The 144179-nt window shown below is 34.6% G+C and overlaps 1 protein-coding gene across 1 annotated transcript; it reads left to right on the top strand.

The window, feature by feature from the left end:
* The first annotated feature begins 97075 nt into the window (after positions 1-97075).
* LOC149561328 (uncharacterized) lies at positions 97076-100576 on the top strand. Its single transcript, XM_089823775.1, has 2 exons — positions 97076-99742; positions 99860-100576. The coding sequence occupies exons 1-2, from the start codon at positions 97135-97137 to the stop codon at positions 100309-100311; spliced, it is 3060 nt and encodes a 1019-aa protein (XP_089679901.1). The 5' UTR covers positions 97076-97134; the 3' UTR covers positions 100312-100576.
* The last annotated feature ends 43603 nt before the right edge of the window (positions 100577-144179 follow it).

Below are 144179 nucleotides of genomic sequence, written 5' to 3'. Positions count from 1 at the left end.
TCCCCTTTGACATTGATGGAAAACCAATTATAGATGTTGTCCTTTACCAAATAATTGATCTCCCCCATTCAATGTGATCTATCCTTATTAATCATCTTTGACTCTATCAAATTTTTCTTTACTTCTTCTCCTATCATGTCCCCTTTTCAAATAATTAAAAATAATAATCTTTGCTAAGGCAGGCAAGCCCAAAAAGGTGAAGTTTTAGAAAAAGGGGATAATCTTTGGAAGCTAATGGACTAATAAATGAAAATTATTATTAAAATATGTTTTATTAACCCCTCTTAGATGTGAGTTAGGGTTATGCCCTCTTTTAAGGGGTTTGGAGGCATTTTGGGCTCATTCCAGAACTTGATTTTTGCTCATTTCTTTGTTATTCTTCAGAGGCTGCCAAACCTGTGGAGAAGGAGACCCAAGAACGGGAGTTTGCAGGTTTCTAGGGAGACCCAAGAATGGGAGTTTGTAGGTTTCTAGGAAGGCTAAAGATGGGAGTTTGAAGCCATTCCATGTGCATGCTCATACAGAGTTTGCCTTTGTGCTGAACAATGCAGATTTGTGAGTTTTCGGGTGTGTTTTTTGGTATGAGTTTGGTGTTTTCAGTTGAGTATTTCATATCAGTTTGGGTTGCTACTGTATTTCAAACTTTAAGATGTTAAAATAGAGCTGAATATATGTATTGGAATGTGATTAAACTTCTGAGATAGATTATTAGTATTTTTGTGGTGTTTTCAGACATTTTTGTGTTAATTTCGGGAGCCTGATGAGAAGAGTTTTTGTCCTACATTTGTGAGCTATTGTGTAAAGGCTATATAGATCTGGAAATTTCATTTTTTAGGCCATTATGCTGCTAAAATTTCTTTAAAAATGTCCATTTTCAGATTTATTAATAATTTGTGAAGTTGTGAAGTTTTTTGGCACTATTTCGGACATACTCGATTTGGGTTTATTTGAAAAATTGGTGGATCTTTGTAATATTGGTTGTTTGGTTTTAAAAATCTGATTTGAGGTTTGAAATATCATGTAAAATCAGAAAAGAGACATTTCAGTGGTATTAGAGCCATGATCTTGTCAGCCTGAGGGTTTGTAGAAGTTTGCATGTCAGTTTTGACAACTACCCAGATCTTGCATGTCATAATTTATGGTTGCATGTTTCTTCTAATCAGATGCATGTCAAAATATATGGTTGCATGCTACTTCTAATCATTTGCATGTTAGTTCTTGGTGAATTTGGTGGTTGCATGTTGCTTCTAATCAGCTACATGTCAAAATCTATGGTTGCATGCTACTTCTAATCAATTGCATGTTAGTTCTTGGTGTTTGAAGAAGTTATAACCTATTGGGGTTACACTCTACTTTATCCAAAATGGACAGGTATAGTACAGAGTCTTAGAGGACACGATCTTGGAAAATTGATATCCAGAGTTAGAACAGTAGAAAGGATGGTTATTTAGACATTCAAGATAAACTTAAGAAAATAAGCCATGACATGTCTAAACAGTTGGTTGAGCACCACTGTATAATGAATGACATGTTGTCTGACCCAGCTAAGGTGGATAAGTTGACTAGATTTCTATTTGGCAGATTTTCTCACAGGGCAGATGACACAATTACCAAGAACTTGCATGAGGATTTTTAGAAACTAGCTTATAGCCAGGCAAAGGTCTCAGATTCTACTCTGCCATAGGAGGTAGTGGGTTTAGATGATGATTATGAGGATTTTTTTGTGCATGATGGTGAGATACCTGGTAGAGATGAGCAGACATTGAGCATTCATGACTTTGTTGAGAAAGAGTACTAGGCACAGTTAGATGCTTCATCACATAAGGTTGAGGCAGGTAGTACTCCACATGATTTTTCCAACCAGCTGAAGGTGAAAAAAAATAGTATTGTGACTTCATTATCTCATCATGATAGCATGCGGGATATGATAGAGGATCACGTTCAAATGATTTAGTTACAGGGTAGACATAAGGGAGTTCAGGAAAAGTCTCCTTGTGTTGACTTACAAGCAATTAGGGAAGGAATGGGAACGATGAAGTTGAGTTATTTACATCTTCTATTATATCGTGACCATATTCTTAGCCTTGTCAGAGACTATTCAGATGCCTTGAGGAGGAAGGAGGAGGAAGTTGACAGGCTTTCTCATGAGCTTGAAGATGCTTGAGCTTCTTTGGTGAATACTCCATTGGCATTACAAGACTGGGAGAGACATGGAGATAAGCATGGCATGGAATTGAGTTTAGTTTCATCTTGCACTCCTAATACTCAGCTTTTTGTGAATGGTAGATCATATGTGGACATTGATAATGTTGCGAGTTCATCTTGCATTCACATCTAGCATATAGGGATAATGTCAGATAGGTATGTGGAATTAGTTAGTATTGGTCATATTACTCAGGTGAGGATTTTTCTTGAGTTACCAGCTGATTATAGTTTAAGGATATGGACTCAAGATTGTTATAGTGGCATTTGGGATTCAGTTGACTGGAAATCTTTAACACTTTTTGGTAGCAGTGATTGTTTAGGTGCTATCATGGATTTGATTAGCAGATTGCACGATGTTGTCTTTTCTTGTGCCAAGAGCTTATCCAATGTTGGTATTAGTTTTTATACACTGGTGTTGAGCTTTGTTCATATATCCAGTCGACCATACTTGCTGGAATGTGTTGATGATATTTCATATTTAGCAGTGTGTACAGATGAGTCCCAGGATCATATTGGCATTGATGACATCCAGGAGGATGCAGTGGGTAGTTTTGAAGACTTAGTTTCCTTGGGTACAGAGGAGTTGGATAGTAGTGCTAATTTTTTTGATACTCTATATGTTGATATGAGCTTTAGATTTGATTCACAGGATATGGATTGTAATACTCTAGAGACTAGTGACTTTGAGGATACTCCTTTAGATAGTGCATCAGAGGAGGTTTGTAGGAGATAGTCAAGCCAGTGCCATCATGTGTCTAATCAGTTGAGAGTTAGTGACTGAGACATTGCTATCACTTGCCAGCATTTTGATGTTGCTCGTCAGTTGTTAGCAGTTTATGGATGGGGTTCTCCTACTAGTGATGAGTAGGAAGGTAGTTATCTTTCCTTGACAGAGATCCACTCTTTATGGGAGGCTATTCAGATTTTGAGAAAGAATTATATGCAGTTGGTAGCCGACAAATATTATCTTATGGAGTGGGGTAGTACAGCATATGATGCATTGTTGGCCAAGGAAGATGAGGTGAGTGAGCTTACTAAGTAGCTTGAGGTGACTTCTGAGATTCTTGAGAGTACACAATTGGCTTTCAAGGAGTCACAATTTTATTTGGCTAAGGTGACCATGGAGTTAGAGTGACTACAATCTTTACTTGATTCTATACAGTCACAAGCTATGGTGTTTGGTGATCCAAGGATGTCCATGGCCGAGATTGTCAGAGATAGTGGAGATGGGGATGCATCCATCCTTGATACTAACATTGGCATATCAAGTTCATTCCCACTAGAGTTAGATTCAGTTGAGTTGGGTGTTGTAGCAGATTGTTGTATGCCTAACATGGTGGTGGCCTCTAGTACTGATGTCATGGAGACTAGAGATGTATCAAAGATCATGTGTGATGTTGGTGAGTCAGTAGTTGGCATGGTTCCTACTAGTAATACTACTCCCTTGTTGATATCTTCGGAGGTAGTAGTTAGTTCCAACATGGTTAATGATCAATTGCAGTTAGTTTCATTTGGATTATAGTCTAACCCACTGACTACAATTGGCACATTCTATCAGCATTACACTATGAGGTACGCTCATCAATTTACCTTTGATGAACATGTTGATGAGATGATGATAGAAAGATGTACTTTGGTTCCTAGTGCTTTTCATCAATTATGGGACTGTTTGACGCCTCGGGATGAGAGTTGTGATGGGCATGACATGGTGATAGGTTCTGCAGTTGATAGCTTGATAATACATGACTTAGAGCATGAGTTTGGTAGTGATGCTTCAATAGTTGTTGTTACTAATTCTACTCCTTTGGCTATGACATCTCCTAGCTTAGTTGGTAGTTAGTCACAATGGGCTATATCACTTGTTCATGGTAAATTTGGTTTGGGGTCCATTTCTTACTCTTTATCTTGTAATGTCTTTTCACCATCAGCAGTGCATGGGAGTTATGGTTATGAGATAGTGGCCGGTGATTTGCAGAGTTGTGTTGAATGCAGGAGTTGTACAATGTGTTGATTCTCCATACTTGGTATGGTTTCATTCGAGAGTGTTCACTATTGTTGCAGAGTTGGATTGTACATTCTGTATAGGCTAGTGGGATGCGTTGATGGTATTTACTCTGTTGGTAGTTTGATTTGTCCACTTTACTTAGGTTTTGATGTTCTAAGAGTTTGTGTCTCATGGGTTTCTGACTATAGCAGTTGTGATTTTGGAGTTTGGTTGAGCTATAATTGTTAGTTTGATTATGGATTCCTCTTGGTCATATTGCAGAGGATATTGCAGGACCCTATGTTAATTGGCAGTAGTATAGTTCATGACTACATTTGGGATCTAGGTGGATTGATTGGTTTATTTTTTACCAATTGCTTGAGGACAAGAAATATTTGGGAGGGGAGGACTTTTCATGTCCCCTTTTCAAATAATTAAAAATAATAATCTTTGCTAAGGCAGGCAGGCCCAAAAAGGTGAAGTTTTGAAAAAAGGGGATAATCTTTGTAAGCTAATGGACTAATAAATGAAAATTATTATTAAAATATGTTTTATAAACCCCTCTTGGACGTGAGTTAGGGTTATGCCCTCTTTTAAGGGGTTTGGAGGCATTTTGGGCTCATTCCAGAACTTGATTTTTGCTCATTTCTTTGTTATTCTTCAGAGGCTGCCAAACCTATGGAGAAGGAGACCCAAGAACAGGAGTTTGCAGGTTTCCAGGGAGACCCAAGAACGGGAGTTTTTAGGTTTCTAGGAAGGCTAAGGATGGGAGTTTGAAGCCATTCCATGTGCATGCTCATACAGAGTTTGCCTTTGTGCTGAACAGTGCAGATTTGTGAGTTTTCGGGTGTTTTTTTTGGTATGAGTTTGGTGTTTTCAGTTGAGTATTTCATATCAGTTTGGGTTGCTGCTGTATTTCAGAATTTAAGATGTTAAAATAGAGCTGAATATATGTATTGGGATGTGATTAAACTTCTGAGATAGATTATTAGTGTTTTTGTGGTGTTTCCGGGCATTTTTGTGTTAATTTCGGGAGCCCGATGAGCATAGTTTTTGTCCTACATTTGTGAGCTGTTGTGTAAAGGCTATACAGATCTGGATATTTCATTTTTTAGGCTGTTATGCTGCTTAAATTTCTGTAAAAATTTCCATTTTCAGATTTATTAATAATTTGTGAAGTTGTGAAGTTTTTTGGCACTATTTCGGACATACCCGATTTGGGTTTATTTGAGAAATTGGTGGATCTTTGTAATATTGGTTTTTTGGTTTTAAAAATCTTATTTGAGGCTTGAAATATCATGTAAAATCAGAAAACAGACATTTCATCTCCCTTCCATCTAATCATTGTATTTCCCCCCCTTTTAACAATAATGCCAAAGGTGTCATATCTCTACTAAATTTACTCATATTTTGATGTTCTTGTTATTCCTATTTTCTTGTTATCCTGACTACTTCTCTCTAGAGAAAACTTTATCTTCATTAGTCCATGAAAAGATTATTTTGTTAATATCTTTATGAAGTGGTGCATACTATATCTACTTGTTCGACCTCCAATATGGGCAATACCCCTAACTTACTCCTCAAATTCTCGAAACTCTCTCTTGGTAGTGGTTTGGTAAATATATCAACAACTTGCTCCTTGGTTGGAATTTACTCCAATCTAACCTCTTTATTATTTACCTTGTCTCTTAGAAAATAATATTTTATTACTATATGCTTGGTTTTTTAATGCATTACTGAGTTCTTGGAAATGTTGATGGCACTAGTGTTGTCACAATGTATAACAACATGTTCTTCCACTAGTTCTTGTATACCTTCCAAAACTTGTTTCATCCAAACAACTTGTTTGCAATTTATTACAACAACAACACACTCTACTTCACTAGTTGATTGTGATATAGATTTTTTCTTCTTTCTAATCCATGCAACTATCCTTTATCCAAAGAAAACTTTCTCCTCCACTTGCTCTTTTTCCATCACCAATATTGCCTCCCCAAACTAGATCTTTATAAACTTTCAACTTAAAATCTCTTTTCATTTCATACCATAAACTGAAATCTTGAGTAGCTTTTAGATATCAAAATATTTTCTTTACTATTTTTAAATGTTACTCCTTGGGTTATGACAAAAATCTTACAATAATTCCTATAACTTGAGAAATTTTAGGTTTTCTCTTAACAACATAATATAGATTTCCAATCATTGACTTGTACAAGGTTTCATTTACTTCTTGGGATTCATCTTCTTTGGATAAAATTTTATTGGTAACCATTGGTGTATTGATAGGTTTTGATTCTTCCATTCCAAATGTCTTCAATATTTCTTTTATGTAATTTGACTGTGTAATATAGGTACCCTTATTCATTTGTTGTAGCTATAGTCCAATGATTTTTTTTATTTCACCAATGAAAATCATTTCAAATTCATTCCTCACTTCCTCTCCAAATGATTTTCTTAGTGCATCATCACCTCCAATTATTATGTCATCCACACATATTTCAATAATTAGTACTCTGTCTCAACTTTCAGCCTTAAGATATAGGTGAAATTCATCACTTTTTCTGAAAAATCCTATTCTAATTAGATAAGTGTTGAGTCTTTCATGCCATGCTCTTGGTTCTTTTTGGTTCATATAAAGCTTTGTGTAATCTATAGACTAGATCCTTTCCTTATTCAGTACCAAAACCTTCAATTTGCTTAATATACACTTCTTCTCCCAATATTTAATTTATAAATTTTGATTTTAGATCCATCTAATAAACTTTGAATCTTTTGTAACTTACATATTCCAATAATATCCTAACTCCTTCAAGTTTGGTTATGGGGGAAAATGTTTCTTCATAATCTAATCCTTCTTCCTCTTCATATCCTTTGCAAACCAATCTTTCTTTGATTATGATCACCTCACCATTTTAAATTAAAATTATTTCTCAATATCAATTTAGTTATCATAACATTATTTTCCTTAAGACTTGGGACTAGTGACCAAGTTCTATTCTTTTCTATTTGGTCAAGTTCTTCCTTCATATCTTTCTTCCAATATTAATCTTTCAAATTATCTTTCACCCTTTTTGGTTATATCTCATATAACAGACATGTTAAATTTCTTGTTCTTAACTAACTTCTATTTAATACTCCTTTGTTTATGTCTCCAATAATGTCTGACATGTTATGATTTATTCTAATCCTATTTGGTGTAACTAGTTTTGTGTTTGCATCTCCTTCCTCATTTTGACCATGTTGAATCATTTTCAGTAGGGTGGTCTCAACTTATGCATGTATTTATTGAGTCCTTATTTTTTCTTATTGTTCTCCTCATTATGTTCTGAGAATTTATTTATTTTTACATTTGCACTCTCAATGCTTTTATTTTTTTCAAATTCAAACATTTGTATGTCTTTCTCTTGGTTGAATAACCCAAAAATATTCCTTCTTCACTTTTGGTGTCAAATTTTCTATTTCTTTCATCTTTCTTTATGTAGCACTTACTTCCAAATACTCTAAAAATATAGGTCACATTTGATGTTCTTCTATACTATATTTCATAGGGTGGCTTATTTACACATTTCTTGAGTTGTACTTGATTAAGAGTATAGACTCATGTACTAATTATATATCTCCAAAATTTGTGTGATATATTGTTTTGGCTTAGAAATGTCCTTGCACATTCAACTACTAGTCTATTCCTTCTTTCCACAATACCATTTTTTTGTTGTGTTTTAGGTGATGTTAGCTACCTTTTGATTACATTTTCTTCACAATACTGGTTGAATTCATTTGATGTAAAATCCTCTCCTTTATCCAATCTAAGACATTTCAAGGATTTTATAGTTTATTTTTCCACCCTATCTTTGTATTTTTTGAACATATCAAATGTTTCAAATTTTTCTTTTAAAAACATTATTAACATCATCCTTGAATAGTTATCAACAAAAAGTATAAATAATTTATCTCCATGATAGTTTTCTGGACTAATAGGACCAAAAGATCTGTGTGAACTAGATCTAATAAATTCTACGATGAGTATTCCTTGCTTTAAAATATTATTTTTCCTAATTGACATTCCTTACATGCCAGATTATCTAGTTTGTTAACTATTAGCATTCCTCTTACACTAATCTTCTTGTTCACTTTATCTAGATAGTCAAAGTCTGTGTGACCTAGTCTCTTGTTCCATAACTAGCTTTCTTCAACTTTAGCAATAAAACATTATCATAGTGATGTGTCTAACTTAAAAAGGTTTCTTTTTTTTTGTTCACCAATAGCAAGTAGTGTTCCACTCTTTAAAAAAAAAAGTATTTTCCATTGCTAAACTCAAACTTAAAACCTTTATCGTTCAATTGTGAAACACCCAAAAAATTGTACTATAAACCATCAACCTATTAAACTTTGTCACATACAATATCATTAGTTATATTAATTGTATCTTTTCCTTTGATCATGCATGGTGATCTATTTCAAAATTTCACTTATCCTCCATTGCATAGTTCCATGGTTGAAAAATTATCGTTGTCTCTAGTCATATAATGTGTGCATTCATTGTTAATGATCCAATCATTATTCTTGTACATTTTTGTAATTAGTTTCTTCTTTCCTTCAATAACTTCTTTTTCGATAAATGATTCTTCTTTTATGGAAAAAAATACTATCTCCTCATCATCTCCATTTTCATCATCCTCATTGCCTTCATTTTCAACTTATAACATGCTTTCTTTCCTTTCTATCCAAATTATATGTTCTTCTTGTATTGGGTTGTCTTCTCTTCATTTTTCTCCTTCTTCAATTTGTTAGTACATTTGTGTGCAAAACAAAAACTTTATCTGGAATTCCAACATAAAATGGGACTCTTTCCTTTGGATATACCTTTTCCCATGGGGAATCTCTTTGTTGTTAGGGCTACCAATTCTTCAAGATCTTTTTATTTTCTTTATAAACCTTTGTATTGTCCATCATAAATTCTTCTTCTTCTTCCTTGTGTGTCTTCACTTTCTAAAGCTTGAAGTCTAGTTTCACTGACTGGTTGACTTAATCATTATACTTACCTCAAACACTATTAACCTACCAATAAGTGAATCAATTGTAATCTCACACTTATCAAGACTTCTAAATTATTGTATAGATGAAACTCTGATTACATATTAGTTACATAAATTTCTCAACATATTACTTACAACTTCACTTTTGTTAATTGTACCTCTACCTCCTTTGATTGCAACAATAATTTCTTTTACTCTTTTATTATACTATACAATAGTCTCATTCTCATTCATCTTCATGGCATAAATATTTCCTTTAAGTTCTTCTATATTATCTTCTAGAACATGAGTATCTCCACCATGTACTTTTAACAATTTGTCCCATATTTTCTTTGTTGTTTTCAAGCCTTGCATATGAATATACTTTGAATTCTTTAAAGCACTAGCTAGTTCTATCATTACTATCCTTTGTAGTAGCTTAATTTTGTTTTGCACATCACCAAGTTATCCAATAAGTTAAGTATATTGTATAGTAAGAAATTCTTTTACATTATCTCCAAGTCCTGATAAGTGTAGTTTCATCCTTCTTTCCAACATCCAAAACTTATCTTCATATTTGTTGAACTTTCACACTTCCTTCTTATACATATTGCGATCTTTTCCCAAAGAAGCTATGCTTCCAGTTTAGGGACAAATATTGTGATACCAATTATAGATATATGATTGATTGCTAGGAGGGGGGTGAATCAGTAATCACCAAATTCAACTTTTATCATTAACATATTCCTTACACATAGTTTCTTGATAAAATTGAGTTATACCTATAGCACTATTATCTATTAAACTAATAGTAAATCTAAAACAAACACTATAACCATCAAAAAATTGTAACACTAGGATATATCTTGTGAAAACCAAATAAGGGTGAAAACCACAATGTGAGAATAGTGCCCACAAAATAAAGTACTCTTTTGGAATATGATATGTTAGGATCTTTTCCAATTAAGGGTTACAAAACATTGTTAAGCATACCTAGTTACATGATTTCCCTCTAGATCTATTAGGATCTTTAATCTACTAGGAGTAACCTTCTGAAATTATTTGAACACACTAATCTAAGAATGTCACCTTGTTACAGTCTTTACAATAGATTGAGTAAGGTCACCCTTCCAAGGGATTTAGATTTCTACAATGGTAAGAAAGTAACATAAATAATGATGATATTTAGTTTGTAATTCCTTTCAATATTAGATCCAATGAAACTCATCAACATAAAAATATACCATTTATAATTCTTAAATCCTTCTTCCTTTTCTTGAATAGCTCTATTCCTCTTTGTAACCACTCTTCACATCTCCTTTTTCTTATTTCCTATTTTCTCTCTTTTTTGCTTCTCAAACCCTAAACCTAGATCTTATGATCACACATAAATCTCTTCATCCATGTAGAAACTTCTTGAATAATCCCATAGTAGTTAGCCTTGGAACTTCTCTTTGGTTTCCAACTTAACCAATAAAAGATAAATTCACCGATAAGTTTATGAATTGTGGTAACCTTCTTATTTATGATAAGATAATCCATCACTTATCTAATCTCACCTATCATTCTAAATATTACTTGATAAGGTACTCCACTATTTCTTCTCAATACCCTCAGCCATAAACTTTCTTAATATATAGTAATAACATAAAATAAAAAGTCAATTGTTGGACATGAATGACAAATAGTAATTGATGAATAATACAATGCATAACTATCCTTATGTTATCAACAGCATGTAAATCAGTTATGCCAACACATCATCACTTTTATTACCAACTACAAGATTCATCTCTCTATGAGTCTCACTTTCCAATGCTCAAACTTGTCTCTAGAGGGCTCTAAACTTAGATGGTATACTTCCTATTATTCTGCCACATTCACTTTGTGGAGGCATTTTCATACTTATCACTGAAACCCTAACCACATTCCTAGTAAAAAATACCTCTTAGCTAGTGATTTTTCTACATACTTAGGAACTCCTACTCTAATACCACTTGATGAGTGGTACTCCCCTTAATACCACAATCATGTAAAATAAATAGAGAAAAAACAACAATTTGCAAGAACAAAAAATGAGGTTCTTATTTTCTCCAAAAGTATGGAATTATAGGTTTTAGAAATACAATATGAAAATCCACATGGGGGTGTTCCTTATAATATTCTATAAGACAGAATTGTGAACAACCACTTAGAGGTTCCCTAGGCATCCCTACATGCTTTGCTTATATAGGGAATTTTCCATTGCCTGAGATGGTTCTAGAAATTTAAACCTAGCCCTTGAGGGAGACCAACCCTAAAATTATATTATTATGTTTTATAAAATTGGTTCAAAATACTTACAATTTATTTTTTGAGGGTTTTTGGCTAGCCCAACTTCTAGAGACCATAACATTCAAATTGTTGACCCAATTGGCTATTATAACCCTTTTTCAAAAATGTCGATTCTTGTTCCACATAAATTATTTGTGGAAGCATCAACCAATCCTGGTTTGACCTTTTTTGGGAGCCTCTAAGGCCTTCAAAATTGATATCAAATTTTTTATACAAAAAAATCATACCAAAAATTTCCAATAACATCACCAATACATATGATATGATAATGAAACTCAAATGATAGGCAGATATATCTAATATGAACCTCTGCTTATGAAAGTAAAAAACATTATGAGATCATATGACCAACTTACTATAAATAGAAAGAATTTAGAAATAGAAACTCTATATTAAAACAGCCCTATTGAAAAGACAAAAATTAGTGTTGTTGGAATTGGAAGCATCCAAATTAAAGAGTGTATTGGTCATGCAATATTTCTAAAGCTTATTGGAGAAGCATGTTATGTATTTAACCAAACAAAGGGAAGAAAGAGAAGAAATAGTTGATAGAGGAAAATTGTTCACTAAGAATACATGAAATATATTTTTTAGAGTAAGGAGAAACCCTAGAGTTTCATGGAAGGAGATGAAGTGCTACTATGGGACATAATAAGAGGAGTGAAAGGCACCCAATATTAATTTTGACTCACTCTATAGAGAACCCTACATCATACAATAGGTTTTAGGATCTAACTTATTTAAGATGGTCTATCCAGATGGATATCATTTACCCTTGTCTTACAATTGACAAGTTTTAAAACTAATCAAAGTGTTCTATGTGGCAGGAAATAGGTTTCCCTTGTTTGTACAAATTAGTATAAATGTTCGTGTTTCACTTTTTTCTTTTTTTGTATCTATTATTTTTATGGTTAGTCACTTTCCTTCTTATTGTATTGCATAAATAGAGATTTTATGTCCTTTTATGTTCTAGTTACAATCCAATCCCTAGTAAGATATAATGGTGTATATCCCTCCACAAATCATTATTTTTCAAATTTATCTTATTTGAACCAAAAATATTGCTTCCTGAGGTCTTCTATTTATCTCTTGTAAAATTATTGTCATAACTTTGGAGAAGAGTGTTGAACATTGCAAACATCTTGAATACTTGTATTGATTACCTAGTTCAAATAGTGTAAATAGTTCAATATTCAATGGATAAGTCTTTGAGTGTATTCATGACACCATTGTATCTGAAGGCTTCAAAGGTGAAAGACCACTTGAACCCTTGAATTTATTCAAAGAGTTCAACTTGTTAAAATTGTTTGTGCATTTATTGTAGTGTCCAACTCAAGTAATCTTATGTGTCAAATGTTGTTTAGATAAGTGTTGGATTATTAGTGAAAAGGATAAGATTTCTTGAATTTCTTAAAGACATTGAACCCATTATAATGGTTCATATAGTTAAATATGTTTATCAAAATTACAAAGAAAATACATAAGAGAATATTTATATGATGTGACTAATAAAAGAGAATTCTATTATGGAAATTAAGTTTGAAGATGAACTTTATGGATGTCTCATGTGAAGTAAAAGTAATCATGATTTGATAAACTCACATGTAGACATGACCTTCTTATTCTTCTACAATTTGACCTTTATTGGTTAACACATTTTGTTGCTCAACAATACTTACATCCTTTTTATTTCTTGTTTTAGTTTTATATTGTTGAAAATGTAAGAGAGTAACTAAGAGGGGATGGGTGAATCAATTACCATAAAAAAAATCCTTCTCCCTTAGATGTCAATACAAACTTTCACTGATCACGTAATACTATTCAACTCAGTGAACACTAGAATTTTACTGCACTTGGTTAACAAAGGAATCTTATGATTATTTAATCTATTTTAACCTTTACTAAATTAGTTGAAACAACATAAAGCATAAGAAAATAACATGAACACAGATGACACCAGATTTAATGTGGAAACCCAATTTGGGAAAATCCACCTTGCAACTAGTCACAATATTTTGTCACTCTTTTGAAGTGAGCCATATTAGTAGCCAACCCTTTTAAAAGTTACAAAACATATTGTTAAGTATTACCTTGTTAGAGGATTTAGATCACCATGTTAGGAGTGGCTTGGTTAGAGGTGTTTAAACACTCCAATCTTGAAATACCACCTTGTTAGAAGATTTACAAAATGTTTGTTAAGTCAACTCTGTTAAGAGATTTCTTTAATGCTACAATGATTAGAAAGAAACAACAATTTTGGCTTGATTGATGAAGTAACTTCCTTTGTAGATTAAGATCTCTATTCTAGCTTGACCTCTAGATCCTTCCTAGTCAGATGTTCTTTGCATCTTATCTTCCTCACTTTTCTTCTCTGCCTTTCCCTTTGCTTACATATCCATCTTATTTCATATTTCACTTGTCTATCTTATCTTCACAACTTGACCTTTATTGTATATCATAATATTAGAAAAGATGGCTTGAATACCCTTCCAAAACAATCAATAAACATTCAAATAATTGGCCTTAATTAATAAAATATTAGAAAATTAAATTTTGTTGTCACTCGATCAATATTGGGATTGAACACTCAACTAATATTGAAATTACTTTGATTCTTGACCACTTAGTCAATACTACAATCATGAATCTTTTTATTAACCAACTACTTAGTTAATAATGGAAAATTCTTCTTTAACTGACTGCTTGATTAGTACTAAGGTATACAAGGTTAATATTGCAAATTCTACATTGCTTGGTTAATACTAACATTTTTTGTGAACTATTGAAAATAATTATTCAATTATATATTATCATTTACATTACACAAATGTTAAACTCTAACCAAGCACTTCCACTAGTAACCAAGAATAGAAGACTCTAGTATCAGTCGAGCATAAGTTTAGAAGAAGCCAAGTTCAATGATCATGTACAAACCAAGCTAGGTCAGTCATTGAAGGATTCTTGTATAAACCAAGCTAGGTCAGTTACCAAACTGGTTCACTGTAAGCCAAGTAAGGTTGGTTACCAAGGAACTTAGTGGTAACTGAGTTACTCAGTTTTAGTATAAGTCGACTTACAATAGAATAATTTTTGTTTATTATTTTGTTTATGTAAACCAACTTAGTGGATGTTAATTGTTTATTTGTAAAATTATTCAAGAAGACTTGACATTGGGTTTCATATATATGAAAGGTCAAGTTGAGGATTGAAATATGGAAGTAGTGGAAGAAGATAAGATGTGAATAAAGAATAATATATGATTAAGGCAAGAACATCAAAAGAGCTGCAAAGATTATTCTTATCATGAAGGATCCAAAGGATAAGCGAGAAGAGTGATCTGAATCTACAAATTAGTTGCTTCATTAATTAGGTCAATCATTGTTACTATATAACAGTTGTAGCAATGAATAAATTTCTTAACAAATTTTACTTAATAGTCATTTTTTAAATCCTCTAACAAGGTGATGTTTCAAGATTAAAGTGTCTTAAGACCTCTAACTAGGTAACTCCTAATAGGGTGATTCAAGTCCTTTAATAGGATCACAACTAATAGTGTGTTTTGTAACCTTTAACAAGGTTGGCTCCTTATAGGGATCACTTCAAAAGATTGAAAAGTTGTAACTAGTTGCATTGGTGGTTTTCCCAAATTGGGTTTCTATGATAAATCTTGGTGTCTCTTGTGTTCATGTTATTTTCTTACTACTTTATCCTTTTGCAGCTAAATTACTAAAGGTTAATACACATTAATATCTCAATTTTTTTTTTTTAACTAAGTTGTATAAGGATTTGAGTTAATAAGAAGTTTATATTGACATGTAAGGAATTTGTAGTTGTTTTAGTGGTAATTCACCCCTCCCCTCTCATTTACTCCTCTTATATTTCCAATCATTAGTATTAGAGTTGTTGGGGCTTGTAGAAAAGGTTTCAAGGACCTAAGCTAAAGATCAATATGTCTTACAAAAGAGAGATTCCTAAATTCAACAGAGACAAAGATCAACAAAATAACTTCAAAGTATGACAACAACTCATGAATCTCCATTCGGGAACCATTGGAGATACATGCCTAAGCTTCTTGGAGAACTAGTATGTGTCATCTCCTGATACTTTGACTTTGTACCAAATGGTAGATAAAAGGAATCACAACACAATGATGATTTCCATTTCTTCTGCTCTCAATTATTCTAAATTTGATGAAGTTAAAGATTGTCCTACTACTCATGAAATGTGGAATGAGCTGCAAAAGATCTATGGAGGACATGACAATGTGAGGAGAGCTAAAGAAAAAAGTCTAAGAGACCAATCTAATCAAATGAGAATGAAAGAAGATGAAAACATTGCCAAATATAGTGAAAGAATCAAAGAAAGTGTCAGTACAATCAAAGATATAGGAGGAAAAGTCAATGATGTGATAGTAGTTAGCAATCTATTAAGAAATCTTATTCCTATTTATGCAATTAGAGTTTTAGCTATTCAAGAGATGATATGTGATCCCAAAAATGATATAACTTTGGATGCACTAGTGGGAAGGTTAACAACTTTTGAGTTGGATAACTTTGATAACTATCTTTTGGCATCTCAGAATATAGAATCAGCATTCAAAGCCAAACTAATTCTTGGTAGAAAGGGAGGAAACTCAAAAGGAAAATAATCTGATAGTGAATAAGAAGAAGAATCAGATTATGACCTTGAAGCTATTGAAGCCCTACTTGAAAGAAGGTTACCTAATGGAAAAGGTAAATATAAAGGAAAAATTCCATTGATTTTTTTTCTTGTGAAGAAGTTGGTCACATTGCTGTAAGTTGTCCAAATAAGGAAAGAAAAGATGACAGGAAATTCAAGAAGTTCAAAGCAAAGAAATATTTCAAAACCTACAAAGACTACAAAGGAAAAGGTAGGAAATCTTGTTATATTTCTAAATACTTCGACAGTGATTATGAAGAGAAATGGTATATATTTCTATTAAAGATGAGTCAAATAATAATGACAATGAAAAGAGGGAACTTATTCCTCATGTTAGCAAGAATGACACATGGATAATAGATAGTTGTTGTTCTCATCACATGATTGGTGATAAAACTAAGTTTGAACACTTGGAGCAATATGATGGTGGAAGTGTTAAATTTGGAAATAATGAACCATGTTATGTGAAGGGAAAATGATGCATTGCATTGACTAATGAAAGTTCAAATGTGGCAATGCTTACTAGGTTGAAGGACTAAGACACAATCTTCAAAGTGTAGAATAGCTTAACAACATTGGATATAAGGTAGAATTCATGAGTGGGAAGGTCAAGCTTTTGGATGGTAAAGGAAACCTAGTTGGAGCTAGCAATCAGACAAAAGGTAATCTATTCTATCTAGATCTCATTGATAGTTCATTCATTTTGGCACAAGTAGAGGAAATCTGATATCATATGGAGTCTAAAGTTAAGATGTCAGAGTGAAAATCTCAGGGGGAGTCCTCATGCATGAAGAATCAAAATGAAGCAAAGGATATTATAAATTCTTATAAATCATTTTGATTGCTCTAAGTTTCATTTTCTTATGACATGTGTTGTCATCAATGCCAAAGAGGGAGATTGTTGAAAATAATTTTTCAATTGTATATTTTCATTGATGTTACACAAGTGGGTATTTGCAAGATCATGGTTTGCCAAAAGTGGCAATCTGAAAAATATATAGTCCTAAAATGCCTCAAAGCATTTTAAAATCTATTCCAACTTTTTAACCACCCATCTTGACACTAAATGAAAATAATTAATACCTTTATAAGGCCTACTATATCTTTTGATACCAACCCTATATGATCAACTCTCAAAATGTCTCAAAAATGTGTTTTTGGCCTATTCTTGTGTATTTTTTACTTCAAACATGTAATTGACAATTTTTTTCCACCAAAATTTGATGAAATGAAAAGGGTTTCTTAAGAATTTTCTTAGCTTTCCATAAATGTAAAGTTTGTCAAATTATGAGTTCAGTAAGTAATTATTACTTATTTTCTAATGGATTACATATAAATTGTTGATTGAAACATTGCTTGAAAAACAACTATAACTTTCAAATGGTACACCATTTTTGAAATCTAAAAGATGCATCGCATTTTATGCTTCTTCTACTTTAAGGGAAAATAATTTAAATTTTGCAAAATCTTGAATTAGTTAAGATGGAAAAACACAAGAATTTTTTTATTCCAACACTATTAAAGTCAAAAAATAATACTTAATTATGTATTTAGAATTAAAATACAAAAAAATATGTGTCACATCCAAGCATGAGTCTACTTCTTCTATCCATAATATTATCATTTGACTTTGATTAAGGTGGCCAGGCATATGTCTACTTCTTATTTTTGTCCTAAATTTTTTGTACAATTCAAAAATTTGACCAATCAATTTTTTGTTTTTCTTAGATAAGGCCTAGTAGTTTAGAAACTAAATTCAATTTCTTAGATATTCTTTTCTTTCAACTTTTTGATATAAATTTTATAACAAGTAGAAAATTATAGGTCAAATTGACATAACCCTGATTTGCTAATTTTTTATTGCCACTTAAGAGCATAGTTTGGTTGACCATGATCCTACACATACCTAAGTGTTACATTCTAACCAAGCACTACTAGTAGTAACTGAGCTTAGAAGCCTCTAGTATCAACCAAGAAAAAGTTTAGAAGAAGACAAGTTCAATGATCAAGTGCAAACTGAGCTAGGTTGGTCATTGAAGGATTCTTGTGTAATCCAAATCAAGTTGGTTTCCAAAGGGGTTTAGTGTAAGCCAAGTCAGGACAGTTACCAAGGAACTTAGTAGTAACCAAGAGAACCAGTTTTGGTATAAGATGACTTACAACATAATAGTTTTTATTTATTATTATTTTTTATGTAAGCCAACTTAGTGGATGTTAATTGTTTATTTTTAAAGGTATTCAAGAGAACTTGGCATTGGGTTTCATATATATGAAAGGTCAAGTTGCGAATTGAAATATGGAAGTAGTGCAAGAAGATAAGATGCAAATAAAGAAGGATATTTGATTAAGAATAGAACATCCAAAGAGCTACAAAGATTATTCTGATCAGGGAGGAACTAGAGGTTAAGCCAGAAGAGCAATCTAAATCTACAAATCAGTTCCTTCATTAATCAAGTCAATCATTATTACTCCCTAAAAATTGTAGCAATGAAGAAATCTCTTAATAGTCAATTTGTGAATCCTCTAACAAGGTGGAAATTTTAGATTCAAGTGTCTTACAACTTCTAACAAGGCCACTCCTAATAGGGTGATTCAAATCCTTTAATAGGGTCATACCTAATAGCATGTTTTGTAACCTTTAATAAGGTTGGCTCTTAATAGGGATCACTTCAGAAGAGTGAAAAGTTGTAACTACTAGTTGCATTGGTGGTTTTCTCAAATTTTGTTTCCAGATTAAATCTTGGTGTCTCTTGTGTTCATGTCATTTTCTTACTAATTTATCTTTTTGGAGCTAAGTTACTAAAGGTTAATACACATTAATATCTCAAGATTTATTTTTTAACCTCATTACAGTGAATATCTAGTTCTAAGTGAGATGTGCAAGGATTTGAGTTAATAAGAAGTTTGTATTGGCATCTAAGGGATTTGGAATTATTTTAGTGGTAACTAATTCACCCCTCCCCTCTCACTTACTCCTCTTATATTTCCAACATGAAAATCAATGACAACATACAATTAAAGAATTGTTTACAACAAACTCCCTCTCTGGCATTGATGGGAACACAAAATGTCAATATAGACTGATAAAAGTATGAGAAATTATATAATATCCTTATTTTTGTTCTTATTCTCATCCATACCAACTCTCTCTAATATTCTTCTTAGATTTTTTTTTGTTGCTTCCTATCAGCACTCTATTGCGAACTTTTGTCATTTACTCCCTCTTTGTTGTACATTCCATTTTCTAAATATCTTCCTTTTGAGATACAAAACTCTCTCTCTTTCACTCTAATATTGAACTCTCCCTCTTTGACATCAAATTCCAAAGGATAAAAAATTTTAATTTATTATGTACATTTTTTACTAATTCATACGTAATATTCTCTACATTTCACACGTAAAGAATGATAATATGCATCAACTAGATAGATCTTCAATGATTCTTAGTTGATGCCTCACTATATTTCTCTTTAGTGAGTATTAGATATGGGAATAACCCCTAGTTTTCCTCTTAGATACATAAATACATCCTTGGGCAAAGCCTTAGTAAATATATCTTCTATTTTCTCCTTGGTGTTCACATATTCTAATCTTACCTCTTTGTTTGAACCAATTCCCTTAAGAAATGATATTTGATTGCAATGTGTTTTGTCCTTGTGTGCATCACTAAATTTTTGGATATAAAGATTGCACTTATGTTATCACAATAGATAACCATAGGGTCCTTGATTTCTTCCTTCATTCATGATATCAATTGCTTTATCTACATTTTGTTAGAATAATTGACTAATGCAGCAACATACTCTGCCTCTACTATGGATTGAGAAATACAATTCTATTTCTTACTTGTCCAAGACACTAATATCTTTCCAAGAAAGAACTCTCCTCCACTAGTACTTTTCTTTTCATCAATGCTTCTTGCCCAATCTGCATGAGTAAATTCTCTTAACTCAAGATTTTTTCATTTCTTATACCATAGACCATATTATTTAGTTCCTTTTATATATCTCAAAATTCTTTTTACTACCATCATGTGATTTTTTTTTGGATTAGCAAAAAATATTGCAACTATGCCATCTACCAATGCAATATCAGGTCTAGTGTGTACCATATACTAAAGTTTCGCAATCATTGATCTATAAGTAATCTAACTTACCTCCTTTGAATCATCATTCTTTGAGAGTTTATGTCCATTAGAGATAGGTGTTCCAACTAGTTCGGAATCTTCCATTCCAAATACTTTCAATGTAGCCCTAATGCATTTTGAATGAGTGATGTATATGACATCATTCATTTGATGAACTTGTCAACCCAAAAAGAATTTAATCTCTCCAAACATAGAAATTTCAAATTATTTCCTTTTTTATCCAAAAAATGTTTTTCATAACATATCATGTCCTCCAAATATGATATCATCTACAAATATTTTAGCCTATTCTATGGTCCTTCTTTGATAAACATATTGTTATTATCGTTTGTCTTCTTGAAACCAATTTTTACTAGATATCCATGTAGTCTTTCATACCATGCTCTAGTTGCTTGCTTCAATCCTTACAAATCTTTGTGAAGTTTTCATACCATGTCTCTTTTACTTGGATTCACAAAACCTTTAGGTTGTTCAATGTAGACTTCTTCCTCCAAGACTTCATTCAAGAAAGATTATTTAACATCCATCTAACATACTTTGAATCCATCTTGTGTAGCATATGCTAGAAGTATTCTAACTCCTTCAAGTCTTCCAATAGGGGAAAATGTTTCCCCATAATCAATACCTTCTTCTTGAGCATAACCTTTGCACACAATCCTTACTTTATTACTTGTTACTTCTCCTTTCTCATTCAACTTAATTTTTAATATCCATTTTGTGCTAATCACATTCTTATTCTTAGGTCTAGGTACAAGAGACCGAGTTTTACTCTTTTCTATTTGCTCAATTTCTTCATTCATTACCTCTATCCAATCTTCACTTTATAATGCATCTTTTATAGATCCAGGCTCAAATTCACTAAGAAAACATGTAGCTTTTCATTTTTTCCTTGTTAGTATGCCTTTTGTCACTCCTACAATTATTTTTTCACATGCATGATTCCTTATGACATATTTGACAAGTCTTGGATCTTTCTTTCTTGACTCTAAACATGGTTCACTTGGTTCTCCATGATCTTTTATCTTCTTCTTGGGCTCCTCTAGCCGATCTCGTTGTAACTTTGGTTCTTCTAACTATGACTCAGGTGGCACTACCTATGACTTGGGTTGCACTATATGTGACTCAAGCTGCACTACTTGAGGATAAACCTTAGGTTGAACTATTTGTGACTCTAGATGTACTTCTTTTGAATTAGGTTCCACTTCTTTTAACTATAACTCGAGTTGAACTATCTATGACTCAGGTTATACAGGAAACTATTGATTAACTACAACTAATTATGATAAAGTCTTAGGTTCCTCCTCATAGTATAGAATTCTTTTTTAGTCTTTAGGTTCTTTGTTCATTTTTTCTTCACTTATTTCTACATACTCACCAATCTTCACATGTGCACTTTCAATGACTTTATGAGTTTGCAAGATTCAAACAATTGTATGCCTTGCTTATATTGGAGTAACCTAGGAATATACCTTCCTCACTTTTTGTATCAATCTATCCTTTCCTTACATCTTTCATGTATAACCTTTACTTCCAATTTTTCTAAGATAACAAACTTTAGGCTTATACCCATACCACAATTCATAAGGTGATTTGTTTGTACCTATCTTCAATTGAACTCCATCCAGTGTATGAACTGCTATGTTGATTGCTTCTCTCTAGTATTTTGGTGCAACATTCTTCTTGAAGATATTAGTGTTCCTGTGCATTCCATGATGGATTTTTTTGCTCTCTCTACTATTCTATTTTTCTCTAGACTTCTAGGTGCTAATACATGTCTTTTCATTCCTCTTTCATTATAGAATTCATTGAATTCATTTTAGATGAATTCTCCTCCTCTATTTGACCTCGGGCATTTTAGATTATTTCTTGTTTCTTTCTCAACTCTAGCCAAATACTATTTAAACTTTTGAAAAGCATTATATTTATCTTTCAAAAATATTACAGTCATCATTCTAGATTAATCAGCAATAAATAGAATGAAATAAATGTATCCACAAAAGATTTTCACATCTATTGGCCCACAAAGATCTATATGAACTAGTTCTAGAACTTCATCAGAATTGTAGGATTTATTTTAAAACTTATTTTTCTCATCTTTCCAATTTGACACTATTTGCACATGCCCATCTTAGGTTTCCTTAGATAAGGTATGCCTCTTACTCTTATGTTCTTTCTTATGGTAACTAGGATATCAAAGTTAATATGATACATTCTCTTGTGCCATAACCAAATTTCCTCTATATGAGCTAGAAAACATGTACTTTCAATGAGATATAATTTAAAAAAATCATTTTATTTGATTTCCAATTACAACTAGGTTTCCTTTTCCATCAATAGCTTAGCTTTTCCCTTCATGAATTATACTTTGTATCCTATATTGTTTAGCTGAGCTACGTTGAGTAGATTATGTCTGAATCCTTCAACCCAGTAGGAATTTTCAAATTTTATTCCCTTTTTAATGCTATGATTCCTTTTCCTTTAACATAACATGGTTCATTGTTTCCAAATCTAACACTTCCACCACCATAGTGTTCTAAATGTTCAAACTTAGTTTTTTCATTGATCATGTGATGAGAAAAACCACTATCTATGATCCATGTATCATTTTGATAACATGGGAGCTAAGTGTCATCTTTTCATTTTCCTCGTTATCAAATTCATCCTTAATAATAATATAAACTACTTCATCTTCATTGTTATCATTATCATAATCTTTTTCAATATAACATGATTTCTTACCTTTGTCTTTGTAGTCCTTGTAGATTTTGAATTCTTTCTTGCCTTTGAACTTGTTGAACATTTTCCCATATTTATCTTCCTTGTTTGGACTTCTTGCAACAATATGACCAACCTCTTCACATGAGAAAAAAATCAATGGGATTCTTCCTTTGAATTTTCCTTTCCCTTTGATACTCTTTTTGCAAGTAGGGCTTCAATAACTTCAAGGTCTTCATCTAAATCATCTTCTTCATCATTTCAAACCTATTTTCCTTTTGACTTTCCTCCTTTTCTACCAAGGGGTAGTTTGGCTTTGAATACAAATTCAAAATTCCTATAAGTAGGAGAAAAGTTATCAAAATTATCCAACTCAAAAGTAGTTAGTCTTCCCACAAGTGCATCCAAGGTTATATCATTTTAGGATTGCATCTAATCTCTTGAATTGTTTAAACTCTAATTTCATAAGTAGGAAGAAGCGTTCTTAGTACCTTGCTAACTACTATTTCATCTTCAATTTTTCCTCCCGCATCTCTAATTGCACTGACACTTTCTTTTATTCTTTCACTATATTGGACAATGTTTTCACCTTCTTTCATTTTCATTCGATCAAACTTATCTCTCAAGCTTTTTGCCTTGGATCTTTGCAAATTTTTATCATCTCCCTACACACACTACAAATTTTACCACATATCAAATGTAATAGGACAATCTTTCACCTCATCAAATTCAAAATAATTTAGAGAGGATGCTATATGAATTGTCACTATATTGTGATCATTTTCCTCTTTCATCTGCTCCATAGTCATAGGTTTAGGTGGTTGAACATTTAATTTTTACAAGTAGAATAGACCAATATCACTAATTCTTGATAGATGTAGCTTCATCAACTCCTGTCGTATTGAAAAGTTGTCTCAATTAAGCTTAGAAATCTCCCTTTTGTAAGACATCTTGATCTTTTTCTTAGTTTTGTAAAACCTTTCATGCAAGTACCAAATTCTTTGATACCAAGTATTGGAAATGTAAGAGAGTAACTGAGAGGGGAGGGGTGAATCAATAACCAAAAAAAAAAATCCTTGTCCATTATATGTCAATGCAAAATTTCATTGATCATGCAATATTGTTCAGCTTGGTTAATACTAGAATGTTACTAGCACTCAGTTAACAAATAAAACTTATGATTATTAATCTATTTTAACCTTTTGTAACTTCCTTGTAGAAACATAAAGCATAAGAAAATAACATGAACACAAATGACACCAAGATTTTATGTGGAAACCCAATTTGACAAAATCTACCTTGCAACTAGTCACAATATTTTTACACTCTTCTGAAGTGGGCCCTATTAGGAGCCAACCTTGATAAAGGTTACAAAACTTACTGTTAAGTATGACCTTGTTAGAGGATTTAGATGACCCTTCTTGGAGTGGCCTAGTTAGAGGGTTTTAAACACTTCGATCTTGAAATGTCACCTTGTTAGAGGATTTACAAAATGATTGTTAGGTCAACTCTATTAAGATATTTCTTTACTACTACAATGATTAGAAAGAAACAAAAATTTTGACCTCCTTGATGAAGCAACTTCCTTTGTAGATCTAAATCTCTATTTTGGCTTGACCTTTGGATCCTTTCTAGTCAAATGTTCTTTGTAGCTTATCTTCCACACTTTCCTACTCTACCTTTTCCTTCGCTTACATATCCATCTTATTTCATATTCCACTCATTTATCTTATATTCACAACTTGAACTTTCTTATATATCATAAGGTTAGAAAATTGGCTTCAATACCCTTCCAAAACAATCAATATGCATCCAACTAGTTGGCCTCAATTAATAAAATATTAGACAATTATGTTATGTTGTCACTTGGTCAATATTAGGATTTAACAATTGGTTAATACTGAAATTCCTTTGATGCCTGACCACACAGTCAATACTACAAGGAGAATCTCTTCATTAACCAAATGCTCAATTAATACTAGAAAAGTCTTCTTTACACAACTGCTTGGTCAAAACTAAGATATACAAGGTTAATACTGCAAACTCTACATTTCTTGGTTAGTACTAACATTTTTTATGAACATAAATAACAATAGAAAATTGAAGAATTGATTCCAACTAAACATGTGCAGTAAAAAAATTGGTAGATGTATCTAATATAGTATTTATACCTATTATTTAGCATCTTTCCCTCTAGCTTTTGGATATTGTTTGACTTATACACTTACTAGATTGGGGTATTGCAGCTTGGCATGAATAGACATCTGAATAAGAGTTTCCTCCTTCAATTTTTTCTCTTCCAATTCACTCTTATCCTTTGAATTATTGATAGGTTCATCTTCAAAACTAAGTTCTTCTTATTGCTTAGTTTTATGAGACTTTCTCTATATTTCTTCTACTAGATTCCCAATGTCATCATAATTGTTGGCATTAAGTTATGTTTTCCATTAGTGAAAAAACTTATCTATAATTCTATATGGTTACTAAGTTCATCATTTAGTCTCCAATTCATACCAAGCATTCAGTGGCTGCCAAGTAAGTTCAGCAGGTTAGTAGTTCACAATGAACATTCTAGAAGCTACCGAGTGAAAACAGGCAATGTGAAGTTTAGCAGTTCAGATCGAGTAGATAGTGGTTATTGAGCTTCATAGTGTCTACTAAGTTATTAGTTGTTGTGATTTGAAGCTAGTTTCAACCGAGTGATGGATGAGTAGTGTTTACCAAATGCAAGCATGGTAAACATAGAATTTAGTTTGTACCGAGTGACACTATATCTATCAAGTCTCCAATGTTCATTAAGTTTGAAGCTACATTGAGTGATTAGTATGGACTATGCCTCTACTTCTACCAAATGCATGATGATGTTGAGTAGTGCAATAGAAGTCAAGTATCAGAAGGTCACCAAGTCAACTTACAAAACCCAAGTTTCTACATTTGGGCTAACTCAGTAATATTTATGATAACTTGTATTTTGGCTGACCTTGTAAATATGGGAATTGGAATGATATATGTGTAATGTATTATATCATACCCAATATACATGTGTGTATGATGTAGAAGTGATATTTTGAGAAGATCAACATGAGAATGTGAATTAGTAGCAAAGAAAGATATTTAGCAAGGTCAATTAAGGAGCAGTAAAGTTACATCTATCACAAAGAGGTGATCAACATTTCAAGGATCTAATTAGAGTTTCATTTGTAAGTCAGATCTACTATTTCATCCTAACAGGTGAATCAATTTCTAAATACTATAATAGGGTAGACTTAATAGTCTTTTCTCTAAATCTCTTAACAGAGTGCATACTTCATTGTATGTTTGTAAAACCTCTAACAAGGTGGACTTAGTAGTCCTATTTTCTCCTAATAGGGCAGATGATCAAAAGTGATCATTGTAAGCCTTAATAGGCCAACTTTATATTGTAGTATTAAAGTTTTGTGGGCATCATCCCCACCCCAGTTTTACTTTCTTATTGAAAGGTTCCTGGGTCACCAAATATTGTGTTCATGTGTCATGAATGTTTATCTTTCAGTTTCTCATGCATGCAATAGATTAGATAAATTAATGGTGAATGGATTAAATGTTGAACTTTGTTAAAAGTTTTGAGGTTACTGATTCACCCCTCCCCTCTCAATAACCTAGCTAGTCTTGATTATTTCCAATAATTGGTATCAAAGCTAAGTTGTGGTTCTCAGGATAAAGTTTGATAGCTTGAGAAAAGATCAAGGATAATGGAGATATTCAAACTTGACAAAGCTATTGATAATGAGAAGCTAGATCAAGAGATGGCCATAGCTCAACTCAAGGAAGTAAAAGAGCATCTTTTCTAATCCATGAAAAGATGGAACTTGCAAAAAAAATGAATGATCATCTATATGTTGAAGAAAGGATTGAAGACTTTTTCCCTTCAAGCAGTTCACATGAAGAAAATGAGGCAATCAAAGAACTCCTTGAGAAGAATGGTTCCCTAGAAGAAGAGGTAAGAAAATTGAAAAGAGGACAAGAAATTTAGTCAATAAGATTGTGTGAAATTTTGGAATAGAGAAATAAGGCTAATGATGACTTGGAGGCAAGAAAAAATGCAACTCAAAATCAATTCCTTTAGCAAGAAAGTCTTATCAATCCACTCTCCAATGCACATGAGGAAATCATAATTTTGAGATCTGAAAATGAAAGGCTAAGAATGATTTAACCACTAAAGGACAAATCAATGAAAGATTGAAGGTTGATCTAAATTCTTAAAAGCACCTCAATCAAAGAATAATGAAATCCCAAGTAGACATGGATCAATTGAATCAGCAAAGTAAGCAAAATTTGTATAGGCAAAAAGGTAAAGTAGGACTTGGATACAAAGAAGAAGGTGAATCCTCCAAACAAGGTACTCAAAGTAATCAAAGACTGACTTGCAATCACTGTGGTAAGATAGTTCATACATTAAAAAAATATTGGCGCAATGGAAAGGAAAATTCAATGGAAAATGCTACAATTGTAGTTAACATGGTCATAGAGCTAATGAATGCAAGGAAAAACACAAGTTTGAAGGTAAATATCACAAATGCAAGAAACAAAGTCACAAAGCATCTGAATGTAGATATAAATCATTCAATCTAGCTAAAAAAAATGTAAAGGAAATATTTGGTTGGGACTACAATACTTAGTGTAGATGTTATTACTATGAAGAATATGGACACATTGGCATAAATTGTGCAAGGCATCACTTGAGAAAGAAGGGCACTACAATAAGATGTTACACATGCACTGAACTTGGTCATATAGCTAAGAATTGCATGAATATAGGAAGAGTCAAAGATGAAAAGAGAGCTAAAGTTGATAACATTAGGAAGTAGATGAGACAACAGTGGATTCCCAAATCTACCGAGCAAACCAGTTCAAATGACGGTCATGTCACTCAAGAAATGGGTGGCTCCACCATTTTCAATCAAGTTCTTAACAAAGAGCTAGAACTATATCTTCAAGCCACATCTTAAGAAGTTCCAATGAATGAAAGGAAGAAAAAGATCCAAATTAGTATTCTAGATACAAAGGGATCAAAGGAAGTTTAGCATCAGTATTCATAGAGCAAGGCTAGATCATATCAAGCGAGGTCAGGAGTAACAAGATTTTGTTTGGTCATTGAGTTACAAGGTTCTACCAAGTTATCTACACAGATAGTGGATGACATCCTGTCAAGTACTATGTCATTATGGCTCTCTTCCTACCAAGCATTAATGGAAGATTTTCATCAAAAATTTAGAATTTTGACTTCATTTTCACCACGAATTTAGTATATCCATAGCAGAGTGATTTTTAGAGCATTCAAGCAATCTTGAGCAAAGTTTGCAATGAAATTTCTAAAGAATTTTTTCTTAGTCTACCAAGTGATTATGGCATCCACCAGTAGTAGTAGTAAGGCAAAGAAAGGTTCTAAGATGTTGGTGTGTGGCCTCAAATGGAAGGCCCCAAACTTCAAACTGGTACCAGTAATTGTAGAATCACTAGACCTTAATGGAGCTCAGTCTCAAATTTTGCCAAAGGTACTACTCATCAATGATATTTGTACTTATTTTAAATGTGTTGTGCAAGATATTGGAACCCTAGAAATGGGTAGTGCTCTAGGAGAATTGTGTGTGGATGAAACCCTAAAACTCGAGTCTAAGCACTTAGAGGAGAAAGGCTTGACCCACATCCTGCATCTGCCAAAAAACTTCCAAATTAAGTAGATTAGGTATATTTTTAGTCATGTGCACAATGGTCAATTGTGGTTAGAGCAGCCCATCTTGATAAAAAAGAAGATGATTCACAAAATCATGGGTCTCCCTATGCTCAACAAAGTTAAAGTTACCAAAACCCTAGGTTAGGATGAGCTATAGAAGAAAACCCTAGCTGAGTGGGATGGCAGAGGACTAAAAATTAGTAATGAATCTGATGTGGAACTTAATATCATTGCTCATAAGATATACAGCTCTAGCAGATTGAATAGTGTGTCATGTGAGGCTGTGGACTTAGCTTACAAAGTTGTAAAGAAGAATTTAGAGTATGATTTGGTAGATTTGATGTTAAAATAGTTGAACAAGAACATAGAAAGTATCAAGACCTCAAAGAATAATCTATGTAAATTTGGTTCTTTGTTAACTTGTCTCTTCTTTTATGTAAAAAAGGTTTTCCCATCCAAAGGATTAGTGGTATGGAGAAAGGATACTCCATTTTTGTAATAAATCAATGAGTTCATTGCAGAAATGGTTGAGAACTTTGATAGTATAATGGACAACTATTTTGAAGTGTTCAAGGAAAAGATGAACAATAGATTTTGAATTCCACCAAAACTAGTTGTAGACTACAAGGATGGTGTTTATTTCATGGTTGACTCTAATAGAGTATATATTCAGGTAGTTAGGCCTAGAATTGTATGGGTGAAATCTTTTCCTTATGAGGTCAATATTGATGAAACCAAGGAGATAATTGAAGCCCTAGTGAATGAGCCAGTAGATACAAAGATACCTATCTTTGGAACCTATGAAGAAGAAGAGGCTAGAATAGAGTTTGAGATCAAGCTACCTCAGGTGGTAAACAAAGGTAAGAGGAAGGTAGCAAAGCTGAAAACTACAAGTGCTTCTCTTATGCTTACTAAGGGAAAAGGAGAGAACAAAGAAGAATCCGAGGATGAAGAGAAAGAATCTAAAAAGGAGGAAGAGTCTATGAAAAATAAAGGCAGGGTAATTATCATTAAGCTACCCAAGACCTCCACAACTATGTTCACAAGAAGATCCAAGAAGAAAGGAGAAAGTAAGGTTGTGTTTATTAAGCCTCCTCCCACTTTTCAAGAAAGACTCAATCAATTAAGAGTAGGTGCTAGAATCAATAACTTCAAAGCACTTAAATATGAAACTAGGACTCTAGCAAAACAAAGGAGATTGAAGATTTGATCATGGACAAGTTAGGAAGACAAAAATTCTCTCCTGATCAATTTTCTTCACAAATCCTTGTAGTTTTTTCAAATAAGGTCAAAGTTAGATGGGAAGTAGCTACGCAAACTATAAAGAATATATTTGAGCAATCTCTGAGACAATTGTTATCAAGTCTTACTAATGTAGAGGTTAAGGAAGAAATGAAGAAAAATGAAGAGAAGATGATGATGAGATTTCATACTTGTTTCATTTTGGTGAAAGATATTGAGCATGTAGTTAAGGATTCTACATCCATGTGGAAAAATGTTTATCATTTGCGTAAACCTAGTGAGGATCCAATGGAAATAATTGATGATGATGATGATAGTGATGATGAAGAAGATAACACACCTTGTGTCACTATTGATGTTGAGGATTATCAAGTAGTGATGAAGGATGGTAAAGAAGAGAAAGAGGAAGAAGCTAAAAAGGAAGATAAGGAAGGAGAAGAAGATGAGAATGATCTAGTAAGGATAGCTACACAAGCTATACCCTCCCTTCCTCACTCCCCACCAAAGACTGTTACATCATCTAGCATGGAGACAACTTTAGCAAGTGTGATTGCAACCACCACAAAGACATCATCTGCTCAATCATTATTTTCTTTCTCTTAGCTCTAAGTATCTCTAGTGGAAGTGTCTACCACTTCATCCACCGAGTTATAGACCTCCTCTTCTTTAGCTCCTGAGTCAAGGACATTAGCATTGAGTACAACATCAAGTTCTACAATTTTGTCAACTTCAATTTTGCATGCTCCTATAAGTACTTCATTTGTAAATACTTCTACCAATGCTCATGTTGTATGTACTTCAACCAGTTTTCCACCTATTATTACTTTAATTTTGGGTAGCACTTTAGTTTTGGATTCTATTAGCACTCCTATCAGTATTCCTTCAGTAGACCCTATTCAAGTTTTCATAGCAAGCCCTACTATTTCTACAATTATTTCTATTTCTAAGTCCAAAGCAGTAATATCAGAAGGAGAACCAAGGACACCACTTAAAATTTTGATTACAGGAAAAGAAATTGGTGAAGACATAGACTTAGATAAGGAGATTGAAATTCCAAATTTGGATTTTGGTAATGCTACTGTAGAACAAATGAGATTGGTCAGCCAACTTCTTGAACAGAAGGCCAAGTAGAAGTACTTCAGAGAAGAAAGGGATAGAGAATTCAGAATCATTGAAAGTGCCAAGAACATTTTAACAGAGGCTATAGGCATGGATGTTGATTCATCTCAACATATTATGTTACAGATAGCAGATGTAGCAAATAAGTTCAATGAGGACTCTACTAGACAAGATAAGTTGATAGAAAAGGTAGAGAAAACGTTTGATAATAAGGTGCTTGAGCACATTGCTCAGCATATTGCAATTCATCAGGTAGAGCTCTCCTCAATTTTGGCTAATATTGAAAATTCTTTTACCAAAGTAACATCTCTTTTTTCCAAACTTTTTGATGTTACCGAGTACACTAAGGAAATCAAGGAAAAACTGAATAAAATTGATGAGAATCTAAAGGCCAGCACTCAAAAGCTATAGCTTGACCCCAGTTCAAGCTTAGTACATCACATAAAGGTTAGATTTATTTTAGACATGTAGGCTATATTATTGAGAGAGGAAGCAAGGATTAGGTCTACATTAATAGACATCCAAAACATGATCCTACCAATCATGGGCACAATACAAAAACATATTGCTTATTCAAAAACATTAATCCATGATAACGATTTTTCAATTACAGACCATATGATTGAACTTTTAACAGAAGTTCAAGTGGCACTACATACCTACAAAATTTTGCAAGAGAACTAGGATAAGACACTAGCTCTTATTCTCAAGGTACATTATGAGTTTCTCTCACATTTTTGTGTCTCTGTATAAATATTTTGTATAAATCTTTGGCATTATTGTTAAAAAGGGGGAGAGAAAAAGATTTTTGCAAAGAACAAATGTACAGTACATAATAATAAGAGACTTGTATAAATAGTATCATACTATGCCTTATATAATATGTACATTGTATGGGGGAGATATATGCAAAAGTATATACAGTAGAATTACAAAGACAAATTTTGAAAAATCAAAAAATCAGTATGACACTGAACATAAGTCTTGGCTAATAAGTGTTTTTGTCACTAATGCCAAAGGAGGAGATTGTTGGCATTAAGTTATGTTTGCCATTAGTGACAATACTTATTCATTAGTCTATATGGTTATTGAGTTCAACATGAGAATGTGAATCAGCAGTAAAGAAAGATATTCAACAAGGTCAATTAAGGAGTTACATCTATCACAAAGAGGTGATCAGCATTTTAACGATCTAATCAAAAAATCAGTTGTAAGTCAGATCTACTGTTTCATCCTAATAGGTGAATTAGTTTCTAAATACTTTAACAAGGTAGACTTGACAGTATTTTCTTGAAATCTCTTAACAAAGTGCATACTTCATTGTATGTTTGTAAAACCTCTAACAAGGTGGACTTAGCAGTCCTATTTGCTTCGAATGGGGTAGATCATTAGAAGTTTTCATTGTAAGACTTAACAGGCCAACTTTATACTACAGTATTGAAGTTGTGTGGGCACCATCCCCACCCCAATTTTACTTTCTTATTGGAAGGTTTCTAGGTCACCAAATATTGTGTTCATGTGTCATGAATGTTTATCTTTTAGTTTCTCATGCATGTAGTAGATTAGATAAATTAATGGTGAATGGATTAAGTGTTGAATTTTGTTAAAAGTTTTGAGGTTACTGATTTACCCCTCCCCTCTTAGTAACCTAGCTAGTCTCAATTATTTCTAACACGTAATAGCCTTCTTTATTATCCAACTCAACTTGTTCACTCTCCTCATGTTCATCATCATCATTCTCATCATCCTTAGGAATTAAGCCATTGATCTTCTTCCACATTATTTTAGTTATCTACATAATATCATCAATCTTATTCTTTAGTACCAAGAATGCTCTAGCCTTAGGCCCAAATTTGTCCCTACACTTCTACATTGCCTTAGTGATTTTCTTCCTTGTCGGTTCAAGCATTATTTGAGATAGTGTAGCCTCTCTAATTTATCATTTGGTCATTATTGCATATTTCCACTTTTCATCAATCTTATTATATAGCTCATTTGGAACATTATTTCCTATCTCTAATGGTGTAGTCTTAAAATTTTCCATCACATCAACCAATGCTTCATCAATCTTTACTTTATATTTTTTTCTTAACTTTTCATACTTGAGAAATTTAAAACTTGATAAGCTAACACTACCTCTAATATTATATCATACCTCATAAATGGTCTCTAGTGGATTATGTATAACAACTTTGAACTAACTGATTTTGTTAGATTCAATCCTATTTGCATTATCTTCTTCTTCATCTTTTTCCATCATTACTTTTCTTCTTGGATTCTTTGTAGGCTTACTTGGCTTGGCCTCTTCTTTAGTTTTAATCTTCCTCTTTATGAGACTTTTGAGTTGAGCAAGCTTGATGATATTTTCCACTCCTTTCTTGGGCCCAGCCTTAGCTATAGTGGTATCTGCCATAGTTATTTTCCTAGCCACCCTTGCTGGTGTTCATGTAGGCCTCATTATTGTCTTTTTCAAACTTCATTTGATGAAGGGCTTGGCTATTATAATTTTCTTTTTCTTTTCATCTCTTGGCTTAGAAACTACTATCTATTTTCCCTTTCCATCAATATTCTCTTCTTCATATTCTTAATTGTCCTCTTTGTCATCATCATCACTCTCACTACTAGTTCTGTCTTCACCTTTTCCTTCAGTAATTTGCACAAATGTCTCCTCTTCACCTTTACCCATGGTATTATCTAAATCCTTAATCATAATTTTTATTTTCCTAATTATTTTAATATCCTTCAAGTCAATTGTGATCTTGAACTTGGCATCCTCATATTTTCCAAATGGTTCTAGATGTTGTTGCAGTCACCTCATTCATATTGATTTCATAGGGAAAGGGTCTTAACCATGAAATCCTAGGAATCCCTTTATATACATAGGTATAGTATATGTTAACAAGCAAACACACTTCATTGTAATACTTATCTACCAATGATTTAGTTATCCTTGTCCACTTTTTCATTTTCTATTTGTAACTCCCCAAAATATCCATCCATAAAATTGTCAAAATTATCACCCAACTAATGAATGAAATTATTAGTTTTTTGTGTAACCAATTTGTCTTGATCTAACAATATTTTTAAATATAGGAAAATAATTATGAACATAGAAAAATATGTACATTATCTTTGTAGATGATTTTCATGTTCTTAGATAATTGAGTCAACTATAGCTTCGCAAGATCATAGGAATGATCTTTCTTCACAATTTTTCATGGCTAGTCCATAGCTACACATGTAATGTTACCAGGTCAGCTTTACTAATACCACATATGCTCTATAACCCTTACTCCAAACTCAATCTTAGTATCTTTGATGTTAGAGATCGTTAATCCTCTTTTGTTCCAAACTGCTAGGGTATTTTCTTCAACGTTGTCTTTGCTTTGACATTGCATTATTTTATTCATGTTCATAATAGGGTAACCAAACACATGATGGATAATTTACTTAGCGATCTTTACTAGCTTATTTTCCAATCATAGTTGCATATCATGAATCTTGGTCAACACAACTTTAATCCATTCCACTTTAAAGTTTCTTGGGAAATTTAGGGCGTGAGTCAACCCTTTCTATACAATGTGGTTACATTGTTCCTTCAACACTCCCTCTTCACACAAATTTTCATATGCAAGTATTAATTCATAATCTCTTTCTTCTCCTACTTCACACATGTAACATGACCTAACATCATGAATCATTATGACTCTCAATGGGATCAATGGTAGGGCACCTAAGGGATCACCCTTCATTGCTATCTTAGGATATGCCTTGTACTTAGGTGGAGGAAAAATATCATTCTTCACTAATTGATCATTACTAACCTTTAAATCCACCTTCTTCTCATTTGTAGATGAATCAGATGCCATTTCTTCATATTTGGGGTTTGAACACAATTTCAACACAACTCAGCAACCACAGAACTTGCAAAAAAATTCAATAACACACCTTGAATATCTTGAAATATCTACTAAAAGTTATCCAAATGCTTGAATTCACTCTTCTCTCTAAAATCATTTTGTACTTAAAATGACTTTTGAAATTTTATATATACCTTAAAAATTCAATATTATAGTCTCGTCAATGTTTTGTACAAATAGTGGATGTGATACAACTATCACATGTTAGGATTTAACCTCATATGGAAATAACAATTACATGCAAATATAACCAATACCAGAAAGTAGTAGATCACACAAAAGAGAACACAAGACCCAAGATTTAACATGGTTCACCCAACCCTTGTGCTAAGTCCACCTACAACAAGTCCAATATTATTATTATCCAATGATTACAACCTGATTACAATCTGTAATCCCTTATAGCTCAATACTATCACAAGAAGCTAATTTTTACATCACACATTACAATGAAATCCCTTACCCTAAGCCTTTTTATACAAACTTTTTCCACTTAAAAATTAGGGCTAGAATAATAGAAAAATAGTAGCCGACACCTTTTACAATATAAGGGCATTTTTGGCTTTGGGGGCAGTGTCCCACAAAACCCCCACGAGGGCATTGCCCATTGAACCCACCTTATACGGCGATAGGGAGCACACCTAAGGCACTATGCCCAAACCCCCATAAAAATAATATGGGGAAAACAACCACATTGAATAAACCTCCAAGTCTAATTAGGCTCCATATCACAATAATAACCTTCCACTTGAAGATTGATCATAGCACTACTAAACTTGTAGCTCCCATTGGAATATCAAACCATCTTGGACTTCGTTGTTCTTTTATTCCTATTCATTTTAGAAGACCAACCAAAGCTAAAGAGGAATTTAGCTTCTCCATTGTCACTACCTTTGTAAACATATCTATTGGATTGTCATCTATATATATCTTATCCATCTTTAACTATCCATCATCCAAAACTTTGAATGAAATGGTACCACAACTTAATGTCTTTTTTCTTTGAATGCAAAGCTAAATTCTTTGCAAGATGAATGACACTCTAACTATCTATAAACAAATAATTATCCCTCTGAGGGTGTCCCAATTCTTCCAAGAAGAACTGAAGCCATATCATCTCCTTGGTTGCCTCTATAGCAACAACATACTTTGTCTCTATAGTGAATAAAGCATTAACCTTTTGTAACCTAGAAACCCAACTAACAATTGCCCCACCAACTATAATTACATAACCTGTAGTACTCCATCTGGTATCAATATGCCCTGCCAAAGCTGAGTCAACATATCCATGTAAATTAGTAGTAGAGCCCCCAAAGTGTAAACACTTATTAGATGTTCCTATCAAATATCTAAGAATCCATTTAACTACATTCCAATACTCGATTTTGGGATGACACATATACCTGATGAAATTAAATTCCTACTCAACCTTGGAACATGTCTTACCTCATGTAATAGTCATTGATTCCCATTCTGCAACTATATCTTAACTTTTCCCTTTCCAACAAATTGATAGGGTTCATTATCCCCCAAATAAACAAGCCCAAAATCCCCTTCGACATAATCAATGAAATAACCTCTATGAGGTGTAGTATGAAATTAAGCACTAGAATCTAAAACCCATGAATCATTAACACTTTCTAAAGATAGAAGCAAAGCATCCTCTTTAGATTTATTACTTACCACATTTGCCTCCTTGTCTCCATCTGGTATATCTCCTTCATTTTTCTCTTTAGTCCAACAATCTTTCTTTTTATGCCCTAGTTTCCCATAGTACCAATAGTCATTTGGTCCTCTCGATTGAGACCTCCTCCCCTTTGACTTTCCTCTTGATTTGCCATGATTTCTAGAATTGTTTCCTTTTTTAGTCATTCTGCCTCTACTTTGTGTGTTCAAAGCACTTCCTAATGTAGATCCACTTGAGGATTTCCTATGAGTTTCCTCACTCAAAATAACACCGATCACATCATCATATTTTAGGATACTAGATCTAGGAACAAAATTACTCACAATCATTACCAAACCATTATAGCTTTCAGGCAAAGAACACAAAATCAAGAAAGCCCTAATTTATTAATCAAAATTGATACCCACAAAAGATAACTGACTAGCAATAGTATTAAACTCATTTAAATTATCTACAATAGATCCACCTTCTACCATTTTCATATTAAATAAATGCTTCATGAGAAATACCTTGTTTGAAATGGAGGGCTTTTCATAAAATGTTCCTGGGGTTTTCATCAACTCTTCTATTGTCTTTTCTTTTTTAATATTAAATGCCACCAATGGTGCCAAGCATAATTGAATGTTTAAAAGTTCCATTCTATCTAAAAGATCCTAGTCATCATTTGACATAGATCCTTGATTCTTGGTATTTCCTCCCAATGACTTCTATAAATCCTTTTGATAAAGATAGTCTTCCATTTGCATCTTCCATAACTAAAAATTATGCCCATTAAAATTGTCAACCCTTAACTTACCCTCATCTACCATTGCTCCCACTCAACTGTGAGACCTTCCCGCAGAGGATCGCTAAAAAAAAATGGCAACAGTTTGGCTAAAAGAAAAAAAATTGACAATTGTATGGCTCTGATACCACTTGTTAAGATTTAACCTCAAACAGAAATTATAGTTACATGCAAATATAACCAATACTAGAAAGTAGTAAATCACATAGAAGAGAACACAACACACCAAGATTTAACGTGGTTCACCAAATCCCTAGGCTATGTCCACCAACAATAAGTACAATATTATTATTATCCAATGAATACAACCTAATTACAATCTATAATCTCTTATAGCTCAATACTGTTGCAAGAATCTATTCTTTTGCATCACACATTAGATTGAAATCACTAACCCTAAGCCTTTTTATACAAACTTTTTCTACTTACAAAATTAAGGCTAGAATGATAATAAAATAGTAGCCAACGCCTTTTACAAAATAAGGGAATTTTTGGTAGGGGCGTTGCCCCTTGACCCCACCCTATACTGCGACAAGGAGTGCACCTGGGGCACTGCCCTTTGACCCCATCTTGGGGGTGCTACCCCCAAACCCCAGTATAAATAATATGGGGGAAAAAACTATGTTGAATAAACCTCTAAGTCTTATTAGGCTCTACATTACAACATCTTGACCAATAGGGATTAACTTGGTTATCGCATTTCTTCATTCCATTACCTCTATTAGATGCTCATGTGAGTCATAGCTACCTTTAAAACTCAACCTCTTAAAACTTTTAGAACTGCATTACTTAGACTCGATCAACACTAACAACTCAACTTGACACTAACATACATTACTTTAATTTTGTCCTTGTGCATCCACTAATGTGTGTTACAAATAGATAATACTAAGAGGGGTGGGGGTGGGGGTGAATCAATATTCTACAAACTTTTTCTCATAACTAGATATTGTTAATTACTTTATAGCATGCATATGAATGTAAACCAATAATGTTGAAAAATAAATAAATATGTACACAAAGAGAACTCATAACACCATATTTTGTTAACTAGGGAAACCTTGACTAGGGGAAAACCCAGATGGGGAAGGTACCCACAAAATGATCCACTAAAAAAAGGAATTTGGTTAAGGATTTTGACCCTATTAGGAGTCTATGAAGTACATATAGTGTCTCAGTCCCTATTAGAGGACTAGGCCCTATTAAAAACCTCAATCATGTTAGGAGTTTCTTCGACCTTGTTAGGGGTTGGTATATTACAATTACATATGTGTGCAAGAAGATCCCACTACCTAAACATGAAATTATACAATTCAATACCTTAAACAAAACAAGATAGATACAATGACTTATGGTGTATTAATTGTTGCACTTTTCATATCTTTTATCTTACATCCAAATTCACATAATATATCTCTCACATAAATTCACATGTCCAGTACTTAGTTCGCATATACACCATATTCTTTGTATTCCAATTCACATACTTCACAAGTAATGATTTCCTACTTATACCCTTTTCTTTTACAAAACTCTATCCATTTGTCTTGATTATTTTACACATTAGGCTATATACAAAATTTGCTAATGCTAACTTAGGGTAAATATCTAGGATGTCATCCCTAAATAATTAAGTAATTATTTTGTGGCCAAAATAATTCCTTAACCTATTACTAACCCTTTTCTATTATACTCTATTTTGTCTTGTTCTTTGTCTTTACTAGTGTTTAACCTATAACTTCATCTGTACTAACCATAATGATATGTGCACTTAAGTGTGTCATCGTGACACTCTAGTCTACCCGTCTTAACCACACACATGCCAATTCCCACTATAGACTCCACAATATCAGAATTACCTCTGTATAGATATTCAATTGTTTGACATTTAGACAATTTTATGTCTTTGATCATAGAATCTTTAGTTGTATGATCTACCTTCTATTCCAAAATAATATTTTTCCATAAATGAAAACTCTTACTTAGCCATATTTCCAACAACATGTTTTGATTAGGTAAAAATAGGTTTGAAGGGGACCCAAAACCCCAAACAAAAAGTAACAAAGATAGGAACTAGTTTTACAAGGACCAGTAACCCAGAGTATCAAAATAAAATTTGAAGATTGGTTTTACAAGGACCAACAACCAAGTCTAGCTAGTTTTACATGGAACAATAGCCAAAATAATTCAACTAAACTAGTCGGGGCCAAAAGACTAGAAATAAACAAAAACTTAAATCAATTATTTAATAGCTCTAGTAATAGAGGAATCTAACAAAGTGATCTCTTTTAGAGAATCATGAATGCTCTTCACACAGATCTGGAGGTCATCTTTCTCGGTACTTTTTTTGGTGTCCCTACTTGAACCATGATCCAACATTAGAGCATGACCAATTGACGTCACTTCATCTAGAGAGGCTTTCCCTATTGACGCAAAAATAGTGAGGATGGATGAAGTAACACCTTGGATTTCCATTTAATTTTCTATTATCAGCTTCTTGAGGGAGGCTTCATGCTCCTAAAGTTTAGCTGGTATGTTCCCAACCAAAGCTTCAAGCTTCATCCGCTTCTTGCATTCCTTAACCAGCTTTGCTTGTAAACTTAGGGTCTTTTCCTATAAGGAAGAAACAAAAATGTGGATTTTTTTAATTTCATTGTACAACCAATTCTCTAGCTCTATCCCAATATTGGCTTTTTTAGCTTTGTTCAGAAATTCTAGGACATTGTCATCATCTTTTGGATCTTGGACCTCCTCAGAAACCTCATTCAGGTGAGAATTTTCATTGAGTTCCATTTCCAAAAACATGTTGTTATGGACTTCAATGAATTTAATCTAGTAACTAATTTAAGAATTAAAATTTTGACACACAATTCCATACATGCTTCTTTATTTACTTTGAGGTGGGGGAATCACCTAATCTAGTGATCACAACTTCATCATTTGAGTTGTTGCATTCTTCAATTTTCTTTCTCTAGGTTTGATTCATTGTTGAATTTAATCTAATAGAGAAATTAAGGTACTAAGAGGGAGGGGAGGTGAATCAAGATCTATAAAACTTCAACACTTAAAACATGAACCATATTTGTTAACTTCATCATTAACCCTTATCTTAATTTAACTTTGTTCTAAATCAAACATTCACTCCATAATAATATCAGGTCTAACATCTAATTGTATGAATATAACTAAAAAACAAGTAACACACTTGACACAAAGATTTTGTAATGCAAAAAACATCCAAGGTGAAGGTAAAACTATAGTGGGGATGACACCCACAATGATTTTCACTACTATAGTCATAAAGTGCCCCTATTAAGGCTATAATGTTTGATCGCTTTTGATGATCTATCCTATGAGGGGTTTTCCCTATTAAGAGATTCCAAGACTGTTAGATCTACCTTGATTAAAGGATTTAAATAGGGATTGCAAGACTGTTAGATCTACCTTGATTAAAGGATTTAACATCACAACTAAGTGAGTACTATGTTAAGAGATTTACAAAGGCATGTTAGGACCAGTCTATTAAGATATTTACCCTGAAACACCTATTAGAATGTATCAGTACCTGGTCCTTTAGTTTTCAATTCAATGTAGATGTCATATCTCCTCTATATAACGTAATATCACCTCTTCATGATTGATAGTCAATAAATCTTCTCAAAACTATTCATTGCACTGCTCAATCACTCTACCTAATTCACCTTCAACTTCACATGCATCCCAAATCATACATGCTCCACACACACAAATTAGGTCTAAAACCCTTCTTAAATAGCTATTTAGAAAAGCTTCTAGATCTCAATTAATGATCTAGATTCATCCCTTTTGTCATTTTGTCCTTACAAATTTTTGATTGGCTAATATTTGTGCATAGGGATTAAATATCCATTATTAAATACATGATTACCTCCATAAAAAATTTCTTGATGATACAAATACACCTCTAGCTCAGAAAAAATAGTTTACATAAGATATTGTACCATTCCAAAAATATATATATACATCATATTGTCTTACTTGACACTAGTGGCTTACTAGCACTCAATGTAAACTAATTCTTTATGTTATCCCTTGGCCTTAATCATGCTTAGCTTAAACTATAATAGTTGGTCTCTATTACACTCAACATATGTATGCACTCAACAACTATACTAACTTTTGGCCAGCTTAGTTTATACTAGAGTAGTCAGTGACCTTTGAGTTGCTCAAGAGTAACTACTTCTCGACATTTAATTGAAATATGTACAATTACTAATTACATTTTCTTGACTTGTATATTATATCTTGATCCTAGTGATGATTGACCAATCTTACCTTGAGAATGACTAAGTGGATGACACTAATAGGTAACTTTTCTTTAGAAATCAACAATGATATTGTTACCATTCCATAAAACTTTCACCACATTTCTTATAATGATAATTATATTAAGGGTGTCACCCTCAATGATTAGCTTTTTAAAATTTATCCTCATTAAAAAAATGACCCCATGATAAAGGGAAAGTAATTCTACCATTGTAGGAAGTTTGAACTCTGAGGTTGATTGAATAGGCTACTAGCATTTCCCCTTTTGATTCTCTCAAAAGGAAATCACCTCTCCTATGACATGGATTACCCAAAGAAGGTGTTGAAAAGAAGAATGTTAAAGTATTGAAATGAGGAAGAGTGTATCATGGAACAATCATTATTTTGTCACTAATGTCAAACCTACTACTTTCTAGTGAGACAATTACAAATTTGGTCTAAATTTTATCATTTGATTGATTGATGAATAGGATTTGAAAAGAAAGGATAACAAGAGAACCTAGAGAAAGGCTGAGTTATATGGTATATAAAAAGAGCACTAAAACCAAGTAAGACCTTGATGATATGGTGTATTTTTTATCTAGTTAAGGATGCAGTGAAAGGGTACTTGAGCAAATACATGAAAGAGATTGAGAAAAGAAATGTTTCTATCATGCCTGACTGAGCAAACAGTGCAAGCCAAGAAAGTTGGTTTAGGCTGAGCATAAAAATAGTTATGACCAAGCATTTGGTATATGTTGAGCATCAGTAAAAATATAGTATGTGTACAGCATCAAAAGTTGGAAATAATGATTGAGGGAAACTTAGTGTATGTCAAGAAACGCAGTGTTGGTCAAGGATCAGAGGATATGTTTTATGAGAAAATAACATGTTATTATAGAGTGAAATTAAAATGAGTTTAATCGAAGATTTGACAAATCTAAGCTGGCAAAGTTAGTTTCTTGAATTGTGTAAAGTGTGTTGAAGATAAGTTTGATGAGTTGCTGGCATATAATTCAAAATAAACCATTTTGAGATGAATTCAAAGAGGATTGTAAGAGAAGTTTCTAGAAGGAAAAAATTCAAAGATGGAAAGATTTAGTGAATCTAACCTAATCCTAAAATGGACGATTGTCATTAAGTGACAAAAGGTCAAAATTCTCTATATCAGTAGATACAAGGTGAGAAACAAAGTGTGAGCAAGCTGAAGGAAAGAGTCTGTAGTTAGAAAACTAAGCAAAGAGGCTTAAGGAGATGAAGGCTTGAAGGGTGAACTAGATGTTAGAAATGAAGACGATAAATGCCAAGCAAAATGGAGAATTGAATGTGAGATCAATAATCTGCAAGTGGGTTGTTTTATTATCAGATCAAGTCTTGTTATTACTTTCTAACAATTGTACCAATTTGGGTAAATACTTTGGATTAAGGTTGACCTAATAGTCATAAGTAAATCCTTTAACAAGGTGACATTCTAATTGAATGTTCTAAAGTCCTTTAACAAGGCTCACTCCTAATAAGGTGATTGAAATCTTTTAATCAAGGTCATATTTAATAGTGTACATTGTAACCTTTAACAAGGTTGGCTCTTCATAGGGCATCACTTTAGAAAAGTAAAAATTGGTAGCATGTTACTAGTGGTTTTTCCCAAATTGGGTTTCTACGTAAAATCCTTGTGTTAAAATGTGTGAATAATTTTATGATGTTTCATGTTTACATTTTTGCAAAGTTTTAGATTAAGGTAAAAAAAAGTTTTGAAGGGGCCCCAAAACCCTTTAACAGTAAAGAAAAAGATAAACCATGAAGCAAAGTTATTTTGACCTAGGACAACAATAATCAAATGTTTAAGATATTGGATGAATCAATGCATGTATAAGTATATGTTGAAGTACTGAAAATTTTTATTAGTCCATTTGGACCTTGGATAAATAATTCACCCCCTCCCCCCCCCCCAATCTCAGTTATTCTAAATATTCCAACAATAGGTATCAAAGCATTGGTGCTTGTGACGAATAGTTTGAAGGTACTAGATGCTAAAGATCAAGATGTCTAGAAAGAAGGTTCCCAAGCTAAATAAGGAAATGTTTCCTACATGGAAAAGTATTATGAAGCTACATCAAGGAGGACTTGGAGATTATGCATATTCAGCCATCACCAATGAACTTGTTGATGCAGTTGAAGCCCCTACTGCTGAACAATTGAAACAAAAGAAAGAACACAATCATGCAATGTTGGAGATTGCATATGCCTTAAGATATTCTAATTTTGATGACATCAAAGTATGTAATTTTACTAAGAATATGTGGGATGCTCTACAAAAGATCTATGCAGGAGACTTGAGAATGTATTGAGAGCCAAAGAAGAAAATCTAAGAGGAAAATTTGATGAAATGAGAATGCAAGAAGGTGAAACTATAATCCAGTATTGTGTAAGAATCAAAGATGTTGTGAATGCAATTAGAGGAGAAAATTAAATTATTGAAGATGAGACTGTGATCAACAAAGTATTGAGAACCCTACTTCCTATCTGTGCTATTAGAGTCTCTGCCATACAAGAATTGATGTTTACTCCTGGTAGTGATCTAACCCTTAAAGGACTGGTTGGTAGACTCATTACTTTTGAACTTTCAAATTTTTATAATTTCAAAACTAAAAATGTTGAATCTTCTTTCAAAGCTAAACTAACCCTGAAAGAACCTAAAGATAAGAAAAAGAAAAAGGTCAAACATGTTGCTAGTGACAGTGAGACAGATGATGAATATTTTGAAGAACTTGAAGCATTATTGGCTAGAAAATTTCATAGAGGCAAAGGAAAATACAAAGGTACGCTATCTATTATATGTTTTAACTGTAATGAAGTTGGTCATGTTGTAGAAAAATGTCCAAAGCAAAAAAACAACAAAAGTGGAGACAAATACAAAAGTAGAAGAGATGAAAGTAACAAAGATTATAATTTAGACAAAGGAAAGAAATCTTGTTACTTTACTAAAGAAGATTCAAATGATGGATTAGATGATCATGATGATGAAGTTGTCTATGTTTCTATTAAAGATGATTCTGATGATGATGAAGCAACTGCATTGATATCTTATGAGAATAAAAGTGAGATGGATCATTGATAGTGGATATTCTCATCACATGACTAGAGACAAAAGTAAGTTCATTACCCTTGTGCATTGCAATGGAAATAGTGTTAGATTTGGTACTGATGCACCTTGTCTGATAAAAGGAAAAGGATTAGTAAGATTGATTGACAAGATCATGTGTGACAATGCTTACTATGTGGAAGGACTTAAGTATAATATATTGAGTGTGTTACAATTGAATAGTTTAGGATGCAAAGTTGAATTTGATATCAAGAAAGCTAAGATCTATGATTGTGATGGAAAACTTATTGGAAGTGGAGATCAAACTAGAGGTAATCTAGTTTATCTTGATATGAATCATTCTACTTTTCTTATTGTACAATTTGATGATGTGTGGCTATGGAACAAGAGGTTATGTTATGTAAATTTTGACAATTTGGTCAGTATCACTAACATGAAGAGAGTCAGAGGTTTTCCGAAATTGAAGAAGCTTGATAATGTGATTCACAAACAATGTCAATTAGGTAAGATGACAAAGTCTAGTTTTAAAAGTAAGACACATACCTCTACAAAAATTTTGGAATTAGTTCATACTTATTTATGTAGATCAATTGATTTACAAAGCTCAAAAGGTGACCAGTATATTATTCTATTTGTTGATGATTACTCTAGAATGATAATAGTAGTGTTTTTTAAACAAAAATTTGATGTTTCGCAAATTTTTAACTAGTATCTAGAAATATTTGAAAAGGAAACTGGTAAAAGATTAACATGTCTAAGATCTAACAGAGGTGGAGAGTTTACATTAAATGAGCTCAAGAAATTGTGTAATGATAGAGGAATTAAATGACACACTTCTACACCTAGGACCCCTCTACAAAATAGAATTGTTGAAAGGAGGAATATATTTATAATGGATTATTCTAGAACACTAATGATGGATAAGAATGTTTCTTTCAAATACTGGAGAGAATCTATTAGTATAGCTATCTACACCTTGAACTGAGTCAAGTCAAGAAAGGTACAAATTCCACACCTTTTGGATTATGGTATGGATACTCACCTAATGTCACATATTTTAAGGTATTTGGGATCAAGTGTTACATTCTAAAGGACAACATAATGGAAAATTTGATGTAAAAAGTGAGGAAGGTATATTCCTAGAATATTCCACAAGAAGTAAAGCTTATAAGTGTTTAAAAACTAATAGTAACAAAGGTGTGGAAAGTATAAATGCAAAGTTTGATAAATATGCAGAAATACATGAAATTGAACCAAAGAAGGAACCTAAAGAGTGAAAAACCTTTGTGTACTACTTTTTGAAGAAGGAGATAGTTGAAAACAAATTGATACAAGTATGATAAATGTGTTTCAATTATTATTTTTTTGCTGATGTCAAACCTACTATTTGTTGGTATGAAAACTACTTACATGATTTAAGTACTATCACTTATTTGATTGATGAAGAGGATTTGATCAAAAGATGTAACAATAGCACCTAGAGGAAAGGTTGAGTTATGATATGAAAAGGAGTAAAAGAATTAGCTAAGAAAATGGTAACATAATGCATTGATCATCTACTTAATGTTGCAAAAGATTGGTTAAACTAAGCAAGTTCAGAAGAACAAGTATAACAAAGTTTGTCTACAAAGGTTGACCGACTGGATAGTAGGTGCCAAGCAAATTCAGTGCAAGCAGAGCAAAAAGTTAGTTGGAGCTAAGTAAAAGTCTATTTTAATGTATGCCAAGTAAAAAAATGGATGCCAAGTAAATTTTAGTTGATGTTGAGCACCAGTAAACTTTAGTTCATGCCGAGTGATTTTATAGATGATGTTGAATATCAAAAGCAAGTTAATGTCGATTGTCAACATTATTTGAAAGATTGTGAATTTGATAGATCAGAGTTGACAAGTTTGTTTTCTTGGATTGTGTAAACCATGTGGAAGATAAGATTGATGAGTTGGTGGCACAAAATCCATGGTAAACTATTTTGAGGCAAATTCAAAGAGGATTGAAGGATAAGTTTTTAGAAATGAAATGGAATGAGGGGTAGATTCATTGAATCCTACCTAATCTGTCCTAACGCTAAATTGGATGATGAAGAATAAACACCAAAATATCTTTATTTCTTATTTATAGGAATGGTTGGTTAGAAGTAAAAGTTTTCATGTGTGAGATCTTGAGGAAGACAAAGAGTCTAGAGTATTGGTTAATTCATTGACCTAAGTAAATAATCTGCATTGACATGTTAAGCAAGAAGGCTTAAGGGTATGGATGCTTGAAGGGTGAAAAAGCTATCAAAGCTAAAGTGTGTGAAATCCAAGTAGAATGGAGGACTAAAATAGAGATCTATAATCTGCAAATGGAGTTGTAAGTTGTTATTAGATCAAACCTTATTGTTACTCTCTAATAATTGTAATCAGTCTAGGGTAAATCCTTTGGATTAAGGTTGACCTAACAATCATTTGTAAATCCTTTAACTAGGTTTCATTCCAAGTGAATGGTCTAAAGTCCTCTAATAAGTCTCACTCCTAACAGGGTGATTGAAATCCTTTAACTAGGTCACATTTAATAGTGTGTATTGTAACCTTTAACAAGGTTAGCCTTTCACAGGGCATAACTTCATAAGAGTGAAAAAGAGTAGCATGTTACTGGTGGTTTTTTCCAAATTAGGTTTCCATGTAAATCATTATGTCAAGTGTGTTATTAAATCTGTTATGTTTCATGTTTACATTTCTGCAAACTGATTTGACAGTAACCTACAAGTTTTAAGTCATTGCATAATCTTATGGATGCATGCATGATGATAAATGTTTTATCGGTTCACCAAGCTGTGAAAAGTTTTAATTATACATCTAGACCTTGGATAACTTATTTAGCCTCCCTCTTATTTATTCTAAAGAATTACAACAATTGGTATTAGAGCCATCTTCTTAAGAGGTACAGTTTGAAGGTACTAGAAGCACAAAGATCAAGTTGTCAAAAAGAGAAATACCCAAGCTTAATAGAGATAACTTTCCTACATGAAAAATTATGATAAAGCTACACCTTGGATGACTTAGAGATCATGCACAATCTACCATTACTACTGAGCATGTTGATCCTACAAGAGCTCTAACTACTAAGGATCTACAAACGAAGAAAGAACACAACCAGGCAATGTTGGAGATTGCCTTTTCCCTAAGCTATGTTGAATTTGATGATATCAAAAGTCTTGGTAGTGCAAAGAAAATGTGGGATGCTCTACACACCATCTATGGAGGAGACAAGAATGCTCTAATACCCAAAGATAAAAGTCTCAAAGGTAAGTTTGATGATATGAGAATGCAAGAAGGTGAGAATATTGCTCAATACTACTCTAGGATAAAAGATGTTGTTAATGCAGTAAGGGGAGCTATTGGTAAAATAGATGATGACACTATACTAAGAAAATTTTTGAGAACACTGCTACCCATCTATGCTATTAGAGTTTCTACAATACAAGAACTAAGATATATATTGGGGAATGATCTAACTCTTGAAGGTCTAGTAGCAAGGTTCAGTGCTTTTAAGTTATCTAACTTTGATAATTACAAACCTGAAAATATTGAATCTACTTTGAAAGCTAAGTTATCATTGAAGGAACTTGATGAGAAGAAGAAGAAGAAAAAAAAAAAGACAAAATATGTGTCAAGTGACAATGATACAAATGAGGAGGATGTAGATCAACTTGAAGCACTACTAGCAAGAATAGTTCACAGAGGTAAAGGAAATTTTAAAGATAACCTACCTATCATTTTTTTTAATTTCAATGAGGTTGGTCATATTGATGCTAGATGTCCAAAGAAGATGAACTCAAAAAGTGGTAACAAGTACAAAACTAGAAGAGATGAAGATAGAAAAGTTTAAAAAGATAAAGGCAAGAAGTCTTGCTACATTTTTGAAGAGGAAATAAGAGATAAGTTTGATGAAAATGATGATGAAGTAGTGTATGTTGCAATGAAGGATGAATCTGATGAAGATGAGGCAACTGCACTTGTGTCTTGTTTGAACAAGAATGACAGATGGATCATTGATAGTGGGTGTTCACATCACATGACTGTAGATAAAAATAAGTTCATTGCCTTGAATTATTGTGATGAAAATAGTGTAAGATTTGGTAATGATGCACCATATCTGATAAAAGAAAAAGGTTCTATCAAACTCATAGAAAAGATTTTATGTGACAATGCTTACTATGTTGAAGGACTTAACTATAATCTATTGAGTGTGTCACAAGTGAATAATTTAGGATGTAAGGTTGAGTTTGAAAAATAAATTGCTAAGATATATGATACTGATGGAAAACTAATTGGAATTGGTGATCAAACAAGGACTAATCTATTCTATCTTGATATAGAGGATGCTACTTGTTTAGTTGTAGAATTTGATGATGTATGGATATGGCACAAGAGGTTATGTCATGTTAATTTTGATAACTTGGTTAGTATCAGTAACATGAGAAGAGCTAGAGGTTTGCCTATATTGAAGAAGCTTGCCAATATAATGTGCAAACAATGTCAGTTAGGCAAGATGAAAAAGTCAAGTTTTAAGAGTAAAACTCATACCTCTAAAGGAATATTAGAGATTGTTCATACTAAATTGTGTGGACCAATTGAAGTGCAAAGCTACAAAGGAGATAAGTAAATTATGCTGCTTGTTGATGATTATTCTAGGATGATGATAGTTATGTTTCTGAAACAAAAATCTGATGCTTTCCAAATATTTAAGTTCTAATTAGCAAGAGTTGAGAAAGAAACAGGTAAAAGTTTGAAATGTTTGAGATTTAATAGAGGAGGAGAATTTACATCAAATGAGTTTGAGATGTTCTATAATGACAAAGGAATCAAAAGATATACATCTGCTCCTAGAACCCCTCCACAAAATGGAATTTCTGAAAGGAGGAACAAGTTTGTAATGAACTGTGCTAGGACACTCATGATGGAGATAAATATTTCTTTGAAATATTGGAGAGAAGCTGTAAGTATAGCTATCTATACCTTGAACTGTGTACAAGTCAAGAAAGGTACTCATTCAACACCTTTTTAACTATGGTATGGATACTCACCCAATGTAAAATATTTTAAGGTATTTGGAAGCAAATGCTATATTCTCAAAGATTTTAGGAATGGAAAACTAGATGCAAAAAGTGAAGAAGGTATATTCCTAGGTTAATCCACAAGAAGTAAAGCTTATAAGTGTTTGAATTCTAATACTAAAAAAGTTGTGGAAAGTGAAAATGTGGAATTTGATTAATATACAGAAGTACATGGGGCTGACCCTATGAAAGAACTAGAAGAATACATATCATTTTTTATAATTTTATGAAGGTATGCCTATTGAAGAAGATGTTGCAAATCAAGCTACAAACCAATAGCAAGTTTTAGTGACTATCAAGTCACATACTATGAATGTTGAGTTGCACTTAGGAACCAAGCTATATTCAGATGTCGAGTTACAAAATGAAGTTGAGGCACATTCTGATTCTAAAATTAGTGTACATGAGAGAAATGTTCAATTACCTAATAGAGATGTACATAGTGACTCATAAGTTGAGAGACCAAATGAAGAAACCAGACTTGAACCAAGATTTTCTAAACATGTTAAGAGACATCATCCTACTACACAAATCATTGGAGATAAAGATGCTAGACCAATGACAAGGAACAAGTTGATGAGCAATACATTTTTGTTGAGCATGAAAGAACCCAAAATAGTGAAAGATGCCTTAGAAGATGTGGATTGGAGTAAAGCCATGGAACAAGAGATTGAGTAAAATTGAGAAAAATAAAACATGGACTCTAGTTTCTAGATTAGAAGACAAAAATGTGATTGGCACCAAGTGGGTATACAAAAACAAGTTAGATGAAAATGGTAAAGTCACAAAGAACAAGGCAAGATTAGTCTGTAAAGGATTTGCATAAGAAGAAGGGATTGACTATGGAGAAACATTTTCTCCTATTTCTAGATTGGAAGGAGTAAGAACTTTTCTTGATTATTGTGAATACAAAGATTACAAAGTTTATCAAATCGATGTTAAATTTGCATTTTTGAATGGTATACTAGAGGAAGAAGTTTATATAGAATAGCCAGAAGGATTTGTTAATGTTAACAATAGAAACATGGTATGTAGATTACATAAAGCTCTATATGGTTTGAAACAAGCACCAAGAGCATGGTATGAGAGACTTCATAATTATCTTGTGAAGATTGGATTTTAAAGGACTAATGATAACAATAATTTGTACATAAAGATAGAGAAAGGCAAAGGTATTTTTTATTATGAATTTTTTGTTGATGATATCATATTTGGAGTTCAAGATACTTAATGTAAGGCTTTTACAAATGAAATGAAGGAAGAATTTGAGATGTCTATGTTTGGAGAGATCAAGTTCTTTGTGGGTTTGCAAGTACACCAGATGAAATATGGTATATACATCACTCAGTCTAAGTATGTCAAGGAGATTTTGAAAACTTTTGGATTGGAGGATTCTAAACTAGTAAGTACACATGTGGTGACAAGACACAAATTATCAAAGAATGATGATTTAGCTAAGGCGAATCAAACATTATATAGGTCTATGATTGAAAAATTGCAATATGTGGAACATAGGAGACTTGATATTGCTTTATCTATAGGGATAGTTGTAAGATTCTCTACTAATCCTAGGGAGAATCATTTGGTGGTTGTAAAGAGAATAATGAAATATCTGAAAGGAATAGAGGAATATGGTCTATACTATAAGAAAAATGAAAATTTTGAATTAAGAGCCAATACTGATGTTGATTGGGCTAGAAACATTGATGATAGAAATAGTACTAGTGGAGAAGCATTTTTCTTAGGGAAGAGTCTAGTTACATGGACTAGCAAGAAACAAAACTACACCTCACAATCTACTATAGAAGCTAAATATATCGTTGTTGCTATAAATTGTACAAACATTGCATGGGTAAAATAACTACTCAATTGTATGAAGGAAGAAATTACTGAACCAATGATACTTTATTGTGATAATACAAGTGCTATAAATATAGCAAAGAATCATGTGATGCACAGAAAGACTAAGCACATTACAATCAAGTATCATTACTTGAGAGAATTAGTTCAAGATAAAGAGGTGAAGATGGAATATGTTAACACAAAAGAAAAATTTGTTAATATCTTCACAAGGACATTGCCTAAGGATGTTCATGAGTATCTAAGAGGTAAACTAGGGGTGATACCCCTATCAAAGGCTATCTAGGTAACCAAAGGAGTGCCTTGCATCAAACAAGTTTATTTTCATATGTTACATGTAATGCCCCACCAAGGGATACAAAAGAATTAACCTAAAAATTTACTAAGTTTTCCAAACAATTTTATTTTTTTAAAACAAGAAAGATAAACCATTCATATCAAACACATAGTAGCAGAAGTAATAACATACAATCAACTATAAGCATACATAACATACATAATAGGTTACATTCCTTAAGGATCAAAAGACGTTGAGTCACATTTGATCTAATTAATATTAAGTCTAACCACTACCTCATCCACATGAGAGAATAAATAGAAAGTCCAATGTCCATATTACACATTTGTTCTGAATGCCTATTTTGAATGCTCAATCATCCACTATACATGTCACAGGGTATGAAAAGGCTTAAAAGAATATACATATGTAAAAATAAAGATACATCATCCTCATCAAATCCATGATACAAATGAAATAAAGTAAATGAAACCAATAACATACATGATACATCCACCCTTCAATAATGATATAACAACCATCGTAACAGATAACCATAAATCATAACACATAATTATCTAAGTGCACGATTCCTCCCAACTTTAAATATCATCATTAGACCATCATAGGCCCTAGCCATCCCCCACGCGTAACATCCCAAATCATCGAAGAGATCATCGGTATTATCATAGTAAGAATGTCACTCCTAAAACATACTACAACATATGAAGAAAGAAATCTAACATTTACAACATATGCATAAAGAAATCTAACATGCAAGAATAAAGCATAAGATGATCCTACAAAGTAGATAACATCTTCTATCACATGCTAATCATCAATATAAGGAAACATGTGGATGAGGAAGTGTGAGAGAGAGTAGGGGTGGCAGAGAGAGAGTATAGGGTGGGAGAGAGATATTGAGAGTAGGGGATGGCAAGAGAGAGATTGAGAGTAGAGGATGGAGAGAGAGAGTAGGTAGTGGGAGATGGAGTGGGAAAGGGAGAGCAAGATAGAGTAGGGAATGGGAGAGGGGGGAGACAGAGTAGCTGAAGAGAGAGTGCAAACTCTTGTGTTGTCAGCATGACAACTCCTAAGAGTTTGCATATTCCTATGTGAATAAATAATGCATATTAATTTATTTAATATTCACTTGACTATTTTTAAATTTATTTATTTATTTTAAATCTCATGCACTCACTTTATTAAATCCACTTGTTTTATCTTAATATATTTTAATCGCATGCACACATCACGTGATCTAGAATCTTTTAATAATTTTAATATCTTTTCCACTTTTAAATTTATTTTTGAAACTTAATTGATAAAATATTTACTAATTTAAATAATAATATTATTATTTAACATTTATTTAAAAATGAACTCTAAATATATTATTATTAAAATAAATATTATCACATTCCAAATTTAAACTTATAACTTTCATCTCCAAATTAATTCTTTTTATTTAATTAATTTCCCAATTAATTAAATAAAAATAAATATTAAAATATCATATTAATTTTCCATTAAATTAAACCATTAATTAAATCTTTTAATTAGACTTAATTAATAGAAAATACACTAAAGACTCATAAAGTGAAATATAAAAACCCATCATAACAAAACACATACAAAATCAAACCAAAGGGGTTAATATCACGAATTATGTCATCTAACGTATTCGAAAGGTAATTGACTCAGATACTTGTCCTAATTTTCAATTAGAACAAATGACTTAAAGGGTTGGGATTTGGACTTGAGAATTTAAACTCCCCTCTCTTACCATTAAGATAATGTGATAGGGTACACTCATCCTGACAATTCAGGGAAGTTGATACCCAATACCTGCAACCTGCATAAAATCCATGCATGTACATACACAATATATACTAAGCTAAACAGACAATGGCAGGAAGTGGTGCATCGAGTAGATCCCGACTAGTGGGTGACTACAACTCCCTTCCTTAACCACATCAAAAATGCCATACAGAAAGAAAACAAACATGCACACCATACACATGCAAGTATGGGGTAAGTATCCATAAGAAAACACATATTATAATAAATCATCTAACTAATCATCATCAACAACTGCAAACACTTAAATAATCATCATACATACATGAACTATAAAGTATCAAGTAATCTCATCATATAATAAACTGAATCTGAAACAATTTCTGATAATCTAAAAATTATGTTACTAATAATCATCGACATAAAACTAGCCCTAAAATAGTTCGACAATGATAACAAAAATGTGACCTAAGAGTAGGCACTACATTACAAATTGATGCAGTGGATCTTACTTTAGGAGCTACCTAAAGTAATCAAAGAGCTGGTACTAAAAATAAGTCACAAGCAAGGTGACAGAGGGAGAAACTAAAGAAGTTCATATCCGCATAGTAAGATGACAAGTCTTTGGAATTGTTGTCAAAGAGGGAGAAATATAGATATTGGAACTAATTAGAAGAAGACATATAACTCAAGGGAGATATTATATAAAGAAGGAGATATACAAAGCATGGGAGATATATACTATGGGAAAAGGAAACAAAGATGGAGAAATCCTAACTCATAGTATGAGGGAGAAATTTTGACTGGTGAAAGAAAAAGTGTATATGTTGATTACATCTACCTAGCAAGAGGAAGATAATTCAAAGGGAGACATAAGAAGTAATTTAGAGGGAGTCATAAGGATGACACAACAAAGTTTTGTAACCTATTCAGAAGATGGAAGTTCCTAATAGAGGGAGAGATTTCAATACAAGGAATTATTTTCTTTTTGGTATTTTGTTGGTATTACTATTTTGACCTAGTTTTTTTGGTTAATCAATTTGGTTTTCCATCAATGCTAAAGAGGAAGATTGTTAAAGAAAGAGATTGTTAAAAATAGATTGATATAAGTATGATAAATGTGTTTCAACCATTTTTTGTCACTAATGTCAAACCTGCTATTTGCTGGTAAGATAACTACTTACATCATTTAAGTACTATCACTTATTTGATTGATGAAGAGGATTTGATCAAAAGATGTAAAAATAACACCTAGAGAAAAGGTTGAGTTATGATATGAAAAGAAGTACAAAAACTAGCTAAGATAGTGGTAACATAGTGCATTGATAATCTACTTAAGGTTGCAAAAGATTGGTTACACTAAGCAAGTTCAGAAGAACAAGTATAACAAAGTTTGTCTGCAAAGCTTGACCAAGTGGAGAGTAGATGCCAAGTAAAGTTAGTGCAAGCTAAGCAGAAAATTAGTTGGAGCTAAGTAAAAGTCTATTTTAGTGTATGTTGAGTAAAATAGTGGATGTCAAGTAAAGTTTAGTTGATGTTGAGAAATAGTAAACTTTAGTTTATGCCAAGTAATTTTATAAAGGATGTCAAGCAATGTTGTATGTGTCAAGCATCAAAAGCCAGTTAATGTCAAGTGTTAGCATTATTTGAGATATTGTGAATTTGATCGATCTAAGATAGCATGCTTTTTTTCTTGGATTGTGTGAACCATATAGAAGATGAGAATGATGAGTTGATGGCACAAAATCCATGGTAAATTATTTTGAAGCAAATTCAAAGAGGATTGAAGAAGAAGCTTCTAGAAATGAAATGGAATGAGGGGTAGATTCATTGAATCCTACCTAATCTGTCCTAACCCTAAATTGGATGATAAAGAATGAAAGGGAAAATATCTTAATTTCCTCTTTATAGGAATGGCTTGTCAAAAGAAAAAAATTTCATGTGCGAGAACCTAAGGAAGACAAAGAGTCTAGGGTATTGCTTCATTCAGTGACCAAAGTAAAGAATCTACATTGGCATGTTAAGCAAGAAGACTTAAGAGTATGGATGCTTGAAGGGTGAACAAGCTATCAAAGCTTAAGTGTGTGAAAGCCAAGTAGAATAGAGGACTGAAATAGAGATTTGTAATCTACAAATAAAGTTGTAAGTTGTTATCAAATCAGCCTTATTGTTACTCTCTAATAATTGTAATCAGTATAAGGTAAATCCTTTGGATTAAGGTTGACCTAATAGTCATTTGTAAATCCTTTAACTGAGTGACATTCCGAGGAAAGGGTCTAAAGAAGTTTAAAAAGGCTCACTCCTAATAGGGTGATTGAAATCTTTTAACCAAGTCACATTTAACAATGTGCATTTTAACCTTTAATAGGGTTGGCCTTTCATAGCGCATCACTTCATAAGAGTGAAAAAGAGTAGCATGTTACTGGTGGTTTTTCCCAAATTGGGTTTTCGCATAAATCATTGTGTCAAGTGTGTTATTGAATCTTTTATGTTTCATGTTTACATTTATGCAAATTAATTTGATAGTAACCTACAAGTTTTAAGTCATTTTATGGATGCATGCATGATGATAAATGTTTTATGGGTTCACTAACCTGTAAAAAGTTTTAATTATACATCAAGACCTTGGATAACTAATTCATCCCCCCTCTTAGTTATTCTAAATAATTCCAACACTACTATGAAGACATGAATGATAATGAAACTGAGAATCAAGTTGTAAATCAACAAGAAGTATCAATGATTGCCAAGCCACATACAATGGATGTCAAGTTGCATTGAGGAGATGAGTTACAATCAAAACCTGAGGTACATTCCAATACTAAGATCTATTTACATGAAAGGAATGTCAAGTTACCTGATAGAGAAGTGCATAATGATTTTGATATTGAAATCAATGAATAATCTATTGTTGAAGAATGGAGAATAGAGCCAAGGTTGTCAAAGTATGTTAGAAGACATCACCCTATTGAATAAATCATTGGAGAGAAAGAAGATAGACCAATGCTAAGGAGTAGGTTGAGAAATGAAACATGTTTGTTAAGCATGCATGAACCTAGATCAATGAAAGATTCATTAGAGAATAAAGACTAGAATCAAGCCATGAAAGAAGAAATTGATTAGATTGAGAAGAAAAAACCTTGGATATTGGTACCAAGACTAGAGAAGAAGAATGTTATTGGAACTAAGTGGGCATATAGAAACAAATTGGATGAGAATGGTAAAGTAACAAGGAACAAAGAAAGATTATTTTGCAAAGGATATGCACAAGTTGAGAGAATTGATTATGGAGAGACATTTTCCCTAGTTACTAGATTGGAAGGAGTAAGAACTCTACTTGCTTATTCTACCTACAAAGGATTCAAAGTTTATCAAATGGATTTGAAGTAAGTATTTATGAATGGTATACTAGAAGAAGAAGTTTATGGGTAAGTGCACCAAGTTGTGGTGCCAAAAGGGGGGTATAAGTGGACATCTTTTTCTTGAAATCGGCAATTTCTAAACTTCAATAAGAATTTGAAGATAGTTATGCTCAAAATTTTAAGATATTACAAAAACAAAAGTCATAGTCCTTTGAATCCAGTTTCTAAACTACTAATTTTTTTTCCAAAATGGTTTAGTTTTAGGTCCTCAAAAAAGGGGGCCACAAAAAGTGGTACTATTTATTCCAAAAAAGCATAACACAGTACAAAGTGTGGCCTCCCTAAAATTTTAACTTTTTTTTTTATAGTCTTTAATTGCTCTGGTCAAAAGTCACTTAACACTTTGTAGTTTATCCCAAATTTTTTGGGTAATTTTATAATGTGTATTTTTTTTATGAAGTTTTTAACTAGACACATACCAAAAATATGAAAATATCTGTATGCTCCCCCTACAAAATAATTGAAAACTAATCTAAAATCAAAACTTTTTTTTCAAAGTGTGTAGAATGGAGTCTAGTTTCTAAAAAGCTAAGTTGTAAAATTTGATGAACGAGCTAAAATCTATAGCCCAATTAGTACATGGTAGTTTTTGATAAAAAATGAACATACATTCATAAGAAATTTAAGATGAAAGGCTTGAAATTGTTCAAATTTAAAAAAAAATTATATGGTTATATAGCTAACATAGAGACCTACAATGTCATGTAACTTGATCTTATCGATGCCCAACCATGAGGAATCTTGAAGGAGAGCACATAAGAAAAATTAATCATTTTTTGTATGTTTGCTAGAAAATGCATCTTAGACCTATTTATAAACTCCAAACCTTTAGGTTAGATCTCCAAGGAAAAACCAAGCCTTAGGCTTGGTTTTAATTCAAAGCTTCAAATAGTGCATACACCCTATAGCATGCACACACTATTCAAAGCATTTGAATTTTAGTTTCAATAGCACATGCGCGCTATAGTGTGCATGCACTATTAAGACCTAAATAATGCATAAAAGATGCAAAGCAAGAGCAAGAGAGAGCGGGGGGGAATGGCTATGTGTGTGTGTGAGGGAGAGAGAGAGATAGAGAAAAAGTAGGGGATGGGAGAGAGAGGAAATGAGAAAGAGTAGGGGTGAGAGAGAGAGTAGAGGATGGGAGAGAGGAAGTGAGAAAGAGTAGGGGTGGCAAAGAGAGTACGGGATGGGAGAGAGAGGAAGTGTGAGAGAGAATAGGGGTGGAAGAGAGAGTATAGGATGGGAGAGAGAGGAACTGAGAGAGAGAGTAAGGGTGGCAAAGAGAGTACAGGATGGGGAAGAGAGATTGAAAGTAGGGGATGGGAGAGAGAGGAAGTGTGAGAGAGAGTAGGGGTGGCAGAGAGAGAGTATAGGGTGGGAGAGAGATATTGAGAGTAGGGGATGGCAAGAGAGAGATTGAGAGTAGAGGATGGAGAGAGAGGGTAGTAGTGGGAGATGGAGTGGGAAAGGGAGAGCAAGATAGAGTAGGGAATGGGAGAGGGGGGAGACAGAGTAGCTGAAGAGAGAGTAGGCAATGGGAGAGAGAGTAGGTGATGGGAGAGGGAGTGGGAGAGGGAGAGAGAGGGGGGATGGAAATGTGTGTGTGTGTGTGTGTGTGTGTGTGTGTGAGAGAGAGAGAGAGAGAGAGAGAGAGAGAATTAGGGGATAGGAGAGAGTGTGAAAATGTGAGAGAGAGTAGGGGGTAGCAAAGAGAGAGTAGAGATGGAGAGTTAGAGTGAGAGTGAGAGAGAGAGAGAGAGTGAGAATGAGAGAGAGAGAGAGAGAGAGAGAGAGAGAGAGAGAGAGAGAGAGAGACTAGGTGGTGGAAGAGGGAGTGGGAGAGGGAGACAAAGTAGGGGATGGGAGAGGAGAGAGGGGGGATGGGTGTGTGTGTGTGAAAGAGAGAGAGTAGGTAATGGGAGAGGGGAGAGAGAGATAGAGAGAGTAGGGGATGAGAGAAAAAGAGAGTAGGGAATGGGAGAGGGAATGGGAGAGGGAGAGAGAGGGGGGATGGGAATGTGTGTAAGAGAGAGAGTAGGGGATGGGAGAGAGAGAGTAGTGAGGGAGAGAGTGAGAGAGAGAGATAGTAGGCAGTGGGAGAGGAAGTGGGAGGGAGAGAGAGGGGGAATGGGAGTGTGTAAGAGAGATAGAGTAGCGGATGGGAGAGAGTAGGCAGTGGGAGAGGGAGTGAGAGAGAGAGGGGGGGAATGGGAATGTTTGTAAGAGAGATAGAGTAGGGGATCGAAGAGACTGTGAGAGTTTGAGAGAGAGTAGGGGGTGGCAGAGAGAGCTTGTATAGGATGGGGGGGAGAGAGAGAGAGAGAGAGAGAGAGAGAGAGAGAGAGAGAGAGAGAGTAGGGGATGAGAGAGAGTGTGAGAGAGAGTCGGGGATGGAAGAGAGAGAGTGAGAATAAGGAATGGGAGAGAGCAAGTAGAGAGGGAGAGAGAGTACTTGAGAGAGAGAGATAGTAGGTGGTGCAAGAGGGAGTGGGAGAGAGAGAGAGAGAGAGAGAGAGAGACAAAGGATGGGAGTGTGTGTGAAAAATCTAGAGAGTAGGGGATAGGAGAGGAGAGAGTGAGGGGGGATGGGAGTGTGTGTGTGTGTGTGTGTGTGTCTGTGTCTGTGAAAGAGAGAGAGTAGGCGATGGGAGAGGGAAGAGAGAGAGTAGGGCATGGGGGAGGGAGAGTAGGCAGTGGGAGAGGGAGAGAGAGGGGTAATGGGAATGTGTGTAAGAGAGACAAAGTAGGGGATGCAAGAGAGTGTGAGAGTGAGAGAGAGAGTAGGTGGTGGTAGAGAGAGATCATATGGGATGGGGGGGAGAGAGAGAGTGAGAGTATGGGATGTGAGAGTGTGAGAGAGAGTAGGGGATGGGAGAGAGAGAGTGAGAGTAAGGGATGGGAGAGAGAGAACTTGAGAGAGAGAGAGAGATAGTAGGCAGTAGGAGAGGGAGTGGGAGAGGGAGAGGGAGAGAGATAGGGGAATGGGAGTGTGTGCGATAGATCTGGAGAGTAGGGGATGGGAGAGAAGAGAGTGGGGGGATAAGATTGTGTGTGTCTATGAAAGAGAGAGAATAGGCAGTGGGAGAGGGAGAGAGTGAGAGTAAAGGATGGGAGAGAGTGTGAGAGAGTGTAGGGGATGGGAGAGAGTATGAGAGAGAGTAGGGAGAGGGAGATAGAGAGAGGGGGATGGGAGTGTGTGTGATAGATCTAGAGAGTAGGGGATGGGAGAGAAGAGAGAGGGGGGATGGAAGTGTGTGTGTGTGTGTCTATGAAAGAGAGAGTAGGGGATGGTCAAGAGTGTGACAGTGTGAGAGAGAGTATGGGGTGATAGAGAGAGAGAGAGAGAGAGAGTATGAGATGGAAGAGACATAGTGAAAGGATGGGAGAGAGTGAGAGAGAGAGTAGGGAGTGGAAGAGAGGGAGTACGGGATGGGAGAGATAGATTTAAAGGATGGGAGAGAGTGAGAGTTAGAGTAGGGGGTGGTAGAGAGAGAGAGAGTAAAGGATGGGAGAGATAGAGTGAAAGGATGGGAGAGAGTGTGAGAGAGAGTAGGGTATGGGAGAGAGTTGAGGATGGGGAAGAGAGAGTAAGAGTAGGGAATGGGAGAGAGAGAGAGAGAGAGAGAGAGAGAGAGAGTAGAGAGGGAGAGAGAGAGAGAGATAGTAGGCAGTGGGAGAGGGAGTTGGAGAGGGGGAGAGAGAGGGGGGATGGGAGTGTGTGTGAGAGATCTAGAGAGTAGGGGATGGGAGAGGAGAGAGAGGGGGATGGGAGTCTGTATCTATAAAAGAGAGAGTTTAGGGGATGGGAGAGGGGAGAGAGAGAGAGTAGCTTGAGAGAGAGAGAGAGTAGCAGATGGGAGAGAGATACTAGGTGGAGGGAGAGGGAGTGGGGGAGGGAGAGAGAGGGGGGATGGGAGTGTGTGTAAGAGAGAGTAGGGGATGGGAGAGAGTGTGGAGAGAGTAGGAGGTGGTAGAGAGAGAATAGGATGGGAGAGAGAGAGTGAGAGTAGGGGATGGGAGAGAGTGTGAGAGAGAGTAGGGGATGGGAGAGTGTGAGAGAGATTAGGGAGAGGGAGATAGAGAGAGGGGGATGAGAGTGTGTGTGATAGATCTAGAAAGTAGGGGATGGGAGAGAAGAGAGGGGGGAATGGCTGTGTGTGTGTGTGTGTGTGTGTGTGTGTGTGTGTGTGTGTGTGTGTGTGTGTGTGTGTGTGTGTGTGTGTGTGTGTGTGTGTGTGTGTGTGTGTGTGTGTGTGAAAGAGAGAGTATAAGGGATGGGAGGGAGTGTGAGAGTCTGAGAGAGAGTAGGGGGTGCCAGAGAGAGTACGGGATGGGAGAGATAGAGTGAAAGGATGGGAGAGAGTGTGAGAGAGAGTAGGGGGTGGCAGAGAGAGAGTATGGTATGGGAGAGACAGAGTGAAAGGATGGGAGAGAGTGTGAGAGAGTAGGGGATGGGAGAGAGAGTGTGTGAGAGATTTGGGGATGAGAGAGAGTAAGAGTAGGGATGGGAGAGAGAGAGAGGAGAGAGGGAAAGAGAGAACATGAGAGAGAGAGAGAGAGATAGTATATGATGGGAGAGGGAGTGGGAGAGGGGGAGAGAGAGGGGGGATGGGAGTGTGTGTGAGAGATCTAGAGAGTAGGGGATGGGAGAGGGGAGAGAGAGAGAGTAGCTCGAGAGAGAGAGAGAGAGAGAGAGAGAGAGTAGGTGGTGGGAGAGGGAGAGTGAGAGGGGGGGATGGGAGTGTGTGTAAGAGAGAGTAGGGGATGGGGGAGAGTGTGAGAGAGAGTAGGAGGTGGCAAAGAGAGAATAGGATGGAAGAGAGAGAGAGAGTAGGGGATGGGAGAGAGTGTGAGAGAGAGTATGGGGATGGGGGAGAGAGAGAGAGAGAGAGAGAGAGAGAGAGAGATAGTAGGCAATGGGAGTGTCTGTGAGAGATCTAAAGAGTAGGGGATGGGAGAGGAGAGAGGGTGGGAGAGGGAGAGTGAGAGAGAGAGAGAGAGTAGGGGATGGGAGAGGGGAGAGAGAGGGAGTAGGGTATGGGAGAGGGGAGAGAGAGTGGGGAATGGGAGAGAGTAGGTGATGGGAGAAGGAGATGAGAGGGAGAGTTAGAGAGAGTAGGCAATGGGAGAGGGAGAGTGAGAGAGAGGGCAGGGGATGGGAGAGAGTAGACAACATGAGAGGGAGTAGGAGAGGGAGAGAGAGTAGGCAATGGGAGAGGGAGAGTGATAGAGAGAGTAGGGAATGGGAGAGGAGAGAGAGAGTAATGAGGATAGAAAGTGATGTGTTTTGACATAGTGCATACACACTATAGTGTGTATGTGCTTTATAGGGCATATGTGCTATAGTGCATACGCACTATGTGAAATCACCCAAAAATGGTCAAAAAGAAACTTTGGGGCCCATTTCATCAATTCTCTATTTTTTGTATATTGTGCTTTTTGTTATTCTAACAAAAATCATAGGTTTCAACATAGCAAACACTATTTCAAGACTTTTTCAAGCTAGCAAACACCAAATTCAATCATTGGATATGCAATTTGAAGACTTTTTGAATATTCCTTGTATAGAAAAGGTTAGTGCAATCCATTTTAAATATTTTTTGTTGATATATAGATACAAATTTAATTATAATTTGACATGTTGTTTAATATATAGTGAATTCATCAAAATTTGTATGTTTGAATGAAATGTTATTTTGAAATGGTTAGAAACTTGACAACTTGTTTAATATATATTGTGTATTCATTCAAATAATTATAATTTTTATATATATTTGAATAATTTGTAATTTACACATTGTAAGTAATTCATATGTTTGAATAATTTGACATGTAGAAATCATCATCATGCCAAGGAAGAAACCAAAAACTCAAACAAATGAAGATAGGGAGAGAGATTTGGCAATTAAAAGAGATAAAATGAAACTACTACGTGAACATGGAAACTTAAAAAGCAATAATGAAGAATTGACTTTCGAAGAGGATCAAGAACCACCAATACAAAGAAATAAAAAGGAAGAATTATAAAGACAAAGAGAACGAATGAAACTGTTATGCTCAAGAAGACAATTGAATTATGAAGCTACACCATCTTCCAGTGTTGGAGTCATATCATCCTCTCATATTGAAGAGACACTAATTTGTAGATCCGATGATGTACATAGTCCATCATGCCATGTTGAAGACACAATATCAACACATCAAGTAGGTGATATTTCATCTTTTGCATCTTATTGCCAAGGCACATCATCTTCATCTCAAGGTATGCAACAAACTCAACCTTATGTTAGTGTTCAAAATGTTGAGGGAATAGAAGAGATTATAACACCTTCTAGAATTCATTTTAGAAGACCAAAATATTTGATTGATATTGATACTAACATTTTGAACTCAATGCTTGACAAGATTAGCAAGCATACTTGTCAAAGAAAAGTTAATCGTATGCAGAGTTACAAATCAATGCCAACTATTTGTTGAAATGATGAAGAATTTTAAATTTAGGCCTATCATGAAGATTCTTGGGCTAAGAACTATGGAGGATTCAAATGAAAAAATCATTGTAAAGAATCTAATGAGTGCTTATGAAAAAGTGGGTTCTAAATCATGCACCAAAGATAATAATATCACAAGATGAGTACTTACATCGACAATAGTAAGTAGCCAAATGAAGAAATCTCAACTCATGAGAAAGACAAGAAAAACATTAAAAATTGGTAGAGGTACTCTAAGAAGAGTCATGCTAAGGCATGAGAGATTGGAAGATCTAACAAAAAATGAGTTATAGACATTTAGCAGTAGACTACCGCAAAAGGATAAAGAAATTAGTGAAGCTTTGAAATCAGTGATCAAATATTTTTGGAAAAATAACACACGTGTTTCCCCTAATCAAAAAGATGTTGTAAGAAGGAGGATTGGTAGCCAAAATCACAACCCACATACGAAAATCTTTTTGGTCTCAACTTAGACATAATTTTTTGCACAATTTATTGGTATGTATCCTCAAATTTGAATAAGTCAAAGATTTTTTGAGATGGGTAAACCTTTTTATGTTGAGATAAATCACACACATACAACTTTTTGTTGTAGCATACATGTTGAATTTTATAAACGTTTTGATGTTTTTAGGCATATAATTGTGTTTTTGCATTATAAGTTTGTTTTGCAGGATTGTGACATGAATGATCCACAAAGATCTTCAAGGGAATTCATATCCAACATTTTATGTGAAATAGGGGATGGCCGAAAATTTTATAAGACATCATGCTTGGATGGTACATGCTTATTTTGTGGTTCTTTGCAACTTTTATCAACTTGTCAACATGTGGATAGTACACATGCAATTGGAAATGAAATAGTAGATTACAAAAAATTTAAGACAGTGACATATGTTCTAAAAGATGGGAAACATGGCAAAAGATGTGATTTAGTCATTGAAAAGATTATAGTGTATGAGGTCAAGAAATTTTTTCATGAAAATATTATTTAGAAGTATGCAAGGCATACACATAGAGCTCAATGGTTGGATTTGCAATTCAAGTTGTGCAAGGATACATTTCCATTGGATACCATTGTTTTGGTTGTAGACTTTGCAAAGAACTACACACTACACCACAAAATGGGTTGCAAGCAAAGTTTTATACTTCTCAATAGGTTTCCATATTTGTTCATATAACATTCATGCATTCACCTAGAAGTATAGAGGATGATAGGAAGATTTCGAGGGAGTACCATTTTTACATCAGCGATGATCGATCACATTCTATAGAGTTTTTACAGGGTTGTTTTCAACTATTTTATGGAGATTTGGCTAATAGGGACATCACATATCATCAGCACATTATTTGGTCAAACAATTGTGCATCTCAATTCAAGAATGCACAGATGTTCTATTGGTTAAGCAAGATGCATAGGTTGTGTAGAATTAAATATATGTGAAATTTCATAGATGCTAGTCATGGAAAGGGAGAGTGCGATGGTGCAGGGGCATGCATCAAAAGAGACTTAGCTCATGAAGAATTGAAGTAAAAAGATGGAGCAATATTGACAAATGCAAAATCTATTGTCTAGTGGTGTAACGCTACAATGGATCCAGGTAAGGAAGTTTAGTCAATGGTTCATAGATTTTTTGGGTTGATAGATAATACTAACATTGCACTATATCAGGATTGTTGCCCACTAATAGGATCCAATGAGTTGCATTCTTTTAATATCTCTGATGTAAGTTCATGGAGTATCCACACATGAAAAATGGCATGCTATTTTTCATCATGTGCAAAGGAAAAGTTGGATGACTGTGAGTCAACTAAATGGGTGGACAAAAGGGATATACAAGTTTTGGACCCAATTGACACCAACTGTCCCCCACAAGCACTAGAAATGGTACAGATGAATTTGTCTATTGACTTTGATTGCTTGTCTGATCTAGTGCAACCTGGCAATATATATATATATATATATATATATATATATATATATATATATATATATATTTATATATCTTTTTAATTTCAATATATAACTTTATAACTTTTACCTAAGTATTTTCTAAATTAATGACCACATTTTGTACATTTGTCACTGTAGGCCATGTTTTTGTTGTTATTGAACCTAAAGAAAATGAAGAAGGGACAGATTATTATTTGTGTTCTTGTGTCCAAGCCAAACAAAAATTGGATCACTCAGTTATAGATGGTGAAAGTTTAGAGTTCCATGTCGGTGCAATGGTTGTAACCAACACATTGCTTAAATGATATTCTATGAAGAACCCTAACTTGTGGTTATGCAAGGATTGGCAAACAAAGAGGAAGATTCTTTATTATTCAAACCTTGTTGTCACATCAAATATCCACTTGATAAAATATGGTGGAAAACCACATAATAAAATTCTTTGGAAATTTCATGAGTCAGACCATGAGACAATACTTGAGATATTAAAATGTAGAGCAAATCCAGTTGGCTCACTAGATTGAATAGGGAGAGAGGGAGAGAGAGGGAAAGGGTGATCAGTTGGATCCAAATACAATTTTCCAACCTCTCCCCCAAGACTGTCCACATGACAAGGTGGATCATATTGTTATGATGTCTAAGTGATGAGATAAGTTTAAATCATAGATTTTATGTTTTGATTTATTTAGAATCTAGATACATTATTTGAATTTATATTAGATTTTTTAATAGAACCCATTTTCAGATTAGTCATTTGAATAAGTGAAAGTTTAGAATTTGTTGTTTAGATCAAAATGTAATGAAAGAACATGAAAATTGTTAAGAATGTGAATGCTTTGTGATGTAAAGTCATGATTGTGTGCATGTAATTAGAAACTTCAAACTAGCAAAAGCAAGGATACAATGGGAGAAGTTTCCAAGACTCATCAAGCCATGTTCAGTAAGCCACTTGATCATTGCTAAAAGCTCAAACAAATAATTCTTTGCATTTGGAACATTGTTACCAATAATGATATTATGACTAACATGCTTTTATCTTTTAATAAAAATCCGAAGAAATCTAGTGGTTCAAATGCTGAAAGTGAGTCTGCTAATAAAGGGACATTTAGGGGTAGAAGATCCAATGGAAAAGGAAGGTCTACTGGAAGAGGGCCTAGTGTGTTCACTGGTAAGTGCTTTACTTGTAACCAAGTAGGATATCAGTCCTTTAGATGCCCTAAAAAGAAAAAACAAGGATATTACATTTATTTGGTTCTGTTCCTTCTTACAATTTTTATTGCCTTATGTGTTTTGGGTTCAAATTTGAAAACAAGACACTCTCATGTGTCCTTTCTTAAATTATTGATGCAGTGTCACAGAAAATAATTCTTTTCAATTTAGTTTCTTTCTAGAGCTGGTCAATATGAAATATAGTTAGTATATTCTAAAACAAGTAAGAGAATCTAGAAATGATGCCTCTTTTTCTCCAAGCTATCTTCATTCCTCTAATAGTGATCTCAATCTCAGCACTAAAGATAATACACAGTACAAATCTACTCATGCCAACTATTATTATTATTTCTAAGAAAGAGATGGAAAAATAAAAGTAATCCAACAGGAAGTAAAATAAAAATAGTTGAAACAATCAAGTGAAGTTAGCCGCATGGGACCTTTATATACTTTGTCGGGTAAAAGCACAAACATGTGTCACCTTTTATAAAGAAAAGTGATATCAGAATGTGACAGTTCAACATTAATGACAAAAAAAAGGGTATTTGCGTTTAAAATATGAAGATGATGTAAACTAATGAAATGTGTAGAATTGTATGAATTTTATGTCTATAATTTTTATTATTTTTTTGACTAAGAATTTATTCATTTTATTTTATTTTGAAGTCCCTTTTTTAACTGCAAAAAATATAGGATGTAGTTCCCGTCAAACAAGTATGTGCAAATCATCTTTTTTTGTTATGATTTGAAAATATTTTATAGATGACATGTATAGCTAGTGCACAAAAAAAGAAATAATTATTTTTGATGTATATTTTTCTTTGTTATAAGTACTCAAGTTCAACCTTGTCAGAATCCAACAGTTTTTTCCTCCCGTCAAAACTTCCCTATCAAATCTACACCTTCTTGAAAAAAAATTAAATATTCATGAAGAGGATTCTCTCCTCTAGTGATAAATATTTATTTTTTATTTTTTTGATATGATTTACTATTTTTTTTCATTTTTTGAGAGAGCATCTTCTGAAATGTTGAAATATCGACTTATAATATTTTTAGATTATAACATATTATAACTAATCAAAACACTCAAAAATTTATATAATGATGATATTGAATCTGAAATCTATAAAAGGGTATTTTTTTTTTTTTTTTAAATTGAGTTTTGATAGAGAAATGAGATTTGACCAAAACAGGTTTTTGTATCACAAACGGTGACACAGATCTATGCTTTTACCCTGCCACAACCTTTATATAGCCTTTGCTTTACTCTTGTGGAGTTTGGAGGTTTGGGGGTTGGAAGGCTGATTATTTGGCACTTCCTTGTGCTTACTCTACATCAAACAACAACTAGGCCTTCTTCCAAGGTTAATGACTAATCCACTAGACCTCTAACATAGGTAGACTCTACCTCTAAGTGGACTCCACTTCACAAGCCCAACCCTCAAACCTAGGGTGCTCAAACAACTTGGACCAACCACAACACTTAGGGACTCCCTATCACCAATAGGCTTAAAATGACAAATACTTCTTAAATGGTTCCAACACTCAAATTTTCTAATGGAAATTGTTTTTTATAGACTCAAACTAATAAAAAACCCCAACTTTGAAGTTTCTCACACTCAACAATCAAATTGCAAAAATTGTTACCAGCACTTCTTATTAGGACAATTCCTAGTTTCAATAGTCAAACTCCCAAACCATACAAATGACCATCCAATTTTTTTACATAACTAACCACCCTTAAACCACTCCTAAGATATTCCAAAAGATCAATCACAAACTCTGCTCCAGCATCAAGTTATGCCCACTTTGTGTCATAGTCCTAAATGGCCAGTTTAGGCTAGGTTACAAGGAAAACATAAACAAATGGGTTCATAGACTTGGTTCAACCATTTATATCTCTTCTAAACCTTTAATTTTTCCTTCTACACCCTTCACCTAGGTCAAATAAATCAACTTGGGAGTTTGATCCTTCTTTTTCCTTCAAAACTAGACTAGACATAAGACTATGTTCAGTCTAGGGCTTGCTAGTAAAAATAGGTGCCCTACTCCTACAACCCTAAAAATCTTCCATATTAAATAACCCTCTTCTAACTTTCATTCCAAAAAGTGGAATTGAAATCACATAGTGGGTTTGCAAGTTAGGAGGCCATCTTGCTAAAACCCTCAGATGTAGGGTAAATCTGGGTAACCTTCACAAAATCTACTATAACTTTTGTTCTAGATAAGATAAACACTTCAAACCAAATTCAATGGAATCCTGACTCAATCCTCTATCCAACTATATACAACTTGTGCCACTCCCAATTTGTACATGTCATACAGAATTGGAAAATGTAAAAAAAGGCAGAAATTATGAGTTTTATTCACCAAATGCTATCCACTCATCTGTACAATGACCTTCCCCACATGTGGAGACCTTAAATAAGTGCCTTCCAATGTTTAAAATTTCCATTTGTATGGTTGGAAGATTGTACAAGTTCCTTTTTTTAATTTGACAACAAAAATTGCAAAATTTGCTCTTTAGCAACTTTTTGCATTTTGCAACTTTCTTGCACTTTTGCACTTTTTTACAAACCTTTAATCCAAAGGTTTCTTAATTACTAAAATCCACCTAAAACATCCTAAAACATCAAAATACTCAAAATCACACCTATTATGACTCCTTGGTTACAAATGGTCACTTGGCTTATAACCACACCAATGTGTCATTGTACCTTACAATTGAGTCTTTAATTACAAGTATGGATCAAACTTCTTTTCTAATTATTCTAACCTACTAAAAACCTTGAATTCATGCCTAAGAGCCTTAGGTGCCCTACACTACTAGGGTTCTCAATTGACTTAGATCAATCACAACTTCTTAGGGACTTTTCTTCTCCAATAGGCCTAAAAAGGAAAACTCTCCCTAGATGGGTTTAGAACTTAACTTTCCTGATAGAAAAGGTTTCTATGGGCCTAATCTCTCAAAAACACCCAACTTTAAAGTTCTCAAACCCCCAACAACTTATTTTCATAATTGTTACCAACATTTCTAATAGGGCTAATCCAAGCTTTCTCGGTCAAACTCATTAAAAACACTAGCTCATTGGTCAAGTTGATCACATATAAGTATGGATATATAGTATGGTTGGATATCTTTGTGAATCTTCTCTTAGTTGCACTTGGAATGAGTTTCTAATTTTCTCTACAACTCAAGATATTCCCATTTTACTAACTCTTGTCCCCATTTTGTGCCATTATCTAGGGTTTCATCTATTTTCCCTCATATCTTGAGATTTCACCATGGGAAATTAATGACCCTTAGTGGAATCCAAGTTAGGAAAATGTGTTTTATGTTACTTTTTCTTTTAGGTCAAAAGAATGAGGCTGGAGAGAAAAACTTGATGTCCTAGGCATGCAAGATCCATGTGCATGCTAGAAATTCATAGCAACATCTTCCACAACTCGCTACAGAGAAGGTTTCGAGGCTTGAAAATTGGTATGAAATCATCTAACATGATCCCTCTCATGTTCCAATTTTTGGATTGAATTTTTTCTCAAGGGGTAGGGTACTTCCTTTGTTAATGGATGCCTAATTGCCTATATTCCTAAGTGAGCCTTAAAAAACTCAGTTGCTGCATATTTCTCTTGAGATCCCAAGGCTTTAGTATGTTGTATAAAACCAAAAAGGGTATCCAAATCAATGATTCTTTTCTTTGGTTTGTGAGGAGATGTTTGTGAGTTTCCATGTTCGAGGCTACAAGCCTAGTCTTGAGTTGGTGAAGCAACTAGCCAATGAAAGTTGCATAGTTTGAATCTAATGTTGGATCCATGTTAGCTTGGACCTAAATATATCCTTTCCATTCTTGGAAGTCACCCCTGGTCATTATTTATATTTGTGGGGTTATGTATCAAATAAGCCTTGTGATGCCCTTAAGAGCAACAAGTGATTAGTTGTCTTTGTGATAAGTTTTCCTTGTGATTGGAGATTCCTAGGAGTGGTTTGGTTTCTTAGAAGGTTATAAAGTTCCTTAGGTTCATTAGGTTAATTTTTAGGCATCTAGGAGTTAAGATGTCAAAAATTGCAAAAACTTGCATAAGTTGTCAAAGCAAAATTGCAAAAATGTTGACAACTTTTTAAGAGTTTGGGAATTGGTGAAGGGTTGAGCATTTTGAAATAAGTCATTTTACTATTTCCAAACATTTTCCAAGTCATAGAATTGGAATCAAGTGAAAAAAGTAAAAATTGCACTTTTTGTGCAAAGTTGCATTGTTGAAAGTTGTAAAAGTTGCTCAAATTTGCAACTTATTGGAAAAAGGATCATGGGATTGAACTGTCTATTCCATTAGCTCCAAGTGGCTAGGTAAACCCTATCCCCAACCTCATCCCATCCCATTGATCACTCAAACATTCTTGGGCACACCGAACCAAAATTTCCCTAAGGGTCACTAAATGCCATAGGGTTGCGATCTTTGACGAGGCATATCTTAGAGCTCGTGTGAGGTATGGATGTGATTCTAGTTCCTACAGGACCATATTGTAGAGACTTACAATAAACTCTCTCACTTTTTGGAGATCATGCTCTATTTTGAATTTACGATGCCATCTCAGGTGATGCTGAAACTTGTAGTGTTGGCCAGTACAAAGTTGCCAACTGCCAAATCTCTCTCACCTTTTGTCATGGGATCGAACTGTCTACTCCATTAGCTCCAAATGGCTAGGTAAACCCTATCCCCAACCTTCTCTCATCCTATTAAGTGTTCAAACATTCTCAAGCACACTGAACCAGAATGTCCCTAAGGGTCACTAAATGCCATAGAGCTACGATCTTTGATGGGGCATATCTTAGAGCTCATGCAAGGTATGGATGTGATTCTAGTTCCTATAGGACAATGTTGTAGAGACCTACAATAATATCTCTCACTTTTTAGAGATCATACTCCGTTTTGATTTTGCAATGCCATCTTAGGTGATGCTGAAACTTGTAGTGTTGGCTAGTACAAAGTTTCCAACTACCAAATCTCTTTCAACTTTCATCGTGGGATCAAACTGTCTACTCTATTAGCTCTAGGTGGCTGGGTATACCCTATCCCCAAACTCATCTTGTATCATTGACTGTTCGAACGTTCTTGGGCATGCCAAACCGAAACATCCCTAAGGGTCACTAAATTCCATAGAGCTGCAATCTTTGACGAGGCATATCTCAGAGCTCATGTGAGGTATGGATGCAATTCTAGTTCCTATAGGACCATGTTTTAGATACCTATAATAACCTTTCTCAATTTTTGGAGATCATACTCTATTTTGATTTTGCAACGCCATCTCGGGTGATGCTAAAACTTGTAGTGTTGGCCAGTACAAAGTTGCCAACTACCAAATCTCTCTCACCTTTCATCGTGGGATTGAATTGTCTACTCTGTTAGCTCTAGATGGTTAGGTAAATCCTATCCCCAACCTTGTTTCATCCTGTTTAGCACTTGAACATTCTTGGGCACACCAAACCAGAATGTTCCTAAGGGTCACTAAATGCTATAGAGCTGCAATCTTTGATAGGGTATATCTCAGAACTCATGTAAGGTATGGATGCAATTTCAATTTCTATAGGACCATGTTGCAAAGACCTACAATAACCTCTCTCACTTTTTAGAGATCGTACTTTGTTTTTATTTTGTGATGCCATCTCGAGTGATGCTAAAATTTGTAGTGTTGGGCAGTACAAAGTTGCCAACTACCAAATCTCTCTCACTTTCATCATGGGATCAAACCATCTACTCCATTAGCTCTGGGTGGCTAGGTAAACCCTATCCCCAACCTTGTCCCATCCCATTGAGCACTTGAACATTCTTTGGCATGCTAATCTAGAATGTCCCTAAGGGTCACTAAATGCCATAGGGTTATGATCTTTGATGGGGCATATCTTAGAGCTCATGTGAGGTATGGATGTGATTCTAATTCCTATAGGACCATGTTGTGAAGACCTCAAATGACCTCTATTTCTTTTTAGAGATCATACTCCATTTTGATTTTGCGATGCCATCTTGGGTGATGCTGAAACTTGTAGTGTTGGCTAGTACAAAGCTGCCAATTGCCAAATCTCTCTCACCTTTCGTTGTGGCATCGAACTATTTTCTCCATTAGCTTTGGGTGGCCAAGTAAACCCTATCCCCAACCTTGTCTCATCCCATTTAGCACTTGAACTTTCTCAAGCATGCTGAATCAGAATGTCCCTAAGGGTCACTAAATGCCATAGAGTTGCAATCTTTGACAGGGTATATCTCAGAGCTTGTGTGAGGTATGGATACGATTCTAGTTCCTATAGGACCATGTTACAGAGACCTACACAAACCTCTCTTTCTTTTTGGAGATCATAATCTATTTTGATTTTTCAATGCCATCTTGGGTGATGTTGAAACTTGTAGTGTTGGCCAATAAAAAGTTACCAACTGCCAAATCTCTCTCACCTTTCATCGTGGGGTTGAGCTGTCTACTCCGTTACCTCTAAGTGGTTGGGTAAACCCTATCAAAATGAATAGTTTTAAGGTCAATGATTAGAAAAATACAAATAGTGTACAACATTCATGGATATGTGAGCTTGGATATGTGTTGCAAGATGATTATAGACCTTATGTCTACAATTGCAATACTTTATGTAATGATTTGAGTAAGTTATAGATGTTTTAGTAAAGACTAGTTGCAGGCTAGTGATAGAGAAATATGTCAGGTATTGTTACTATATTTTGGTTATAAGTTGTTGGTGACCTAGAATTAAGGTTTGGGAGCATAAAGCATGGTAGAAGACTTGGAATAGTGCACGATTTGGGATTTACAATTCATTTGGTTTATGTTGTGATGATCACTAGCATATGGCATACAGATTACTACTTCTAGGAACTGAGGGGATGGTGTAGTATATAGTTTGGATTGGCGAATGTTAATTGATAAGTAGGAATCCAATGATTAATGAGTGTTCTATTCATTCTCATGAGAGATGGGTTCATGCAAACTGCTACTCATGCAACATGGGTCAATGAATTTGACTCAGAAACAACATAGTTGAATCTTGATAGAAATATCATAATTTCACATGTTGTGGAATATATATGTTACTGTTGGAATATTCAAATATGGAAAGAGTACTTATGAGAGGGGGGGGTGAATCATAAGTACCAAACTTTAGCCAATAAAATTTTTAACTAAAAGTAAGTTGCATGCATGTAAATACATCAAATAAATATATAACAAAACTCATGCATCAATAACACATAACACCAAAATTTGGTAACCTAGAAACCCTCCAGGAATAAGAAGGTAAAACTGGGGTGGGGATGATACCCACAAAAATTTACTGCAGCAATATTGTTCAACCACTTCTAATGGTTTTCCCTGTTAAAGGCTTTATACTATATTAATAGTGACCTGGTTAGAGGATTTTCAAACACTTAACATGAAGTGTCACCTGGTTAAAGGATTTTAATCACCTAATCAAAAGGTTCTTACAAAATAGTTGTAAAGCTAACCTATCACCATAGGATTTTCATTTTAATACAATTACTAGAGAGTATTAGATACAATAAACCTGATAGATTATAATCCTTGATTATTGAATACAGGCTCATTTTCTGCCTTCTCTTGATCTTGATCCTTTGTGATCTGATAACTCTTTCTTCTGAAAATATATTTGCTTATGCACCCTTGTATGTCCTTCAATATATCTCATCTCTCTCTTTTACAGTGAAATTTCATCTTCCTTATAAAGACTTCAAAGACTTAGGGTTTGTTTTGGATCTACGATCCATATTGAATCTCAATTTTCTACTTAATACTTATCTTTTTCTGATTGGTTGCATGCCTTTAGCATTTTTCTTATTGGCTGCATGCGAATTGCATAGAAAAAATAAATAAAAGATTCGATCTTATCATTAAATCCTTCAAGATTTACCTTCTGTCAGTAGCAAAAACTGTTTGCATCATAGTTTGTGCAATTCCAAATTTTTATGTTGTTCTACTGAGTTACTCAACTCCTAAAGTATTTCTAATACTCAGCACATGTTGTTTCCTGGATAGCTCGGGACTTGAACAAAACTGTATCACTCAGCACATGTTGCACTTGACACTTATTATCACTCGGCACCTATTGCAATCAGCACTTGTTATCACTCGGCACCTATTGCACTCAACACTTGTTATCACTCGACACCTGTTATCACTCGGCACTTGTTGTACTCAGCACTTGTTATCACTCGGCACTTGTTATCACTTGGAACCTATTGCACTCGGCACTTATTCTTGATCTTGGTTAAGTGTATTGACACTCAGTTGTCAAATTTATTCTTTAAGCTAACAATCTCCCCCTTTGACATGAGTGGCAAAAAAACTTAATTAATATCCATGTGACTCAGTAATTTATCCTTCATTCAAACTTTGCTCCCAAAATTTGCTATCTCCCCCAAAATTTGAAAATTTGCTTCAAAATTTGCTATCTCTGCTATCTCCCCCTTTTATTATACTTATCATTTGATTCCTGTACTCAACTTTTATTACTTATTCTCCCCCTTTTTGAAACTTATGTCAATGGTCTTTACAATGAAATGCCATATTTGGCCAAAAATGTGTTATTTACTTCAAGAAGTACCTTCAGAGTTGCATCCCAATTTGCTAATGCGACATCTAATGTCTTATGCTTGATGGCAATCTCTACTGCTAGGTGTACAAGTCCATCAGATGAAGAAAGGTTGGGGTATTTCCTAAGGACTGTCTCTGCATTTATCTGCTCCTTGTGAAGTAATTCCAAATGAGGAGTAATTGATGATTGCATTTGTATCAATTTGGCTTTTGTGGTTGCCTCCTCTGCTGCTAAAACAACTAGCTCTCCTTGTGTGTGAAGCGATTGGACAAAATGCTTCTCACTCTGAGCTGGATCTGTGGGGAGTTGCATGCTAGAAGATTTCAGATTGTTTTCCAAGCTCAGTATTTTCTAGCTAGTGTCTTGTGTGAATGTGGAAAAATCACACAACTTGTTGTACAGGGAAAAAATGTTTCCTAGTACAATTTTAACTGTTATAATTTTCTTTGCCAGTTCTTCTTATGACAGTGCTATATCACCAGATATTTTACTATTTACTTTTCCTTGGAACTTCTTTTCTAACCATTCAAGCAATCTAGCATTTGTTTCCTGGTCTTCATTAGTCACCTGGTCAACTATATTAGATAGTTGTTCCATGATTGTTCTTGACTCATCTAGAGATTGTAAGCAAAAAGCTTTCGTGAATATGTCTTTAATTTCATTCAATGTAAGCTTATGCTTGTATTCCTTTCTTAGTGCTTCTTGTCTCCTTCTTTTGTCTAGTGCACTCTGAATTTCATTAATATTTTCTTTAGTAAGAGTGCTAGATTCATAATATGGGATCTTTATTTCTTCATCAAGCTCAGGAACTCCATAGTGAAGTCTCCTGACTGCCTTTGATGAGCTTGAGCCTGGTGTTCTAATTTTCAGCTGTAATCCATCTGTGCTCGGCTGCTGAAGAGTTTGTGTTGGAGTACCAGATTTTGGTAATGCAACCAATGTTTGTATTGCAATCTCCTCCTTTTTCTGTGTCTCTTTTTCTTCAGCTTGAATATCCCTTTTATGAATGCTAGGTGGGGTTGAACTTGTTGGTTGTTTAGATATTTCTTTTATTTCCCTTGCTGCTATACTTGGCACTTGGAGTGTATCAGTGATTATACTTGGTGGAGGTGGTGGTTGAAGGAATAAAATACCAGTAGTTTGTGTGGTCAAAGGTGGCACTTGTTCTTTTACCTTGACTTCTGGATTCTGTAATTCATCAAAACTGACCAATACAGGATTTGAACTCAATTTTGCTAATAGTGATGATTGGTCAAGGATTTCCAAATCCTCTATAGTTAATGGATTGATGTTTAGATTTGAAATGTCTATAACATCCTTTATTTTTATGAAATTTGTAGGTGTGATGGTGGCATGAGGAGGACTAGGAGGAGATACTTGTATGTCTTGCATACTTTGATCTTGTGGCTCAGTTGTATCTTTCTCTTCCTCTTTCTCCTCATTGTGTGCCTCTTCTTCCTTTTCTTCATTACTCTCCTTCTCCACTAGTTTCTTCTCTTTTGTTTCTGTTGCTTTCTTTTCCTTTGTCTTGGAAATTTCTTCTGTCTTATTCTTCATTATATACATCTTCAATTTTCTTGTAAACTATTTTCCACAATCTTTTGGACTTAGTAACTACCTCTTCAATTTTATTCTGCAATATACTAAATGTTCTATACTTGGGAGTGAATATGTTATTATGCCTTTTTACGGCATTTATTATCTGATCTTTAGTCAAATCAGGCAACAATCTTGCCAATGTTGACTCCCTTATTTCTTTTTCCATTTGTAAACAAAAATGTCATTTATCCTCTATAATTTTATACAGTTCTCTTGGCATAGATTCATCTAATTCTAGAGATGTGTTCTTATACTCAGCCATCATAGCATAAACAGATTCCTCTAATTTATTTTGCTCTTCTTTGGTGAGCTTAGAAAAATTCAAGTTCTTTAGACCTTTTAAATCATTATTTATAATTTTTGAACATATTTATCAACAGCAGTCTAGGGTTTGTGTCTTACCACTTGAAATTGACTATTGTCCTCTGACTCTGTTTTCTCCTCATCTGTTTCAGGCTAGGGAATAAATTTCCTTTTCTTTGACTCGAAAGCAGTCTTCTTGGAGTCTTTCTTCTTTCCTTTTTCCTCCTCTTGGGATTTTTGTGCTGCAGCCCTTGTGGTCGGTCTCTTTGGTGCACGAGCAGCTACTTTTCTCCCCTTGGATTTAGGAGCAGAAGGAGTTGTGGTCTTTCTCTTTATTGGTGCTTCCTTGGCTTCTTCTACCTTAGCACTTTCCTCTCTATCTCCTTCTGACCCTTGAGTCTGACCTTGAAGTTTATCTCCTTCTTCTTCAATGTCTTCTCCTTCTTCTTCTGGTGTTCCTTCTTCTTCTATGCCAAATTTTCTTTTGATTTGTCTCACCATTTTCTCTTTCTTCTTTACTGCTGAAGCAGTCTTCAAATCTGTTATTACCTTTGATTTAACAACATCATAAGTTCCAAATTTTTTTGCATTTTTATTTGCTTCTTCTGCAAGTAAGGCTGTTATTGCTGCAGAGGCTTGATCAACATCAAGTTCATAACCTAGTGGCCTAAGCCATCTTATTCTAGGTATAACTACTTGTATATAAGTATAATCTATATCTACAAGAAAACAAATATCTTTTTCATATTTCTCAGTCAATGAGACTCAAATTCTTATTCTTTGTTTCATGGACTTTTTGAAGTCCTCAAAATAACCAGTCATTTGGGCATCAAAATTTTCACCCATCTGTTCAATGTATCCATTAATTTGTTCAACAATTGTTTTATCTGGATTCCATTTTACTTTACCCATAGAAGGAAATTCTTTCATCAGATAGAAAAACATACACATCAAAAATTATCCAAATTTACATTGAGCTCCCTTGCTCTTCCTTATAGCTCCAAGATTTTCATTAATCTGTTGAAACATGAGCTCTGTCAGATCATAAGTGTGATCCCTTTTGATTATCTTGTATGCAACATCAACTGCAATACAAGGTACACTATTGAACTTGCTTGATTGATAGAATTTGTGTGAAATAATTCTCACAGAAAAATATAGTAGGGGATCTGTGACTATGTCGATAGTCATTCCTCTATTGTTCCATTTGGCACTTGTATTTTTCTCTATTACTTCCCTTTTGTCACTTCGCAGGGTCTTTGGTCGATCTAGGGTTGGAATACCAATAACCCTATGAATAGTTTTCTTGGTAAATTTTACTGGCCCAGACTCTAACCAAAAAGCTCTATTATGTATTCAGCTCAAAATTATCCATACCCATTCTATTTTGAAAACAGTCAGAAATGCTAGGGTTTTGGTCAATCCTTTTCTTTCTATTATTGAAAACTCATTTTTCAGTACTTTTTTTTCACACAGTTTATCATATGCATAATGAATTTCTAAGTCTCCTATGGCTCCGATTTTGCAATTATAACATCTGCGAACATCTTGTACCATAACAACTTTATCTGAAATAACTGATAATGCTCCTGCAGGATCATTCTTGTATGCTACTTCTGGAATGGGCTTAAATTCAGGTTGTTTTACTTCGTTGCTGACCAACTGAACTTCATGACTCTCTAAACCCTTGGTGGTTCCTGACCTAGATGCCATTGTTTGCCAAACTAGGATTTATAATTTAAACAAGTTTATCAGTCCTACGTAGCTTGGTACTTAAGTAAAATACCTTAAATCAATGAATTTTTTCTTGAATTGCTGTTGAAATCTTTTACGAATGGCTTCTGAGCTGTTCTTGATCTTCTCCGCTCCTTTTTCAACTTTGCTTCTTGTTCGAATGGTGGGAAAATGATCGAAAATAGGATTTATGTACCCTTCAAAATAGAGTAATAAATACTTAGTATGCTACCAACTGTCTACTCGACTCTTGAAAGGTTTCGTTATAACTCGGCTCCCATTATGTTTTACTTTACTCGACTCTTATTGATATTTCATAGCTCGGCATCAACTATCAATCTCGATCGTTGTTAGCAACTCGGCTCCTGAAGGCAACTTTGACATATCTTCAAAAAGTTCTCAATTTTGACTTAGCATCTTTTTTTTTATGCTGATTTCATTTTTGCAATTCTTATATGTCTTGGGACTAATTTATGATGTTACTTGGTTTATCAATCCCTCACACTCATTCTTTACTTAATTTGATGAAGTGTGATCACTTGACCTATTAGGTGAAGTGATCTCTGTATTTGATGTGCTAGACTCATCTTTCTTTCTCCATGTCTTATTCATTTCACTTCTGATATGTCCAACATCTATCTTTGCCTTTCCATTGTTGAACTCAGAACTTGATGCCTTTGACCTTGTTGGGCAATTCCTGCTGACATGACCAATTTTTAAGCAACTGAAACATGTGGTTTGACTCAACCATCTTTTGTAGTTCCCTCTAAAATTTGTTCTTGTGCAATTCTGTGGGATATGTCCATATTCTTGACAATAGTGACAGGTGTTCCTGGTGTTGTAATCCCAAAATTCATGGTTTAATGTCTTTGCTGGTTGATTTACTGTCCACATAGGTTTTGATCTGCATTCAAATGTCCTGTGTCCATACTTTTTGCAATTATAACAATTTCCATCAAATCTTTGAGTCCTTGTGACATTGGATTTGCAATTTTGTGTCATATGTCCTTGCATGTTGCACTTGTAACAAAAACTTTTGGGTATGTTTGATTGATTGAATCTTCTACTCCTGCACATATTAGTTGTATGTCCCTTCTTATTACAGAAATGACAAGTGGGTTTTGAATTCTTACCTTTATCACTTCTTTGTTCAGCACTCTTTGATGATTCTCCAACTTCAGTGCTATTATATCCAAGTCCTGATGTATCATGGGCAGATTTTGGTGATTTCAGCAACTGTTCAAAATACTTGATTTATTGAGATTCTCTGCTACCTCTTTTTCTCTGTTCAATTCATTCTGCATTTGTTCATTTTGCATCTTCAAGGTAGAGATCTCAATATCCTTTACATTGAGTTCATGATGAAGATTCATCATTTGGGCAAGTTATCCATCTGCATGTTTGAGATCCTTGTCAGTTTAGTACATTTTTCTTCAAGTCTGTTTGCAAGATTCCTTTTGTCATTTTCCATCATGACCTTATCATCAACTGCTCTTTTCTTTTATTCAGTAATTTCACATATCATTATAGCCTGTGATTCATGTTCCATCTTGAGAGTTCTTATCTCATCTGCTTGAATTTTATTTTTCTCCATCAGTTCTGCTATTGTTTCATCAAACTCTTTAGTGTCTCCACTGGAAAATATTTTGGTGGTATCAATCTCCTTGCAATGCATATCATGTTTAGCTATGGCTAGATCCTTCCTCTTTTTTAATGAGCTTCTCAATTTGTTTCTGAATTCCTCCAAGCTATGCAGAGCAAGTTGCACATCTATCACTTGATTCTCAGTGATCTTTCCAAGTTTGAAAGCTTCCATCTTTAGATCTTTTCCTCCAAGCTGTTAAGCTTTTCCTAGTGAGAACCTGACCTGCTCTGATACCAATTGTTGGAATATTCAAATATGGAAAGAGTACTTATGAGAGGGGGGGGTGAATCATAAGTACCAAACTTTAGCCAATAAAATTTTTAACTGAAAGTAAGTTGCATGCATGTAAATACATCAAATAAATATATATAAAAACTCATGCATCAATAACACATAACACCAGAATTTGGTAACTCAGAAACCCTCCAGGAATAAGAAGGTAAAACTAGGGTAGGGATGATACCCACAAAAATTTACTGCAGCAATATTGTTCAACCACTTCTGATGGTTTTCCCTGTTAAAGGCCTACCCTGTTAAAGGCTTTACACTGTATTAATAGTGACCTGGTTAGAGAATTTTCAAACACTTAACATGAAGTGTCACCTGGTTAAAGGATTTTAATCACCTAATCAAAAGGTTCTTACAAAATAGCTGTAAAGCTAACCTATCACCATAGGATTTTCATTCTCATACAATTGCTAGAGAGTATTAGATACAATAAACTTGATAGATTACAATCCTTGATTGTTGAATATAGGCTCCTTTTTCACCTTCTCCTGATCTTGATCCTTTGTGATTTGATAACTCTTGCTTCTAAAAATAGATTTGCTTATGCACCCTTGTATGTCTTTCAATATATCTCATCTCTCTCTTTTACAATGAAATTTCATCTTCCTTATAAAAACTTCAAAGACTTAGGGTTTGTTTTGGATCTACGATCCATATTGAATCTCAATTTCTCGCTTAATACTTATCTTTTTCTCATTGGTTGCATGCCTTTAGCATTTTTCTTATTAGCTGCATGCGAATTGCATAGAAAAAAAAAAAAGATTCCATCTTATCATTAAATCCTTTGAGATTTACCTTCTGTCGGCTGCAAAAACTATTTGCATCATAGTTTGTGCAATTCCAAATTTTTATGTTGTTCTATTGAGTTACTTGGCTCCTGAAGTATTTCTGATACTCGGCACATGTTGTTTCCTAGATAGCTCGGCACTTGAACAAAACTATATCACTCAGCACATGTTTCACTCGGCACTTATTATCACTCGGCACCTATTGCACTCGGCACTTGTTATCACTTGGCACCTGTTGCACTCGGCACTTGTTATCACTCAGCACCTATTATCACTCGGCACCTATTGCACTTGGCACATGTTATCACTCGGCTTTTGTTATCACTCGGCACCTGTTGCACTCGGCACTTATTCTTGATCTTGATTAAGTGTATTGACAGTTGTCAAATTTAATCTTTAAGCTAACAGTTACTTATCAATTAACAAGCTTAAGGGGATTACTAATGAATGGTTCATAAGGCAAAACACTTGATGAAGCTTTTACAAATGGAGTTGCAAGAAGAGTGGTTTTAACCATGGGGGAATCTCTTTAGTTAAGCGCACTTGAGTTGGAGTAGTACTAGGATGGGTGACTTCCTAAGAAGTATTCATACTTCACCTCTCTAAGAATCAATTAGATTCAATGAGTTCTAAGTGTTCTATTTATTATCATGAGAGATTAGTTCATGTAAACCACTACTCATGAAACATGGGTCAATGAATTTGTCTCAAATACTACACAGTTGAATTTTGATAGCAACATCACAATTTGAATTCTTGTAGAAATGTCTCCTACTTATCAATCAATGAGATTAAGGGGAATTCTAATGAATGGTTCATAAGGCATAGCACTTGGTGAAGGTTTTTCAAATTGTGTTGTAGGAAGAGTAGGTTTAACCATAGAGGAAACTTTATAGTTAAGTGTGCTCAAGCAAGAGTAGTACTAGGGTGGGTGACATCTTAGGAAGTCCAAGTACCTCAACTATATGAAAATCACCTAGATCCAATGAGTGCTAAGTGTTCTATTTCTAATATATATATATATATATATATATATATATATATGTAGAGTGGCACAGTGGAAGGATACAATTCCTTTACCCTTTAGGCAACTAGGTTTAAATCACCAACAATCTCCATGAGGAGGTCCGTACCAGGACCCAAGGAGGTGACATATGCATACAGAGGAGGAACGAAGACCTAATAAGGATCCATGAAGACATTTCATGTTGTATCATGGCCTTTGAGCCATTGAAATGTACTTAGAATGTCAAAAAGTACAAATAATGTAATAAATTGCCATAAAGAGGCCTAAATGGCTCAAAAGTTAAAATATGGGATAAGGAAATCATTTCATGTAATGCAATAGTCCATGGGGTGTATTTGAGTCCTAGGAAGGTTTTATGAGGTCATTAAGTCATAAGTTGCATAGTAAATGCAAGAAAGTCAATGTAATTGCCAAAATATGTGAAGTTGTCATAATGTTACTAATAAGCCAAACATGGCAATCTAGTGAAGTCTAAGAGGTTAAGTTGAGGTCTATAAATATTTTAGACATTAGTAAGTCAATTAGTGTTGATATTAAAGGTATTACAAATCCTAATTCATAAAAGGTCGAAATGAGAAACAAATTAGTAAAGCTTTGTTAATAAAAAGTTATTAAAACTATCTAAAACTGTCACAGAACAATTAGACTATTTTAGTCGATCCAAGGGAAGTTGTAGTAGTTTTGGGGAAGAGAAAAGTTTATAAAAGGAAGTTATTTTGAGTGCTTTTGGAGGTGATCAAATATCTCAAAACAAGTTTGAAGAATCAATAACAATTCATATGTTTTTTTTGTCATTTCTGACTGTCGCATAACAGTGACTATTGCATTTTTTGTGGTTTTAAAGTTTAAACAAGTTACTTTGCCTCTTAAGCTTTTGTATTGAAATATTAATGATTTAGAACTTCTTTGTTATGTTCTCCTAATATCTCTTTTCCATTATAGATAAGTTAGCTTGCAGAGTCCTTTGTAATAGTGCAAAATACATCACTGTCTATCTCTATCACATGACAATCCTTCACTATTTTGAGGCTAGATTAATGGATTTACCCCTCCCACTATCTATGATGTAGATGTAACTTGTGGGGGAGGGTGTTACAATTTTAATGAATTTATATATGATGATTTTTTGTGTAGGGTAAGAGTTTTGATAGAGAGAAAGAACCAAAGACTGGTTGGGCAGTGATGGGCATGGGTGACTACCCCAAGTAGAGAAGTAAGAGTTTTCTCCAAAAAAGGATAAATTTTATGTTTGATATCATCTATTGGGATGATTTTAAGTATGTTTGATCCATTTACAAGATCTAGAAAGATTGGGAGATGAGTTCTTGGGAAAGCCCTAGGGTAAAGGGCCTAGAAGTGAGGGTTTGGTGAAAGGGGATGTAGAAATGCTAGAGTGACCCAAAAAAAAATTGAAATCCTTTCATTTGATTCATATTTCAAGACTTTTTGATGTTGTTAAGGTTCCAACAAATAAGGGGATATGAGTTACTTTGTAAATAGCCACTAATTAGGCCTAGTTGTGTAACTGAGATAACAAGATTTGAGAGATACTTTCCAAAACAACTATACTTGAAATTTTGGTATGTTTTAGAAGGGGAAAATTTTGATTTGGTACACCAAAGGTTTTGGGAGGGTCAATGGAAAATTTTGGGAAAAACTGAGAATTACTGTCTGGCAAGGGCTAGTTGAGTCAAGCCTAGAATAGGAAAAATTGGGAAAGTGTAAGAGATGAGTTACTAAGAGGTTGAAAGGAGTTGGAACATGTTAGATGGTATTTTTTGCGATGATCCAAGGTGTCAGGGTCATGGTGTGAAGCCTACGATGGGTTTTGGTATGTTGGAGGCACCAGGGTACACTAGGTGCATAGGTAGCAACATCGATGTTTTGAAGAAAAATTGAAGAGCTGAGTTATAACCTCTTAGATATGGTTTTGGAAATGTATTACCAAGTTAGATACCTTGTCTTGAACCCTAGTAGATTTATATTTCTTTGGGTAGATTCCAAGAGTACAAAGGAATCCTAGAGTTGAGTTATGATTCCTAAGGGAATAGTGGGAGGCTCTACATTAGGTGCAAGGCTTAGGATCTCTTCTAGGGACTATTTAAACACCAAATCCACCTTTACTTAGTTGATTCCTTCACCTACAACTTTAACAACTCAAATTCCTACAATTTAGGACCAAATACATGCAAATATTTGGCCTAGGCCTTGCAAGTAAAATTACCTTCCCTTGGTTTTTCAACTCCAACTTTTTGAATCTATAAGAACACTCCCAGGGCTTTCATTTCCATTTTATTTTGTTCCATTTGAACCATATATTTTAAATCTATAGGTCCATTTGCACAAAACCCTCCTAAACCTAGGGTTTCTGAACTGATTTTAGAAAAAATGCTCTAACTTTACTTAGAAATCACCAATAAACTTCAAATCAAGTGCATAGGATAGAGGACTCAAGTTTCTCTTTTGACCATTGAACCTCCTATCCCAATCCATACAACACATGTGGAAGTGAGAATGCAGCAATTTTGAGGCAAAAAACTAGTAAATTTTATTAAAACTTGCAAAAAACCATACATCAGCCTAACCTATTCTTTTGGGAAGGTTGGGTGTTACATTTATATGTTTTATTTACTGATTAACTACCATAGAAATAGTTGGAATTGGTTCAAACTTCTTCCTCCCTAATTAGCAACTTTTGACAAAAAATTGCTGTGCAACTTTTGTTGCATTTTTGTAATTTTCAAACCAAGAAGTCCTCAGACATTCAAACCTACCTAAGACTTACCTAAACCTATTCTAAGGTCTTTTCAACCTTCTTTGGAGTATATTCGTTATTCTAAACCTATTTTTTCCCTTATAGGTTTCTAAGGTTTCATGGTTTATATGAACACCAAATGAATCTTGAGCCTTTACAAATGGGCTTATTATGACATGATCTTATTCCTAATACCTAAAAACCTTATCAACTTGTTGAAGAGACACCTAGAAAGGTGGTATGATCTAGAGTCCTTGAAAATGCTTCATGAAGACCTTGAGTGCCTTGAGTACCCTACACCACACACACACACACACACACATATGTTATTTAAAAAGTAAAATAGACTAGTAGTAAATTTAACTTGCTTGTAAGTTTTGTGGCCTATCTACACCTAAAGAATCAAAGGCATCACAAGTCTCAATTTCAATAACCACAATATTACAAGAAATCCATCCAATAATCTAAGAAATCTAGAGAGTAATTCTTCCTTATATCCCCCTGACAGGGAACCTAAGAGATCACATAACTAATAAGGGTAAAAGTGGAACAAATTTTATTCTATTTTTAACACAAAATTGAAGCACATACATTTCACTTTTAATTCTTCTAACATTAAATATTTTGATATATCTCATTGATTAAATATATGAATATTCTATATTAACTCAACAACCAAATTCTTATAGGTTCCCAAACATCACTACTACAAACACATACATAAGTTACCATAATTAAAAACCATCATAAATATATGAACAAGATTTCATTATAAATAATTGAATCCATTATTGCAATTAGATTGCGTAAAAATCACATAAGCATACCAAGGACAATCAGGTATGATATACCCATTCTTATTTATTATAACTAAGCATGTGTACATATACATATTACAAGGAGCAAGTAATCATTATATATCATGTTTTCATATACTTCTAACATTTTTCTCCTCCAACATGATCTCTATACAAAATGGATACATAAGTATTATATCATAGTCATGATACAAAAATATGATGTTGCAACATCTAGTCACACACAAAAAAAGATGCAAAATTGGAATATGTGAAGAAAGATCATCCAAGGCTCTTGAAAAACTCTAGAAAAATACTCAATCATGGATAAAATACTTTCCACCCAACCATGGAACCTTACTGCCCCGCTCCCCTAAGCTAGAAGATAACACAAGGCCCCACACCAAGTTCAAACATAAGCAAGGGAATAAAATAGCTATTTTAACACTGATAAAGTTTATTGTTGATCAATATTGTATCAAAAATTCAAACTGATTAGGTATTGAATTAAACTTGATAAAAAAATGATAGAGAAGGAAAACTTTAAACATGAACAAAATCATAAATCATATGATGATGATAAATTGGAAATGATAAACTTATGCTTAAATAGTGATAAAGTTTATTGTTAATCAATATTCTATCGAAGTTTCAAACTAATTAGGTATTGAATTTAATGTCATACATGAGCATATCTAATTTAGTGCCATACACAAACATATCTAATTTAGTGTCATACACGAACATATCTAATTTAATGTCACACATGAACAAACATATAATATAAAATGATAACCAATAATGTCATGTACATTAACAAACACATAATATATTATGATAAGCAATAATGTCATACATGAAAAAACATATCATATATTAACCAATAATGTCATAAGTCTAATAATGTCATGCATCAAATAAATGTCATACATCAAATATAAAATGTCATATATACATCAAATGTATATCAAATATGTCCACTGATGCCTATACATGTACATTTCTATCAACTATATCTTCTCCTGAAACAAATCTCTAGAGGCCTTCAGTCATAATGTGGAGGGAGATGGTGGCGATGATGGGATCCTCCTCACATGATCGCTTGTCCTTTTGTTGAAGTTCTTCTCTAACTTGAGCTGATACAAACAAAGTAGAAATGAATGAAGAATTATTATACATTAAAATCAAATATATGTACACACAAAATTAATTATTCTGTTACCACCATCATATAGTCACTCTATAAGTCCACCTCGAATGCTCGTGGACGATCAGGTGTGACAAGACCCTACACCAATTGAATCAATATAATCACTTATAAATAACATTAAAATTTTTGATACTAACTATTATAAACAACAACTAAAACCAAGAAAATTCTTTCATAACTTAGTCAATGGCTATAAACTAGCCATAGTTGCAGCCACTCCACGATCGGCAGACTATCGAAGATGAGGAGGAGTGTCTGATGTCATGAGTTGCATGTCATACAATACATGTTACATGTAACATGAAACATGAAACAAATATAATCAAATGAATTAAATTAACATGAAACAAATGTACCTCTACGAAGCTCATATGATGTCTATGCTCTAAGTCCATAGTAAATGTTGACGATCTTGTAGAGAACTAATGCACATGCATAATTTTTTTGTCAATCCTTAATATGATTACTTAATAAATATATGTATTAATTTAAATGATTAAATTGATACATACTTCTAGACTCATGGACAGGGCAAAAAATGGGGTCGAGGGATCACTACTAGGCCTGCTAACACTCTAACCCTAAATTTTGAACAATGTAAATAGATGCTAATTAATTAATCATTCACTATACATATGAAATGTGATTATATTAGTAAATTATAAGTGTAATTTATCTCTGTGTCAATGTTAAATGTGCATAAGGATCTGCATGATGTGCACATGTGACTGCGATGCACTGAAGGCTCCCCCTCCACTAATGGACTCGTGCAATGGATGAGGGTATGTGTCAAAGCATTAATGGTCTCTAGAGCATTGGCCTATACATGTTCCTTCACAACTGAAGGAATAGTCACATGTTCACCCTGTGGCTTGACCACAGGTGTCCTAACTACATTAGGGTCATGACATGCTCCCGACCTCTCAAATGATGCCCCCCCACCTCTACCCTAGGAGTCTAATATATCAAAATAATTGGGGATCTCCCCAAGGAAAAACTCACAATACAATTTCTTTAAAGAATACATGGGGACCTCATGATTTTTGCAAGGAGGGGCATCAAAAACCATCCACCATCTATCCCAAAAATTATTTCTAATAGCATCGTGTATGCACCAATGGATGGGGAACCCTTTAGTACCCTCTCTAACAGTATTTTGTTCACCGGGTTTTCTAAATAATTTACATATTCTACTTTTTGGTATTTTTTTTTTTTTTTAACATATTGATATGACAATTTATTTGCATAAAATCTTTTTTGTTCATCCCTCTTAACCCAAAAAACATCTAACTGACCACTTACTAAAGCTATCTAGGTCTAAATGGATTCGAGAGATTATGCTAATTGAAACCTCATTGGATTGGTTTGTCTAAATTCTTTCAACTGACCAATGAGTCCTTATAATTCTGTTTTGCCTCTTTCTATTTCATTTATTATATTTTCTTGTGTGTCAGGCGAAGGTCTTGCAATTGGTTTAGGCTACGAAATTTTTTTTTCTTCTTGGGGAGGGTTTTGGTTTTGATTTTCTTGAGGGTTTTGAGCTTCTTGGGGATTTTCCAGTTGATTATTGATATTTCCTGATAAAAAATCAATTGAAATCTAAATAAATAAACAAATCTAAAGAAAAATTGCAAAAACCCTACAAAACAATATAAAAAACATATCAAACAATGCAAAATAAAATTTAGATCACATATGGCATGCTCATGATCTCGTATTTCACCGACGAGGAGGCATACTGGCAAGGCAAGTGGTGAAAACTTTGATTTTCTCCAATTTGTGTACACGGTGCTGTGAGGAGAGGGTAAAAAAAAGAGTTAAAATGAATGGGTTGCGGGTATGCAGCCCATTTATAACATTTTTCTTTTTTAAAAGTGCATACGCACTATAGTGTGTATGCGCTATAGCACGTACATGCTATTGAAAATTGAAAAAAAAAAACCACAACTTGGTGCACATACCCTTATATTGAACAACGTGAGGGATTTATTGATCCAAACAAAGACATGGTGTGTAGATTGCACAAAGCTTTATATGGTTTAAAGCAAGCTCCCAAAGCATGGTATGAAAGACTGCACAACTATCTTATGAATATTGGTTTTGAGAAATTTAATGACAATAGAAACTTATACTAAAGATTGGAGGTAAAGGAATCTTACTAGCTAGAATATTTGATGATGATATCATATTTGGATGACCTAATGTATTGTGTAAGAAATTTGCAAATGAAATGATGAAAGAGTTGGAGATGTCTATGTTTGGAGAAATAAAGTTCCTTTTTGGATTATAAGTGTGTCAGATGAAATATGGTATTTACATTACTAAGTCGGAGTATGTAAAGGAAATCTTGAAGACTTTTGGTATGGAGGATTCAAAACTAGTTAGTACTCCCATGGTGATAGGACACAAACTTTCTAAGACTGATGATTTTGTTGAAGTGAATCAAATTGGAAAATTACAATATGTAGTTCATAGTAGACCTACTATTGTATTAGCTATTGGGATTGTTGCAAGATTCTCTACAAATCCTAAGGAGAATCACTTGATGGTGGTTAAAAAGATTATGAGATACTTGAAATGAACATAAGACTATGGTCTATACTACAAGAAAAATGAAAAATTTAAATTAAGAGCCTATAGAGATGTTGATTGAGTTGGAAACATTGATGATAGGAAAAGTACAAGTGGAGGAGCATTTTTATTAAGAAAGAGATTAGGCTCATGGACTAGTAAGAAACAAAATTGCATTTCACAATCTACTGCTAAAGCTAAATATGTGGTTGTTGCAGTGAATTCTACAAATGTGGTATGGATCAAATAACTACTCAAAGGAATGAAGGAAGAAATTATTGAACCCGTGGTACTCGACTATGATAATACAACTTGTGTTATAAACATATCTAAGAACCTTTTGATGCATATAAAGACAAAGCACATTGCAATCAAGTGTCATTACTTGAGAGAATTGGTTCAAGACAAAAAAGTGAGAATGGAATATGTGAATACAAAAGAATAGATAGATGAAGGCTTTACCTAACGATGCACATGAATATCTTAGAGTTAATCTAGGGGTGATACTCCTATCTAAAGATACTTAAGAAGTAAGAGTAGTGCCCTGCATCAACTAATTTGAGTGACATACTTTACAACTTGATGCAGTGGATCTTACTTTAGGGATTGCCTAAAGTAAAGAAGGATCTACAAATAGAAGATTTAAAATTACATTCAAGGTGACAAAGGGAGAACCTAAATTGGCTATATCTCCATGAATAGATGACAAGTCTTTGGCATTGATTTCAAAGAGGGAGATATTAGAGAAAATAGTGTGATATCATAAAGGTTTGAGAAGGAAGGAGAAAGATTATTGACAAAGAGGGACAAGATCAAATATCAAAGAAATTAGAGTATACAAAGAAAGGAACACATACTGATAGAGGGAAAGATTTCAACACAACATGTATTAATTTTCTTTTTGGTATTGGTTTCCCATCAATGCCAAAGTGGGAGATTGTTGAAAAGAAGATTGTTAAAGTATAGAAATGAGGAATAGTGTATCATGGAATAAACATTATTTTTTCATTGATGTCAAACATACAACTCACTAGTGAGGCAATTGCTAATTTGGTCTGAATTCTATCATTTGATTGATTGATGAAGAGGATTTGAAAAGAAAGGATAACAAGAGAACCTAGAGAAAGGTTGAGCTATGTAGTGTATAAAAAGAGCACTAAGACCAAGTAAGACCTTGATGATATAGTGTATCATTTATCTACTTCAGGCTACAATGAAAGGATACTTGATCAAAGACATGAAGGAGACTAAGAAAAGAAATGTCTCTACCAAGCCTAATCTAGAAAATAGTGGAAGCCGAGAAAGTTAGTTCAAGCTAAGCAGAAAAATAGTTATGACTAAGCATTTGGTATATGACAAGCGTGTGTAAAAAAATAGTATGTGTCGAGTGTTAGAAGATGGCAATAGCAACCAAGAGAAACTTAGTGTATGTTGAGCAATCCAGTGTTGGTTGAGCATCAGAGAATAGTGTTTACCGAGAAAACAACATGTTCTTGCTGAGTGACCATAAAATGAGTTTAATTAAAGATTTGACAAATCTGACCTAACAAAATTGATTTCTTGAATTGTGTGAAGCATTTTGAAGATAAGTTTGATGAGCTGGTGACACAAAATTCAAGATAAATTATTTTAAGATGAATTCAAAGAAGATTGCAAGAGAAGTTTCTAGAAGGAACAAAATGTAAAGATGGGAAGATTCAATGAATCTAACCTAACCTTGAAATGGACTATTTTGGTTAAGTGGGAAAAGATCAAAATTCTCTATATAAGAAGATACGAGGCCAAAAGAAAAGTGTGGGACAATAAGAGAAGAAGCCTATGGTTTTGTTTCATATGGTGGCCGAAGGGAAGAGTCTGCTGTTGGAAAACTAAGCAAGGAGGCTTAAGGAGATGAAGGCTTGAAGGGTGAACAAGCTATTAGAGATGAAGATGATGAGTGCCAAGCAGAATGGAGAACTAAATGTGAGATCTGTAATCTATAAGTGAGTTTTTTTATTATCAAATTGAGTCCTATTGTTACTTTCTAACAATTGTACTAGTTTGGATAAATCTTTTGGATTAAGGTTGACCTAATAATCATAACTAAACCCTTTAACATGGTGACATTCTAATGGAATTTTCCAAAGTCCTCTAACAAGGCTCACTCCTAACAGGGTGATTGAAATAGTTTAATCAAGGTCACATTTAACAATGTACATTGTAACCTTTAACAGGTTGGCTCTTCACAAGGCATTAATTCAAAAGAGTGAAAATTGGTAGCATGTTACTGGTGGCTTTTCCCAAATTGGGTTTCCATGTAAAATCCTTGTGTCAAAATGTGTGAATGATTTTGTGATGTTTCATGTTTACATTTCTACAAAGTTATTTTGACCTAGGACAACAATATGCAAATGTCTAAGATATTGGATGAATCAATGCATGCATAAGTATATGTTGAAGTACTGAAAAGTTTTATTAGTACATTTGGACCTTGGATAACTGATTCACCTACCCAATCTAGTTCGGTGGTGGTTTGGGGGGGGGGGGGGGGGGGGGACACAAGCATACATTGGGTTTGCAAGCAGGGTAGGCTTAACCCTACAGAGAACATCGTAGTTAAGTGTACTTGAGTTGGAGTAGTACTGGGATGGTTGACCTCTCGAGAAATCTTGGTGCTTTACCTTTTTGAGCATCACCAAGATCCAATGAGTGCTATGTGTTCCATTTATTCTCATGAGAGATGGACTCATGTGAATCATTACTCATGATACATGGGTAAATTTTTTTGACTCAAAATCTACACAATTAAATCTTGATAGAAATATCTGAATACATTAATTTTTTAAGGAGGAAATTTTAATAATACTAATGTCGTGAGAGAGAGAGAGAGAGAGAGAGAGAGAGAGAGAGAGAGAGAGATGTACAAGGGTATTGATTAGGAGATCTTCTATTAAATAATATATATTATTACAATATTATGTATAATCTAATATTATATCATATTATTATATTATATTATATATTACACATAATAATATATTTATTATAAAATATATTATATATTATATATCTAATTTTGGATATGTGTGCAATATTGAATATATCTAAATAATAAATTTCCTACACAATTATTTATGTGATTTATATGGGCTTCACCTTGGTATTGTCAAACCTAAAAAACTTGCTAGCCCAAAAAATGTTTCTACAAAATCTACATATGTTTTGAAACTTTGATTATATAGTCGATGACTTTTTTTAATTCAAAATTGATGAAATAAAAAAGGTTTCTTAATAAAAATTTTTGCTTTCAACTATAAATTAAGTTATGTTTTAAGGTTAATAAATAATAATTATTTATTTTCTAATTGAGTTATATTTAAAGTCCTGACTCATAGGCTAATTGAAAAACATCTATGAATTTACCACAATATAATTTTTTTCATATCTAAAATATTTTCCATAGTCTATGCTTCACACACTTGAAGAAAAATATATATTAAGTTCCACCCAATTTAAATAGGTCAAGCACAATGTTTTTTTAGATTCAAAAAAACTTGTAGTAACAAAATTATAAATAATTATCTATTTCAAAAAATAGATAAAAATATATGTCACATTTGAATGTGATTTTTCTACTTATATCTAGAATATTATTATAAATAAATAAATTATTTTATGTTTGTTAGGGTGGTCAAATATATATCTACTTCTTATCTTTTTTGGGAAATTTACATAGTAAGTTTCATTTAAATTTCAAACTATATTCAAATAGATTTTTAAGAAATATATAGTATCTTAGAAACGACTTTCAATTTCTTATAAATTCTCAATTTACATCTTTATGATATAAGGTTGATTAGTTGTTTAAATTTTTGTGTCATGTTTTATAAACATTCTTTTTACTAAATTTAATTGTCACTTGGGCCTAGTTTGGAATATCATAATCTTGAAAATACCCATACATCCTTTTGTCCAATATCATGGACGGTTGTAAAGTTGTCATGAATATATTTAATGAATGATATTATTTGAATAGAATATGTGAAATAGGATGAGTGATTAGATAACATAAACACAACAAATTATCAAAGATGGAATTGTTCCTACAATAGAAAATTGTATTTTACATTTTTTTAATGTATTCTTGGTTAATCCAAACATCAAATTCTTATAGTTTAGATAAGTGTGCCTTTCCCTAAAATGCATAATATTTAGTGACTACAAGCTTTTACTATTTTACTTTCTAGATATGAGGGACAATCAATTCCTTGGGCTCTAGTCTAAGTCTTGTAAACAATGTTATGATATAATTAGTGTGCTTCTTGTTATGGTTTTTTTCAAGTTGGATTTTTCATTTGAAAATCCTAGTCTAATGTCTTATACATTCTTTCTTTCAGAAATTTGCTTCTGTGTAGTTAGGTCAATAATCATGTGATGTTTGAATTGAATGATGATGGATAGATGTATGAGGGTATGTTGATTCACCCTCTCCCACCCTTTCTCAATATTCGATGTTGTTAAACATATAACATTAATTTAAGATCAATGACAAGCTTGGTGGGCCTCACCTACGATTTAAGACTTGATCAAATAGATAAAATATTGACAATAAGCTCTTATGAAGTGAGGCAATGGGATCATCCAATATTGAAGGAAACTTGGAGTCCATTGAAAATAATGGACTCAAAACCAACTCTCAATAAATAACATAGAGATATTTTTGTGTGGAGACAACCTATGCGAAATGAGTGTGATGATCCATTGAAAAATTATACATGTGTTTTTTTGTTCTCTACTTGGTTGTAAATTAACTAGTTGCAAGTGGATCTCTATAAACAAACATAAAGAAAATGATTCAATTGAAGAAAATAAACCCCAACTTGTTGCAAAAGGTTCAACTTTAAAAAAAAGACACATAAATTATAATAAAACATTTGTATCTATAATGAAATGAAATGGACTAACGTTGTGCTCTACTAGATATTGCAGAGAAAAATATATTTTAAGTTCATCAAGTGAATGGTGAATGAATGTCATATCAAAGAAACAATACATATGAATTCAATGGCAAAGAAAGCCAAATGTGCAAGCTTGTAAAATCATCCTATGTTTTAAATAAAGACATCGAGCCCTATATGAAAAGCTTGCCGAACATCTCATTGAGTTAAATTTCAAAAATTTCAAAGTTGTTACTTTTTTAGAACTAAAAAGGCTAATAACACAATAGTCTATCTTGTCTTATTATGTGGATGATTTATTTATATCCACTATGGGTAACCGGACAATAACTTCCTCGACGACCCTGATTGAGTTGGTAACCGTGGCAGTTTTAAACATCTTGTGATGATAAATGCTACAACTAGAAAATTGACTTGACTGCTACTAGTCTTGTTGTTGCAACCAAGCATAACATGAAGTAATTAATTACACAGGCATGCATAGAGAGTGGTGGAACATTAAGGCTGTACTGGTGAAGTTAGATCACGTTTCTACTCAATTCTCAAGTGCAAAAGAAAATTGTAGTAGACAGAGTTGAAAATTTTGGAAAATGAAAACTTATTTCCAACAGTTACAAAGTGGTGTGTACCAATAAATAATAATGAAAATTTTTAAATGATATGAGTGATGTCTAGAATGCGCTAGTGAAGTGATGACAAATGAGACCTTTTATTTGTTTTGAAATGTAGAAGAAAAAATTAATAATAATATCTAAAAATGTGGCCCTCAAGAATAGAAAGAACTAAGTGCACCTCATTTTCAAGCTTTAATTCATTTGTCACTTTTTTAAAAAATGCATTTTTTAAAGTAACACGATTTTGACTTAAGTTTATGATCTCCAACCGTTAGATAGTGAAGTGTACCAATAAATAATAATGGAAAAATTCAAATGATATGATCGAGTGGCCTAACTTTGTATTCACCTTCTCTTTTCAACTATGTATTGAGTCTCGAGTAAAGTACGCTGATGAAGTGATGACAAATGAAACCTTTTATGTGTTTTGAAATGTAGAAGAAAAATTTAATGATATTATTTTAAAAGGTGGCCCTCAAGAATAGAAAGAGCTAAATGCACATGGTTTTCAAGGTTTAATTTATTTGTCACTTTTGAAAAAAGACATTTTCTAGGGTAGCACGATTTTGACTCAAATTTATGATCTTCAACCGTTACAAAGTGAAGTGTACCAATAAATAATAATGGAAAAATTCAAATGATATGAACAAGTGGACTAACTTTGTTTTCTCCTTTCTTTTTTCAACTATGTATTGCATGTGGAGTACGTCAGCGAAGTGATGACAAATGAAACCTTTTATGTGTTTTCAAATGTAGAAGAAAAACTTAATGATATTATTTAAAAAGATGGCCCTCAAGAATAGAAAGAACCAAATGCACCTCATTTTCAGGCTTTAATTCATTTGTCACTTTTGAAAAAAAGGGGTATTTTCTGGGTCGCATGATTTTGACTTAAATTTATGATCTCCAACCGTTACAAAGTCAAGTTTAGCAATAAATAATAATGGAAAAATTCAAATGATCTGACTTTGCATTCACCTTCTCTTTTCAACTATGTATTGTGTTTTAAGTGTGTCGGTGAAGTGATGACAAATGAAACCTTTTATGTATTTTGAAATATAGAAGAAAAACCTAAAAGATATTATTTAAAAAGATGGCCCTCAAGAATAGAAAGAACATACATATTTTATTTGTATGGGAAATTTATAAGCGCATCTAACCATTGTCTGTAAAAGTACGTATCTTTTTTCTGGGTGCTTGTGTGGGCTAAGCTGAGAATGAAGATGATGATTATTCTACTTCTCTTTTTCTGTGTCTCTGATGATTATTCTGCTGCTTCTTCTCATGTGGCAAAGCCCTCTAACTATTCTGACCAGCAAGCTCTCATGGCTTTCAAAGCTTCTCTGCTTCTCGATCCATACAACTCCCTCCTCCACTGGTCTCCCAATCACACCTTCTGCAATTGGACTGGTGTTATCTGCTCTTCTCGCAGACAGCGCGTGGTTTCTTTGAATCTCACTGGTATGGGATTATATGGCCCAATCTCTCCTTTTCTGGGTAATCTTTCCTTCCTCAGAGCAGTTAATCTCAAAAACAATAGCTTCCAGGGCCATATTCCGTATCATCTTGGAAAGCTGTTTCGCTTGAGAGTGCTGCGGTTGTCTGGTAACAATTTAAGTGGAAGCATTCCCTCTGAATTTAGTCTTCTTTCAAATTTGGAAACCATGGCATTGGGAGCAAACAAATTGACAGGTACAGTCCCACCTTTCTTAGGAAACTTGTCCTCTTTAATTTTAATGGACTTCAACGAAAATAGACGCAAAGGCACCATTCCTGCTGCGTTGGGTATGCTTAGCCAGATAAAAGGGCTGGGTCTTGGCTTCAACAACTTGATGGGATCGATCCCCGCTGCCATTTCTAATTGCACTCATCTCCAAAAATTAGTGTTAACTCTGAACCAATTAAGCGGCCCCATTCCATGGGAGTTTGGAAGGCTGTCAGAATTGCAAGAGTTGTATTTGGGGGCTAACCAGCTCAGTGGAGAAATATCAAGCATAGTGGGTAACTGGACTCGACTGCAAATGCTGGCTTTGTGGCAAAATCAACTGAGCGGTACAGTGCCCCTTGATTTGGGGAAAATGCAGCAGCTTTGGGCGGTAGCCTTATTCCAAAACCGTTTTGTGAGCGGAAGCAGTGGTTTGTCGATTATAACAGTATTAACTAATTGCTCCAGCTTGGAACATCTTGGTTTGGGAAATAATTATCTCACTGGCATCTTGCCCACTTCAGTTGGTAGGCTTTCAAATTCACTCTCTTATTTCTCATTAGAGGCAAACACAATTAGGGGAAACATACCAGAGGAGATTGGTAACCTCACAAATCTAACACTAGTAAAATTGGGAATAAACCGATTCAATGGGACTATTCCAACAGCATTTGGTAAACTCCAAAATCTGGAAAGATTATACCTTGACACAAACAATTTAGAGGGAAGAATTCCAGAAATAATTGGCCAATCAAAAAGGCTTGGATTGCTGTCGCTGAGCAAGAACATGCTTTCAGGGCAAATTCCTCATAGCCTTGGTGACCTTCCACAATTAAGAATGCTTTATCTTGATCACAATCAGCTATCAGGAAAAATACCTGCCAGTCTGGGTAGATGCAAGACTCTAGAAGTGGTGGACTTGGCGCACAACAAACTAATGGGAAATATTCCTCCTGAAGTTACAAGTCTTCAAAATCTGCAGCTCTATTTCAACGTTTCCGGAAATTCCCTGCAAGGCTCCATCTTGGAAATGAGCAAAATGGTTATGGTTTTAGCTATAGATGTTTCTCAAAATAATTTCTCAAGTGGCATTCCTAGTGTGCTAGCAGGCTGCAAGGCGTTGGAGTATCTAAATCTTTCTATGAATGGATTTGAGGGGCCAATCCCTGCATCATTGGCAGGCCTACAAAATCTGCAGTCAATGGATCTTTCTTGTAATAACTTGTCAGGTATGATACCAGAAGATTTTGAAAAAATGAGAATGCTTAGACATCTCAATCTATCGTCAAATGGGTTGATTGGGGAGGTTCCAAAAGGAGGAGTTTTTGCAACACTTGATGCCTCAGAAGTTATGGGAAATCTTGGACTCTGTGGTGGATGGATCAACTTGCCACCGTGCTCTCATTCCAAACACAAGCAACCATCAATATCAAAAAAGGTAATAATTTCAGTTGTAGTTGGGATTACAATTTTGATCATGTCTCTTCTATTGGTAGCATTTTCCTATAGATCATGCAAAGGTTCCAATATTCCTGCACTCAATATATGGCCTCCAAAAATTTCATATCAAGAACTTATAGCTGCAACTAGTGGATTCAGTGATGAAAATCTTTTAGGAATTGGCAGTTTTGGGTCAGTTTACAGAGGGATTTTATATAATGGTAGGAATGTTGCTGTTAAAGTTCTTAAGTTGCAAGATGAATATGATCAGGAAAGGTTTAGCAGAGAATGCAATGTATTAAAGAGAGTTCGACACCGCAACATAATTAGAATCATTTCAGCATGCTCCAACCTAGATTTTAAAGCCTTAATTCTTCCACTAATGTCAAATGGAAGTCTAGACAGATGGATACATCCTAGTGAAGGGGGTAAATGCAGATTAAGTTTGAATGATCGAATAAGGATAGCAACGGAGATAGCACAAGGAATGGTGTATCTTCACCATCATTTCTTTGTTCAAGTGATTCATTGTGACCTCAAGCCCAGCAATGTTCTATTAGGAGATGATATGACTTCATACATAGCAGATTTTGGCCTTTCCAAACTTATTTTTGGAAACTCTATGAATTCCTTGACTTCTACAGACGTACTAAAAGGATCTATTGGATACATTGCACCAGGTATAGGTTTCTTATTATTTTTGTCTACATTTCACTGCTTTTCCATGTTTATCTTATAAATAGTTGAATTCTTCAAATGTTTTACAACAATTAATTTTGGTTTATTTCTTATTATAGAGTATGGAATAGGCCTAAATTTGACTACAAAAGGAGATGTTTACAGCTATGGAATTTTACTTCTAGAGTTGTTGACAAGAAAGAGACCAACAGATGATATGTTCAGTGAAGGAATCAATCTACGAAAGTGGATAGAAATGTATTTTCCAGAAAGAATTTCACATGTGGTGGATAATTTCCTTCTTATGGATGCTCATGAATCAGAGATATCAATGGCAATGGAATGCCTTTCCCAGACTATACAAATTGGGTTGTTTTGCACACGGGAGTTACCTCAAGAGCGACCTACTATGACAGAGGTAGTTGATAGATTACATACAATTAGTGGTACATTTCTTGGTGCCCCAAAAACTTTTAAGTTTCCAATAGATATCTCACCTTTTATTAGTGAAAGAAATATGAACACAATAGAGGGTGGAAATAGAGGAAGTTGGTCTACATCTACATCTTAAGTGCCTCAAAATATTCTTACTTTATTTCTTGATAGTCTATTGTTAACAGATGGAGTAATGTCCAACATGTGCCACCCATATGTTATAATGGTTTCACATGATTCAAGGTACCATATTTGAAACTTTGAGTGGAAAGGACATCTGAATGTGATTTATTTTGAACATATGAGTCAAGTGGTTCTATGGATGTATGTTAATACAAACTTGAAATTCTCATAAAAGAGATACATAGTTTATAATACTATTTAATATATGTAATATTTTGTAATATTATTTTCATATCTTGGGTGTTATAAATATAATTTATATTTAATTTTAATTTATATTAGTTCTTGAATGTTGAATCATTGATATTTAGTTATAATATCTATGTTCTTTTCATTATATTTTATAAGAAAATATTTAGAAATCAAATATTTCTTCTAAATTTTTAAGTGAAGATTTGTTTTTGATGAAATGTAATAAAAGTCTTAAACTAAATTATTTTATTACTTCTCATAAAGCACAATTATTAGGTATAAAGTTTTAATTTTTAACCATATTAAAATGTTTATTTCTTTAAATAAAATTTGTGAGTTTACCCAATAGAATATATTCTATTGTAACATTAATGAAAAACTTGATATTTATTTTTAAGTATATTTTCTAATAAAAATAAGCTAAAATTAAATATATTTTATAATATAAATGAGATGAAAATTACTAAAACAATCAGGCAACAATGGAAAAACAAAACATTGTTAGAAAATGACAAAAAATAGTCCACAAATAAGAAGAAACAACAAATTATTGGAATGAAAAATATAAAATACCAAGGAGTTAATGAATTGATGTAGGAGCATCCTTGGGTTGTTGAAAATATTGCATCCCCAAAAATATAATTTCTCATTTTCTATTTTCTAGTTGTATGTCGAGCAGTTTGCTTTAGTGATCATTTGATTTCCCTTTCCAGAAATTATGGTCTTGGCTTCTTATTGTGGACCTATCTTCTATGACTATCCTATGTTCATAGAATTTAATATTATAATTGGTTGGAGTTATGCTTCATCTTCTCATGTGTTTATTTCCTATGTGGTTCTTCATACGATGCATTGCATTTCTTTTGGCAAGGTTCTATATTTGGGAGATAGTTTATGCGCTCTTAAATCTAGATAGTTGGGTAATGTGTGGACTTATATCTAAGGTCGTCAAAGTTCTTATAATGTATTATGCATGTGGTCATTAATTCATTGAGGGTTAGACCTATATTGTATAATATGTTTCTTATTATTGGAGAATGTGAACTAAAAGTCTAGCTATGTGTATAGATGGCTATGTATGTAATGTAATTGAGTCTTGTGAGATATCATGAGGTGGTTGTAGAGAGAGCATGATCGATAGAGAAATGGAATAGCTTGAGAGTTAAGAGTTAGTATGTAATCTAGAATGTATTGGTCGTAATGGTTTCTAGATTGAAGGCTAAGTTCATTCTTGAATATTATGAAGTTGAATTGTTTAAGAAGTTGCAGAACTCAAAATAGAAGGATATGTCTATGAAAGAATATATTGAAGAATTTAACAAGGTACAAATCAAATCTAGACATAATGAATCTTCTAATGAAAATATTTCAAGGTCTACTAATGGTTTGATATTTAACATTCATGACAAGTTAAGTATGTTGGAACTTAGTTTAGTTTAAGATGTCTATCAATATGCATTGAAGGATGAATATAAGTTAGGAAGAAAGCAAGGTAAACAATTAACAGAAGTGGATAAGGGTAACCGAGTAGCTTCTGATAGAAAATATTTGTTCAAAGCTACTTGTTTTAAATGTGGTAAAGAAGGACACAGATATGTTGAATTTCATAGTAGAGTGGTTGTTAGAAATAACTTGGTGGTATATGAAGATAAAAAAGATGAAACATTTGATTTTGATTTGGCTTCACCTTAGCTTGGATAATCTATCTTGATGAGAAGAATCATGTTGGCTAAGAATGATGAGGAACTAGTTCAAAGAAGGAACTTGATTAGAACAATTTGTAAATCTAGAGGTAAAATTTGAAAGGTTATTATGGATTGAGGTAGTATTGATAATATTCTATCTATGGAAATGGTTAGAAATCTTGGATTAAAAAATCAAAAAATCCTACTACTTATGGTATCAGTTGGTTTCAAGATTATCATTGGGTTGTAACGCCCCGCCAAAGTATCCAAAAGAATTAACCTAAAGTTTCACTAAGTTTGCTAAACATTTTTTTTTTTAAAGTAAGAAAATATAACATACACATCAAACACATAGTAGCTGAAGCAATAACATGTAATCATCGACAAACATACATTGCAAGTTACATTTCTTAAAGATCCCAAGACGTTGAGTCACGTTTAAATTTAATTAAATCTAAGTCTAACAACTATCACATACATATGAAAGAATAATCAGAAAGTCCCATGTCCATAATATACATTTGTTCCGAATGCCTCTCGGCAAATTAATTCGAAATGCTCAATCATCCACTGTACAAGTCATAGGGTATGAAAGGCTTAAAAGAATATACATATGTAAAGATCAAGATACAACATCCCCAAATCCATGATACAAAGTACAGTAAAAATATATGAAAACTATTCACCATACATGATACATCCATGCATCCATAATGATAAAACATCTATCATAAAATCTAACCATCCATCATAATAATCCAAGAACATAGTGAAGGTAAATGCCAATCACGAAAACTCCAGCCACGGTGACCACGGAACGGATCTCAATGGTAAGAGTAAAAGCACTACCACCCGACCGCGTGGAACCTAAATGGTCCACTCCCACCACGTTGAGGAGATAGTCTCAAGTCCCAAATAGGATAACAAAACCTATAATCATAAATACTCTCTAAGTCCAGGAAATCCTATAAGTATGCTAATTCAAGGGTTCCTAAAAAGATCGACATCTAAATCCCAGAGGTACCACAAGACCTGTAGGAAACCTAAAATGCAAGTGGGAAAGTGTCATTGCAAAAGTCATGTAGAAGTTACCTGAGCAATCCCTTAGGAATCTCGGGTCCCTACTGATCCTACGGCCACTAGTATCCTCTCGTACTGACGAGGACTACTATGGAATGCAAGGTCGTAACCAAGCGTCCTCTCTATCCCATCCTAGCCTGTACTAACACTCAAGGCATGGGAGAGAACATACAATTATCTTGTTAGGTTCATTTTCTCTCATTTAGTGTAAATGTTTTCACTTATTAAAAATGACTTACAATGGGTTTCTCAAGGCAGCCTCTTAGGGCTCCGACCCCCATTGCAAGCCACTTCCCAACTCTACACATAGATAACCTACCCTAGGCTCATGAAATCACAAATCAAAGAATCATAATAAAACCACCTCAGTCCTATACAAGCAACTAAAAAACATCATAAAAGATAATCCAGAAAATTACATCAGTTCTTCATGAGCAACAGATAATATCAAATAGTAATCATATGATCACGACAGTTCTCTATCAGCAACTGAAGGCATCAATGATAAGTCACAAAATCCAATGGTTCTCCAATGAGCAACCAGAAAGTATCTCCATAGTAAATTACAATACTGATCGAAGACTCCAAATGGTCAAGTCAACACATGACATCATCAAGAACATAACAAACATTTCAGTCTAAGCAACCAGAAGGTAATACAAGTATAACTGATCGAGACTCAGAAATGGTTATCAAATATAACTGATCGAGACTAAAAAATGGTTAAGTTAGGTATCTCAAATACATACACCTCAGCTTCACACAAGGAAACTGGAAAGCAATAACAAACAGTAAATACATCCATCATAGAGCATACTATCACATTACCTTGGTTGGTTTGAAAAGATCGAGAACAAATCATCCTAGCCTCACATTCACAAACCCTGAGCCTCTGGTAACATCCTAAACTGGTCAAAGCTAAACCAACCCCATAACACTCAAAGCATAGACAATATATAGAAAACATCATAGTCTCACAATTGGTTTTGATTTGAAAACATACAGATGAGTTAAACAATAAGGTTTCAGTTTTCAGTGTTTATATTCAAGTAAAAAAATTTATAGTTCAATTTGATTGATAATATACTATTGAGTTAATGTGAGATTTCCATTTCCAGTTGAACGTATGTTTTAAACAGATAGAATCCATAGTTCACCTTTACAAATTATCCCATTCCTAACTCCAAATGAAACACTTAATTACCCCTAGTTGATTTTAAGTCAAAGTCCTAAAACAATCTAAGGGTAATATTTAAATTAATAATAATACTTGTTGATCTTTGATTATAATGATCTACACTTTCATTAAAAATAGTATTATATTATTAAACTTGCTTAAACAAATTTTTGATTTAATTAATCTTAATTTAAATCAAACTTTAAATAAAATTAATTAATAATACATAAAGGACCATATTACATTTATTAATAATTTATTTATTTATAAAATTATTAATAAATATTAATAAAATTTCAATATAATTTAAAATTTAATAAAGTTTAAATTAAATAATAATTATATTAATTAAAACAATTTTAAATCATTTTTTTTTAAAAAATGATTAATAAAAATTAAATCATTTTTATTTTCTTTTAATAAAATAATGGCGTGTTTAAAGGCCCGCCGACCTGCCATACCCTGCGGCCGCAGGTGTTACTGCTGCCGCAGGCAGCAGTACCACCTACCGCGGCAGCGTGGGTGTGGGGCGTGGGAAGTGGTGGCCCTGCCCCACTCCAATATATTATATATATTGTTTTTTTTGTTTTAAATTTTCATCATTATTTTAAAAACAAATTAAGTTTTATTTTTAATTAGTTTTGTTTACTTTTATTAAAACAATTTCCTCCAAAGGAAATATATATATATATATTTAATCTAGAATTTTCAATTTCCAAAATCAAAACCCTTACCAAATTAAATCTTAATTTCTAAATCAAGAAAACAAGGGTTCTAATAATTCATCCAGTCTCCATGGATACAGAAATTATTGAAGAGCAATTAATAAATTCACAATATTGAAAAGTTAAAACTTTCATCACAGAGAATTCAGATCTACAAACCCCAGACACGAGGAAGACAGGAAAGGATAATTGCGTATTTAATGGATAATCAAAAACACAAGACCCTACCTGATCCTGATGCTATTATGCAATCTCCAGGAACTGTATGAGAATTCGCTCTTCTCAATAACCTTCCTCTAGAAAACTTTCTTGGTATCAACCTTCTGAAATTTGCTTCCAAAAATTGTCTCCCAAAAATTCTCGTCCAAATTCGTCTATCTCAAAAATGAACCCCCAAAGTTGTGATAAGCAATTTCTCCTCAAATCGGGGCACTAATTGTGCATTTACCCGAGAAGACTCTTTGCACAACTCAGTTAACTCCAAATTAACCTTTATTATCTTTTCTTTTATTTTGCATTCAACTTTCATGCACATTAAGTTGAATTATTAAATAACTTTATTTAATATTCCACTTGACTTCTATTCTTAATTAATTTATTACTTTAATCTTATGTGCACTTTTAAGAAATTAAAATAACATTATTAATTTCTATAATTTAATTCTCATATTTAAACTCATGCTTAGATCATGCGATCTAGAATTCTTAATAATTTAATATCTTTCAACTTTTAATTTATTTTAGAACTTAATTGATAACATATTTAATTAATTTAAATAACAATAACATTTAGCATTTATTTAAAAATGAACTCCAATTATATTATTATTAAATTAAATAAATATTATCCTGTTCTAAATTTATCTTTGAAGTTTAATCTCCAAATTTAATTCTTTTATTTAATTAATTTCTCAATTAATTAAATATTAAAGATATCATAATAATTCTCTATTAAATTAAATCATTAATTAATCTTTTTAATTAGACTTAATTAATAGAAAACACATCAAGGACTCATATAACAACATACGAAAACCCTACATAGAAAAGCATATACTAAATCAAAACAAAAAGGTTATAATCCTGAAATTACATCATTTGATGCATTCAGAGGGTACTTAACTCAGATACTTGTCCTAATTATCAATTAGGAAAATTGGCTAAAGGGTTTAGGAATTGGACTTAAGAGTTTATCTCCCCTCTCTTACCATTGAGACAGTGCGATAGGGTACGCTCATCCTGACAATTCAGGGAAGTCGATACCCAGTACCTACAACCTGCATAAAATTCACACATGTACAAACACAATATTCTAAGCTAAACAGACAATGGCAGGAAGTGGTGCATTGTGTAGATCCCGACTAGGAGGTGACTATGACTCCCTTCCTTAACCACATCAGAAACACCATACATAAATAAAACAAACGCACACCATACACATGCAGTATGGGGTAAGTATCCATAAGAAACACATGGAATAATAAACCATCTAACTAATCATCATTGATAACTGAAACCATTGAATAATCATCATACATGCATGAAATATAGAGTACCAAGTAATCTCATCATATAATAAACTGAGTGTAAAACAACATCTGATAATATCTAAAATAATAATACTAATCATCAAACATAAATTGGCCTAAAAGAGTTTGGCAATGATATCAGAAATGTAGCTCGAAAATGTAGACTAGGGGCAGGCACTACATCCACCCCCCCTAGACTTAGGCTTACTCCTAGAAGCCTATAAACAAATAGGGATATAAATCCCGTAATCTAGATGTATCCTCCCATGTAGCTGAAGAGTCATCAGTAGGGTCCCATTGGACCCTTACCTGCTCTATGATTCGACCCCTGAGGGTCAACTCCCGCTGCTCCAGAATACGAATTGGCTCCAAAGCCAGCTGCCCATCCTCTACCTGCAATGCATTCCAATCAAGAATATGTACAACATTAGGGATATACTGTCTAAGTACTGAAATATGGAAAACATCGTGAATGCGAGCAAGGCTGGGCGGTAAAGCAAGACGATAGGCAACTGGACCAATCCTCTCAAGAATATCGAATGGTCCCACAAAGCGAGGTGCTAGCTTTGAGCCCTTTCCATAATGGATCGGACTCTTCCGCGGATGCACTCTCAAGAAAACCTTCTCTCCCATAGCAAACTTCTTATCTGACCTATGTGCATCAGCATACTTCTTCTGCCTATCCTGAGCCATTGTCAAGTGCTCTCGGATACGCACCACCTGTTGCTCCATGTCACGAAGCATCTCTGGACCCAACAGGATGCAATCCTCAAGGCTATCCCAACTCAAAGGTGTACGACAAGGGTGTCCATATAAGGCTTGGAAACGTGCCATGCCAATAGAACTATGATACCCGTTGTTGTAAGCAAACTCCACTAGATAGAGATAGTCCTCCCAATGAGTCTGCCTATCCATCACGTACATCCTAAACATATCTTCAAGAACCTGATTCACTCTCTCCATCTACCCATCTGTCTCTAGGTGATATGCTGAACTGAAATTCAGCTGCGCTCCAAGATCATGCTGTAGTGATGTCCAAAATGTGGAAGTGAAAACATGATCCCTATCCGAAATGATCTTTCGGGGAATACCATGTAGTCTCACAATGTCACGCATGAAGACATTAACTACTGAAGCTGCAGTGTAGGAAGACCTGATTGGTGCAAAATGTGTCACCTTGGTCAATCGGTCAACGGTGACCATGATAGCATCATGACGACGAAGAGTCATAGGTAATCCTACTATGAAATCCATAGAGATGATGTCCCACTTCCATGAAGGAACGAGATTCGGTTGCAAAAGTCCTGCCGGATGCTGGTGTTCTGCCTTGACTCTCTAACACTCAAGACATCTAGCCACAAAATCCGCAATGTTGCGCTTCATCCCAGACCAATAGAATAAATGTCGCAAATCTGCATGCATCTTCTCGACACCTAGATGTGTCGAGTAAGGTGCACGATGGGCCTCTGATAGGATCAATATGCAAAGCTCCTCCAGTAGTGGCACATAGATCCTTCCTGAATGTCTCAAAAAGCCATCTGACTCTAGGACATAGCCTGAAAACTTACCCTCCAAGGGTCTCCCTGAATTGATCTCACTGTACACCTCCAGATACCATGAATCAGTGGGGAGTGCCTGAAGTATCTGACACCTCAAATCGACACTAAGAGTCATAGATGATATCACATGTTTCCTACGACTCAAAACATCAGCTACAACATTCTCCTTCCCCTAGATATACTTTACCTCAAAGTCATACTCGCACAAAAACTCCATCAAACGCCTTTGCCTAGCATTCAGATTAGGCTGCGTGAATATGTACTGAAGACTACGGTGATCGCTATGTAGTTCAAATCTGTGTCCCAACAAGAAATGTCTCCATCTCACTAAGGCATGAACTACTGTGGCTAACTCAAGGTCATGTGTAGGATAATTCAACTCATGATCCTTGAGTTTGCGTGATTCATATGCAATCACTCGACCATTCTGCATTAGAACTGCTCCAATACCCTCAAGGGAAGCATCCATACACACCATGAAATCACCTTCTAGATCAGGTACTGCTAAGATCGGTGCACTGGTCAGAAGCTCTTTGAGTTTCTGAAATGCTTCTACACACTTTTCTGTCCAAAGAAACTTCTTTCCTTTCCTCTGAAGGGAGGTAATAGGGTGTGCTATTTTGGAGAAGTTTTGAACAAATCTGCGATAATACCCAGCTAGACCCATGAAACTACGAATCTCTGACACAGTAGTGGGTGCAGGCCAATCTACTATTGCCTGGATCTTCGCAGGGTCTACAAAGATACCTTTGCCTAAAATAACGTGTCCCAAATACTGTATCTCTGATTGAAAGAAATCACACTTTGCCACATTGGCATAAAGTTGATTATCTCTCAAGCACTGCAAAACTAAACTCAAATGTTCCTCATGTTCCTTTTGGGACCTAGAATATATCAGAATATCATCGAGGAACACAAGAACAAATCTATCAAGATAGGAACGGAACACCCCATTCATTAAGCACATGAAAACTGATGGAGGGTACCACTGTGAACTCATAATGCCCGTAGCGAGTTTGAAAGGTGGTCTTATGAATATCAGCCTCCTTGATATGAAGTTGATAGTATCCTGACTTAAGATCAATTTTAGAGAACACACTAGCCCCCTTGATCTGATCAAATAAATCATCAATCCTTGGTAAAGGATACTTGTTCTTTATTGTCACCTTATTCAGCTGTCTGTAATCAATGCAAAGGCGCAAAGAACCATCCTTCTTCTTTACGAAGAGCACTGGAGCTCCCCATGGTGATACACTAGGTCGAATACTACCCTTGGCAAAAAGTTCCTCTAACTGCAAACGCAACTCACTTAACTCCTGAGTGGTCATACAGTAAGGAGCTCTAGAGATAGGTTCCGCTCTTGGAGTGAGCTCAATGCTAAAATCAATGTCTCTCTTTAGAGGCATGCTTGGAATCTCACTTGGAAAGACATCAACATACTCCTGTAAAATACGGTGATCTAGGGTCTTCCTCGTAGAGTCTTCCTCATCTAGCTCATTTACCGTAATGGCAAATACCTGACATCCCTTATGAAAGCTTCGCTTTAATTGCATAGCAGAGATCATCCGTAGGGATATAGGCCTCGGTATCCCCACAATCTCAACATCCTTCCCTTGGTCATCCTGACACATAATGGTCTAGCCCTATGAGAGCCGAGCCAATCCATACCTAAGACCACATCGTAGGAGCCAAGAGGAATAACTCAAAAATCGACTGAAGTCTCAAACCCTCCTATGCTAAGTCCACACTTATGAACTATAGAATCTGTGGAAACTTTAGCACCTGAGGCTAGTTCCACTTGCCAACCATGATCTTGCTTAACCCACTCCAGCTTACACTTATCAACTAGAGATGGAGAAATGAAAGAATCTGTAGCACCTTAATCAAATAATACGGAGAGAGGTGTACCTCGGATAGCTCCTATAGTCTCAACTACTGTCCCCTGATGGTCTGCCTGACAGTGATCCACCGCTGCAAATACTCTATGAGATCCACCTGCATTTCCGATTGTAGGCTCAGATGCTGCTGGCCTAGGTCCTGAATACTGAGATGCTCGCTGTGGGTAGTATGCTGCAATATGACCAATCTATCCACACAAATAACATCCCATGCCTCTACCAGATCCTCTCCCTATAGGTGGTGCATTCGACCGCTGGTGGCTACCCCTGCTAGCAAAAGACTGGCTGCTCTGTGCAGGCTGAGATTGCTAATTCTGTCTATTACATTGAGCATTGCAATTGATCCTAGAGTTGGATCCACCGCCACCACTCTATGCCTGAGGGTAAAATCCCTTATGCTGCTGAGGCTGCTGCTAAGAATACTGATTCCTCCTAGGGAAGGGAGGCTTCCTGATTCCACCAGAATTATGGTTGCCCTTAGATCTTGCTATAGTAGGCGCTCCCACAAAACCCCCTTGCCCAAAGTTGACACTCTGCTCTACCAGGATAGCTCGATGCACCACATCCTTGAGGGTCTTAGGCTCAAATACCTTAACACCCCCAATAAAACGGTTGTTCAAGCCTCGAATGAAATGTTGTGCCAACTATGCTAGGTTGTCACTGAATCCCGAAAAAGGCATGAGCTCATAGAACTTGTGCTCATACTCTACAACGGTCATAGTGAACTATCTCAGGTTATGGAACTCATCTGCTCTATGCTGCTTCCATTCCTCTGGTAGGAATCGCTCATGAAAACTCTCCAAGAAAATCTCCCAAGTGACACTACCCATGTTAATGCCCAACTTCTTCTCCTCAATAGTCCACCAGGTGGCCCCAAATAACTCTATATTGGTAATGGCAAATCTCGCTTTGACATTACTGTCAAACTCCTGCATAGCAAAAATCTTGTCAAGGGCAATAAGCCACTGCTCAGCTACATACCCAGAACCTTGCCCATTAAAGGGCTTGATCTTGGACCTCTGAAGGTCCTTCATCTGAGAAGATACTATGGATCTATGTCGATCCCTCTGAGGACTCCTAGATCTGTGTCTATGCTCATGTCCAACCTGGTGTGCTCTATCCTGCTCAAGAACAGGAGGTAAGCAATCAATAAGGGTTTGCATCATTTGCCTCAGATCAACCTCCTCAGAGTCGGCATGTCCCTCTTCGTGGTTCTCTTCCTGATGTTCACTGACATGCTCTTCCCTATTCTCTTCCTAAATGGGGCTCTCGTGGATAGTCTCATGAACACTAATATCTCTGCCACATCCACGGCCTCTGCCACAGCCAAGGCTACGGCCTCTAACGGAAGATCTCGTCCCAAATACCATCCTACAATAATATCCAAGACACAAGATGCTAAAATAACCATGAAACATACTAATGAAACACATAGATAGAAGACACATGTTTTGCAAACAAGATATTTTCAATTTTCAGTTTACCTATAATTTCAGTTTTTGAAGTCTTGAGTGTTGAAGTATGAAAAATAGGTAACTAATAGTTTTCATATTGTTTCAGTTCAACTAGTTTCAAGTTTCAGTTTAAGGTTTGCATTTTTTATTCAACTAGTTAACACTAGTGGCATTCCAATATACCCAGATCTCCCAATGTAGAAACTCGACCTCTGATACTAGATGCAACGCCCCGCCAAAGGATCCAAAAGAATTAACCTAAATTTTCACTAAGTTTGCTAAACATTTTTTTTTTTAAAGTAAGAAAATATAACATACACATCAAACACATAGTAGCGGAAGCAATAACATGTAATCATCGACAAACATACATTGCAAGTTACATTTCTTAAAGATCCCAAGACGTTGAGTCACATTTAAATTTAATTAAATCTAAGTCTAACAACTATCACATACATATGAAAGAATAATCAGAAAGTCCCATATCCATAATATAAATTTGTTCTGAATGCCTCTCGGCAAATTAATTTGGAATGCTCAATCATCCACTGTACAAGTCACAGGGTATGAAAGGCTTAAAAGAATATACATATGTAAAGATCAAGATACAACATCCCCAAATCCATGATACAAAGTACAGTAAAAATATATGAAAACTATTCACCATACATGATACATCCATACATCCATAATGATAAAACATCTATCATAAAATCTAACCATCCATCATAATAATCCAAGAACATAGTGAAGGTAAATGCCAATCACGAAAACTCCAGCCACGGTGACCACGGAACGGATCTCAATGGTAAGAGTAAAAGCACTGCCAACCGACCGCGTGGGACCTAAATGGTCCACTCCCACTGCGCTGAGGAGATAGTCTCAAGTCCCAAATAGGATAACAAAACCTATAATCATAAATACTCTTTAAGTCCAGGAAATCCTATAAGTATGCTAATTCAAGGGTTCCTAAAAAGATCGACATCTAAATCCCAGAGGTACAACAAGACCCGTAGGAAACCTAAAATGCAAGCGGGAAAGTGTCATCACAAAAGTCATGTAGAAGTTACCCAAGCAATCCCTTAGGAATCCCGAGTCCCTACTGATCCTGTGGCCACTAGTATCCTCTCGTACTGACGAGGCCTACTATGGAATGCAAGGTCGTAACCAAGCGTCCTCTCTACCCCATCCTAGCCTGTATTAGCACTCAAGGCATGGGAGAGAACATACAATTATCTTGTTAGGTTCATTTTCTCTCATTTAGTGTAAATGTTTTCACTTATTAAAAATGACTTACAATGGGTTTCTCAAGGCAGCCTCTTAGGGCTCCGACCCCCATTGCAAGCCACTTCCCGACTCTACACATAGATAACCTACCCTAGGCTCATGAAATCATAAATCAAAGAATCATAATAAAACCACCTCAGTCCTATACAAGCAACTAAAAAACATCATAAAAGATAATCCACAAAATTACATCAGTTCTTCATGAGCAACATATAATATCAAATAGTAATCATATGATCACGACAGTTCTCTATCAGCAACTGAAGGCATCAATGATAAGTCACAAAATCCAATGGTTCTCCAATGAGCAACCAGAAAGTATCTCCATAGTAAATTACAATACTGATCGAAGACTCCAAATGGTCAAGTCAACACATGACATCATCAAGAACATAACAAACATTTCAGTCTAAGCAACCAGAAGGTAATACAAGTATAACTAATCGAGACTCAGAAATGATTATCAAATATAACTGATCAAGACTCAAAAATAGTTAAGTTAGGTATCTCAAATACATACACCTCAGCTTCACACAAGGAAACTGGAAAGCAATAACAAACAGTAAATACATCCATCATAGAGCATACTATCACATTACCTTGGTTGGTTTGAAAAGATCGAGAACAAATCATCCTAGCCTCACATTCACAAACCCTGAGCCTCTGGTAACATCCTAAACTGGTCAAAGCTAAACCAACCCCATAACACTCAAAGCATAGACAATATATAGAAAACATCATAGTCTCACAATTGGTTTTGATTTGAAAACATACAGATGAGTTAAACAATAAGGTTTTAGTTTTCAGTGTTTATATTCAAGTAAAAAGTTTTATAGTTCAATTTGATTGATAATATACTATTGAGTTAATGTGAGATTTCCATTTCTAGTTGAACATATGTTTTAAACAGATAGAATCCATAGTTCACCTTTACAAATTATCCCGTTCCTAACTCCAAATGAAACACTTAATTACCCCTAGTTAATTTTAAGTCAAAGTCCTAAAACAATCTAAAGGTAATATTTAAATTAATAATAATACTTGTTGATCTTTGATTATAATGATCTACACTTTCATTAAAAATAGTATTATAATATTAAACTTGCTTATACAAATTTTTGATTTAATTAATCTTAATTTAAATCAAACTTTAAATAAAATTAATTAATAATACATAAAGGACCATATTACATTTATTAATAATTTATTTATTTATAAAATTATTAATAAATATTAATAAAATTTCAATATAATTTAAAATTTAATAAAGTTTAAATTAAATAATAATGATATTAATTAAAACAATTTTAAAACATTTTTTTAAAAAAATGATTAATAAAAATTAAATCATTTTTATTTTCTTTTAATAAAATAATGGCGTGTTTAAAGGCCCGCCGGCCTACCATACCCTGCGGCCGCAGGTGTTACTGCTGCCGCAGGCAGCAGTACCACCTGTCGCGGTAGCGTGGGTGTGGGGCGTGGGAAGTGGTGGCCCCGCCCCACTCCAATATATTATATATATATATATATATATATATTTTTTTTTTTTTTTTTTTGTTTTAAATTTTCATCATTATTTTAAAAACAAATTAAGTTTTATTTTTAATTAGTTTTGTTTACTTTTATTAAAACAATTTCCTCCAAAGGATATATATATATATATATATATATATATATATATATATATATATATATATATATATATATATATATATATATATATATATATATATATATATATATATATATATATATTTTTTTTTTTAATCTAGAATTTTCAATTTCAAAAATCAAAACCCTTACCAAATTAAATCTTAATTTCTAAATCAAGAAAACAAGGGTTCTAATAATTCATCCAGTCTCCATGGATACAGAAATTATTGAAGAGCAATTAATAAATTCACAATATTGAAAAGTTAAAACTTTCATCACAGAGAATTCAGATCTACAAACCCCAGAAACGAGGAAGACAGGAAAGGATAATTGCGTATTTAATGGATAATCAAAAACACAAGACCCTACCTGATCCTGATGCTATTATGCAATCTCCAAGAACTGTATGAGAATTCGCTCTTCTCAATAACCTTCCTCTGGAAAACTTTCTTGGTATCAGCCTTCTGAAATTTGCTTCCAAAAATTGTCTCCCAAAAATTCCCGTCCAAATTCATTTATCTCAAAAATGAACCCCCAAAGTTGTGATAAGCAATTTCTCCTCAAATCGGGGCACTAATTGTGCGTTTACCCGAGAAGACTCTTTGCACAACTCAGTTAACTCCAAATTAACCTTTATTATCTTTTTTTTTATTTTGCATTCAACTTTCATGCACATTAAGTTGAATTATTAAATAACTTTATTTAATATTCCACTTGACTTCTATTCTTAATTAATTTATTACTTTAATCTTATGTGCACTTTTAAGAAATTAAAATAACATTATTAATTTCTATAATTTAATTCTCATATTTAAACTCATGCTTAGATCATGCGATCTAGAATTCTTAATAATTTAATATCTTTCAACTTTTAATTTATTTTAAAACTTAATTGATAACATATTTAATTAATTTAAATAACAATAATATTTAGCATTTATTTAAAAATGAACTCCAATTATATTATTATTAAATTAAATAAATATTATCCTGTTCTAAATTTATCTTTGAACTTTAATCTCCAAATTTAATTCTTTTATTTAATTAATTTCTCAATTAATTAAATATTAAAGATATCATAATAATTCTCTATTAAATTAAATCATTAATTAATCTTTTTAATTAGACTTAATTAATAGAAAACACATCAAGGACTCATATAACAACATACGAAAACCCTACATAGAAAAGCATATACTAAATCAAAACAAAAAGGTTATAATCCCGAAATTACATCATTTGATGCATTCAGAGGGTACTTAACTCAGATACTTGTCCTAATTATCAATTAGGACAATTGGCTAAAGGGTTTAGGAATCGGACTTAAGAGTTTATCTCCCCTCTCTTACCATTGAGACAGTGCAATAGGGTACGCTCATCCTGACAATTCAGGGAAGTCGATACCCGGTACCTGTAACCTACATAAAATTCACGCATGTACAAACACAATATTCTAAGCTAAACAAACAATGGCAGGAAGTGGTGCGTCATGTAGATCCCGACTAGCAGGTGACTACGACTCCCTTCCTTAACTACATCAGAAACACCATACATAAATAAATAAAATGCACACCATACACATCCAGTATGGGGTAAGTATCCATAAGAAGCACATGGAATAATAAACCATCTAACTAATCATCATTGATAACTGAAACCATTGAATAATCATCATACATGTATGAAATATAGAGTACCAATTAATCTCATAATATAATAAACTGAGTGTAAAACAACATCTGATAATATCTAAAATAATAATACTAATCATCAAACATAAATTGGCCTAAAAGAGTTTGGCAATGATATCAGAAATGTAGCTCGAAAATGTAGACTAGGGGCAGGCACTACATGGGTGCAGGTAAAAAAATAATGCTTGGTTAATTAAAGTATTGGACCTTGTAAGGATGAAGTTTTATGTGATGTGGTTGGCATGAATGCTTGTCATTACTTTGTTGAAAGACCTTAGCAATTTGACATAGGAGCTATACATGATTGCACAAAGAATACTATTATAGTTGAGAAGGATGGAAGGAATTTTGTTTTGATTCCTTTGAAGAATGAGGAAGGAGGAAAAGAACTTGAGTGTTTTTAATGCTTTCAATTTGATAACAATAGAGCCTGAGAAATAAGTTATTTTTTACAAAGGACGTTATGACTTGAGGAAGTTATCTGATCTTGTGATTAAGAGCATACGTAAAGTAAAGTGTGCTTCTAATCAAATAAAGGCATGTAGAAGGTAGGATTCATTTGATCTTGGAAGTAATAGTAGTAGAAGATCTGAAATATTTGATAGAACTGTTGGTTGCACAATGGTAAGTTTGGATAGACTTTTTGATGATTGATGAAGATGATTTATATCTTAAGAATGAGCATGGGATTTATGTCTTGAATCCTTTTAGATGTTGTTAATGTTAGTTTTTGGTGACTAATCAAGAAAGTACTGTACATACTTCATAATTCTTTGGGTCCTATTTTATTAGGATTTTGGGCCGACATGTAATAATTAATTATAATGCTAAAGCAGTACAAATGCTTCTATAAAAGAGCTTAGGGTTAGGGATTTTCATAAGGTGTGATGCAAAAATTGCTTCTTGTGGTGGTATTGAGCTGTAAGGGATTACAGATTGTAATCAGGTTGTAATCATTGGATCGTAATAATATTGGACTTGATGTTTGGTGGACGTAGCCCAGGGATTGGGTGAACCGTATTAAATCTTGATGTTTTGTGTTCTTCTCTGTGTGATTTATTATTTCCTAATATTGTTTATATTTGCATGTAATTTTTATTTCTGTCTAAGATTAATCCCAACAAGTTGAATCAGAGTGAGGTTATTTTTTTAGTTATACTCTGCAGGAAAGTCTCATGGTTGAGTGGGAGTCTCACGGTTGAGTGGGAGCGATGACAGACGAGGGTAACCAAACGATTGATAAGTTTAATGGGTAGAACTTTCATTTATAGAAGATGTAAATGGAGTACTATCTTTATCAAAAGGATTTATGGAAGATGTTGGAAGGAAAATCTAAGAACTAGGGAACTATTGAAGGATTTGAGAAAATACGCAAAACAAATCCACAAAGCCCTCGAATACCTGCATATAGAAAACTTGTCACAGAGAAGAAAAAGACAAGAACAAGAAAGTGTTTGCTCTGAAAATGTGCAATTTGTATTCTCAAAAAAAAAAAAATGCAAGATACTTACAAACGATCTATCCTATAGTAGGAGATTGAAATCTAAAAAGGGTAACCTAAAAGGTACAAAGGGTAACCTAAAAGGTAAATGTTATTTAATAATTACTAAATAATTATTAAATGAGAATGTAAAAGTGCATAAAGAGAAACCTTAAGAAGGGAGAAAAGGTCATTTAATTAATTAAATTAAATTAATCTTTTTCTCTAACACCCCCCTTAAGATGAGCAGCAATGCAGTTACAAACAATGCAGAAAGAACAAGGAAACTACAATGCAATGTTGAAAGCAAACTTGGGTCCCAGAAACAAGGCCTAATGAGGTACCCAATCACAACCAAATCTCTATGAAATGGAGAAATAGAGAAAAACCAACAAGAAAAACTATACTCCAAAAAGAGATAGCTGAAAACCTAGTGAAGGACTGCAGAAGCCTCCAACTAGAGGGATGTTCCTAAAAATAGGAATAAAGAGCAACCATGAAGAAACATTAGTGAAGCATGAAGAAGTCACAAACTTTGTCAAAAAGATACTTCTAATCTATAGAACCTCCTCTGAAATAGAACCTGACCAGGTAGAGAAGACTATAATTTGCATCGGACCAGGAGGCAAACAAAGGAAAACAACTAAACTCGAAGATACAGATGGCATGAAACACCAAAGCTTGAAGAGCTGACCAATCAAACCAAGGAAGCATGAGAAACAATAGAAGGACCCCCCTAATGCAGATAAAGGTGAGGTGATAGGCAATTGAGAAAGTGGGCCAATATCTCCTACAAAATAGAAAGAACCAAGAACATTGAGATTGAGGAAGAGGTATAGACACCTATAAAGACATGTGTCACCGATACATCATGGGGCTAAAATCATGGAAGGGGCACTTACCTGACAAAGGAAGATGGCACTAAAAGGAAAACAACTATCCCCCCATGGCACTTTATAATGTAGTGTGATTACAATAAGTCACAATGATGAGAAAAATCTTGAAAATGTATAGAGTGGTACTTTATGTTAGTGCATTTGCATAAACATGTTTACAAATGATATCAAAAATGATCAAAAAGGGAAAAGAGCTATTACAATAGAGAGTAAAACCCAAAAGAAGAAATCTCATGCCACAAAAATGATCCTCAGACCTGAAACACCCAAGATATCCACCATAGTGCAATAAAGAAATAACCATAATAGAAAGATCTTGGAGTAGAATCCGGAAGAAAAATTGGCATTTTTGGAAAGAGAACAAAACCACCTTTCCAAAAATATAACGTTTTCAAAAAATAGAGTTGGGATGCTCAAGATATGCCCTTCGGAGTGAAAAACATAACACTTTGCTTTGACTACCCAAATAGGCAACCAAACTACATCAAAACAAGAAAATTCCTCTGTCATTATCTCCATCTTAGAACTAGCTTTCCAGCACTTCTTTTGGATAAAAAAAAGACCCCTATATGCTCAAGATATGACTAGAAAACCAATAGTAGGTCAAAAAAGGACCTAACGGGCATGCAAGAGGGATGATGTAGTGCTGATGTCAGCATTTCAAAGCATTAAAATTGATGGCCCAAGGGTTGTCACAGCAAAAAAAGACTAACACATGGCATGTCATGTGGCAATGGGCCCAATAAAGCTGACGTGACACTTGAGACATGGTAGGTGTTGATGTTGCATTAGTACCATGTGGGCAAAGACAAGTGGGAGGTCACCGAGCCGAGGTGGCAGTAGAGCAGTGACAAGGTGGCGACAATAGGCCGAAGAACAGCGATGGTAGCCAAAAATGTTGAGCAGCAGCTAAGAATAGTTATGGTTGACAGAAAAAGCTATCAGAGCTAGCAGTTGCTGCTAGAAATAGATGGGGTCACTAGAAATACCATTGGAGATTTTTTTGTGATTGATAGAGATTCGACATTGTCGGAAGGCACCTTTGTAATGCCAAAAAGAATTGCCTGGTGTTGAAAAAGAGGGTTGTGGGCCAAAAAATGTCTTGGGGCCCATTTTTAAATTTTTTAAATCACCTCAAAGTTCGTGTAGAAGGTTGTACGACCTTTTAGGCAAAAAAAAATTGCCTCCCAAATCAACATTGTCCAAAACAGACAAACTTTATATGGAAATAGGGGTTTTTAACACCTTCTAAATCCAACCATGAGGTCAGTTTGACCTCAAAGTGCTCTGAATTTTAGAGACCCCCCTATTTCACAAGAAATACCCAAAAAAACTTCAGATCTGATCTATCAAACCCTCGTTCTCCTTTTTCTCCAAATACTAAACACGCTACAGTAGATCTGACTCTAATACGATGAAAGATTTGAGAAAATACGCAAAACAAATCCACAAAGGCCTTGAATACCTACATGTAGAAAACCTATCATAGAGAAGAAAAAGACAAGAAGAGGCAAGGGTTTTCTTTGAAAATATGCAAATTGTGTTCTCAGAGAAAAGAAAAGATGCAAGATACTTACAAATGATCTATCCTTATTGTAGGAGATTGAAACTTGAAAAGGGTAACCTAAAAGGTAAATGCTATTTAATAATTACTAAATACTTATTAAATGAGAATAAAAAAGTGCATAAAGTGAAATCTTAAGAAGGGAGAAAAGATAATTTAATTAATGAAATTAAATTAACCTTTTTCTCTAACAACTATGACAAATGAGGACTGGGAGATTTTATACAGAAAGGCACTTGGAAGAATTCAATTATGCCTGGCACCATAGGTGAAATTTAACATTACAAAAGAGAAGACAATAGAAGAGTTGATGGAAACCCTAGCAAAATTGTATGAAAATCCCTCCCCTTCAAATAAGGTATTGCTCATAAAGCATCTATTTAATATGAAATGGCAGAAGGTGGATCTATTGTGGATCATTTAAATGAGTTTAATACTATTACTAGTCAATTATCTTTCATGGGTATTAATTTTGATGAAGAAATTAGGGCTTTCTTGATTTTGTGTTCTTTGCCTAAAACCTGGAATAACTATGAGTAATTCTGTTTCTGGATCTAATACCCTAACATACGATGATGTAATCAGTGTTATTTTGAGTGAGAAAACTCATAGGAAAACCTCAGGTGGATCTACATCAAGAAGTTCTTTGAACACACAAAGTAGAGGAAAAATGACTAAGAGAGGAAATAATTCTAGAAATAATAGGAAAACAAGAGGAAAGTCAAAGGTGAAGAGGTTCCAATCCAGAGGACTGAGAGATTGTTAGTACTATGGGAAACTAGGGTATAAGAAGAAATATTGTTGGACTCGAAAGAACAATGAAGGAGATAACCTAGAAGGGAACAAGGAGGCAAATGTGGTAATTAACAAACCCAAAGAGGATGCTTTGCTTCTGTCTTTAGAAAGTGTTGATGATTCATGGGTTTTAGATTCTAATGCTTCATTTCATGCTACACCTCATAGAGGTTATTTCATTGATTATGTCCAAGGGGATTTTGGGTTTGTTTATTTGGGGGATAATGAACCCTATCATATTGTTGGAAAGGGAAAGGTTAAGATTAAGTTGCCGAATGGGAATTATTGGCTACCACATGAGGTAAGATATGTTCCAAGGCTGAGTAGGAATTTAATTTCAGCAGGGCAACTCGGTGATGAGGGTTGTGTAGTTACTTTTAATGATAAAAATTAGAAGGTTTCAAAAGTTTCCTTTGTAGTAACAAAAGGTGTGAAAGTAGGCACCTTATATCTTTGTACAGGTCATAATGTTCATTCTATTTTGATTGCTTCAGAGAAAAATTAATGTTTAGGAATAGTTGTTGCAGTTGAATGAGGAGAACAAATCGTTGTTGTAGATTCGGATACAACATTGTGGCACAATAGACTTAGGCACATGAGTGAGAAAGGTATGAAAGTACTTCATTCAAAGAAAGTTTTACTAGGTCTGAAATGTGTTAATATGGATTTTTGTGAAAGTTATGTGTATGGAAAAAAAAGAGATAGAGTTTTGTGAAGAGTAGGAAGGAAAAGAAAAGTGAGAGATTAGAGCTTGTGCATACAGATGTATGGGGACCAGGTTAGGTATCTTACCTTAGTGGGTTTCATTATTATGTTACATTTATTGATGATGCAACTAAAAATTATGGGTTTACTTCCTTAGATAGAAATCTGATGTATTTCAAACTTTTGAGAAATGGAAATGCTTGGTTGAAAATGAGACTGATAAGAAATTAAAATGTCTTAGATCTGATAATGGTGGTGAATATTGTGGTCATGAATTTGAAGATTATTTCTCCACTAATGGTATTCATAGACAAAAAATGATTCCAAGGACTCCACAAGAAAATGAAGTGGTTGAACACATGAATAGGATAATAATGGAGCGTGCAAGGAGCATGAGGTTAAATGTTGGATTGCCCCTAAACATGTGAGAAGAGGATGTCAATACTATTGTATATTTGATTAATAGAGGTCCCTCTACTCCTTTGGGTTGTGGTATTCTAGAGGAAGCATAGACTGGTAAGAAGGTGAGTTATTCTTTTCTGAAAACCTTTGGTTGTGAAGCATTTGCTCATATAGATTCTAAAAATAGAACCAAGTTGGAAGCTAAGTCAAAGAAATATGTATTTTTTGGATATGGAATTGATGAATTTGGTTATAGGCTTTGGGATTTTGAAAATTGTAAAATTGTAAGAAATAGGAATATCATATTCAATAAGAAAGTGTTGTGCAAAGATTTGTTGCAGCAACATGAGAAGAAAGAAGATTATTATGTAGTGTTGGATGATACTCCAAAAGATGATGTTCCAGCAATTCCTCATGATGTGCAACAACCACAACAACAAATACCACACACAAATGAATGTTAGATGGTCAACAAGGCTAAGTAGACCTCCAAAAAGATTTTCTCCTTATTTGTATTCTATTTTACTTACTGATGTTGGTGAACCTGAATATTATGATGAAGTTGTACAGGTGGATACTAAGATTCAGTGGGAGTCTACAATGAAAGACGAAATGGAAACTTTGCTGAAAAATTAGACTTGGGATTTATGCAAGTTGCCTATAGGTAAAAAGGCTTTACAAAATAAATGGGCTTACAAGTTGAAATAAGAGGATGGAGGTAAGAAAATATTTAAAGCTAGGTTAATGGTAAAAGGATTTGCATAGAAAAAAGGCATTGATTTTGATGAGATATTCTCTCCTATTGTTAAAATGACTTCTATACATATTGTTTTAAGTATTGTGGCTACTGAAGATTTTCATTTGGAGTAGCTTGATGGTAAAACAACCTTCCTTCATGGTGATTTGGATAAAAAGATAGATATGGCTCAGCCACAGGGACTTGAGGTCAAAGGTAGGGAGAAATTAGTGTGCAGATTGAAGAAAAGTTTATATGGATTTAAGCAAGCACCTTGGCAATGGTATCTAAAATTTGATAGTTTTATGCATGGGCATGGATATAGTAGGTGTCATTCATATCATTTTGTTTACTTTAAGAGGTTGGATGATGACAACTAGATTATTTTATGTTTATATGTTGATGATATGCTTGTAGCTCGGTCTAACATGGATCACATTAAGGGGCTAAAATGCCAGTTAGCACATGTATTTCTATGAAGAATTTGGGGGCAAAAAATAAAATCCTTGGTATGAAGATTTACAGAGATAGAAAGAACAAGAAATTGACATTATCTTAGGTTGATTATATTGTGAAGGTGTTGCAACATTTCTCTATGGAGAATACTAAAGTTGTCAACACACCTTTACCTGATCATTTGAAGTTGACTAAAGAGATGTATCCAAAGACATAAGAATAGGAGAATAAGATGTCTAAGGTACCTTATGCTTTAGTTTTAGGAAGCTTGATGTATGCTATGGTATATACAAGGCCATATATTGCACATGTAGTGGGAGTTGTTAGCAGATATATGAGTTATCCAAGAATTGAGCATTGGAATGTAGTTAAATGGATTCTTAGATATTTGAAAGGAACATCCAGTAAGTGTTTACATTTTGGGGGCTCTACTACTGATTTACAAGGATATGTTGACTTAGATTTGGCAAGGGATATTGATACTAGGTGGAGTACTAGAGGTTATGTATTTACTATTGGTGGGGTATTAGTAAGCTAGGTTTCTAGGTTATAGAAGGCTAATGCTTTATCCACTACAAAGGTAGACTATGTTGCTACTATAGAGGCAACCAAGGAGATGATATAGCTTCAGTTCCTCTTGGAAGAATTGGGACACCTTTAGAAGGATTATTATTTTTTTACAGATAGTTAGAGTTCCATTCATCTTGCAACGAATTCAGCTATGCATTCAAAGACAAAACACATTTAGTTGCGATACCATTTTATTCGATCGATTTTGGATGATGGATAGTTAAAGCTAGACAAGATACATATAGATGAAAATCCAATGGTTATGTTTACAAAGGTAGTGACTGTAGACACCTAAAAACCTTTAGAAAATAAAGTATTTTTATTTTTTGAAAAATTCCTGATGACATCATCATTTATTAATTAATTTATTATTTTATTTATTTATTTATTTTTATGCCATTAAATCCCTTTATCTTAATTAAAAATATTTAATTAAGGAATCCCTCCCAAAAATGTTTAAATCTTATTTAAACATTATTTCCTTATTTATTAATTATTTAATTAATAAATTGACCAAAAAACCCAAAATAAATTAAGAAATTATTTTTTGCCCAAAACTTGGCCAATTTCCTTAAGACCACTAACCTCTTCCAAAATCTTCTAATTCTTCTTTAATTTTGATTAAAGGCTAATCCCATCATTTCCTACCCCTAATCCCAACTCAAAATATTTAATTAAAATTAAATATTAATCCTCATGTTTATTAAAAAAATTTTAATAAATATCTCCTCAATCCAAACCCTTGAAATAAATAAAATTTTATTTATTTCTTAAAAATCTAATTTATCCTCATCCTAAGAAGTTCTAGACTCTTCTAGAAAGTCTTCATCCTCATCCTAGGAAGTTCTAGACTATTCTAGAAAGTCTTTATCCTCATCCAAAGTCTAGACTCTTCTAGAAGATGTCTTTAAACCTAATCCTAATCCCCTCCTAACCTTGTCACATTCTCTAAACATGGGTTAAGACTTACTAACCCAAGCCAAAGTTAACAAATATCTCCTCCTTCACCCACCCTCATTAAATGCCATCCACTTGCCTATCCCTAAGCTAATCCTAAACCATCCTAATCCATCCTCTAATCATTTGCAAAATTCTAAGCAAGCTTAAAAATTTCCTAATCATGCCCAAGTCGAAATTCCCCTCATCTCCTTCAAAATATCCCAACCATAAAACTTTATGAAGCCCACTAGGCCATAAATGACTCTTCCAAGCCCTTTTATTACTCTTACAAGCCATTATGAGGGTCTTTATGAAGATTTTATCCCTTGAGCCTCCTTTGTTGACTCATCCTTCCCCTTTCCTCCATCGTCTCACCCTGTGACATGTGTCACTCCCTGATTGGCTGTAAGGAAGCATAATCCATGTGCTCTCCTCTCATGCAATCTGAGCCCTCCATGAGCTTTTTCCCATCCTTGCATCTTATCCCTCAATCCCTCAAGCCTCTTGCCTATAAATTGGATCCTTCCCCTTTGCAAAACAACACAATCCATGAAGTAAAGTCATAATGCCATTTTAAGAAGCCATTTTACATCAAAACCATACACTCACACCCAAATTCCAACTCCATTTGAAGCCCTTTTTGAAGCATAAGCTTGAGCATACATGCTATCTATTTAGACAAAGCCACTCAACAAGAGAGCTTCTTATTGAGAGAGCCCATTAATGGCTCATATTCTTAATTGAGAGCTCATCTTAGTCTATCTTGAAGTTTATGAATTTTGTTTAGTTTGTAGAATCTTTATCTAAATTTGGTTTCTATTAGCATACTAGCATTGCTCATATATAGTGACAAGGTAGAATCTAAAATTCTCTTCATCTTCGATTGGTCTTCTAGACTAAATAGAATAAAAGAACAACAAAGTGCAAGGTGGTTTGATCTAGTGGGAGCCTAATGGAGTAGTGGCATAGCTACAAGATTAGTCTCCAAGTGGAAGATTGTTGTCTAGTGTGGAGCCTAATCAGTCCCCAAGTGGGAGATTGTTAGTTTGTGGTGATTGATCAGGGAAGTACTTTACATACTTCATAGTTCTTTGGGGCCTATTTTATTAGGATTTTGGGCCAACATGTAATAATTAATTATAACCCTAAAGAGGTAAAAATGCTTGTCTAGTGTGATGCAAAAATTGCTTCTTGCGGCAATTTTGAGTTGTAAGACATTACAGATTATAATTAGGTTGTAATCACTAGATCATAATAATATTGGACTTGTTGTTTGGTGGACGTAGCCTAGGGATTGGGTGAACCACCTTAAATCTTGGTGTCTTGTGTTCTTCTCTATGTGATTTATTATTTCATAATATTGTTTATATTTGCATGTAATTGTTATTTATGTCTAAGATTAATCCCAATAGATAAGTCCTTATGGAACATTTTTTTTCACCTTGGGTGTTTGATGTAGAAGTATCCTTGGCATGTTGGAAATCTTGCATCCCCAAAAAGATATTTTCTCATTTTCTATTTTCCACTTATTTGTCTGAAAATTTTCTTTGGTGATTACTTGATTTTCCTTTTTAGATTCCATAGGATTGGCTTCTTATTGTGGACCTAGCTTGGATAACTATCATATTTTCATATAATTTGATGTTACAATTGGTTTGAGTTATGTTTCATCTTCTCGAGCATTGATTTCCTATGTGGTTCTTCATACAATGTGTGGTATGTATTTTGGCGAGATTCTATATTTGGGAGTTATCTTATGCGCTCTTCGATATAGATAGTTATGTAAGGTGTGGAACTATATCTAGGGCTACCAAAATACTTATAATGTATTATGTATTCAATCATTAATTCAATATGGTCCAATCCTATATTGTATAACACATTTCCTATTATTGGAAAATGTGAACTCAAAGCTAACTTTGTGTCTAGATGGCTATATATGTAATATAATTGTGTCGTGTGAGGTACAATGAGGTGGTTATAGAGATAGTATGACCAGTAGAGAAAGGGAATAACTCGAAAGTTAAGAGTTAGTCTATAATCTGGAATGTATTGGCCATAATCGAGAAGGCCTTATAGTCTAACATGTATGTGGTTCAATTGATCTAATTAAAGATCTATTGCTAATAAATGAGTTGTTTTACAATTTTATCTTGTTATACTTTTATTATTTTGTATTTGTTTGGTATTTTAATCCTCCTTTATAAAACTAGAAATTACTATTTATATTAAGTCTGGTTAGCCAGAAATAGCCAACAAAGACCTATAAATAATTCAACACATGGCATGAGGTGACTAAGATAGTTTATAGATTACTAGCCTCTAGAGGTACATTTCTTGGCCAAAACTTGTTAGTTTCCAATAGGAATCTCACCTTTTATTAATAATGAAAGAAATATAAATATCACATAATCAAATAATAGAGGAACCTAGTCTACATTTACATCTTAATCCTCCCAAAAATTCTTACTCTATTTCTTGATAGTCTATTGTTAGTAGATGGAATAATGTTCAACATGTGCTATCTATATGTTATAATATTGTGACATGATTTAAGTTAACATATTTTAAATTATGAGTTTAAAGGAGATGTGAATTTTATTTATTTTGAACATATCAATCAACTAGTAGTATACATATGTATGTATGTTAATAGAAACTTTAAAAAAATCATAAAATAGATATATAGTTTGTACTACTATTCAAAATGAAATATTTTATAATATTATTTTAATATCTTTAGTATTATGAATATTGTTTTTATTCCTTTCTTGATTGGCCTCCCAATCAAACCTTTTGCAAATGGACTAGTATCACCTACTCTTCTCTTTGACAACATGTTGTTTCCCTCAATCTCACTGGTATGGGATTATATGGCCCCATCTCTCACTCTCTGGGAAATATTTCCTTCCTTGAGGTTCTTAATCTAAAAAGTAATAGATTCCACATCCATATTCTATATCATCTTGGAAGGTAGTTTTTCCTAACCTGTCTTTGATTGTCTTTTAACAATTTAAGTGGAAGTGTTTGCTTTAAATTTAGTCTTCTTTCAATTTTGGAAGTGATACAATTAGTAGAGAAAAATTCATAGGTATAATCCCACCTTTATTAGGAAACCTATCCTCCTTAAGTACAATGGCTTTTGTCAAAAATAGACTCAAAGGTGATATTCCTACTCAGTTGGGTATGCTTAGTCAATTAAACTGGCTTACTCTTAGCTACAAAAAATTTACAAAATTGATCCTTGGTACCATTTCCACTTGTACTCAGCTCATAAAATTAGGGTTAAATTTAAACCAATTAAGCAACCCAATTCCATGGGAATTTGGAAGGATATCAAAGTTACAACAATTGAACTTTCAAGGTAGCCAAATCAGTGGAAAAATAACTAGCTTAGTCGGTAATTAGACTCAATCCCAAGTGTTGTCTTTGTGGGAAAACTAACTAAGTGGCACACTGCATCTACAAGTTGGGAAAATGTGGAAAATGAGATATTTAACTTTGGAGAGAAACCATTTTGTGAGTGGAAGAAGTGGTTTATCTATTATAAAAGTTAACTCTATTATAAAAGGTTTTAACTAATTGCTCATGCTTGAAAGCTCTTGATTTGGGATATAATTATCTCACTGGCATATTCCCCACTTCAATTGGGAGCCTTTCAAATTCACTCTCTCTTTTATCATTGGAGGCAAATGAAATTAGGGGAAACATACTAGAGGAGATTGGTTACATCATAAATTTAGAAACATTAAGCTTTGTGACACACAAATTCAATGGGACCATTCCATCTACACAACAAACTTCAAAATATTGAAAGATTATTCCTTGGCAAAAAAATATTATTTTAGGGAAAACTCCTCATGGTCTTGGTGACCCTCCACAATTAAGAAGGATTTACCTTGATCACAATTAGCTATCAAAGAAAATACCTTCTAGTTTAGGTAGATGCAAGACTCTAGAATTGTTGGACTTGGTGCTCAACAATCTAGTGGAAAATATTCCTTCTAAAGTTGTAGGTCTTCAAAATCCCTAGCATTATTTCAATGTTTTTGGAAACTCCCTGCATGATTCTATTTTTGAATGAGAAAAATGGTTATATTTTTAGCCATATATATTTCTCAAAAAAAATTCTCAAGGGTCATTCCTAGTGCACTAGAAAGCTTCAAGATATTGGAGTATTTCAATCTTTCTATGAATGTATTTGAGGGTCCAATCCCTGCATCATTAACCAATCTACAAAATCTATAAAACATGGATCTTTCATGTAAAAATTTGTCAAGTATGATACCAGTATCTTTTTAAAAGATGAAAATACTCAAACACCTCAACCTATCATCTAATAAGTTAACTGGAGAGGTCCCAAAAGGAGGAGCTTTCACGACACTTGATGCCTTGGAAGTTAAGGTAAATCTTGGACTCTATGGTGGATGGATAAACTTGCTGCCATACTCTCATTCCAAACACATAGTAATAATTATATTTTTTGTCTCAAATACAATTTTTATCATGTCTCTTCTATTGGTTAGCATTCTGATATAGATCATACAATATTTCATATCAATAACTTATAACTACAACTAGTGGGTTCCATAATGAAAATATTTTAGGAATTGGTAGTTTTGGGTTAGTTTATAAAGGGATTTTAAATAATGGTAGAGATTTTGTTGTTAAATTTATTAAGTTGAAAGATGAACATGATCACCAAAATCATAGTAGAGAATGCAATGTATTAAAGAGAGTTTGACACCGCAACATAATAAAAATTATTTTTGTTGGAAATGATTGAAAGGATCATGAATGAAGAATAATAGAACTGGTAAAAGAATGTTTTCAATCATTTTTTTGTCATTGATGTCAAACTTGCTACTTGCAAGAATGAAAATTTCTTAAGTGATCCAAATACTATTAATTGGTTGATTGACAAGGAGGAGGCAATCAATAAGATGTAACTAGAGTACCTAGAGAAAGGTTGAAGTTATGATGTTGTAATGAAGTATAAGGATTAGCTAAGCCATTGATGAAATAGTGTATTTATGACACACTCTAAGAGGATGGACCCACTGAGACACATCAAATATGTAAGGTTTAACTAAGTCATTTGTAAAGCATAGCTAAGTTCATTGGACAGAGCCAAGCAAGCTAGTTAGAGCCGAATAGATTCTTAGTTGAAGTCGAGCAAGTTCAACTTCAGTGTGAGCTGAGTGATTATTCAAGTGCCAAGTATCAAAAAAAGGTAATGGATGTCGAGAAAATTTCTTCAAGTGTCAAGCATCAGTAAATACAGTAGGAGCCGAGTAACACAGAATCCTTCAGGTGCCAAGCATCATTAAACCAATGATGTCGAGTTGCTACATTATTTGTTAAGTCAAAGATTGGCCAAATCTGTGACGATAAGTTTGTTACATTGAAATTTTTGAATTAGTTGGATGATAAGGATGATGAGTAGATGTCACAAAATTTCACGTCAACCATGCAAACCAATTCAAGGGGAATGCTAATGGATTTATCATGAAGTTTCTAGAAGAACCAATTTGGAAGGAAAACAATATTGTTTTCTTAGATCAAATTAAGATTTGAGTGGGAGATGAAGAACAAAACTTCTTTATAAGGAGTTATAGGTCAGAGATCTTAAGAGTGTGAGAGGGAGTTGGTCATAAGTGTGGTCATGTGAAGAAGCCAAGAGTAGGCTAGTGTGAAGTGTCAAGAAGAGGACACTATGAGGAGTAAGAATAGAGCATCAAGACTCTAAGTTGATCAAGTAACCATAGATTGCATTGGTATAACAAGTGGAAGAACTCAAGGAGACAGATCTTGAAGGGTGAACAAGTTGTCAACACTGCAAGGGAGAAAAGTAAAGCAAAGAAAGGAATTGAAGAGTGATATGGAATCTGCAAGCTTAAACTTGTAATCTTTATCAAGTCAAAACCTTTCTAATACTTTCTTACCATTGTATTAGATATTGAAATCCTACATTTCCATGTTAGCTTAACAGCTAGGTCAATAAGCCTCAAGAGAAGGATAAAGAGATCCTTAGGAGAAGGATAGGAGATCCTTAGAGAGGGATAAAAGATTCTTTTGAGAAGGTGATTGTAACTCCCATGGACTTGGCTGAGTCTAATAGCTCTATGTAAATCCTTTAACAGGGTGGCATTCTAAGTTGAATGTTCTTAAAGTCCTCTAACAGGGCACACTCCTAACAAGGTGTAGAAATCCTTTAATAGGGTCACATTTAACAGTGTGTTGTAGCCTTTAACAGGGCAGACCATCAAAAGTGGTTGAAATTAATTACGCAGTTATTTAGTGGGTATCATCCCCACCCCAGTTTTACCTTCTTATTCCTAGAGGGTTTCTGGGTCATCAAAATCCTTTGTGTTAGGGTGTGATGCATGTTTACTTTTTCATGTTTAATTGTATGCATATTAAGAAAGTAAAAAGGATGGTATTTTTGATTCACTCTCATTTTATTAGAAAGTTTTGATTGGACATTATTGGACCTTGAATATCTGATTCACCCCCCCTCTCAGCTATTCTAAAGAATTCTAACAATTTCAACATGCTCTGACCTAGATTTTAATGCCTTAATTCTTCCATTCATGTCAAATGGAATTTTAGAGAGATGAATACATCCAGATGAAGGGAATACTTTTAGATTGAATAAGGAAAACAATGGATATAGCAAGAAGAATGAATATCTTCATCATCATTGATTTGTTCAAGTGATTTATTATGACCTCAAACCATGCAATGTCCTATTAGGAGATGATATGACTTCATACATGTACCGAATCTTTCCCTTTCCTAATTTATTTTATTTCAATTTTTTGGATTCCTTGGATTCTACAGATGTACTCAAAGGATCTATTGGATACATTGCACCAGGTATAATTTTCGTACTATTTTTTCTTTACATTTCACTACTTTTCTATGTTTATCTTATAAATCATTGAATTCTTCAAATCATTTGCAACAATTAATTTTTGTTTATTTGTGTAAAGTAGAGTATGGAATAGGAGAAATTAGACTACAAAAAGAGATGTTTATAGTTATGGAATCTTACTTTTAGAGTTGTTGACAAGGAAGAGACCAACATATGATATGTTAAGGGAAGGAATCAACCTACAAAAGTGGGTAGAAATGCATTTTTCAAATACAATTTCACATTTGGTGGATAAATTCATTTTTATTGATGCTCGTGGATTGGAGACATCTGATGAGGCTAACTATTGCCTCTATAGACATTTTCAACTTATGTTTACTTGAACTTATGATTAAGTCCAGATAGAACCATTAACCTATGGGTAGATACTATGTCATATTTTGCCAATATTAAACATATAATGCAGTATTTCATATAACCATCAGAATGTGTGTTCTAATATTTGGATTTAATTTGATTATTCTTATTTGCAAATATTTCTGCATCATAACTAACTTGTTAGAAAAGAAGCAGGAGGATGGTCGACAACATTCAAGGAGAAACATTAAAGTACAGTTGTGGTGGAAGAACCATAACTATACCAGGAGACATAGCTGCTATAAAGGAGGAGTTATTATTCTAAGAATGTAGGGATGAAGATTTGATATTCCCTCTGCATTTACTATTGTGTCGAATTGGTTATCCAGACTTTATTGTTTGTACTGCGAACTTTTATATTTCCTTCTTTTTCTCTGGCAGATTTGTAGTCTGATTGTTTTTATTCCAGTTTTAGAATAAGTTTCAATCCTCTATTTATAGGGATTGGATTGATAGTTTTAGAAGGTTGGAAGAAAGTTTATGAAAAGAAACTATCGACTCTCATAGTGAATTGTTCTACAGTTTTATGTATTGTTCTTATGTAAGGAATTTTGGAATATAATGAAATAGTTTTTTGTTTTACATGTTGTGTTAGTAGATTAGTAGAAGCCGACCAAGGGGGCCCACATGGGAGGTGGATTAGACTAGAGTAGTTTAGATTTACTTCTAGCATTTCTAGTATTTCAAGTAGAAGTTGTAAGTTTCTTCCTACAACATCATACTTTGTGAGTGTTCATGCAACATTTGTGAGAATAGTTATAGTGTATGGCTTGAGTTGGAATATAAGTTAGAATTTAATTGTATTTCTAGCATTCATTTTAGTGAATATTTAAGTGTGTTAGTTTCCTGCAGCACTAGTGTAGGTTTTTTCCTTGCATTTCACTTTCCTGCAACATAAGCATAATGACTCCTTAAGAAACCTAGTGCACATATCGTGTGGACCATTTCAAGTATACATCCCTCAATTGAAAAATTAAATGCACCTCATGGTGGGGAGAATAATCCTTATATTGAATATACTATTCCTAAGTAAGGCCTTGGGCATGATTATCACACACTAATTGTGAGGTGGAACATTTTTAGCATCATTTCTGGGGATGGTGTCAAGCTCAGAACATCTTTTTGGGTCATAGTTTTTTTAGTTAAGTTTTTTTTAGAGATTTGCAGTCCTAAAAGTTTCTTCACAAGTGTGAAAAATTCAATTGCATGGATTGAAGAGCAAGACAATGAGATGAATATGGCATATTTCTTCCATGGGAGTCTATTAATTTGAATGAAGAAATTGAAGAAGAAGTTGAGTTTCCTTTTGAGGACGCAAGCCCTGATTTTCCTGCAAGTTCTTCCTCTAGAGTAGAACCTTTGGATACAAGTGGTCTTCAGCCTTTTGCTGAAATTTTTGCCAACTTTCTTGATAGTTCTGGTCCAAATCCACCTATTGTTAACAATCTCATAGGAAACATTCATTTTCAGTAGCAACCCTATAATCAAGTACCTCCAGGTAATGGCATAACCTACTTTTCCATTTCCTCTCCCAAGCTTCATAACCAATGCTAATCTCAAATATATACCTGCAACTGCTCTTTCAAAGTTCAATGGTCATGTAATTGAGGATCCTAATACTTTCTTTTTTGATTTTGACATACTCACTCACTTGGTATTTGAACGTTTGCTTTAACTTTATCAAAATTCTTAAATGACCAAAACTCTAGATTAAATCGATCACACTTCAAGTTTGGGCACTAAAATTGAAAAACTATTGACGTGGAGGGCCTCCGGGCGAGCGCTTGACAATCAAGTTTTACACATCTTTGTTTTGGGCTTAAAACAAAATCACACCAACTCTTGAATGCTTTGAAAGAAATTAATCGATACTTGACATGGAGGGCCTCCGGGCGCGCGGGTTTACTTTTTTGTTGACCCTAACTCTTCTTCTTGTATTCATTCTTCGATAAATTTTGCTTTGTTGGCATATTTCAAAGTTGGAATTGAACATTGTATCTTAAACATGAGTGCTTGCAAAGTCTAGATCAACACACATAAGAGTCAGTTGGAAAAGGAACAAGCATGTTTTTTAGCCCAAGGTCATCCAAGTCTTCTCTCCCCTTGTCGTCTTTCGAGGCCATCTTGGGTGCATAAGATTAGGATCCAAAACCTTGTTTCTCTTTTTAGGAGGCCTGCTTGGGGATTTCATCACCCCTTGGGACAACCTCAACTCCAACATTCTGATGGAGTATAAAGATCGGGAGGTGAATCGAAAGACACCTCTCTTGGGATCAAGATTTTTTCACTCAGGCTAAGCCTCAAGGAACTTTATACCCTTGAGAAGTGAAAGAGGAGAAGTGGGTTACCGCTCCTCTCAGCTGTGTGACATCTTTTTGGTTTCATCTACAAATTTGAGCCTCATTTACCTTGGGTATATCGAGGACTCCCTAGCTAAACCAACCGTTAGCCTTGTAGACAACCATCTAGGGTGTTAATGTGTTTGAAGTGACTAATCAAAACATTAGTAAAACATACACACTCCTCGACGCAAGTATCATATTCTGAGAATCAAAAACTTCTATCTGGTTGTTTCTATCTATTGCTTGGTCTTTTACTTACTCAATGCATGTTTGCCAAACTTGGTCAATCCTAGCTTAGGGAAAACTTAGCATAGTCACTGCCTATTCCAGAAGTTGAACAAGTTGAAGAAGAACAACCAAGATTTCTCAAAGCTAAGAAGATTCAAGAATTGATGTCAGAGCAACCCAAATCCAAATAGAAGTTTCACAAAGTCAAACTCAAGCCATCTCAGGCATACCAAGAACTTTCAGCCAAGAGAAAGGAACTAACACCAAGCCCTTGAATTGCCAAACTCCACAAAGCAGAGGACAAAGCTGCTAAGGAAGCCCTTCAAGATGCCTGGTTAGATTGCACCATCCAATTTAACCAACATCTAGGAGTTAACAATGCTTATGCCTTACCAACTAGTCATGATTTCTATGATTAGACCCCCTTGTTTCTCCACATCTTCTTGCATAAGCTTCACTTTTGCATTAGAGTCATCTTTGTAGGTAAGCTAGCCATCCTTAGTCATCCCCTTAAAGTATTTTAGCTCATTCATCTCATTTAGAACCAAACCATCTAGCCAGCAATCAAAACCTCAAATCCAAGGCTTCAAAATTGTTGTCACCCTGCCAAAAGTTTTCCATTCCTAAAAACTTCCAAATCCACCAATCTCACCCAGGTTATCCCTTCGACAAAGCTTTTTCTAGGGTAATTTAGCTTTGTCACTTGTTATCCCTCATCACCTTGAGCTAAAGGTTGGGATCCAAAAGTGGTCAATCCCGTGTTCTTCCTAAAGGATCATCAGTCTATCCTTAAGTTGACATAATCACCACCAAGCTTGCACATAGGAAAGCAGACCTTTCATAATTTGGCAAAATATCTTTGAAGTTAGAATCCTCAACCCAATCCTCCTTAGGTTTTGTCATACAGCTTTGCCTCAACCTAGGAAATCATTTGCATAGAAAAGCCTTCCTCTTTTGCCGCCATCAGTATTGTTGCATCTCATCCCTAGGAAACATTTTGCATTTTCATGCCACCTGTCACTCACTTAGGCAAGAAGAAGAAGGAAACAATGGAGCCCTATCATTTGGATCCAACAACATCACTCCCCTTGAGCACTCAACCATCCTTCAGCCCAGAGAATGCTATACCATCACCTACTGACATTGAAGCTTTCATGAACCAACCAAGAAATGCAGTATTGGTGAATGCCATTATAAACAAAAATAATGAAACAATCATGGCTAACTTTCGAAGGAACAACATTGGAGCCTTCGACTTTGGAAGACCTCCCCCTTTATCAGATCCATCTCACCCCTTGTTTGAGCAACTCCCAGCACCCATAGGCTCTTATGATTCGAATTATCCTCAATATTTGCCAAAAGAAGAGCCTCAACCCAGCCCATATGATCCAACAGACCCAAACATACCAGCCTCCACTCAAGTTGAAATCTCCCTTCCACAAGCCAATCCAGCCATTGCCACTCCAGCATTGGTCTAGACCACTCCATCCCAAACCCCCTTTGCCCAAAACACCTCACCATTCACTCCCTTCACTATTGCTGCTGCTGCTCTCCAACCCAGCCTTCCAAATCCACCCATCTCCCAAATCAGTGCTAGCATCTTTGGCCAACCTCAACAATATACAATAGGGATGCCACCCATGGGGCCAAGTAATCAACCCTTCATCACCCCCAACTTGTTTACCTCAGCTCAAAACACAATTCCATCATTTCCACTAGGTCCTTGGAGCTTAGTGCCATCAGCCACAAATCCACAAGCTACTACCCTCACTCCACAAAGCTATCAAACCCCACCAGCTACTACCAATGTTCTGCCCAGCTCTCAAGTGACCCAAGCTCCTGCCACCACTCTACCAAGCTTTCAAATCCAGCCACCAAGCTATCAAACCCCATCAGTTCCATTTCCAAGCTTTCAATTCCCACCACCTCCACCACCAACTAATCCATTACCTCCTATTACCAACTATTTTTCTATGCCACTTCTAGGAGGAAATCCACCACCACCAACTACCAATTAATTGGCCTCTTTTGCCATGCAAACACCTTCCCAAATGGGGGCACAAACGACATATATTGGTCAAACTCCTCAAATCCAAAGTCAAGTTCCACAAGCTACCGATCCTTTCCCCAAGCTTCACACCCATCTTATACCTTACCTCCACAAAGCAATCCATTTATCCCACAGCTAGCTTATGTTCCTCAATCCCAACCTCAAATCCAATATTAGCAGCAAGCCTCGCAACATATGCAGCAATATGTGCCACCTCCACCTCAGCAACCCATCATCCACCATTCAGTTGCCCAAGCCATGTACAATCCCTACCAGCCCATACCTCAAAGCCATCCATATTCCATTGCCCCATCTAGCACATACCTACCTCAGGGCACTCCTATATTGGGGGCACCCCAGATGTCACCCATTAATTTAGAATGGGAAGCCATGAAAATAGCTTTGAAGAACATCCAAGAGGGAAATGATCCAAAAACCTTCAAGTTTGAGAATGTGTGTCCTTACCCATTTGACAGAGCTATTACCATGACACCATTTCCCAACCATTTTGAGACACCCAAATTTGACAAATTTAGAGAAAAAGGAGACCCTGTCACACATATCAAAGAATTTTATATGCACTACCAAGAAGTGGCATATGATGATGTCTTCCTCTTGCGTCTCTTTCCCAAAAGCTTGTTCGGACTAGCTCTGGAATGGTTTTATAGAATCCCCTATGGCACAATTAAAAATTTTGCTGAATTGTCTGAGGCATTTGTAGCCCAATATGCCCATCTTGTTGAAACAGAGCTATCAGTAGTTGATCTTGTCCACACTAAGCAAAAAGGTGGAGAAAGCCTTCTCGAATATCTACAAAGATGGAAAACCCTTACCACCCGCATATCTTGTACCTTGCCAGAGCACCATTTGGTGAAAATGTTTATTGATAATGCCCATCCCAGCTTGGCTCACCACATGACCATGAACTGTTTGCAGACCTACAAAGATATCAAAGAGAAAGGAATGATCCTTGAGAAAGGACTCATTAAAGATGGTGTGGTCAAGATTTACAAGGAAGCCAACCAAAATCAATCACATTCCAATGACAAGTCTAGATATTGGAACAAAAACAAGCATGTTGCAACAGAAGGCGTCACTGACACCAGACATGTGAATATTGTTGGTCCTTCTCACAACCAGTCCAACCCACCATATCAACCAAACAATCAACAAGCTATCAACTACCAACAACAGAATAACCAAAGCTATCAAAACCACAATCCATGACCCAACTTCCAAGGGTCTAGCAATCAAGCTAATGCCATCAATGTAGCTGCAGGACAAAAGCCCAAATTCCAACTTGCACCTATAAATTATACACCCCTTGGTGAACCTTTGGATGTCATTTTTGAGAAATTAGTTAAGGAAAACCTCATCAAATTTCCTCCTACCCAGCAAATTGACCCAAGCCAATTGAAAGCTGCATGGTACAAAGACAATGAGTACTACAAATTTCATAGGGTAAAAGGTCACACCACCCTCAGATGCATGAAACTGAAAGACTATGTGCAGGACCTCATTGATCAGAAGGAAATCACTGTTGGTGCCCAAACCTCTCCTAATGCAGGCTTATAGATCTATCAAAATGCTTTTCCTCCTCACAACAATCAAAATCCTGGAAAAGCACCTATCCAAACCAACAACAACAACACCAACAACCGTCAACCAAACCAATAGCATGGGAAGAACAATGACCACACTTCATCCTAGATAGACTATGGTAGCCTTATAGGTTGTATATCCGAGAAAGAGCCTTCTGTCAATGTTATCAATATCCAAGGACCAAACAATGAGTGTGCAGTCACCACTCAAAGAGCATGATTTAACATCGCAGGCCCACCCATTTCACCAGCACCATCAGCTCCATCAAAAAGCTAGTACAATATCTTGGAACACCTTGGGAACATGCCAGCCCAAATCTCCATTTTAGACCTTCTTTGCACTAGTCTTATGTACAAGAACATCCTTGATAGTGCCCTTATAGAATTTTGTGTCCCTTCAGATATCAATGCTACTAATTTTTGTAATCTTGTTGGACACCTATCCTCCTCATGTGCCCTATCTTTCAAACCCACCAACATACCCGTGGCCGAGCCAAATCACACCCTTCCGCTTCGCATAGCCATCATGGTATCGAATTTTTCCGTGAAAAGAGTAATGATAGATAATGGATCAACCTTGAATATTTGCACCCTAAAATTCATAAAAAAATCTGGGTATACTGAGGCAGATATCATCAATGAGGTTATCACCATCAAAGCTTATGACAACTTGGAAAGAACCATAGAAGGAACTATTTTGCTGCCAATCAAGGTTGGGCCAGTCATCCAAGAGACACTCTGCCATGTTATTGATCTAAACCTCCCATTTAACATCCTCCTTGGTCACCCATGGATTCATGCCATGAAAGCCGTTCCATCCACTTACCATTAGTGTGTCAAATTTTTGCATCAGGGCACTGAGGTAACCATCCATGCCGATCCAAAACCCTTTGCTTACTGCAATGTGGTTGAAGCATCATATTCAAACCATTTCCTTGGAATTGATATCGGCACAGCCATTGTCAGCTCATCCCACACTTGTAATGACCCAGAAACCATCCTCGCCTCCACCTTATCTACCATGAAGATCAATAACAAAGGTTGTGGAGAGTATAGTCTATCAGATGCATTTTTTGTCGGGGGACTCCCACTTGATCCACATGCCCATGGATGATTGACATATCAAAAAGCTAAGGAGATTCCACCTCCTCAATACAAACAGTTTGGCCCAACAACCTTTGTATCCTCAAAAATCCCTCTTCATGAGGAGCTCACTCCGGATATCAACAATTGGTTACATAAGGATGCACCTCAAAGAAATCAGGCACGCCTTGATCACTTTAGCCAAAAGTATCCCCAAGAACATAATCTCATCACTGAAAAATGGAACTATCAAGGTGGTGGTCTAGGACTAGAAGAAAGAGGCATGCAGTGCCCCATCGACGCACACAAGTGGGAATCGAAGTCAGGTCTTGGCTTTGGCATACCCACAACTGAGGGCACCAATATGGATGGTCACGCTTTTTCAAACATTCACCGCAACCTTGTCAAAATCAAAGACATTCTTGAGGAAGTTGAAAAGAGATCCTACGATGATATCCTAGACCAAATCTCCCTCGGAGACTCTGTTCTCCAAGAACTATCCATCCACCTCATTGACCTACTACTCGCCCATCCACAACTCATAGATTGGGACCAACCAAGCGTCATACACATTGATGAGTTCACATTAGAGGAAGCACTTTTGAGATTCATGGGAGCTAAAACTCCTCTTTAGAAAACAAAGCCAGATTCTACCTATATCTACAAGCTAGATCCCAAGGGGTATTTTGGAGAAAATCCCCAACCTAGTTCCGATACACCCAAAACTAGAACTAAGGTGAATCTGAGACTAGCTATGGTAGTGAAGAGAACCCCTCAGCAAGAAAATCCAGAGCCACAAGTAGAACATGAAGATTTAGCATTGCCTCCTCAAGATAATCGACCAGAGGTGTCTTCTATTCTAATTGAGGATACTCGAGAAGTCAACATTGGTTCTTTAGAGATCCCCAGACTTGTTCACATTGGTGCATCCCTATCACAAAAACAAGCTGATCTCCTCTTTGAGGTCTTAAGAGATAACATTGGTTGATTTGCATGGTCATATCAGGATATGCCAGGACTTGATCCAAAGCTTTTAGTTCATCATCTTGCAGTCGATCCAAAGATCAAGCCCGTCAGACAAAAGCTTAGAAAAAAGGACCCCAAGGTGGCATTACTGGTCAAAGCTGAATTAGAAAGAATATTAGCTGCTAAGGTTATTTGACCTATCGACTATTCAGAGTGGATCTCCAACATGCTCCCCGTCACTAAACCCTTCGATGACATCAAAATTTGCACTGATTTTAGAGATCTTAACAAAGCTTTTCCAAAAGATGATTTTCCCTTGCCCAACATAGATATTATTGTAGATCTTATAGTTGGACATGAAATTTTTTCCCTCATGGATGGATTTTTTGGGTATAATCAAATCAAGATTGCAGAAGAGGATCACCATAAGATAGCATTCACTACCCCTTAGGGAACCTTTTGCTACAACATGATGCCTTTTGGCCTAAAGAATACTGGGGCTACCTATCAAAGAGCTATGACAACCATTTTTCATGATCTCATCCATAGCATTTTGGAGGATTATGTGGATGATATCTTGGTCAAGTCTCATACCTTCATGGATCATCTTGCTGACCTAGAGAAAGTCTTTGATAGGTTAGCCAAATATCATCTCATGCTGAATCCCAAAAAATGTGTCTTTGGGGTAACATTTGGCAAGCTTCTAGGCTTTATAGTTTCTAAACAAGGTATAGAGATTGACCCCAAGAAGGTCAAAGCTATCTTAGACATGCCTCCTCCCCAGACACTGTGACAGCTTCGTTCTCTTCAGGGAAAGCTTCAATCTGTTCGGTGCTTCATCTCCCAGCTTACAAATAAGTGTACACCATTTTCACATTTACTGAACAAGGATGAGAACTTCAAGTGGGATCCTTTATGTCAGCCCAGCTTCGACCATCTCAAGCAGTATCTCATCAATCCCCCTATCTTGGTTCCACCAGTTCTTGGTCATCCCCTGATTCTATACATATCAGCAACACCTACTGCTCTAGGGGCACTTCTAACACAGCTCAATTTTTACAGTAGAGAAAGGGCCATCTACTACATTAGTAGAACCCTAGTTGGTTATGAACTCAATTACACTCCTGGGGAAAAAGCTTGTTTGGCATTTGTTTTCTCAACTCAAAAGCTTCGCCACTACATGCTAAGTCATACCATCCAACTAGTCTCCAAGATTGACCCTCTCAAGTATATGCTCTCTAGAATAGCACTTACAGGCCGTTTGGCTAAATGGGTTATGCTCCTTAGTGAATTTGAATCTAGTATGTGGATAGAAAGGCAATCAAAGGGCAAGCTATAGCAGATCACCTAGCTAATTCACCTCTAATAGGGTCTTATCTGTTGATCACATAATTTTTAGATGAGCATATTTTTCTAATTGAAGAATAGCCCCCATGGAAACTTTATTTTGACGGCTCATACACATCTCATGGATCAGGGGCAGGAATATTGTTGGTCACACCTCAAGGAGATTACATTCCAAAAGCCTTCAAGCTACAATTCCCTAGCACCAACAATATAGCTGAATATGAGGCCCTCATAGTAGGATTAAAGATAGCTATAGAATGGAACATTGCTGAGTTAAAAATCTTTGGCGATTCTTAGCTCATCATCAAGCAAGCCCTAAATGAATATCAAACCAAAGATGAAAAGTTATTACCCTATAAAGAGCTAGTTGATCAGCTAACCCAGCATTTTACAAGGCTCCAGTTTACACAAGTGCCTCGAATATAGAACAAAGCAGCAGATGCTATGGCTACTATAGGCTCACTCTTGGAAATTCCCCAAGCAGCTACACAATATGAGGTTTTAGTGGGGCAGCTCCTCACACCCGCCTATGCGAATGAGGATTCAAATCGTGTTTTTATTTTGGTTGGTCCCCAATCCCCTTGGTACCATGAAATTCATGCTTACCTTAACGATGGTATCATATCCCCTCACCTCACACATACCCAATGCCAGACCCTCATCTAAAAATCCTCCCGCTATGTTATCATAGCCAATACCCTATATCGTCAAGGTTATCACAATACTCTCTCTCGATGTTTAGACCAAAATGAGGCCGTGATGGTGTTAAAAGAAGTACACTCTGGACTTTGCAGTGCCCACACAAGTGGTATTGTCCTAGCGCAACAAATCCTTAGAGCAGGTTACTATTGGCCTACCATTGAAGAAGACTCCAGTGACTTTGTCAAAAAGTGTCTCCCATGTCAGCAGCATGCAAATCTTGTGCACACTCCAGCACAGGATCTACAGCCTATTGCACCACCTTGGTCTTTCGCTTGTTGGGGCCTTGATCTAGTTGGAACTATCACACCCCTCTCATCTGATGGACATAAATGGATAATAACAGCTACAGACTATTTCAGTAAATGGGTGGAATTAGTCCCCCTAGTCTCAGCTACAAGAGTTCAGGTCTCCAAGTTCATCTTATACCACATTGTTTTCCGCTTCGACATCCCATCCACCATCTTCACCGACCACAAAGGTAACTTTGAAAATCTCAACATGGAAGAATTATGCACTTCCCTCCGCATCCATCACCACTTTCCTAGCCCATATTTCCCACAAGGTAACAACCAGGTAGAGGCAACTAACAAAACCCTCCTCAAAATCCTAAAGAAAGTTGTCAATGATTTCGGCCGTGATTGGCACCTACAAATAAATCTAGCCCTATGGGCCTATCGAACCTCCTTTTGTACATCCACAGGAAAAACTCCATACTCCCTAGTCTATGGTGCTGAAGTGGTACTACCTATAGAGGTTGAACTTCCCTCCTTGCACATATCTTTGCAAGGGCAAATATCAGATGAAGAATATAGAGTAGCTCGGCTCACCCTGCTAGATCTCTTAGACGAGAAGCGACAACAAACCTATGATCATCTCACATTCTATAAAACTCATCTCAAAAGGAATTTCAACAAGAAGGTGCTTGCACGACACTTTTGGCCAAGTGACGTGGTCCTCAAAGATAGATAGAGACAATGAAGATAGATAGAGACAATGAACAAGTGTTCTTTGTTGCTCAATGTAAACCATGGGCCTCAAGACAAGGTATGCCTCAAGATCCTCTACAATTTTCAAATCCTTACAATAATCAATGGCAAAACCAAATTTATTAGAATCCCTCCTAGTACTCCCAAAATAACCAATGGCAAAACTAGCAAAACAACCAATGGTAAAATCAATAGAATCAATGGTAACCACCACAAGGAAATTGGCAGCCTAATAATCAATGGAGGGGGCTTCCATAATGGCCTAACCAAAATCATAGTAACCCACAACTACTACCTCTAGTTCAATGACCTGCAATAGTGCCACCTCCTACAACAAATAATGCTAATCCTAAGCCAACTCAATTGCCTGCTCAGCCTCAGCCAAATCCAAACAACAAGCAACCACAATAGAAAATGTACACTACAGATACTTAGCAGTGCCCTACATATTCCTTAAAGGTGTTTGATATTCATTTAAGATCAGGTACAACTTTTCCTACACTAGAATATCCTATTATCGTGGAAGTTGTAGACACTCCTATAGCACCCCTTCCAGAAGTTATACTACTAGATATCAACTCACCAACTAATGTATCTAGTAGGATTACTAGCCATACCATTGTGAATCCTCCCTTTCCACATAGGCTAAATAAAGAGAAATCTATACCCCAAAAGGAAGAGACATTTCACATTGTTGAGCAGCAGAATAACATGCACATCCAAATTCCTCTATTTCAAGCTATCAAGGA

This window comes from Cupressus sempervirens, chromosome 4 (assembly GCF_028749045.1).
Source record: "Cupressus sempervirens isolate cs-2001-9-10 chromosome 4, ASM2874904v1, whole genome shotgun sequence".
In the NCBI taxonomy this organism is placed as follows: domain Eukaryota; kingdom Viridiplantae; phylum Streptophyta; class Pinopsida; order Cupressales; family Cupressaceae; genus Cupressus; species Cupressus sempervirens.
Note: the sequence above shows the minus strand (reverse complement) of the source record. Positions and strands in the feature narration are given on the sequence as shown.

Coding starts and splice junctions, on each gene's coding strand:
- LOC149561328 (XM_089823775.1), top strand. CDS start 97,135: ATGAAGATGATGATTATTCTACTTCTCTTTTTCTGTGTCTCTGATGAT. Junction 99,743..99,859: donor TATTGGATACATTGCACCAG/GTATAGGTTTCT, acceptor TTCTTATTATAG/AGTATGGAATAGGCCTAAAT.